At 35.7% G+C, this 144,179-nt stretch overlaps 1 pseudogene; it reads right to left on the bottom strand.

Annotated features, from left to right (window-relative positions):
- Positions 1 to 88,593: 88,593 nt before the first annotated feature.
- On the bottom strand, positions 88,594 to 90,536 carry LOC128568099 (grainyhead-like protein 1 homolog; annotated as a pseudogene).
- Positions 90,537 to 144,179: the final 53,643 nt, after the last annotated feature.

Below are 144,179 nucleotides of genomic sequence, written 5' to 3' on the forward strand. Positions count from 1 at the left end.
TCTCTTATATTTGTTGGCTCCATGTTTGTAGCTCAGGTGGCGAGGATGCCAGCCCCGGCTTGCCAAACAAGCAGGACGACTACAACCAAAAAATAGCCTGGCCTTCTGCGGGTGCCTGTAGTTCCAGCTATTTGGGAGGCTAGGGACTTGCTCAAGCCCAAGAGTTTGAGGTTGCTGTGACCTATGACACCCATAGCACTCTACCCAGGGTGACAGCTTGAGTCTCAGAAAAAAAGAAAAGAAAGTCTCTTATATTTTGTCTATATCTATTGAAGGTGTTTTTTTGAAGTCTTTCCTGCCTTTTTTTCCCTTGATAGTTTTATTCTGATAGAATGAATATTTTGCTCTACTATGACCACGAATGATTATAAAATGAATTATTACTCCAACTTTAAAATAATGGTTTGGGGGAGTAAATTTAGATTAAAAAGGTAAGAAAAAAGGCAATGAAGAGAGAGATGACAGCTATGTGATAGATGATCCATACATGGATGGATGTAAGGAGAGGGAGATAGAGAGGAAAGAAGGAAGAGAATAAAATTCACCACGGATTTCATTGTAACTATATTCAGTAAGTCGATAATGAAATATAACGCTGATTTTACTTTCATTTCTCCTTTGCCATAGACACAAATTAGATACCATCAGCATTCTGATAAATTGGGATTCAACATAAATGTTATAAGAAGACTTTATTAAATATTAGTGCAAAATAAAAAACAGGGCATATGCATATGGTTCACATAGTTAAGTCTAAAACTTAAGAAATTGTAACTTAATAGTGATACCAGAATTGCACCTCAGTTGGCCCTTGCAGGGGTTCTCAACCTGTGGGTCGTGACCCACAGGAACTGGATGAAAGGGCCGTGGCATTAGGAAGATTGAGAACCACTGGTAGGGGATTGGAAGAATGAATCCAAGGACAACAGAGCAGCGCTAAGACAGGATTTATTTTACAGAAAAGAATACAGAAAAAACACCAGAACTCCTGGCCGAGGGTAAGACTTAGAAGTCAGAAAAGTTCTCTGCCTGGGTTCTTTGTCTAGGGGCACACATAGTTGCAGGATCCTTTGTAGTTACACCCGGCCAGCGCTTGGTAACGAATGAAAGGATACAGTCCGTCTGCTGGGGCAAGATGATTGAGTGAATAAATGCTTGGATACAGACACTTCTGCTAAGAGCAAGGTGAGTGAACGGATATTTCCCATACATAAACTGGTCAGGCCTAGGAAACGTACATGAAATTGACCAGGCCTAGGGAACCTTGCATCACCCTGGGGACTGTGAAATGCTCACAGGGGAGTAGTGCAGCCAGAGGGGGGTCGCTAGGTCCAAGGGTGGTTCTGGGGTTGGCACCAGCAGCAGCCAGGGCTGTACGCGGTCTCCCTCAACTCACCAGGCACCCTCGGACTTGCGCTGCGCTCGCCCTCTCAGCAGCTCTTGGTTCACCAGCTCTGCCTCTCCTTGACCGCTGCACTAACACCACTAACACCTCCAGGGAGGAGATGGAGACGCAGAAGGGGCCGCAGGTCCTCCCGGTTGGCTGACCAAGCCATGGTGCCCTATATCAATAGCTTAAGAAAAGCTATGAATGTCCGGTATTGTGTGGTTAAAGATAAATTGGAAACATTTTAATGTTGGAGCGCAGACCAAAATAAACTAAAAGTGTTAATTTATCTGGCATGTGAAAATTACCGTTTGTAAGTGAAAACATTTTTTGACATTTTACTACTGAACATCAGGTAGATTTTTATAAATATCAAAATAGAATAACAAAAACTTGCCCATATATCTTCAGTCAAACCTATTTTATTTTAGAAGACTTTAGAAATATTTCCCTGATTTGTAGAAAAAATGGTAAGAGTAAACGGAAGGGAAATTTAACTCAGTTATACTTATTAGCTCCTCATCATTAGGCTTATCTGCCTGTATTTGACGTTTTTTATTGCTAACTTTTAGGAAATGTGTTTCACTGTATTTTAGGATATGTTACCTTTAGGAAATAATTTAACCATATTGTTTATTGTTGATTTCCACAGAAGTATTTCTAAAGGTGGTTGTGTCTTAAATACTATGTTCAGACATACTTGTCCAATGATCTTTCCTCACCTATTACACCATATTCAGATTAATGTGTTAAAACTTGTTGTTGTTGCAGCCCCTATACTTTTGGTCCCCCTCTCCATCCTCCTGTACTTGTGATAGACAGTTTCTAGATGTTGATTGCTCTTCACCCCCAATTGCTGCACCTTTATTTCTCTGCTGAAGGCTTTCTCCAGTAGTTAATGCTCCTGGGTCCACTCTCAAAAAATGGAAGATAGTAATCTGAAGGTAAATACCCTGGATTTGGGTCTATTGATGGAATTACAAGACGTACTGTACATTAGGGACCCCAGCAGTATTCAGCATCATAGTCCACAACATTAACATCCTCATTTCCATGATTTCTGTATTCTTTCTTTCTGGTTTAACTTTCCCCATATCCTCACCTATGGTTCAAATCAACTAACTATACCCACATCCCTACCTCTGGGTTACCTTCTAGAAGAACCCAAACTAAGACACCCAAGACACTAAAACGTTCCCCTATGAATCCATAGACCACTGTCATTATTCTGTGACTACTATGCAGATTTGTCAGCTTCCTTGTTTATTCAAAGGTAGCAATATGATAAGATAGTCTTTTCTTATCTGAAGAAAACTATGCTAACATTTTTTTCTTTGGGGACATGTTTAACATATTTTAAAAAATACTTTTCACGGGGATTTCAGCAAATCATTCTAATGGTGATAATGAGTTTTTTTTTTTTTGTAGAGACAGAGTCTCACTTTATGGCCCTCTGTAGAGTACCGTGGCCTCACACAGCTCACAGCAACCTCCAACTCCTGGGCTCAAACGATTCTCTTGCCTCAGCCTCCCGAGTAGCTGGGACTACAGGTGCCCACCACAACGCCCAGCTATTTTTTTTTTTTTTTTTGGTTGCAGTTTGGCCGGGGCCGGGTTTGAACCCACAACCCTTGGTATATGGGGCAGGCACCTTACCGACTGAGCCACAGGCCCCACCCTGATAATGAGTTTTTATATAACTCTCAATCATGGCATTTTGTTAGCTGTCTCATTATCATTTAATTTTCAATTATCATTGATAATTTGGATCAATTTAAACATGTTTACAATGGCACCAATGGTGCTTACTAATAATTCCTGGGAATCCCCCCAAAATATTCTAATATCTAGTCCAAAAGAATCATCAGTTTATGAACAGACAGAGTATGCAAACATAGTATTATAAGAGTAAAACCCTAATTATTTACAAAATTTACAGATATATATAAAGGGATGATTTCATGTTGATTGATTTCATCTAGCCATAGATTCATTAGGAAATATTGTGTGACCATGACTACAAATAATCCCTCTAAATATTAGTTTATTAATTTAAAAAATAAAAAAATTAGACCAGATGACTTTGAGGTTCTTGGTATTAAAAGTCTCATCTAGAAGTCCTTGTAAATACTCTATAATGTTCATCCAGGGGTGATGAAATTCATTCTGAAAGTCGCAAAACAAAATTTAGCAAAAAATCAAAAAACATTATGCAGTACTTTAAAAATTGATATAGTCTAAAGACAACTACAATATCTATACCTTTAGAAAGTGTGTACTTTTGCTAAAACAAGCAATAACGTTAGTGAATCAATGTGAGTATTTACGCTGTGGTAAAACCCAATGATGATGCCCTAGCAGAGAGCGTGACTGACACGGCACAGTCTTATCATATTCATATTGGTGTTAAATTTTCAGTTTAAGTCTTTACATCTGGTTAGAGGCAATTTATGCACACCCATGTTTATCTATTCTGTCATTGCCTCTCCATTTTAATGTGTGGCATCCAACATCGAATTGAGTTTATACAAGGAACTAATTAATCGTGAGATGTGTTTTGGCCAGGTTTTCAGGTTTAAACTGATTTATTCCATATCTACTTGAAAGCAAAAGATTACTTTCCTCACCGGAAAATGAACTATGCTATTATCCCACAGTGGAGCGCTATGCGATAAGTCATTCTCGTGAAACTGTGGATTTCTTCAAACATAAGTTTATGACTAAAATTAGATTCTGCTTAGCATGGAAATGGAATGATATATTAGTGCTTCTTTCTTCAAGAAAAAGCCCAATTTTAAAGTTTAGGAATAAATATTAGTTTATTTTTGGAGACCATATTTTTATTAAAGTTATCATTATGCTGTAATTGAGAATATTTTCAAGGGGAGGTTAGGTAAACATTGAATTTAGCCGATTCTTTCTGATCATATGATCTAGCTGTGCCTGTGTGTATGTGAAGAGAGGTTGGTAGCAATTTTTTCTTGTTTCTTCACATTAGCTGTGGAGTAGAAGCATAAATCTGAAAATGGTGGAATTCATTAGTTCATAAGCTTAGGGATTACAAAGAAAACGTTAAATTTGCGAGGCTCAGTCCTTGCCCTCTTCCTATGCTTATTTATCAAAAACAAAACAAGGGAGATTTTAAATATTAAAAGTTTTAAATTGGAATTTCTGTATCTAAATCTATTTTAAATATATAACTTGATTATTTATATCCAATAGAGAAATCTTATCAAATGCCAAAATTAAAAGAAAAAAGAAAAAAAAATACCCAGCAGCCAATACTGGCTATTGGTAATATTTTGTTAAATGCCTTATCACTATTTTCAGTAACTTACCTTGGAATTTTATTTGTTTATTTTAAGAATAACATTATTATGTTGGTTATATTTTGTAGTTTTTTGTTATTAGCTACTTACACAAATATTGTTACTTCCACTTACTGAACAGTAAATATATTTTCCTTTCCTTATGATTTTCTTGGGAATATTTTTTTTTTGCTTATTTTTTTGAAAGAACATAGCATAGAATACATATGACGTACAAAATGCATATTAATCTACTGTTTACATTATCTATGAGGCTTCTGGTCAACAGTTGGCTATCAATAGTTAAGATTTAGAGGACTCAAAAACTAGGGGTCACAGTCCCTAATCCTTGAGTTATTCAAGGGTCAACTGAACTTCATTTCCTTTCATAGAACTTAATAACATCCGAAATTATACCAAATTTTCCACAGTTTTTTTTTCTTTTTTGTCTCTTCCGAGAATGTAAGCTCCACCGGAAGAATTTTGCCTTTCTTATTTTGCACTATCTTCTCAATTCTTAGACAGTTCTGCAGGAGAAATGATCACAGAAATTTCCCGATTTACTCAAAGAATAAATGCATGAATTGATCAATCATTGTTTTCATCATTTTGATATTTTGTCTTTCACGTCTGGTTTCTAGAATTTTCTTCGTTTTAAATTTGCCTTTCTTAGTATGGAATCAGAATTTTATAGTGTTAATTTGGTTGAAGTCTTTTTTCCTTAACTTTGTAATATCAATACTTATTTTTTCTTAATTTTTATTGTAAATTCTGTCCATTGACTATTTAAAATATCCCTTTGTTGTTTGGTCATCTCTGGTATCACAAAATCAATTCTCCTCTTTTTCAATTGTACTTGAGACACTTTCGGACTAATAATTTTTTCTTCTGTTTTCTGAAATGAATCTATAATTCTTTCACAAATATTATAAATAACATTAATATTTTAAGTTGGATTTTTAAGAACCAATGATGTTTTGTAGGCTGATGTTTTGTGGATTTTTTTTTATTTTCTTCATGAAACATCTAATTTTGCATATTAAAGGTAGTTTTATAGTTATCACATGTTTTATCATATTCATATCTAATGTTGCATATTTATGCCAGAAATTCTCACTTGATATGAAATAAAAACATTTATCAAACAAGAAGGAAAGGTCAAATTTACTGATACTAATAAACTTACCCATATTCTGAAAACTTGAAAGAAACTTTTATTTACAATTAATAAAAAAGATATCCCTTATGTATGGAGGTAAAATTAGAAAGCATTATACAACTTGAGAGGCAAATAAAATTATTGAATGAAACAATTTAATACAATTTCAATGATTTTGCTTTAAAAATTATTGAGAAATCTTTTCTGAATAGTTTCAGAATATAAACTTGATCATTTTAACTTAAAGAAATTATTTTATTTTAGAAAACATTTTAATATTTGCACTTCATAGGTTTTATAACTTTCCTGCAACTTTGAATACTCTTTCTATGTTTGAAAATTTTGAATTTTTTAAAACTCTACTTCCAGGGTAAAATCCAGAATTTAAATTATTTTTTTCTCTACTTCCTTTCAGGTCAAGATGCTAGCATGTTATGTAGCGTCTCCAACATGATGTATCTATGCAAGATTCCAAAGGAAAAAAGGCCAGCATTATATGAAGGTGACTGCAAAAGATTACGACTCTCAAAAGATACTGTATTTACAAAGTCAATTGTCAACAGAAAGGTGTCGTTAGGGGACAGTATTTTTTTGGTGTTGGATAGGGAAGAAACAGTAATAAAAATTTTTTAAAAACCAATTTTACAGAGGATTTTGTTGATCTCTTGACTTTGTAATTTCCTGAGATACACAGTATTCTTTCAAAAATATTTTCTCCTTAATTAGACTCAGTTTTTTTCTTCCCTTGCATCTATAAGCACAAATCTAAAATACTATGTTTCTTTATTTTAAAATGCTTCCCTATTTTGGAATATTCTGCCAATTATGTCTGACTAGTACCTAATTATATTTATGTGTACTTCAGAAATACTGGCAGTAATAAGGAGTTCTCATTGCTTAATTGCTACTGGTAATATTTCAGGGTGGCATATAATTGAATAGTATAATAGGTTTATGCCTAAAGAAATATGAACAGGAAGATAAATTTGAGTGTAATGGTTTGGAAAATATTTTCATGAGTATCATCTGTAAATAACTAATCACAGGCAGAACAGCAGCAATCGCAAACTTAAGGCGAGGTCATCATTGTCATTATTGGTGTCACATTGTGGTTATGTGGTCTTTTTCCAAGTCAATATGCCATCCTGTATATTTTAACTTAGTATCCCAGTTGGATAGAACTATTATGGGTACACTGCAATCACTAGTATTACATAAGTGAAAAATATGTTTAGTCTTAGACTATTCTTCAGAAGCTTTAGTTATAAGCACTTATGTTATCCCAAATGAATAAACCATTTAAGATACTAGTTAGTTGCAGAATTTGCCAATTTTTGGCATATAACAGTTAGTGACAGAAAAGAACCGTTTTCTCCTTAGTCTATTTCAAATATCGTAGAGTGGTGATCAGATAAAATAAGAATTTTTCATGGGAGAAACATACTTGGAGGTAAGATAATTTGGCAAGTGACTTTTGGAAAATCAAACATAATTGTCATAGAATCCTCAAAAGTTTCTATTATAATGATCTGGAAGAGTAAATTATTTAGTAGCATAAACAATAAAGATAAATATTTCAGGAACTAATGCTTGGCTTGTCTCCAAACACATAATTCATCCAGCCTACTATCATACATATTTGCAAAATCACACCTTTTATATATTTTTTCACACCTTTTATATTGGCTATTCAACTTCCACTGATTATTCTGATGTTTTCAATGACTCCTTTTAAATTTCTTTCTTTGGTTAACCAGTATGAAGTTTCCCCAACCACAATCTGTCAATTATCTCAGTAATTATCGTTAGCAGTTTAAATTCATGTGTAATAACGGGAATCTTGAGAGTAGAAAACATCTATGATACCAATCTTACATCTGCCAAAACTCTTAATGGTTTCTTATTAATTCATTTTCCTAATATCCCATTTCAAATTGGACCAGTATATGGTACTTTTATGATGAACAGCAAAATATACCACTGATAAAAGAGGATTCATCCAATTACTATGAGCAAAGTGGCTTTAACTTCCTTTAGATATCTACCAGCAATATATAAAATGACACTTTCCGGACACTTCAGTAGCACAATAGAGCCGCTATTGATTTTCATATCATGTTCTTCAGCCTGAGATGACTCTCTTGAGAACTCCACTTCCCAACAGGAAAAAAATTGCCTTATCTGCGTTTGAATTCTCAGGTCTATTAATGCATCCCTCGTTGGAGACGCTGTCATTTTTGTTCTATTTCTTTGTAGTTGATGTGTCTATACCTTGCTATTGTAGTGCCCTAATGGATCCTAGGGTTGTAGGTCAAAGAATGAAAACAGAAAATGAAATTGCTTAGCCTGTGAATCAATAAAAAAGACTCTTAACACTTTTTCTAAGTTTAAAATGTGCAAGCAATGAAGTGTGATAAGTGCATTCAACCTGTACTGAAACTATAAATAGAATATTTCTGACTCTCAGCATTTATATATTTGAAATGAAGATAAATGGTTACTATTATTGTTCCATGTGCAATATGGAGATCTGGAAAACAACCACAATGCATCTGTTATATTGACTAAAATATTGTTCTCTTCCCCAAAGTTACCTTAAATAGACATTAGATCTTTTTTTCTTATCATCTTCTATAAATAATCTAGTTATTTTAAACTAGCCTCCTTAAAATCAATTATTTGATGGTTAACATTGTCTTCATTGATTTCATATAAGAAAATAAATTTTATTTTAAAATTAATGAAGAATACTCCTAAATGAAAAGAAAATATTTTATAAAGTTTTCAGATTTATTTCTGATCAGTTGAATTAACTTTTGACCTTCTTATAGACTTTACAGATTTTGAAGTTTTTATTATCTAACCATGAAATTCATTGCTAAATAGTTTATATGTAATGATTTATTGCATAAACATACCATCCCTAGAAATGGCCCACAGATTACCAAAAAAACTATATCAAAATATTTTTAAAAATGCATTATGTCAGAGTACTGAAGTTTAATTCTAAATCTTTTTCTTGAAATAGTTATTAAAAATACCTATTAAAATTTTTTATTTCTGTTCTTTTCATTTTAATGTTTTCATTTCCGGTTTTCCTAAACCTGAACTAGTTGTTTCAGTCAAAATAGTAGATATGGAATAAATTCCCACAGTATGGGTAAACCTCTTTTTTTTTTCACTATTATGGTTATTTTAGAATTTTTTTTCTGTGATACTTTGAAATAGTAATAGCATAACTCATATCAACCTCTAATGAACTGACTTGTTGTTAGCCACCATAACAAACTTTCATAAAGGAACTATAATAAATATTTTAAGGTCTTAAATTATTGTTTCAGTGAGAGAAACAACTGTTCAATATCATGCAGGCCATACAAAGCCTGCAAGACATTATAGTTAAGTTTAGAATTTAGTGTTCCAAATCACTGGCTATTTTTAACAGGATAACATTTTATCATATACTAATTAATTATTTACTTTTCATAGCTATTTTTATAGTGATGTTTAATCTAAACGGATAGAATTTTTTTTGACTAAAGTAGATTATGGAATGACGTATCTAAAACACAAGTGGTTTTCATGGTATATTTAAAATGATAAAATGTCAATTAAAGGAATAGAAATGAGTTTTTAGTACTACTATTCTAACTTTGGGGGGAAAGCTACATTTGAAAATAGAACAAGAAGTCAGAGAGAGGTTAAATTTATTTATTTATTTATTTTTGTTAATAGAGTCATTACATCAGTAATTAATGTATTCCTTTCTCAAATGTGAATGAGTATAAAATAATTCAAGTGGCCATCAAAAATATTCACAGATGTTCAGGAAAAGGTACAGGAGTTATTCTTGAAGACCCACAGAGAGTCCTAGACCCTTTAAAGCAAAGTTCAAAACAGCAATGTGTACCAAATTTCTCAGTACTAATAAATACACAGTTGAGAAATCACCATGGATCACAATGTGACACTGATAAAGATAACTATAGAAGAAAAGAAGATAGAATTGGGATGTTTGTTATCCAAATCAATACAGAAGAAGGGCTTAGGAAATCAGCTCAGAATGGTGCCTTGTCTTTCAAAACTAGTATTGTTGAAATATACATGTAGCTTTTGTTGGGATATATTTACAACATGCATCTTAGTTGAAAGCATATGTGTCTTGTGAAAGTGGATAGGCATCAATGACAATGAAAAGTTCAAACTTTTTAGTGATTCTTTTTTGATTTATAAGCTATTAATACAAGGAAACCGTGTGTTATTTCTTTTTCCATTCCTGACATACTTCACTTAGAATAATGGTCCAGTTCCATCCAAGTTGCTGCAAAAGATATTATTTCATTCTTTTTTATAGCTGAATAGTCCTCCATGGTATAGATATTTACCACATTTTCTTTATCCATTGGTTAATTGATAGACACTTAGTTTGTTGAGTTATCTCTATACTGTTTTCCACAAAGGTTGTAATAATTTCTATTTCCACCAATAGTGTATAGGTTTTCCCTTTTCACCACATCCATGCCTACATTCATAGTTTTTTGACTTTTTGCTTGTGGCCATTTTGACTAGATAAGGAGTATCTCATTGTGGTTTTAATTTGCATTTCCCTGATGATTAGTGATGTTAAGCATTTTTTCATGTGTTTATTGAATGTTTGTAATCTTTTGAAAAATATGTTTATGTGTTTTTCCAACATTTTAATGTTTGTTTTTTTCCTACTAATTTGTTTGAATTGTTTGTAGATAAACAACATTAGTTCTTCTTTGGATTTATAGTTTGTGAATATTTTCTTCCCTTCTGTAGGTTGTTTATTTACTCTGTTGATTATTTCATTTGCTATGTAGAAACTTTTTAGTTTAGTTTAATCCCATTATTTTTTGTTGCTGTATTTGCTTTAGGGGTCTTGGGATCTTTGTCATAAATTCTTTGCCTAGTTCAAGCTCTAGAAGAGGTTTTCCCACATTTTCTCCCAGAATTTGTATGGTTTCAATTTTTATGTTTAATTATGCAATCTCCTTGAGTTATTTTTTGCATAAGGTAAGAGACAAGGATCCAGTTCTTTGTTGTGCATTGGATTATCCAATTTTTCCAGCCCAATTTATTGAGTTGGGCATCTTTTTCCCAATGTACATATTTGTTTTCTTTTTGAAAATCAATTGTTCATAGCTATATAATTTTATTTCTGGTTCTCTGTTCTGTTCCACTGATCTATGTGTTTGTTGTTATACAAATACCATGCTGATTTGATTACTATGGCCTTGTAGTATAGTTTGAAGTCAGTTATTTCGATGCCTCTATATTTGTTCTTGTTGCTTTAAATTACTTTTGGTATTCAAGCTCTTATTTAATTTCCATGTAAAATTTAAGGTTATTTTTCTAATTCTGTGAAAAATGATAATGGTGTTTTGATCACAGTTGCATTAAATTTGCAAATAATTTTGAGCATTACAGACTTTTTAACAGTATTAGTTTATCCATGAGCATGGGATGTTTTTCCCTTGGCTTGTGTCGTCTGATTTCTTTCATTAGTGTTTTGCCTTTCTTCTTGTAGAGATCTTACAGCTCCTTGGTTAATGATATTCTTAGGTATGTAATCTTTGCAGCTATTTTAAATGGTATTGAATTTATGATTTGACTCTTGACCTGACTTTTATTAGTGTAAAGAAATGCTATTGATTTGTGTACACTAATTTTATAACCTGAGATTTTATTGAATTTTTAAAAATAATTGTAGGAGCCTTTTAGAGGACTCTTTAGGATTTTCTATATATAAGATTATATCGGCCACAAGCAGGTATAGTTTGACCTCCTCTTTTCTGATTTAGATGTCCTTTATTTATTTTAGTGCTTGCCTGATCATTCTGGTTAGGACTTCTAGTACTCTATTGAATTAGAGTGGTGACAGTGGGCACATGTATCTTGTTACCCCTCTTCAGAACAATACTTTCAACCTTTTCCCATTCAAAGTGATTTTGGCTATGGGACTATAGTGAGATTGAAAAAGTAATAATAAATACCTCAACATAAAAAGCCTAGGACTAGGTGAATGAATCCACAGCTAAATTCTACAAGATCTACAGTGGAGATTTGACATCTATCCTACTGAAACAGTTCCATAATATGGAGAAGGAGGGAATCCTCCCTTACTCACACAATGATGTCAGTCTCACTCTAATATCAAAGCCAAGAATGGACACAAAATAAATAGAAAATACAGATCAATATTTCTTATGTAAACAGATACAAAAATTCTCAACTAAAGACTAACAAAGTGATTCCAACAGCACATCAAAAAGAGAATTCACCATTATCATTCTAGGAACATAAAATAGTTCAACATAAAATAGTTCAACAAAACAGCAAATGTGATTCGCCACACAAACAGAATTGAAAACAAAACTGTACAATCATCTAAATAGATGCAGAAAAAGCATTCAGTGCAATCCAGCACCCCTTCATGATAAAAAAGCCTCAACAAACCAGACATAAATGGAACATACCTCAATATATTAAAAGCCATACATAAAATTAGATTTTTGCTTTCAATTTTTATTCTTTTTAAGAACAAAAGCCATATCTCAGCATGTTTATTGCATTTTTATGACAATATATAAAACTAATCTAGGGAATGAAAAAACTGGACCTAAACATTTTCTACTAAACTACTATATTTCATGAAAATATAAAACCTTATAGGAGGCAGTATGTCAGAAAGAAAGAAAAATTGGAGCCAGTATGAATGCCCTTAAAAATGCAAGAATAAATATAATTTTTCTGTTTTTGTTTCTCTTTTTCCACTAACTATATGCTCCCCTGGAATAATTAGAATGGATTTTTTTCTTTTCATGTCAGTATAACACAATTATAATATGAAGACACCAAAATAAAATCAGAGATATTTAGTAAGATATTCTCTTTGAGGATACACAAAGCATCTAATTTAAAAGGAGCTAAAATAATTCACTTTGACAAGACATACAGTTGTGCAATTTTCAAAGGAATAAATAACACCATACTCAAAAATAAAAAAAAAATTATGCACATATTCTTCCTAAATTTCAAATTAACAGATTCAAAGCTGGCTGGGCAATCATCACTTTCAGAAGCTTTGTACTTTATTTTTTTTCTTCATTCATTGTTCTTTAACAAACATTCATTCTTTATTTCTGGCCAACTTTAAATGAACTTGCAGAGGTTTCAATAACATGTGAATATAAAAATTATGTGTATTTGTGTGACTAAGACTATTGGCAAAATAATAATGAACCTTAGGATAGATTAAATTGAATAAGCAAATATTTACCAATGGGGACTGATAGAATCAAATGTTGGGACCCGTTCAAATAGAGCAGACCCACCCAAAAAGAACCAAACCTGCCCTTCTTCATCCAAAAACGGTGAATGGGCCAACCTCCCACCTTTCTGACCTTAAAAAGGCCCATCCATCTTTATCTCCACGCTGATTGCAGAGTTCCTTCTGGAACTCAGCTCACCCTTACCAGGGTGGAAATAAAAGCCGATGTTGCCCACACAGAAGCTGGATTCCATTTTCCTTTTGTTTCATATCTTAGAATCATTTTTATTTTGGTCTTTGACCTTTCATTTTGGTGCCTTGACACGGATCGGGGAGAAGCCTCATTGGGGGGTAGAAATACACCCCATGGGACACAACTGGTCTAGGACTCTTGTTCCTACGTGATGAAGGAAAATGGGGGAGCTCCTCTAACCCCCACCTCCTCTTTAAATTCATACATTTAATAGTGAGGTGAGCATTTGTCTTAGAATATCTTTCTGAACTTTTTTTAACTTCTCTTTTCATTTTCCCACTCCAAATCTCTCCATCTCTGGAGCTCTTAAGCAGTCATAAATAGCCCCTCTCTCAGTTTTTAAAAAATTCCTGTGGTCTGTGCTTCCTAAATCTGGTACCAGTCACCCCAAAAATTCAGACTTGCCTATCAAGTGCCTAGGGTGTGGGAGCTGCCTTTCCCTAGGCCTGGATCACTATTTTTTTTCTAGCTGGTTCAAGGTCACACATGGAGGCCTAATCTCCCTGATGTCAGCCCTTAGCCACTTACTTCCTCCTTCATCATTGTTTTCGGGCTGGTTCATGGTCATACATGGAGGCCTAATCTCTCTGACTTCAGCCCTCAGCCACCTCCACCTCTTCCTGACAGGCTGTCTATATTTGCTTTAAATGTATTTATCTATCTATTTATTTATTTATTTTTCTTCCAGTTTCCAATATGTGAACTGGAAACAGACCTGCCCCAAAAGAACCAACCCTACCCTTCCATTGGATATCTCTTCCAAGAAAGGTGAATGGGACAACTACATACCCTTTTGACCTTTAAAAGGCCTATCCATCTTTATCCACATCCTGATTTCCTTCTGCAGTCATGGTTTTCCCCTTCTTCACCTTCAAGCTGTCTTTTAACTCACATTAAGCCTCTAAAGCTCTATCCTGACCTTAAACCTAAATGCCTTACCTTTTTTTTGTAATACTGCCTGGCCTATGTACAGATTAGACAATGGTTCTTGATGGGCTGAAAATGGCACATTTGACCTCTCAATCCTCACTATTCTTAATAATTACTGTCAGAAATAAGCCAAATGGTTGGAGATTCCCTCCAATTCAGGTCTTTCTCCTCCTCCAAAACATTCTTTCTCTGTATTCATCTTGTTAAACCTCTCAGATATTCCTTGCAGTGGCCAAAACAGCCCTCCCCACCCATCCAAATCTCCAAATCTCCATTGTCTTCTTTCCACCCCATAGACAACCTTCACAGACAACCCTCCCCCCCGCCCCTTGAAAGACCACTATTCCCTCAACCTCATTCCTACCACAGAATTCCACCCCATCCCCCTCTCTCCACCCTCCCATCTGACCTCTGCCATAGGTGGTAAAGAAAAAGAAAAAGGCAGAACCAGGAGAGAAAAGAAAAATTGTGGATCTCCAAAAATTCTCCCAAGGGCCTTCAGACCTCCTAGCAAGATATCATTGATCTGACCTTCAATGTGAGGCAGCACTACTCAGAACTCCAGTTATTGGCTTCTGCCGTTAGACAAAACCTGACTACCTTTTGAAGAGCAGCAAACCAGGCTTTTGGGCAAATCAGTGCCTAAATCTAAACCCTCCCCCAAAGTATGTTCAGCCTGTGAAGGTCCTCACTGGAAATATGACTGCCCAGGTTTTTCTGAAAATCTTTTTTCACAGTCACTCCCAAGACATAGGGAAAATTCCCTATCTCCTGAGTCTAGCTGCAAAAGACTGATGATCCCTGGAAAATCAGGATGCCCCCTGGATACCATCTTGGATAACTAAACTCTGAATATTTTTGCTAGTGGCACGTAAGCCAATCTCTTTTCTCTTTTCTAATAAACATAGGAAGAACTTTTTCCACACTGTCCCACCTATAAAGGCCCTCTAAAACAAACAGAGATCTTGGTGGTGGGAATTAATGATAATTTACTGTGTCCTCTGGCTATTCCATCCTTGTAGTGCTAGAATCACGGCCTCTTTGGTTATTTCTTATGTTAAGTGCGCTAATTATGATTTTCCTCATTCTCAATTTTGGATCAGTAATCTTCCATCTCATCTCTCAATTTATTGACCAAGCAGTCACCTGGAAAACAATCACTCATATCCTTTTCATGCATGGATATCAACCAGTTCAAACTGAAAGCCCAAGAACGTTCCTGTAAACACTCCCTTCTACCCTTCCCCCCCCTTTTTTTTTGTTCCTTACAGGTAGTCCATGCCTACCCTCACCCCATAGGAAGCAATCAAAGAAACCCGATGCCCATCATCCTGCCTCCTTATAATAGACACACACACACACACACACACACACACCAGGATGATGGAATCAAATGCAGGGTCCTGCCCAAATATGGCGCATCTGCCCAAAAAGATTCAACCCCTACCCTTCTGACAGATGTTCCACCCAAGAAAAGTGAATAGGCCAACCCCCCACCCTTCCTACCTTTACAAGGCCCATCCATCTTTATCCATGTGCTGACTTCCTTCTCGACCTCACCAGAGTGGAAATAAAAGCAGATGTTGCCCACGCAGAACCTGGATTCCCTTATCCTTTTGTTTCACATCTCAAAATGATTTTTTTTTTTTTTTTTTTTTGGTCTTTGACCTCTCCAGGACTTGGGGGCTAATTGTAATAAAATAAGACATTTTAAAATATTTCATATTGAAGATTCATTTTAGACATATCATTATTAAAATCTGTAAAGGCTGTTTTAACATGCTGTCACAGGTATATGTTTTTATCTTTTAACCAAATGACAGAAGTTTAAATTTTTGGCAATTAACATGGTATTTTCTAATTAACTTCCAAAGATAAAAAGAGATCACAATTGCATAGATTTTTTTTTCATGTCTGTGATACATTTCCAGTGTGTAGGAGAAAAGAAAACAAATTCATATATTTTTTAAGTTAGTGAATATAATGTGATCCACCTTGCAAGTTAGTATCTAAAACTCATTACAACATACAGGTGCAGACTATTCAAAAAATATAATTAAAAATGAAATGTCTTTCTAACCTAGAAAACTGCTCATCAAAATAGAAGCCAAAAAAAGAAAAAAAAAGATAATCTCCTACTGATTAACTATTATACCAGAATGTAAAGCACATTATACCAATCCACTACAGATATTGCAAAAATAGAAAAAAAAAAAACTCGTCAAAGTCACATCTGTCAAGTGTAGAACATAAATGTCTTAACACAATAATCATGTAAATGAGGCAAAAGCTATGTTGATTAGTTTGATGTAAGCACATCAGATTGTATTAAAAAATCAACACATTGTACCCACATATGCATAAATGTATTCATGATCTATGTGTATATGACTTAATAAAAAAAAAATTCACTCTTTTATACCGCAAGAAGAGGCAACACATTCTATTCATTACATCCATTTTCTAATAGTAAACAATAACTAGTCCTCAGGTAAGAGGATTTGACATAATCATTTGTCACAGACAGTTCATCCTAAATTTACTTGGCATTATAGTCACCCTCTGTATTAGTTAATTAATTTATCTTTATTTAAAAGAAAAATAAACTATTCATATCTTCATGATAGAAAATACTGTTACAACTTGGATCAAGGTGCCCTTGGAAGTCAGGCTGCTACGATTCCTCAGAAACTGTGAAATAGAGGCATTGTCTTTCCTGACAATTACATTTCAAAGAGGTCCTTGGAAAAGTGATTCCTGGGTCACAAGCTGAGAAGAGAAGTTTAGTTTTTAAGTAGATTTACATGCATTAAAAAAAAACAGAGGAGCAAAATAGCATGGTACCGGCACAAAAATAGAGATATAGATCTAGGGAATAGAATAGAGAGCATAGAGAGGACACTAGCCACATACAGCCACACGATCTTAGATAAACAAAACAAAAGCATAACCAGTTTAATATATGGTGCTGGGAGAACTTGTTAGCCACATTGGAAGACTGAAATTGGACCCACACCTCTCACCTTTTATAAAAATTGACTCTTGCTGGATAAAAGATTAAAATTTAAGACACGAAGTAAAGTATCTCAAGAATGGGGAAAAATCCAATATACTCAAAAATATTATGAAACCAATATACAAACAATTGCTCATCCACAAATTATAGTCTAGCGAGGGGGAGGTACAAAGAGGGAGGGGGGTGAGTGGAGGGAGGAGAGAGGGTAACTGGTGGGATCTCACCTAATGTACACAATGTGGGGGTGTTCAGCATGTCCCCTGGGTGAAGGGCTCAACTACAACTTGAGATTTACCTTGGAAGTGAGAACAATGTAACCTAAAAATTCGTACCCTCATATTAATTTAAAATAAAAAATAAACAAATAAATTTAAGACACAAATTAATAAAAATTCTAGAAGAAAGTGTGGGGAAAACTCTTGACAATATTGGCCATGGAGAAAAAAGATTTTATAAAGAAGACCTCCTTGGCAATTGCAGCAATACCAAAAATAAATAAATGGGACAAGATCAAGTTAAAAAGTTTCTGACACAGCTAAGGGTACAAAGGCTAAAGCTAACAGCCAGCCTTCAGAATAGGAGGAGATGTTTGCCTGCTATGAATCTGACAAAGAGCTGATACTTGAATCTACACAGAACTCAAATTAATCAACAAGAAAGGAGCAAATAATCTCATTTATAAGTAGGTAATGTTCCTGGAGGAAGAGAGTATGGCTGCCAGTCACTGTCAGCCAATACGCAGAGATGGGGTTTAAGTCCAAAATGCTTTCTTTGTCAACAGGCCAGAGATTCTGGAGAACAGCAAGATAGCCTCTCCATTCTGTTCTGTCTCAGTTACGAGTCTAACAACTTCAATAATGAAATATAAGGAAACCAATCTAGAAAATTTTATCTTTATCTGATAGGAAAAGTAGTCTCCATTCTAACAACTGAAAAACCTCAAAGTAGTCTCCATTCTAACAACTGAAACTGTTTATACAACCTTAAGGTGATTTTCATTTTCACAAAATATCTAAGAGAATCATTGGAGAAAATATGCTATCATTAAAGTAACCTTTACCAATATCACAATACCTATTGTCTATGTGTGACGATGTACTCAGAGTCTCCCAAGACAAACATCCTTATAAAAAGAGTGAAACCTTAACATCATAATCATGGGGCTGGCAGTTGGGAGTGGGTGGGAAAGAATGTGAGCTAAGTACACAGGTCAGCTGTACTGCCTCCGTTTAGCTATCATCTTGCAGAGCACTTTTCTGGCTTTAGTAAGAGTCATAACAAAATCTTTTCTGGGAAGACAGATGAATGGCCAACAAATACATGAAAAAATGCTCACTGCCCCTAATCATTAGAAAAATGAAAATCAAAACCACCCTGAGATATCACTTAACCCCAGTGAGAATAGCCCATATCACAAAGTGCTGGGTTCCTGCCCCTGCGGCAGCATCCGTTTAGACCTGTGGATCTGGTGGTAACTGACTGAAGAAACACGAAGTTAGAAACGACATGAGAGACAAAGAGACAAGATACAGAGTAGAGTTTTCAAAGGTGGAAGCACAGGGGACCACTGCCCACTTGTCAGGTTCTGATGGTGGCCTCCAGTGTCAGTTCCACTCAGGTTTAATTGGAGGCTATTTGCTCCTCTGGGCTAAGCTGAGGAAAGGAACAAAGACATCAGCAGTTTCTCTGAGTAAGCATACCAGCTCCTATTGTTTCTATAATCATTAACTTCAAGGGTCTGAGCAGTCTTGAGGAATCCGGAATCTGAGCCATGGGGGGGGATGGGGGGGCAGCCTCCTGTCTGTGGTCAGACACAGGGATTTCTAGTGGGAGTGCCAATATCCCCTAGTTCCCTGTGGAGTAAAACATCACTGGTGTCAATCTCCTCTGAAGAATCAATCCATGAGAAAAGATCACCACAGAGGGTCTTCATCTGCAATAAGGTATGTAAGCCTTCCTAGCCATATTTCAGGGCTCGAGCTATTTGTTTGATCTCTGTCCCAGCCAAATCTCTACCGTGGGTATTTGCTTTTACTCTTAACTGGGCAGGAAGCAATCTGGTTAATGTTTCTTGCTAGACCTTGCACACAGCATCCTCTGTGGCCCATATTCCTTCAGAGACTTTCTAGACCCAGCAGGAGTGTTAGTAAGCTGTGTAGGGGAGGCTTCTAGGAAAAGCAGGAAACTTTCTCAGATAAGAAATTTAGTAGCAACTGGTTTTAAAAGTAAACTAGCTGACTTTCCTATGTTTCACCTCGCTTAGCTTACTTTTTTATGGTCTCCTTTGGGGTGTACGTGCTTTTCCTTGTGAAGAATGGGGTCTTCAGTCCCCATTCTTCCTGCACAAATTCACAAAGCTGCAGATGCTGGTGTGGATATGAGAAGGGTACACTGATGGTGGGCTTGCATACTAATATAGCCTCTATGGAAGTGTTTTTCAACCTTCCTAATTTCGCGACCCTTTGATACAGTTCCTCATGTTGTGGTGACCCCCAAACATAAAATTATTTTCTTTGCTACAGACTTTGACATTGATTACTAATTGCAGGAAGGTATTAACAAATGAATACAGTTCCTTGGCTGGGGGTGGTGGTGGCAGGAAGTCCACTCCAGAAGGTGCCTAGCTTACATGGAAAAACTTCCTCTCTCCTGTCTTATTTGTATTCAGAGGGTGCAATTGGAGCAAAAAAGTCTGTTTGCTTAGGCCTAGGAAGTGGGGGCTCCTTATTTAGCCCCCAACGTAGGACACCCTATTCATACTAGGACACCTAGTAATACCACTATTACTAGGTATCTACCCAGAAGGAAAAAAAATCATTTTACCAGGACATTTGCACTTGAATGTTAATTGCAGCTCAATTCACAATTGCCAAGACTAGAAATTAAAAGTCATTAAAATTCATTAGTATTGTGTTTTAAAACAATAATAAAATGATGAAATTTAACTGCCTTTGATTTGCTTGATGGAAGAAAAAAAACCACATCATTTTGGTGGCCTGATTATACTTTTATCTACCAAACATCTATCGTGCCCCTTGCTCATATAATTTCCGTCACACAATACCTCTCTAGACATGCTCCCAACTCCTACTTATAGAACAGCAACTAATGACTGTTTATTCCATTTGTAAATATGAATGTACTGCTAGGCAGGTAAGGTAGGAAGTAGAATGATATATATAAAGTTTTATCTACAATTACAATTATCGAAATGAAGAGTTCTATTGCCAGAGCGACTGTGAATGAATAAGGTAATGTGTAGCTTTGCCCATGACATTTTGGAAAAATGCTTTATGTTTCCTTCTCTGATTTGTAACCCCCGCTAAGTTCTTGGATACCCACATCCTCAAGGCAACTCAATTTTCTTAGTTCTTTATTTTCTTTTTCTTACATCTCAGTACTGGGCTATGTTTCCCTAGTTATCACCTGGATACACATCACCTCTGTCTACACTAGATTCCTTCTTTGAGTAGTAAGTTAATCAGCAAGTACTAAGGAATAGACTATTCTATGGAACACACTTTATAAAATAACATAGGGAGGCACAATTTCTGCATTCAAGGACTACATATTGCAACAAAAATTAATTACAAAAACAAGAACTAAAAAGAAACATAGAAAAAACTTCTCAGTTGATCAAACAGTAAATCATAGCTAGACATCACTTTGGAACCCCTATTATATTGTTTTTTTTGTCTATCATTCTAATATTGACAACCAGGTCTCAACTGTTTGCGATCTTTAAAAATATATAAACCTTTATGTCTCATAATGTTTAATGAATGTTTTAAAGACTACAGTTAAAGGATCAAAAGCTCTATGTGAAGCATTTGTTTTCTTGGAATTTTTTTTTTTTTCAAACATAATCCCCATTCTCTCTTTTTTTTTTTTTATTGTTGGGGATTCATTGAGGGTGCAATAAGCCAGGTTACACTGATTGCAATTGTTAGGTAAAGTCCCTCTTGCAATCATGTCTTGCCCCCATAAAGTGTGACACACACCAAGGCCCCACCCACCTCCCTTCTTCCCTCTTTCTGCTTCCCCCCCATAATCACAATTGTCATTAATTGTCCTCATATCAAAATTGAGTACATAGGATTCATGCTTCTCCATTCTTGTGATGCTTTACTAAGAATAATGTCTTCCACATCCATCCAGGTTAATACGAAGGATGTAAAGTCTCCATTTTTTTTAATGGCTGAATAGTATTCCATGGTATACGTATACCACAGCTTGTGAATCCATTCCTGTGTTGGTGGGCATTTAGGCTGTTTCCACATTTTGGCCATTGTAAATTGAGCTGCAATAAACAGTCTAGTACAAGTGTCCTTATGATAAAAGGATTTTTTTCCTTCTGGGTAGATGCCCAGTAATGGGATTGCATGATCAAATGGGAGGTCTAGCTTGAGTGCTTTGAGGTTTCTCCATACTTCTTTCCAGAAGGGTTGTACTAGTTTGCAGTCCCACCAGCAGTGTAAAAGTGTTCCCTTCTCTCCACATCCACGCCAGCATCTGCAGTTTTGAGATTTTGTGATGTGGGACATTCTCACTGGGGTTAGATGATATCTCAGGGTTGTTTTGATGTGCATTTCTCTAATATATAGAGATGATGAACATTTTTTCATGTGTTTGTTAGCCGTTCGTCTGTTGTCTTTAAAGAAAGTTCTATTCATGTCTCTTGCCCATTGATATAGGGGATTGTTGACTTTTTTCATGTGGATTAATTTGAGTTCTCTATAGATCCTAGTTATCAAGCTTTTGTCTGATTGAAAATATGCAAATATCCTTTCCCATTGTGTAGGTTGTCTCTTTGCTTTGGTTATTGTGTCCTTAGCTGTACAGAAGCTTTTCAGTTTAATGAAGTCCCATTTGTTTATTTTTGTTGTTGTTGCAATTGCCATGTCAGTCTTCTTCATGAAGTCTTTCCCCAGGCCAATATCTTCCAGTGTTTTTCCTATGCTTTCTTGGAGGATTTTTATTGTTTCATGCCTTAAATTTAAGTCTTTTATCCATGTTGAATCAATTTTTGTGAGTGTGGAAAGGTGTGGGTCCAGTTTCAGTCTTTTACATGTAGACATCCAGTTCTCCCAACACCATTTACTGAATAGGGAGTCTTTCACCCAAGGTATGTTCTTGTTTGGTTTATCAAAGATTAGGTGGTTGTAAAATGTTAGTTTCATTTCTTGGTTTTCAATTCGATTCCAAGTGTCTATGTCTCTGTTTTTGTGCCAGTACCTTGCTGTCTTGACCACTATGGCTTTGTAGTGCAGACTAAAATCTGGTATGCTGATGCCCCCAGCTTTATTTTTATTGCTAAGAACTGCCTTAGCTATACAGGGGTTTTTCTGGTTCCATACAAAACACAGAATCATTTTCTCCAAATCTTGAAAGTACGATGTTGGTATTTTGATAGGAATGGCATTGAATAGGTAGATTGCTTTGGGAAGTATAGACATTTTAACAATGTTGATTCTTCCCATCCATGAGCATGGTATGTTCTTCCATTTGTTAATATCCTCTGCTATTTCCTTCTGAGGATTTCATAGTTGTCTTTATAGAGGTCCTTCACCTCCTTCGTTAGGTATATTCCTAGGTATTTCATTTTCTTTGAGACTATGGTGAAGGGAGTTGTGTCCTTAATTAGCTTCTCATCTTGACTGTTATTGGTGTACACAAAGGCTACTGACTTGTGGACATTGATTTTATATCCTGAAACATTACTGTATTTTTTGATGACATCTAAGAGTCTTGTGGTTGAGTCTTTGGGGTTCTCTAAGTATAAGACCATGTCGTCAGCAAAGAGGGAGAGTTTGACCTCCTCTGCTCCCACTTGGATTCCCTTTATTTCCTTGTCTTGCCTAATTGTATTGGCTAGACCTTCCAGCACTATGTTGAATAGTAAAGGTGACAGAGGACAACCTTGTCTGGTTACAGTTCTAAGAGGAAAAGCTTTCAGTTTTACTCCATTCAGTAAAATACTAGCTGTGGGTTTGTCATAGATAGCTTCAATCAGTTTTAGAAATGTGCCACCTATGCCTATACTCTTCAGTGTTCTAATTAGAAAAGGATGCTGGATTTTATCAAATGCTTTTTCTGCATCTATTGAGAGGATCATGTGATCTTTATTTTTGCCTCTGTTAATATGGTGGATAACGTTTATAGACTTGCATATGTTAAAGCAGCCTTGCATCCCTGGGATGAAGCCTACTTGATCATGACGAATGACTTTTTTGATGATAAGCTGTAATCTATTGGCTAGGATTTTGTTGAGAATTTTTCCATCTATATTCATGAGTGAGATTGGTCTGAAATTCTCCTTTTTGTTTGGGTCTTTTCCTGGTTTTGGTATCAGGGTGATGTTTGCTTCATAGAATGTGTTGATGAAGATTCCTTCTTCCTCAATTTTTTGGAATAATTTCTGCATTACAGGAATAAGCTCTTCCTTGAAGGTTTGATAGAATTCTGGAGTGAAGCCATCTGGACCTGGGCATTTTTTGGTTGGAAGATTTTTTATTGTTTCTTTGATCTCAGTGCTTGAAATTGGTCTGTTCAGGAGCTCTATTTCTTCCTGGCTGAGTCTAGGGACAGGGTGTGATTCCAAATATTGATTCATTTCTTTCACATTGTCAAATTTCTGGGCGTAGAGTTTCTGATAGTATTCAGAGATGATCTCTTGTATCTCTGTGGGATCAGTTGTTATTTCCCCTTTATCATTTCTGATTGAGGTTACTAGAGATTTTACTTTTCTATTCCTCGTTAATCTGGCCAATGGTTTATCTATTTTATTTATTTTTTCAAAAAACCAACTCCTTGTTTCATTATTTTCTGAATGATTCTTTTGTTTTCAATTTCATTGATCTCTGATTTGATTTTGGATATTTCTTTTCTTCTACTGAATTTAGGCTTAGATTGTTCTCCTTTTTCCAATTCCATAAGATCTCTTGTGAGATTGTTGATGTGCTCTCTTTCTGTTTTTCGAATGCAGGCATCTAAAGCGATGAATTTTCCTCTCAAAACTGCTTTTGCAGTATCCCACAGGTTTTGGTAGCTTGTGTCTTCATTGTTGTTATGCTCAAGGAAGTTAATGATTTCCTGTTTTATTTCTTCCTTCACCCATCTGTTATTCAACAGAAGATTGTTTCATTTCCATGCCTTTGGGTGGGGTCGAGCATTTTTGTTAGAGTTGAGTTCCAGCTTTAGTGCCTTATGGTCTGAAAAGATACAAGGTAAAATTTCAATTCTTTTGATTCTGTTGATATTTGTTTTGTGTCCCAGGATATGATCAATTTTGGAGAATGTTCCATGGGGTGATGAGAAGAATGTATATTCTTTATCTTTGGGGTGGAGTGTTCTATATGCGTCTATCAAGCACAGTTGTTCTAGGGTCTCATTTAAATCTCTTATATCCTTGTTTAATTTCTGTTTAGAGGATCTGTCCAGCTCTGTAAGAGGAGTGTTAAGGTCCTCTGTTATTATGGTATTATCAGATATCATATTGCTCAGACTGAGTAAGGTCTGTTTCAAGAATCTGGGAGCATTTAAATTGGGTGCATAAATATTTAGAATTGAAATATCTTCTTGTTTTAGTTTTCCCTTGACCAATATAAAGTGACTATCTTTGTCTTTTTTGACTTTAGTTGCTTTAAATCCACATGAATCTGAAAATAAGATTGCAACTCCTCTTTTCTTCTGAATTCCATTTGCCTGAAACATTGTCTTCCAACCCTTGACTCAGAGCTTTAATTTGTCTTTTGAAGCCAGGTGTGTTTCTTGCAGACAGCAAATGGATGGCTTGTGTTTTTTAATCCAGTCAACCAATCTATGTCTCTTCGGTGGGGAATTCAAGCCATTAACATTTATTGAGATAATTGATAAGTGTGGTAGTATTCTATTCGTCTTATTTGGTGAGAATCCATTGCTTAGTTTTATCTTTTGCATCAGTGTGGAGGTTAGGTTCTGTCCTTTAATTTCTGAGTTCTTACTTTGCTGCTGATCCATTGTGGTAGTCAGTGTGCAGAACAGGTTGAAGTATTTCCTGTAGAGCTGGTCTTGTTGTGGCGAATTTCCTCAATGTTTGTATATCCGTAAATGATTTGATTTCTCTGTCAATTTTGAAGCTTAGCTTAGCAGGGTACAGAATTCTGGGCTGGAAATTGTTCTGTTTAAGTAGATTAAAGGTAGATGACCATTGTCTTCTTGCTTGGAAAGTTTCATTAGAGAAGTCTGCGGTCACTCTGATGGATTTGCCCCTGTAGGTCAACTGGCGCTTACTCCTGGCAGCTTGCAGAATCTTTTCTTTTGTCTTGACTTTGGACAGGTTCATCACAATGTGTCTTGGAGAAGCTCGGTTAGAGTTGAGGCCACCTGGGGTCCGATAGCCCTCTGAAAGCAGTGTGTCGGAATCTTTGGTGATATTTGGGAAATTTTCTTTTATAATATTCTCTAGTATGGCTTCCATTCCTCTGGGGCATTCTTCTTCCCCTTCTGAAATTCCTATAACTCGTATGTTGGAACGCTTCATAAAGTCCCCTAATTCTGACAGTGAACGTTGTGCTTTCTCTCTCTTCTTTTCTGCCTCTTTTACTATCTGAGTTATCTCAAAAACTTTGTCTTCTACCTCTGAAATTCTTTCTTCTGCATGGTCTAACCTGTTGCTGATACTTTCCATTGCATCTTTAAGTTCCCTGATTGACTGTTTCATTTCCTTCAGCTCTGCTATATCCTTTTTATATTCTTCATATCGTTCATCTCTGATTTGATTCTGTTTTTGGATTTCCTTTTGGTTATTTTCCACTTTATTAGCAGTTTCCTTCATTGTTTCCATCATTTCTTTCATTGTTTTCAACATGTGTATTCTAAATTCCCTTTCTTTCATTCCTAACATTTCTGTATAGGTGGAATCCTCTGCAGTAGCTACCTCATGGTCCCTTGGCGGGGTTGTTCTGGGCTGGTTCTTCATGTTGCCTGGAGTTTTCTGCTGATTCTTCCTCATGGGTGATTTCTTTTATCTGTTTCCTTGCCCTAATTTTCCTTTCACTTCCTCTTGCCCTTTAAGTTTTCGTGCCTGTGGACTAAGGGTTACAGGACCAGAAAGGTGAGAAGGTTGAAGAGCAAAAAAGGGATGAAAGAAAGGAGGACTGAGTGTTAAGAAAAAAAAAGAAAAATAGAGAAAGGAGAGGGGGTGGGTAAAAGGAATATTGACAAAAAGAAGAGAGGCACAGAAAGAGGGAGGCAGAGCATTATAGGTGTACAGTAGGGTACTTTGATACAACCTTAAAAAAAAACCACCTTCTGGGTCGCCCAGTTGGGTGGTTCCCTTGAGTTCAGCAGCTCTTTGCTAACCTGATCATACACAGTACCCCACCTCCACCAAGTAGAGAGGAAAGACAAAAATGCTATAAATCAAACCAAAACAAGCAAACAGAAAACTTTACGGGATAAAATTGGGTGGAAAACCAAATAATAGCAGTAGAAACACTAACAAAAATGAAGTTCTAATTATTGAAATAGTCAGCAATGGGAAATTATAATTAAACTAGAAAAATTGAGAAAGAAAAAGGATCTGTATGGAAAAGGTTGAACTTAAAAAACAAAACAACATCAACAACATTAAAATAAACAAAAAAAAGCAACCAAACCAAAAAAAAAAAACAAAAACCAACAACAAACACAACCAAAAACGAAGCAGTATTTATATGTTATTGAATATTGTCTGGGCAACACATGGTCTTCTGGGGTATGAGATGTTAATCACAGTTCTGATATGACTGGAGGCTGCTAGTTTCTCAAACCCCAGCAGGTACGCACCCTAAATCTCTCTTCAGCCCACTTCAAAGGCACTTTGAGCTTGTTCACTTGCTGAGCAGAAGCTTTCCCAGGGAAGTGCTTGTTACTGGAATCACTGCTGAAGTGGCTATCCACTTACCCTGTGTGTCAAAACTGGTCTCCCTCTGCCCCCGAGGGTTAGGGCTGCAAAGCGGCTCAGACCCCGCCCTTAGGCTACTTGGTCGCTGGGTTACCAGCTCCCACCCAATTCTAGCTCTGCGACCCTGAGGGCGGAGCTTGCCGGGGCAGATCACTCACAATGGCTGCCTGTGACCCAGAGCCAAACACTATTAGCTCCTTCTGGCTCAGCGACTCAGACTGGGGCCCTAGACAAAGGCCAAAGTTCTCCGCAATCCAGCTCAGGCTCTCCCCAAGGCAGTTCAGCTGAGTGCCAAGTCCAAAGACACCAAAACAGTTCACAGGTAAGGCCTTTCTGGTTTTCAGTCTCGCCGCTACTGAACTTACAGTTGCGGGCGGGTTTAGACGGATTGAACACACACGACCACTTGCCAGTTTTCCACTGTTTTAGTCCTCCTCTTGGGGTCCAGAAGTCTCTCGCTGACTCCCTGTATCCTCTCAGGGGTGATGATAGGCAGATCCCACCAGCCAGAGATGCCTGGAGTCCTATCTCCCCAGACTCACGGTGCCCCGATGCAAGGAAGCTGTTACTCGGCTGCCATCTTTCTCCGCCTCCTTGGAATTTTTTTAATAGATGCTGTGTTTATCTTAGAAAAGTAAAACAATATATTTCAAACAACTTTTAAAATATGTAACATTTGGGTTGCAATTGTACAACTATGTTTTTTTTAATTTCAGATTACTATGAGCCCTTCATCCATTGGTGTGCTGAACCCTCCTGTTGTGCACACTGGGTGAGATTCTGCCATTCACTCTCCCTCTTCTCTCCTCCCTCTTACGAGACTATACTTGTGTCTTCCTTTCCTGTACAACTATCTTTACTTTCTTTGGAAATAGTATTATTTCCTTGGGGTTTGTTGTTGTTATTGTTGGTTGTCAGTTTGAATTTCAAATAATCTCAAATTTTTGCTGCTGACTTGTCATTAAGATCTATACCTAATATGCATACTTGTTGGAATTTATATTTTTGAAAACATATTGCTTCAATATATGTATACATTTAATATTAAATTATATACTTTAATTATCTCACCTCATGATTATACTTGCTTTTGTCACATAGAAATGCTTTTCATTCTGATTCAACACTATCATGATTGAAAAGAGACTCGCATCATTGAAACATAAAGTAAATCCTCCACAATTTAAAAAAAATCAGCAAAGCTTTACATTAGTTAAGCCATTCCAGACACTGTCCTAAAATTGATGCTAATATGTATCATAAAATTAGGAGTTAATATTTAATAAAATGTGCCAACTAAATTTAAAAATTAAGAAATTACACATGCTTTTCAAACATTTTCCTTCCACTTAAAAATATTTTGATATATATGTGAATTAATTATCATATTGTTAACATAATGAGACTAGCAAAAAGATATTTATGAATTTAACCTAATATTTTAATAATATTTGTTATGGTATCTTACTAAATTATTTGGAGAGAGATGAAATTTATTTATACAAATGCCTACTTTCTGTGGGTTCTGTGCTTTGCTAACAGTTACACATTATACACATATTAATGAATGTGAGATGAGTATTAACATCACTACACTATAGGTTAGAGTTAAAAAAAAAAAGCTTTATTTTTACTCTTGTTAACTCAGATGTAGAACCATGTGATGACATTCAAACCTAACTTTCTTCTAGGCCTGCCAGCACCAGAGAAAGTGCTGGCAGATATTGCAAAGTTAAATACGTTGTAGTGTTTTCAGAGCAAACGATATATTCATGAAATTTTAACTAGAGGGCTAGTACTGTATTTGAGTGCTCATATTTGAATTTATCAAAAAATCTCTGTGATAAGTTCAAAATTATAGAAAGCATATTCTACATGGAAATGACACAAACTATTCATAAATATAAACCAAGTTTAGATATGTGACATTATCCAAATATACATATATAAATAATATTGTTTTATATATACATGCATGCACGATGGACAGTAGGTATAGAAAGGGTGCTCTACATTGTTAATCATCAAGGAAATACAAAGGAAAAGCCACTCTGTCTCTTCACACCAGTTAAGATAGCTATAATTTTTTTGAAAAGCAAAAAAGGGTAAGTATTTGAAAAAATGTAGAGAAAGGGGAACCCTTGAACAGTATTAGTGCGTAACATACATTGGCACCATTTTGTTAATAAATAGTATGGAAGTTCTTCAAAAAATTATAAATAGAATAATCGTATGACCCTGCAATCCTACTTCTGGGTATTAATCCTAAAATCAGGATCTGGAATAGACGTTTGCACTCATGCTTATTCAACATTATGCCAAGAATGAAGATACAGAAACAATCCCCGTGTCTATTGACAGAAAAATGGATAAATAAAATGTGGTATGCGTACATAGACACAACACAAGGCTATAATTCACATATGGAATTTAAGATGGTCAAATTCATAGGAGCAGAGAGTAGAATGGTGGTTAGCAGGAGCTAAGGGAAGGCAGTAATGTATTGGTCAATGTACGTAGTTTTCAGTTACACAAGATGAAGAAATATGGTGATTATAGGTAGCAGTTCTGTAATTAGATATACTTGAAATTTGCTGTAAGAGAAGATAATAAGTGTTAGCAACATACCCAGTGGTGTTAATGACATGAGGTGACAGATATACTAATCAGTGAGTTGCAGTCATTATTTCACAATGTATACGTATTTCAAATCATCAAGTTGGAGATCTTAGAAATATACAATAAAAATAAATTTCAAAAAAGACCTCAAAATATGGTGAAAAAAGAAAAAAAATAAAGTGAATAACCTGGATCAATAATCAACCAGTTGAAATTTAATTGCATTAAACATAAAACTTTACATTTAATCAAAAATCAGCTGTATAATATGCAGTGGGTGTGGTGTGAAAGAAATTTATGTAATAAATTTCTTATTACAGTTATGTAATTACCAGTTCATATTAAGATCATCTTGAATTCATGGGTCAGAATATCACAACTGCTATAATAACACTGAAGGCCTGCTTTGGGCCAAAATTGAGGGAAACACAAACTAAAGAATAGGGTAGTTGATAACTCCATTGTGTTTCCCAGTTGTCATAGAGACCTGCCTGAGGTTCCGGGAAGCAAATATTGAGCAGGGTGCTGAGAAATAACAGATCATACAGAGAAGTGTGGCTAAAATTGATAAAAGTAAGGAAATCTGATAAAAAGAAGACTGCTTGAATGAAATTTAGTGTGGAAAAAATGAAAAATAAAAATCATAAAAGTTTTTTCAAAATATGAAGATAGAACAGGGGTTTAAAAAATCTTCATGACTGCACTAAATGGGTACAAGTAGAGCTATGGGATATTATGATTTGATTTATTGAATATAATTCTACAAATTAGTTCCGTTTCCATAATAAAAAAGCTAGTGTCTCCTCCATACTGTAAGAACATAGGATATTTTCTTACTTGCTTTATAATGACTTGAAAGGGTAGTTCCTTTTTTACTAGGATATTTTCTTACTTGCTTTATAATGACTTGAAAGGGTAGTTCCTTTTTTACTAGAAGAATATCGCATTAATTTTATTATGGGAAATAATACTAATTGTTAGAGAATTAGTATTAGTGACAGTATTACTAATTATTGGAAGAGTGCAAGGGTTTCTAATGTTCTGAGTGAGACCATTGCTCTTTTAAGAACATGAATTTGATAGACACTTATTTGCTAGGGAAAAATTCCATAAAATAATTGGAAGTAGGTTGAATTGAAATCCATATATTATATTTCTTATACTTCCCATTTAGCTTTTATGGGGGCATTTAGAAAACTTACCAAAATGATATTATTCATATTGGATTAATATGCATGTCACGTCTTCTATATTTTTGTCTTAGGGAACATTCTACGTCTGTAGTTGTTCTGATAGGCTAGGCTCAAGGCAAATATGTTATTTGTCTCACAAATTGAGTGAAATTGGACTTTATGATCATATAGTAAATGTTCCCATGGCAGAGTATGACTTCTGTGATGTATGAAGTCGGACAAATGAGTTTGTGGATTCTTCCTAGAAAAGTGCTACATACTTCATTGCCGAATATCACTACAGTCACCAGATGAACAACAAGAGGAATTTCAAGGTGATCACAAAGGTATTTATCAATGACGTTATGTAGTACTTTTTCTAGGATGAGTTTGTGAACTTAATTGTCCAACCTAATTATGTATATAGGTATGCATATGTGCAATGTAGCCTCTGGGATCATAAACTTGTGCTGGGAACAGATTGATTAAAAAAACTACCTGCCGGGTGGCACCTGTGGCTCAAGGAGTAGGGCGCCGGTCCCATATGCCGGAGGTGGCGGGTTCGAACCCAGCCCCGGCCAAAAAAAAAACTACCTGCCACAGGAAACGTTCCAACCCACTATTCTGTTTTCCTATAAGTACTGTGGCAGTGTTATTTGAAAATAGCTTCCCAATCGAAGAAGCTTCTCATTGACATTCCATTGACACTGACAGTGGAGTGTAACTGGAGATGAGAAAGTTCTCTTTATTTTTCTAGATAGTCCTAGAAAATGATGTGGTCAATACTGTCCAGAAAATTGAATTAAAAGGGAGAGAGGGAGTGTCTACAGTTCCAATTCTAATTTCTACCTAATTAAGTTGTAATGTAAAACACACCCTATGTGGGAAAGTTCTTTGTGTTCTGTTTGCAATCCTTTTGTGTTTGAAAAACAAGCACACACCTACACACACACACACACTCACACACAAATATAAGATATGAATGTTTTAAAGAAAAGTACTAACATAATGTTGCGTGTGTGTGCACTTGTTTCTCATGGTTGGCGAATGAACTGATAAAACTATGTTTAGGTTTATACATGTTTTTGATTAGAATAATGGTGTGAGGGCATCTCCCTCAAACTTGTATGTTAGAATTCTCACTCCCAAGGTGATAGTGTTAGGAAGGAAGTGATTGTGCCATACAGAGGGCACATTACTGTCCTCAGCAAAGACCCTAAGGAGCTCCCTATCCCCTACTGCCATAAGAAGACACAGGGAAAGACAGCCATAGATGGACCAGGAAACCAGCCTTCAAAGAAACTGACCCTGCTGCCACCTTGAAGTTGGTCTTCCCAGGCTTCAAATTGTGCGACACACATTTCTGTTGTTTGTAAGCCACACAGTGTCTAGTATTTAGCTCTAGCAACCCAAAAGGACTAAGGCAGTTAGTGTGTACTAGAGGTAAGTTACACTGAATAACAGGATACCAGAGAAATTCCTTTTGATTTTTTTTTTTCACATAGGAAATGTAAAGTACTTAGACTTATATCTTCTATTAATCTAAATAGGCAATGAGGGAAATAACCCAGTGAATAACCAGCCTTTGATTCTAATGTAAAAAGCCTTGAGGTAGAAAGACTAATAAAGAGTAGTCCTTCATTTTAGTAGAAATAGGCCTTCATGGATGGTAAAACTCTCATAAATTGATTAATAAGAGAGGTCACAGGGGTGCTATATTCTTTTGTTATATGATTCTATAAGACCCAAGTCAATCTTGGTAATTTTTTCTGTAAAATTAAGCCAAATAATTCAAAACTGTTGTATATTATTGCTAAGTTTATTATCCAGAAAGGATCAATAGCTTCTATCTACTACAGAACTGTTTCAGTCTCAAAAATAACATTCTTAATGTATTTGATGCAAGTAAAACAAAGAATACTACTATAAACAAAGTACTAGAGTTTACACTTTCCTCTATGGAATGTTATTTTATTATTGTTTTTATCAATCATTTCTTGTGTTTGAGAATAGTTTTTGTTTGCTGTGGTTTTGGTTTGGTTTGCATTTTTATTTTATTTATGCTGTCACACAAAGTGTTTGCACCTATCCCAGCTGCATCTGTTCTGTGCCATCTGTGTATCTTTTTGACACATAGCCTATGCCTTTGTGCAAGTCATTAATATAAATATTGAACAAGATCATCCCCAGGACATATGGTTAGAGGCTTCCATCATAATAGATATTAAATCCAAACATGTAAACTTTGGTTCCAGTGCCTTAACAAGATATTAAGCCATGTAATCATATTAGCATATAATTCATATGTTTTCTTTTTCACATATACACACACATACGCACAACCATAATTACCACCACCAAAAAATAAATAAAACTAGTTTTTATAATCAAAGACCCATATTTTTAAGACCCTATTATGTGTATTATCTATTACAAGATCGAAGACACTATTTGAATCTCAATACAATGAATTGGTTTTGTTGTTACACATAATATGTTACTCTGTGGTGAGTGAATGAGGAGAGATTTCACTGCTGCATGAAGAGGGAAGGAAGAGCAATCATTAAAAAAAAAAATTGCGAGAAAAGTTAATGGTTTTTTTTTTTGCAGTTTTTGACCGGGGCTGGGTTTGAACCCGCCACCTCCAGCATACAGAGCTGGCGCCCTACTCCTTTGAGCCACAGGTGCTGCCCAAGACTATGAGGAAAGGGCCAAGGAAGGGGAAGGGAGGGGGAGGTTAGGGTGCAGGGAGGGTACTGGGTGGGGCCACACCTACGGTGCATCTTAGAATGGGTACAGGCGAAACTTACTAAAGGCAGAATACAAATGCCTACATATAATAACTAAGAAAATGCCATGAAGGCTACGTTGAACAGTTTGATGAGAGTATTTCAGATTGTATATGAAACCAGCACATTGTACCCCTTGATTGCACTAATGTACACAGCTATGCTTTAACAATAAAAATAAATTAATTAATTAAAAAAATTGTGTAAAGAAAACTGTTATTACCTCTAAACTTTAGTTACTGGGTGGCGCCTGTGGCTCAAGGAGTAGGGCGCCAGTCCCGTATGCTGGAGGTGGCGGGTTCAAACCCTGCCCCAGCCAAAAATAAATAAATAAATAAACTTTAGTTACTATATATATATATATAGTAACTAATATGTATATATAAACATATATATTATATGTAACTAATATATGCAACATATATATAGTAACTGTTTATATATAACATCAGTGTATATATACATTATATATATGTAACTGATATGTATATATAAACATATATATTATATGTAACTAATATTATATGTATCATATATAGTAACTGTTTCTATATAACATTAGTGTATATATACATTATATAGATACATATATAAAGGCAGAGAGAGGGATAACATATACATTATCTACATCATATTATCTATATATGTATAATACACATGTATCTACATGTATAATGTAGATAATGTATACCTCACGTACATTATATATATTAGAGACAGAGAGAGTGAGGGGGAGAGGGAGACAACGCGTGTCAGGACACAGAAAACAAAAAGGCTAGTTGCTAAAGATGACACTGATGAGTTATTTTTGTACTGTCATAAAGGATCATAACATATACAGAAATATTCACAAATACTGTACATAGAAGAACTTAAGAATGAGCTCTGTAAAGTTAGATTTCTGATATGGTTATTCCTTGAAGGCATTAATAACAGTATATCCAATGGGAAAGGGGGCATGGTAATTCCCAGAAAGTGGTGATAGGTAAGTTACTCAGATCACCACCGGAAGTTCCTTGTAATCAAATGCATACATAAAGCATTGGATGACTAAGTATTTTCTCTTATAACATTTAGTAAAATTAAAAAGTACAATGGAGCTGTTTGGAGACATCTAAGTATACTAGAGCAGCATTTTCCGACCTTTTAGGCACCAGAAACCAGTTTCATAGAAGACATTTTCCACAGATTAGGCTATGGTGGGGAAGAGGAGATGAGCTCAGGCAACCCTGAGAGCATGGGAGGGGCTGCAAATATATACAGAGAAAGCTACCTTCCTGAATCACCTGCCAGCTCACCTCTCCACCTCCTGCTGTAAGCCCCGTTCCTAAGTTTCAGAGAAGACAATTTTTCCGTGGACTGGGTTGTGGGGCAGGGAGAGGGGTAAGGGTCAGGTGGAGCTTTGCCTAGGGTGCTTCCTAAAAGGCCAAAGACCAGTACAAGTCCCCAGGAGGAGTGTCAGAGACTATAGTGCTAGAAAATTGAGGCAAAGAAAATAAATTTATTGCTTTAAAATACAAATTTAATATTTGCATAAGAAACCTAAAATCTTGTATGACTGATATTGAGAAATTACTAAACAAACAATAACAACAACAACAAAAAATTATCTCCTGTAGCTTAAGGATGAGATTTCTAAAAAGCAAGTCTATTCATTTTCTTGCCTAACTTAAAAAAGCAAATCAAATTCCCAACTCCACAGCCTATCTTATTTTAAAAGTTAAAACCTTATGAATAAGTGAGACACTAAAAAACTGTAGTGAGGATATACAAGTAAAAATAGAAGAAGTAAGAGATATTGACACCCTAAACATTGTCTATTTTCATTTGCTAATAAAAGCATCTCTTCTTCTCTGTCTGAGGAAGTATTTCTAGAGCCTTTAGGAGCCTCTATTGAAGTAGCTGCCTTAGAAGGTGCTACATGACTTACTAAGCATCTAACCCTTTGCTTCCCATTACTTCTAGATGTATAACCAGACTCAAGTCTGAACAGCCCCCGTAGAGTAAATCACAAATGTGTCATATAATAAGGTACAGGGTATCTCCCCCAAATTGAAAAACTTCTACCAGATCATATTTACAGAAACATGGGGGATGTATGTGAGAATTATTCATAATTGTATGTGATTAAAGTAGAAAAATATATAAGATGATGGATACATTGATACAGACTTATGTGTCAGAAATCCTGGACTCCTTTGTTAGCTTGAGGGGCTAACGATTATTCTAATAGTTGGCTGAATGGAACTTGGACCAAAAGTTGGCCTATACCAAATGCAGAGAACTGACATAGCTTCCCTGGTATATCTTCAGATAGAAGAACTCCCAGGAAACATTAGAATGCTAAAGTGAATTTAGCATGTAAGACCTGCTTACCACCTTTTTCACCAGGAAGTGGACATAAAACTTGGCCACTACAAGTTTTCCTTCCCAAGGAAGAGAGAAATACATGCGAGAGAGGAATGCCAGCACCAGTGCTAACATCAGATTCTGCTCCTTAAACTCAACGGGGATGATGCAATCCTGAGCATTCTTCATCGACTGTGTCTTTGTCCTGAAAGTTTGGCTGTCTTGGAAGCTCTTGGATGTACTTCATGGGTGGTATTTCAAATACTTTCAAACATTACATACAGTTGCTTGTTGGGAGCTTTGTCTGCTACAATACACTCGGTATAGTTACAAAGTGTATTAGTTGAATTTTATTTGCATCATCACATTTTCACTCATACCTGAGATTCAAATGAATTAGTATAGTATTAGATTTCTCATCTGTAACTAAAAAGTGTGTTTTAATTTAGAAACCATTTATCACGCTTATTAATTATCTACACATTAAAATTGATAGCTTCATTTTAAATTTTTTTTCCTCTATTTGCAACGTTACTATTATCTCTCTAGTTTCTATGATTGTTACAATCTATTGCATAAATACCATCACTGAGAAACACCAATTAACATTTTCATTTACATATTTGTGAGATTTTAACATATGTATCAAAATTAATAAGAATTTTACTTGTATTCATGCACCAAATGCTTTGTTATCTTGTTCTATTTATTATATACATGACTTTGATGGCACTACAACATTCACTATATTAGTTTGTTTTTTTTTCATACAATTAACTCATCAGTCCTCCTTACAAATACCTAGAAACCTATTCTGGGTTAGACTTCTAAGAATACCACTTAAATTACAAAAATTCAGATACATACAAATGTCAAAAGGAACTCTACTTAACTTTTATATACAGGTAAGGAATTTGTGGATAACTTAAGTTGGATAAGGATATAAATGTGATCAACTCAAAAAAGAAATGGATGAGATGGGTGGCGCCTGTGGCTCAAAGGAGTACCTTGCCAGCCCCATATGCCAGAGGTGGTGGGTTCAAGCCCAGCCCCAGCCAAAAACTGGACCAAAAAAAAAAAAAAAAGAAAGAAAGAAATGGATGAGATATGTGACCATATCCAGAAGTAGAGGGCACTGAAAACAATTGATAGGAGAGTGTAAGTTGGTAGGTTCATAGTCATACAACTGAATTTCTTATCAAACTTAAAACTGTTCTAAATATTAAACCAAGTACTCTAGCTAAATTTATTCATACTTAATTCTTGATGTTTAAATCTTTGATTACACCTACAATTTATCAGGACACTGCAAAAATAATCATTGAAAAAAATGAAAAGGATCATTTTGTGTTCTTTGAATCTTTGACATTTTTCATTCTGGATTCAAGTAAAGGACAAAATATTCTTTAGAATTATAAAGAAAGATGTAGCAGGGCATATGTATCATTGTAACTGGAAGCTGGTTGAAAATCTTGACACACTAATAGCCTTTTCCAAGGCTCTCAAGTCCTCCCCCCACATCAATTCTCCTGACTCAGGGCCTTGGTGTCAGTGTTTGATTGTGTTTGGATGTTTCTGCAAAACAACAATTGAGTTCAATTTTAGGTAGTCAAAACAGACATTTGTCATGGTATTTGCATCCAGTATTCTTGTGGCACCCTGCCCACTTAATCATGCAAGTAGGAGAATTGCTGGCAAAGCAAGAAAGACCAAGGTACGCTGCTGTGACCTAGCAAGAAACATGTCACGAGCAATTACCATAATTTATAAAGATCACTCCAGGCTCACTGGTGCTGTTGCTGCACACCAGTTGGACTGTGGCTAGACTGTATAAGTAAATATTTGCACGCAACCTGAAGCAGCTGAGAATTTCTGCTTCAGCTAGCGCCCCCTTCTTATGAAATATTCAGTGTATGAAGTGTCTCCAGTGGTGCAGAGTGGTGGGTTTTCTCTCTGATTTGATTAGCAGTGATGATTCTTTCATGAGCTGTGAGTGTCTATCTAGATTAGCATCATCCACGTTCTCTGGTCTTGTCACGGAAGAAAACTGTGGGGACTTTCACTTGTATACATGTTAAAGGCATGGTTTTCACAATCTAGGCAATTTTTCCAAATATGATTTCAAATATCACTCAAATAAGTTTAAATACAGTCCATTTTAATGAATAATGTGTCATTACAAATCAGAAACCGAATGGTAAATTACAAGCCCATAGAAACTCAAGACTAGGAATTATACTAATTATGACGTTGGAATAATTCCATTTAAAAGGTGGAAAATCATTCAGTATCTTATGAAAGTCTAAAAATAATATGATTTTATTTCATCGAAGTTTGTGGGCTATAGTTTTTGTAATTTAAGAATTATTACCCAAAACAGCCCTTTAAAAATGAATCAGAAATTTGAAACCATAAATATTCGAATATGCCTAGAACCAATACAAAACAAATTATAATTTTATAATTTATAAGAAACTATTAACCCAAATATATGAATGTATCTTCAATAATGAAGAAAATACAAGCATGTGCAATATAAAAGTGCAAATAGTTTTTTGATAGATATATTTGTTCTTTTTCATCTTTGACACTGCAATTCACATATAAAGGGAACTGTATTCTTCAATTAATAGGAGAAAACTCTCACTGAATTTAAGATTGGATAAGTCCTCTTTTTTATTTTTTTTTGAGTATTTAGTGCCAATTTATCTACTTAAGAAATTCCTCTCTGTTGAATGACTACTTCCTTTAATAGTCTTTAGCCTTCAAACAGGCTAATTATTGATGTCAGTTATATAAAACTGTGTACAAAAGTAATAAAAGCATTTTTGAAATAGTTTTCATATTTATAAAACTTATAATTTTGGAAACTGTGTTCTAATTTCGAAGTGTTTTAAAAATTACTTCTTTTGACCTTCCAGGAAGTTGGATGTCTAGATCAAATTAGTTTTTATAGCCTTGTTTTATAATTTATTATTGTTTCCAAATATCAGCTATAAAAATCTTGTTCTGTGCTGACTAATATTAATTTAGCATGTGTTTTATTGGCATATTGCTACAGCAATAAGAATTTTCAATCTCTAAACATTAGTTTTTCTCTGTATAGTTGCAGAGTTCCTCCATTTGGGGACATTACTAAAGATCTGCCTTAGCTGATGTTAAGTGGATAATACTGAGGGCATTAACTGACTGCTCAGAGCTGATTTTGGAAGTACTAGTAACAGAGTTACTAAAACAAAATTTAGAAATGTTAAGTAATGATTAAGAAATAGAAAGTTTAGTAATGTTTTTAAAAGTAATCACATTTGTGCTACTTTATTAATTACTTATTTTATGAAAACAATTCTTACCCAAGTAATATTTTCCTTATAATAAAGTGTGTTTTAGAAAGTTGTCAAGACTTTGTTGAATATTTTCTTAATATTTAGTTGCTTAGTTAGGAAAAAATATATAAGAAATAGATGCATCCTTGAGCAAGGACGATATGCAGATTATTCACATTTTCATAGTTTTGAAATCAATATTTGAGTTTTATAAGATCACAAAATGTCTATGTAAGTATTCACTTTTTATTGCTGTTGTAGTAAATCATCACAAACTTAGCAGTTTGAGATGATATAAATTTGTTATCTCAAAATTCTTATATTAGAAGTTCTTGGGGGCAATTTGGTTTCTCTGATTCAGTTTTCACTGTGAAAATCACAGGTTTTCAGGCTAAGAATTTACTCAGGAGGTTTTGAATCCAATTTCAGCCTTATTCAAGTGATTGGAAGGATTCAATTTCATGCACTTGGGGTACTAATATCCTCTTTCTGGACAGAGATCATTCTTGGTTTCTACAGGCCTCCCACAACACCTAACCTGTGGCACCATTTAAGGAGAGCCACAGTGGGTCAAGTTCTTCTCATACTTCAGATCTCTCTGCAACTTCCTTCTGTCTCATAATACCTGCCTGGTCCAAGCCTGAGAAAGTTCCCTACTTTTAAGGGCTCATGGAATTGGATTGCACCTACCTTGATAATTCAAGGTAAATTCCCCATTTTTAAGATCCATACCCATAGTTAAATCAGCAAAGTTTCCTTTGCAATGTAATGTAAAATAATCACATGTTTCAGCAACAAGGGTAGGAGCATTTTTCTTACCATAATAAAAGTGTGCCAGATTGATTTTATTTATCCCTTTATATTTACAGTGGAGTATTGGTAAATAATGAGAAATGAGTTCTTTTAACAAGAGGAAAATATCCTCTGACTTGTAGTATTTGTATATTTCTGTGATATAAATAATTCCAGTATGGCAGATTTCCAGCTGTGAATATGGATTACAAAGACTAGCAAAGTTTCTCTCCTCTGGTGGTGTGAGCCAGCCTCAGTACATCCATATGCATTAATAGGATTTATAAAACAAAATTATGAAATATAACAGAAAAATGGAGATGTGACTAATTGTAGTAGTAAAGCAATAATGGTGATGACCACAAATGCTCTTCACATGTATGTGTCAAAATATAAAAAGGAAAGTGCATATTCCTAAATTTATCTTTTTAATATTAGTACAACTATATGTCCTATTCAAAAATAATTAAGGGCATAACATAAAATGTTAATTTTGAGTTGAATTTCTAGTTAAGAAGATTATTTGTTATGATTAGAATGTTCTTATTATGTGTTAGAAATAGTTGTTCAGTGCCATAAGGGAAGAATGTATGCACTCAGGAAGAGTTTTGCATATATTACACATTTTATGAGCTTTTCAGCTTTGTTATCAAAAACATATGAATGAATATAGTGACATTCTGATTCTGTTTGTTTTTAAATTTTAATACTCTAGGGTCATTTGATAATCAATTACATCAACAAATTAGTGCATGAGCTCCTGACTGAATACAGACAATATTCTAAAGAGAATTACAAAGTCTTCCTCATCTATTGTTATAAAAATTTACTTGTAAAGAAGGATGCAATTCACATTGAGGCAAACCAATCTTCAGAGTAGTGCCAAGTACTCTGGATCAGCCTTTCTATCTCATAAGTGATAGCAAAGTCATATCAAAGTTTTCATTGGAATATGATAAGTATCCTGAACCTTTTTTGTTTTTAGTGTTGTCTTTGTCCTAGTTACTAGTAAAATTAACAAATTACAAAATACTACATGTATTCAACATTTGAAAGTTTATAACTATGTGCAGTATATTACAATAAGTACTTACTGTGATTGAAATGTGGATTTTATTGATAGGCAAAACGTTGGATTGCTTATGTGCTGTCTGTTATTCTAAAGCTCCATAGTAATTTACTCGGAGGACGTGTAGTGGCTAGCCTCGTGATTCATCCTCAACAGATAAACAAATCCTTCACATTTGTCTTTTACCACTTATTTTTACTTATACAGCATTGTTTTTGTTGTCTTGATTTCTTCTCTAATGATCCTGTATAATTACTAACAATAACATGGGATAGGGCATCAGATCATACTTGATTACAGTCATGAATTTATTATTCTTTCAAATAATTTACAAGAATAACACACTAAATAAAAGTTTTAATGAATGTATTTCTTTGCCCAGTTGATTTGAATTCTTTTTTTAATGTATAGGTGCATTATTTGGTGGGGTTTTAAACTTTATTTTTTATTTCAGAGTAGTACAGGGGTATACACATTTTGGTTACTGAGAAATGGTTAGTTTGTCATTCTTAAGTCATAAACAATAATGATGTTGTGAAAGTCAAATTTGGCATTAGCACATGTGGCAAATTCATTGTGTGCCTATCACAAGAAACTAGGCTTCTGGGATCATTTTTTTCTTTAAATATTGTAACTATTATGTCTGAGTATAATCAGTCATATTGTCCTGGGGTTTCCTGCTGGGGAGACAGAGACTCTGGTGATTTAGAATGGCGCATTAGCATGGTGGAGTTAATGCAGCATCCTGTGTGCTTAACTCACTCCCAGGGAGCAGTTCCAGCCCTGGGAAATTTGTTCTATTATATCCTAACATGAATTAAGTGACATTTTCAAATCATTTATTTTGTCTTAACTATTTCTGTGATGCAGATACATCCTTAGGAATGAAAATCCCCATTTTTCTTTCTCATAATGATATGAATTTTATATTTATTGAAATGTTTCTATTAACTTTTCACTGTCAGAACCACAGTTTGCTAATTGCATGCCTTTGGTCCCCCAGATTTTTTTCCCTGACTCTCCTATGGCACTCTACTTTTTTTTTTTTCCCCTCCATTTTCTGTGCTTCAGTATGAGCCATTCAGCACAGAATCATCTGAAGAAATAGCCAGGCAAAGCGGTGGAGTACAACAGCTATTATGAAAACAAACAGACCAGCAAATCCCACAGCAGTACCAGGGATTTTATTAGAAAATGTCCGTGCTATCCAACTTCCTCCAGCCTTTCCCCGTAGTGTGTACTTAGATGAAATCTAAAATAGGAAAGTTACTTTTTTTAAATCTAGAAATTCTTAGTAGATATTACTGTGAATTACAGTTGCAACCCATTCATGTTTTGGCAGGATTTGTTTAAATATTTTTGTATTTTCTAATGGGATATAAAAGGTTTTAATGTGTCTTAAAATTTTGCATAATGAATCTGGCTATTTTGTCCCCTGCAGCACATTTATGAAGGAAATGTGAAGGTTTTTTTGTTTTTTATTATTATTATTTTTTAAGAGAGTCTCACTTTATTGCCCTCAGTAGAGTGCCGTGCCTTCACACAGCTCACAGCAACCTTAACTCCTGGGCTTAGGTGATTCTCTTGCCTCAGCCTCCCAAGTAGCTGGGACTACAGGCGCCCGCCACAACGCCTGGCTATTCTTTTTTGTTGTTGTTGCAGTTTGACTGGGGCTGGTTTTGAACCCACCACCCTCGGTATATGGGGCCAGCGCCCTACTCACTGAGCCACAGACGCCACCCAAAATGTGAGTTTTTAAAGCTGAAGTAAAAAGCCATGGAAAAAGATATTTGGTGGTTATAAAAGCAAATATTATGAATAAATCAACAACATATAATATTTAAAAGTACACTACATTGAAACAGACTCCACTAGTTGTCTAGTATATGTGTATTATTTAATAATATATAATCAGGAAAGCACAGTAAGGTATCGAATTACCAGTTGGTTATCTCTGATCCAAAATATTTGGGTCCAGAAATGTTTTAAATTCCAGATTTATTTGGATGTTGGACTATTTGCAAATATATAATGAGATATCTTGGACATAAAACCCAAGTGCAAAGATAAAATTAGTTTGTGTTTCATAGGCAACTTAGACATAGCCTGAATGTAATTTTGTGCAATACTTTTGGTAATTCTATTTTAGGGCACAAAGTTTTGCCCGTGTTTTGAATGCACCCTATCACATCAAGTCATCTGTGAAATTTTCCACCTGTGCTATCATGTTGGTGTCCAATTTTGTGTTTTGGATTTTTAGATTAGGAATGCTCGAACTGTAGTTTCCTAGGGTATTGTGACAAGTTAACATAGACTGGACAGCTTAGAACAACCAAAATATATTGTCTTAAAGCTCTGAAGGCAAGAAGTTCAAAATCAAGGTGCTGCTATGGCCACAGGACTCCTGAAGCCTGTGGGGGCGCAGGAGCCTCGGGGCCTGTTCTTGCCTTCGGCTGGTTTGCAATTCTTGCTGTTCCTTTGCCTGCAGTTGCAGATACTCAATTTTTGCTGCCATTATCACCTGATTTCTCCCTCTGTATCCCTATTTTCGCACAGTGTTTTCGTCTTCATCTTCTTCTATATATTTTTGTTTTGTGCCTGGTCCTTTAACAACCATGGAACCGGCGGTGATCCACTGGGGAAAAACTGAAATTGAAGGTGGTGAGAGATGAAGAGACAGGACACGCAGACTAGAGTTTTCAAAGGTGGAACGTAGGAAACCACCGCTAGCTGGTGGGGCTCCAGCGAGTGGCCCTGAGTGTTTGTTCCACCTGGATTTTATTGAAAGCTTTTTCCTTATTTAGACAAGGGGATAAGCTGAGGAAGGGAGTAAAAACGTCAGCAGTTCCTAGGAGTAAGCATGTCAGTTCTCATTCTAGCTATACATTAACTTTAAGGATCTGGGCAGCCTTGAGAAACCTGGAACCTGAGCCTTGTGCAGAGGGGAGGCCTCCTGTCTGTGGTCAGCACACAGATTCCTTGGGTGAAGTTAGACCCCTCTAGTTTCTCTGTGGAGCAGACACAGTGACATCAGTGCTCCTCTGAAGGATTGGTGGGAAAGAGGGATTCTCCCTTTATCTTCACTCAGAGGCATGAAGTCCTCCTGCCCATATCCCAGGGCTTGAGCTGTTCCCTCGATCTGTGCCCTGACCATTACACAAATTACCACAATGAGTATTTGCTTCTGAAAGGTTGTTGACTGTTGACTGGGCAGGGGTCAAGGTTAGTGTTCCTTCCCAAGCCTTGTGGGCAGCTTCTGTTAGGGACATTGCTCTTCAGAGTGCTTACAGACCCAGCAAGGGTGTTTGTAAGCTGTATCCCTCACAGGCTTGGCTTCCAATAAAAGCAGAAATTGCTCAGACAAGTAATTTTAACTATTAATTTAAAAGTAATCTAGTTAAACTATTTTTATTCTGCCTTGCTCAGCTTATTTATCTGTTTTTCCCCTTTTCGAGGGATTGTATTCCCTTGCCAGGAATGGGGTCTTCGGTCCTCATTCTCCCTAAAGTTTTGTTTTGTTTTTTAGAGATGGAGTCTTATCATATGGCCTATCTTTAATTGCACTCATGGCACACTGCATACTTGAACTCCTGGTCATAAGTGAGCCCCCTCCTCCCCTTCCTGAGGAGCTGCAACTGTAGGTGTATGTCATGACACCCAACTTGGTCTTCTTTAGGAACATTTTAGGGACCCATCCTGATCCACTATGGCTTCATCTTAATTCATTATATCTGCAATGGTTCTTTTTTTTAAGAAAGATCACTCTGTGAGTTATTGGAACTTACAACTTCATCACATCTTTTAAAGCAATGCAATTTTTTAATCTTTTTTATTAATATTAAATCATAGCTGTGTACATTAATGTGATCATGGGGCACCATACATTGGTTTTATAAACAGTTTGACACATTTTCATCACACTTGTTAACATAGCCTTCCTGGCATTTTCTTAGTTATTGTGTTAAGACAATTATATTCTACATTTACTAAGTTTCACATGTACCCTTGTATGATGCACCGCAGGTGTAATCCCACCTATCACCAATTAAACCCTTCATAGGTTGGTAATCAAACATTCAAGAATATTAATTTTCTAGAATAATAAACTGAGGCTTCAAATGGTTAATTTTTCCAAAATATTGAACAAGATTTTCAAACTTTTGACATTCGTCAGTAAAACACATGAGTTTTATCTCTATGCTACACAATAATTGAAGTCATGGCCCTAAAGCCCATTAATTTTTGATAGACATTTACGTAGTATATTCAATATTTCTTTCATGGTAGAAAGCAGATAGATGAATGAAGACTGGGAGCAAGAAGTGCACACAGCACATCAGGAGCTTTGTCTAAGAAGACCAAGTGGTAAGAGACTACAGTGTGGGGAGAGCACCGTGGTTAGTGTGGCTCTGCATGTGTGTAGCCGAGTCTAAGAAGAAATAAGAAGATAAAAGTAACAGAGGTTCATAGTGTGTGGTTGGTTGCGATATAATAAATTCCTTAATGCTTTAGAATAGAGTGGGAAGAGGTTGGAGAGAATAGGATCTGTAATAAGATGACCGAATAGAAAGCAAATCTTTGGAAGGACTATATAAATAAATACAATGCATAATACAATACATATAAAGAAATATGATGTGAGCTCAGATGAGAGGAAGCCGGGATGTTATGGAGTGGTGCAAAAACAGAAGATGAAGCAGACAACTCAGTCTTTTCCAAGGGGGCAAATGCAAAAATCTAGAGGTAAATGACATTTTAAAAAATTAACTCCAATAGGATTTATAGCAGTATATATTCCATAACTTTGTAATTTAAAGCTGCATTTGAGCTCTGCACTTGGTTTCTTGCAAGTTATCACAAGTCAAGAGAGTTCCAGCTATTGAACAATGAGTATCAATTTTCTGATACTATTAGTTACACTACATATTAGTCTGAGCAGTGTGAAGCAGGAATGGTATGTTGTTTATAGTAATAAATAAGTAGACAGGTTGCTAGACTCCTTTTTTTTTGTGGAGTTGTTGGTTTAAAATAAAAAATTTACAGACACACATATGTTTAAAATAATGTTTAGAATGATTCATATTATTTAATCATAACTTTGTGTTTAATTTTCTGAAATATTTAACTTGTTTCTGAGGTCCTGAATTAATGAAACAGATTCACAGGTTGTTAAAGCAGAAATATTACCATGCAGATAAATGCAACCACTTTTTATTGATGTAAGAGTATAAGCAGGAATTAGTCATTATTGGGAATGAGATCAGGATCCTAATGGCTCCTAATAGTATATTTTCCTAACCTATCCCTCAAACATTCTGAAGTATTGCTCTTTGAGTTAAAATGTGTATAAATATGATTTTCAAATGTTTTAATTTAACAATGAATTTTTAGGCACTGATAAGCAATGAAGTAGACTAGATACAGAAATGCAGCTTAAAAAAATGTGTGTTAGTGTTCAAAGGAGTCTCTGATTCTGAACATGAAATACCTGCCTCCCTCTCCTTGCAATTATTCTTTTACTCTAAGTCTCAAGTTCTCTGCTATTATCTGACTGAAGGCAGCAATCACATGATTCAACATCTCAGAGCAGAAAGGTATGGAAAGTCGTAGAGAATTAATTTCCTCTTTATTCCCAAATGCACAGATGCCACTGTAATGTGTTTCCAGTCTTTGATGAGATAACACTCTAAATTGCTACTTTTCAAACCCAGCCCAGTTCTAGGCCACACCATTGATACCTCATGAAATCATCTTTTTTCGCATTATATTTAAGGTAGTTGCTATGTGGGGGCCAAAAAGAAGATGTTGAGTTTACTAAATAGTGTGACAAATGATACTCATTAGAATATGGCCTTACTGTAGTGCAGATATTAGGGTTGTTGGGGAATATATTCATTAAAAACTAATATATTAATGTGTCTAAGACAAAGAATGTAGTACTTAGCATAATGTCTAAATTAAGACTGCATGAGAATGTGGCAGCAAGAATTAAAATTTAATGAGAAGTGGTTTTGGAATCCTCATGTATAACGTATCATAAAAGAGGACTTTTTTTTTTTTTTTTAGACAGAGCCTCAAGCTGTTGCCCTGGGTAGAGTGCTGTGGCATCACAGCTCACAACAACCTCCAACTCCTGGGCTCAAGCGACCCAAATCTACATAAAAATTCTCAACAGCTCTGGGCATCACAGAAATAAAAATTAAATCTACATCAGATACCACCACATACCTACTAGAATGGCCAACATTAAAAAGACCAAAAGTGTCAAATATTTGGTCAATATGGGAAGCAGCTAATACTTTCATACATTACTAATGGTAATCAAAATAGCACAATCATTTTGAAAAATAATTTGATGAACTACATAAACTTAATTATCCACTTACTTTATAATAGCACACATATGCTATAATTGTGTAATAATACACTTAGATGTTTACCCAAGAGAAACCAAACCATGTGCCTACAAAAAGACTTTCTCATTAGTAAGTATAGTATCTGAACTTGTAACAGTACAAATTGGAGACATCCAAATGCCCAAGAGAAGGTAATGGGTAAAAAAACTGTGCTGTGATGAATGGTGTACTGATGGGACAATACCTTAAATGAATTAAAAAAAATAGATGATGGGAAGATGGCGGACTGAAGCCAGCTTTCCATAGAGGCTCCTGTCCTGAAGGAGAGTTAGGGGATGAAAATTTAGCAAATAATCTGATGGATTCCAGCAACACCAAGCGAGAAAGTTGAAGAACGCACATCAACCCCGCTGAGGAGAGCTGCGATCACAAGGAAGCAAACAAAAGCTGAGACTTCAAGCCAGAGTAGAAGTTGCAATAGGATCGAACAGAAACCAGCTGAAAACAAGACAGAACCACTTTGCTCCACCACACCAGACAGGACCCCAGTTTCTCAGGCCACAACACTGTACGGGCCCTTGATAAAACCCCAGGGGAAAAACCAAAGGGAGTAAAATAACCATGGGGCGGAATCAGCGGAAAAACTCTGGTAACATGAATAACCAGAATAGATCAACCCCCCCAAGAAAAGACACGGCAGATGTGATTGAAGATCCCATTCAAAAACAACTGGCTGAGATGTCAGAAATCGAATTCAGAATTTGGATGGCAGACAAGATTAATAAAATGGAATTAGGAATCCGAGGAGAAATTCAAAAATTGTCTCAAGAATTTAACGAATTTAAAGACAAAACCACCAAAGACTTAGACACACTGAAGCAAGAACTTACAGCCCTCAAAGATATGAAAAATACAGTAGAATCCCTCAGTAACAGAATGGAGCAAGCAGAAGAAAGGATTTCTGACATTGAAGATAAAGTCTTCGAACGCTCCCAATCTCTCAAAGAGGAAGAGAAATGGAGAGCAAAAACAGATCACTCACTCAGAGAACTCTCAGATAATTCAAAAAAAAGCAACATAAGGATTATAGGAATTTCTGAGAATGATGAAGTGGCCTCCAAGGGCACAGAGGCCCTTCTGCATGAAATTATGAAAGAAAATTTTCCAGACATGCCTAGAGAATCTGAAATTCAGATAGCAGACAGCTTCAGAACCCCAGCACGATTCAACCCCAATAAGTCATCCCCCAGACATATCATAATTAGCTTCACTAAAGTTAACATGAAAGAGAAGATTCTCAAAGCAGCCCGGCGAAAGAAAACTATAACGTACAAAGGTAAGAATACTAGAATAACTGCAGATCTCTCTGCTGCAACTTTTCAAGCCAGAAGAGACTGGTCATCAACTTTTAATCTCCTAAAGCAAAAAAATTTTCAACCCAGGATCTTGTATCCAGCTAAACTGAGTTTCATCTATGATGGAGAAATTAAATACTTCAATGACATTCATATATTGAAAAAATTTGCCATAAGTAAACCAGCTCTTCAGGATATTCTCAGACCTATCCTCCACAATGACCAACCCAATCCTATACCACAAAAGTAAACTGACTCAGAAACTTCGGATCAAACTCCAACTTCCACACTGGCGAAAGGATTAAAAATGTCCACTGGACCTTTGAAAAACTCGATACCCAAAATTCCACCAGACTTATCAATACTCTCCATCAATGTGAATGGCTTAAACTGTTCTCTAAAGAGGCATAGGTTAGCTGACTGGATAGAAAAACTCAAGCCAGGGCGGCGCCTGTGGCTCAGTGAGTAGGGCGCCAGCCCCATATGCTGAGGGTGGCGGGTTCAAACCCAGCCCCGGCCAAACTGCAACCAAAAAATAGCCGGGCGTTGTGGCAGGCGCCTGTAGTCCCAGCTGCTCGGGAGGCTGAGGCAAGAGAATCGCGTAAGCCCAAGAGTTAAGAGGTTGCTGTGAGCCGTGTGACGCCACGGCACTCTACCCGAGGGCGGTACAGTGAGACTCTGTCTCTACAAAAAAAAAAAAACTCAAGCCAGATATTTGTTGCATACAAGAGTCACATCTCAACTTAAAAGACAAATACAGACTCAGGGTGAAAGGATGGTCATCCATATTTCAGGCAAATGGTAATAAGAAAAAAGCAGGTGTTGCAATTTTATTTGCAGATACAGTAGGCTTTAAACCATCAAAAGTAAGGAAGGACAAGAATGGTCACTTCATATTTGTTAAGGGTAATACTCAATATGATGAGATCTCAATTATTAATATCTATGCACCCAACCAGAATGCACCTCAATTTATAAGAGAAACTCTAACAGACATGAGTAACTTGATTTCCTCCAGCTCCATAATCGTCGGAGATTTCAACACTCCCTTGGCAGTGTTGGATCGATCCTCCAGAAAGAAGCTGAGCAAAGAAATCTTAGATTTAAACCTAACCATCCAATATTTAGATTTAGCAGACATCTACAGAACATTTCATCCCAACAAAACTGAATACACGTACTACTCATCAGCCCACGGAACTTACTCCAAAATTGACCACATTTTAGGTCACAAGTCTAACCTCAGTAAATTTAAAGGAATAGAAATTATTCCATGTATCTTCTCGGACCATCATGGAATAAAACTTGAATTGAGTAACAACAGGAATCTGCATACCCATACAAAAACATGGAAGTTAAATAACCTTATGATGAATGATAACTGGGTCAGAGATGAGATTAAGAAAGAAATCGCCAATTTTATGGAACAAAACGACACTGAAGACACAAACTATCAGAACCTCTGGGACACCGCAAAGGCAGTTCTAAGAGGGAAATTTATAGCACTGCAAGCCTTCCTCAAGAGAACGGGAAGAGAGGAAGTTAACAACTTAATGGGACATCTCACGCAACTGGAAAAGGAAGAACATTCCAACCCCAAACCCAGTAGAAGAAAAGAAATAACCAAAATTAGAGCAGAATTAAATGAAATTGAAAACAAAAGAATAATACAACAGATCAATAAATCAAAAAGCTGGTTTTTTGAAAAGGTCAATAAAATAGATAAACCTCTGGCTAACCAAATCAGGAAAAAAAGAGTAAAATCCCTAATATCATCAATCAGAAACAACAAAGATGAAATAACCACAGACTCATCAGAAATCCAAAAAATCCTTAATGAATATTACAAGAAACTTTATTCTCAGAAATATGAAAATCTGAAGGAAATAGACCAATACTTGGAAGCACGCCACCTTCCAAGACTTAACCAGAATCAAGTGGAAATGTTGAACAGACCCATATCAAGTTCAGAAATAGCATCAACTATACAAAACCTCCCTAAAAAGAAAAGCCCGGGACCAGATGGTTTCACGTCAGAATTCTACCAAACTTTTAAAGAGGAATTAGTACCTATATTACTCAACCTGTTCCAAAATGTAGAAAAAGAAGGAAGACTACCCAACACGTTCTATGAAGCAAACATCACCCTGATCCCCAAACCAGGAAAAGACCCAACAAGAAAAGAAAATTATAGACCAATATCACTAATGAATATAGATGCAAAAATATTCAACAAGATCCTAACAAACAGAATCCAGCAACACATCAAACAAATTATACATCATGACCAAGTTGGTTTTATCCCAGGGTCTCAAGGCTGGTTCAATATACGTAAATCTATAAATGTAATTCAGCACATAAACAAATTAAAAAACAAAGACCATATGATTCTCTCAATTGATGCAGAAAAAGCTTTTGATAATATCCAGCATCCCTTCATGATCAGAACACTCAAGAAAATTGGTCTAGAAGGGACGTTTCTAAAACTGATAGAGGCTATCTACAGCAAACCCACAGCCAATATCATATTGAATGGAGTTAAATTGGAATCATTTCCACTCAGATCAGGAACCAGACAAGGCTGCCCATTGTCTCCATTGCTTTTCAACATTGTAATGGAAGTTTTAGCCACTGCAATTAGGGAAGAAAAGGTGATCAAGGGTATCCATATAGGGTCAGAAGAGATCAAACTTTCGCTCTTCACAGATGATATGATTGTGTATCTGGAAAACACTAGGGACTCTACTACAAAACTTCTAGAAGTGATCAAGGAATACAGCAGCCTCTCAGGTTACAAAATCAACATTCATAAATTGGTAGCCTTTATATACACCAACAACAGTCAAGTTGAAAAAGCAGTTAAGGACTCTATCCCATTCACAGTAGTACCAAAGAAGATGAAATATTTGGGAATTTACCTAACAAAAGACGTGAAAGATCTCTATAAAGAGAACTATGAAACTCTAAGAAAAGAAATAGCTGAAAATGTTAACAAATGGAAAAACATACCATGCTCATGGCTGGGAAGAATCAACATTATCAAAATGTCCATACTACCCAAAGCAATATATAATTTCAACGCACTCCCTATTAAAGCTCCATTGTCATATTTTAAAGATCTTGAAAAAACATTACTTCGTTTTATATGGAATCAGAAAAAAACTCGAATAGCCAAGACATTACTCAGAAACAAAAACAAAACAGGAGGAATCACACTACCAGACCTCAGACTTTACTACAAATTGATAGTGATCAAAACAGCATGGTATTGGCACAAAAACAGAGAAGTAGATATCTGGAACAGAATAGAGAACCAAGAGATGAATCCAGCTACTTACCGCTATTTGATTTTTGACAAGCCAATTAAAAACATTCAGTGGGGAAAAGATTCCCTATTTAACAAATGGTGCTGGGTGAACTGGCTGGCAACCTGCAGAAGACTGAAATTGGACCCACACCTTTCACCATTAACTAATATAGACTCTCATTGGATTAAAGATTTAAACTTAAAACATGAAACTATAAAAATACTAGAGGAGAATGCAGGGAAAACCCTTGAAGAAATTGGTCTGGGTGAGAATTTCATGAGGAGAACCCCCCGGGCAATTGAAGCAGCTTCAAAAATACACTACTGGGACTTGATCAAACTAAAAAGCTTCTGCACAGCTAAGAACACAGTAAGCAGAGCAAGCAGACAGCCCTCAGAATGGGAGAAGATATTTGCAGGGTATATCTCTGACAAAGGTTTAATAACCAGAATCCACAGAGAACTCAAACGCATCAAGCAAGAAAAAAACAAGGGATCCCATTGCAGGCTGGGCAAGGGATTTGAAGAGAAACTTCTCTGAAGAAGACAGGCGCAAGGCCTTCAGACATATGAAAAAATGCTCATCATCTTTAATCATCAGAGAAATGCAAATCAAAACTACTTTGAGATATCATCTAACTCCAATGAGACTAGCCTATATCACAAAATCTCAAGACCAGAGATGTTGGCGTGGATGCGGAGAAAAGGGAACACTTCTGCACTGCTGGTGGGAATGCAAATTAATACATTCCTTTTGGAAAGATATATGGAGAACACTCAGAGATCTCAAAATAGATCTGCCATTCAATCCTGTAATTCCTCTGCTGGGCATATACCCAGAAGACCAAAAATCACAACATAACAAAGATATTTGTACCAGAATGTTTATTGCAGCCCAATTCATAATAGCTAAGTCATGGAAAAAGCCCAAGTGCTCATCGATCCACGAATGGATTAATAAATTGTGGTATATGTATACCATGGAATACTATGCAGCCTTAAAGAAAGATGGGGACTTTACCTCTTTCATGTTTACATGGATGGAGCTGGAACATATTCTTCTTAGTAAAGTATCCCAAGAATGGAAGAAAAAATACCCAATGTGCACAGCCCTACTATGAAACTAATTTGGGACTCTCACATGAAAGCTATAACCGAGCTACAACTTAACAATAGGGGGAAGTGGGAAGGGGGGGTGGGTAGAGGGAGGGGGATCGGTGGGATCACACCTGTGGTGCATCTTACAGGGGTATTTGCGAAACTTGGTAAATGTAGAATGTAAATGTTTTGGCACAGTAACTGAGCTAACGCCGGAAAGGCTATGTTAACCACTGTGATAAAAATGTGTCAAATGGTTTATGAAGCGAGTGTATGATGCCCCATGATCATATCAATGTATACAGTTATGATTTAATAAAAAAAGAAAAATATATATATATGTATAGACTATGTGCATAAAGTAAAAACAAAGAAACCAAGGAATATACACACCATATGATCCACTTTAATGAAATTGTAGGAAAAACAAAACAAATGTACAATTACATAAAACCATTCAATGGTTCCGTGGTGGGTTCAATGAGAGTGAGTGTGAAGGGAAGTGAATACCCAGGAAGGAGCATCAGGGAGGCTACTCGTGCTGATGGTGAACATGTTCTATGTCTGGAAGGAATTGTTTGTTACATCACTGTCCTATCCCATCAAACTATACTTAAAATAGGTACATTTATTCTGCATGAATTATATCTGAATGCATTTAAGTTATAAAAAAAGAATAATAATAATAAAGTAATAATATTAAAATATTAATAATATATAATTATATAATAATAAATATTAAAGTTCTCCTTCCTCAGAAATTGTTAGAAAATTAGCCAAAATATTATCAGTAAAAATTAACTCACACTAATAATCTCCATCAACTGCATTGGCATCATTGATATCTGTACTACAACAAACAACTATGGAATTCTTTTTCTAACTATCCACACAATATCATGATAATTATGATGATAGGCTGGGTGCCATGGCTTACGCCTGTAATCCTAGCATTTTTGGAGGCTGAGGGTGCATTGCTTGAACTCAGGAGTTCAAGACCAACCTAATCAAGAGGGAGATCGTTTCTCTACTAAAATTAGAAGATCCAGTGGGGTATTGTAGCTAGTAGTCCCAGCTACTCTGGAGGCTGAGGCAAGAGGATCTCTATAGCCAAGAGTTTGAAGTTGCCGTGAGTTATGACATCACAGCACTGTACCCAGGGAAACAGAGTGAGACTCTGTCTTAAAAAAAAAAAAAAAGGAAAGGAAAGGAAAGAAAGAGATATCATGGTGATAAACAGGATGATAGAGCATAAAACATTAATGATTTTGAAAAGACTGAAATACTTTAAAGGATGACCTTTACCCACAAAATAAACTAGTAAACAATAAGTAAAAGATGCTTACAGTAGGTCAAAGTATGTGAAAATTATGTAGGACACTTAGAAGAAATAGATTAGGGTACAACACACAAGAGCAATTAGGAAATACCTTGAACTGATTAGGAAAATACAACAAATACAACCAGTTTCGTATAATGAATCTTATGAATTGTTTGGAGAAAACTAGGTATATTCAAATTGTTAAAGGAACAATGTTATATCTATTCCTACCTTAGGACTTCCAAAGTAAACAAATGACAATAAAACTTATATATAGAAAGGAAATGACGATGAAGAAATGAAATAGAAATGAAATAGCAAATAAACAAGCCCAAAATGGGTTTCTTTGAGAAAACTATAAAAATTAATAAAATTAAACAAAGTCTTATTAAAAATGAAAGCATATGATCATATACCAATATCAGCAAAGAGGAAATAATGCGAACTACACAGATAATGAATGAGTAAAATAACTACTGAAGAATTTTTGGCCAACAGATTTGACATCTTAGAAGAACATGACAAACTCTTTGAAAAGCACAACTTGTTGGGTGGTGCCTGTGGCTCAAAGGCATAGGGCACAGGCCCCATATGCCGGAGGTAGTGGGTTCAAGCCCAGCCCACGCGAAAAACTGCAAAAAAAAAAAAAAAAAAGAAAGAAAAGCACAACTTGTCAAAAGGGACAAAATAAGCCTTAATTAGTCATATCTACTATTGATATTTTTCAAAAAAGTCAAACACACATAAATAAAAACGCAATCTGATAATTTCACTCAGACATTGTGTTAACAAAAAAAAGCAGTTACATTTATTCTTAAAAACAAACATTCAGTATCATTTATCACCAGGGAAATCTAAATTTCAATGCCAGTGAGATTCCATCACATATCCACCAGAGTAAATAAAATTAGAAAGATTAAACAACCATTTGTTGACAAAAATATGGAACAGGTGTCAAGTATATTGTAAAGTGTTACAACCAACCATTTTGGAAAAGTATTTGGTAATTCTCCCTAATGATAATCATGGAGGCACCGTACAATCATACAATTGTATTTCTAGATATTTACTCTAGTAACATGGAACATGTACATAAAATATTTATATCATAGTAATTATAGAAACTTTATTTATAATACCCCCAAGAGAAGTCATGAATGACTAGTAAAAAATGAATAGAGATTGGCACAACTTGTTTAAGTTAAATGGAACGATTTATTGATATATGTACAATATGAATTCCTTTCTAAGCAAAGCTATCAGTCACAAAGTATATTTATTGCATGTTCCATCTTTATGAAATTCTATAATGAGACAACCTAATTTATCATGAAAATCAGAAAAGTGGCTCTGAGTGAGAAATAATTATTGAAAATGGTATGAGGAAACTTTCTGAGCTGATCAAAATTTCTATATTTTGACTATACACCAAATATATTTATAAAACTTCATTAAAATACACACTTGTGATGTGTATATTATATATATATATAAATTGAAAAATAACTTTATTTAAAGGGAGGAAAGAGGGCTTACTAGAGTTTCATGAAAAATAAGAGATAAGGTTTATATCTAATGTATTTATACTACGCATAGATATTTTTCTTCCCCTTCCTATATAGGTATTTCTTAGTCATTATAGAAAACTAAAATAAATATTAGTGATTAAATAATTTTACTTCTATGATTTTTAAAACCAATATTAAGCTCCAGATTTTAAAACAAATTACAAATAATGTGCTTCATTTGCTTTTGTGAGACAATCCAGAGAGATACTTTTTTTTTTTTTTGAGACAGAGTCTCAAGCTGTTGCCCTGGATGGAGTGCCATGGCATCATAGCTCACAGCATCCTCCAACACTTGGGCTCAATCCTCTTGCCTCAGTTTTTCTATTTTTAGTAGAGACGAGGTCTTGCTTTTGCTCAGGCAGGTCTTGAACTTATGAGATCAAGTGATCCTCCCGCCTCAGCCTCCCAAAGTTTTAGGATTATAGGCATGAGCCACCACACTTGGTTAGAAAGATATATATTTAACATAATGTATTTCAATCAGTTTTATGGACTGAGGCTAACCATTAATTTAACCATAGCTAACTATTCAAATATTTATTATTTAATAGAAAATATTTTAAAAATTCCATTCATAGATCATATAAAATAAAATATTTTTCAGATTATTGAGCTATTATAATTAGCACTTGTTTATATACTATATATACCCACCACTTGATTACATGTATTCTTGATTATTAGCTATGTATGTGTCACTGTGTGCAAAAGAACAAACAGACACCCCACACACATAAAAATTAATTGAAAATACTTAAACCTAGTATTTTCACTGGCTTTACCACTGGAACTGAATCAATAATTGAATAGTGCCTTCTAGAAAGCCCTTTTTGTTATATTTGCATTTGACAATTTCAAATTGTTATTAATGAAACATCATCAACATTTTCTTTGGGGATTATGTGTGAATCTGCTTCACTGTGGTATTTGTAGCCAACATTTAATATAGGAAACTTTGGATCATTGTCATATAAAAAATTTGAATAGTTATTAAGAGAGAAACTTGAGTTTTCAAATTTCATAAAATTCTGGTAATGACCCGAATTTAAAATGTTTAAATTTAGAAATGTTCAGAGACCACTGCATTAAATACCTCCAGAGAATTATTGTAAAAAGGTATTAGAGAAATATATTGGGTTAAGCAGAGCTGATCTTGTGTTTTAAAAACCTATGCACATTTACTAGGAGGAAGGTAATAAACACATTCAGAGTTTAGAACCGTTGTATGGAACAGTGGGGTAATGATGTTGAAACATTTGACAGAAATGCCCATAAGGACCCATTAAAATCAAGCCAAATGGAATTACTCTGAAAATCCAACCAGTGGCTCACCCATTGAAGGATAAATGAAGAAAATATCTGCATAGTTTCGAATTCTAGTCTTGGTAGCTTTGTATCATGTGTGATGTAAAGGTGTGCATGTAAGTCAGAGAAAATTTCAGCAAGCAAAGTCATGGATTACAGTAGAAAATTCAGACAAAAGAAATTAGCGGCTGACTAATTTTTTTTCCTTTTTTTTTTTTGAGACAGACTCTCACTATGTTGCCCTTGGTAGAGTGCTGTGGCGTCATAGCTCACAGAAACTTCCAATTCTTGGGCTTAAGCGATTCTGTTGCCTCAACCTCCCAAGTAGCTGGGACTACAGCCACCTGCCACAATGCCTGGCTATTTTTTGGTTGCAGTTGTTTAGCTGGCCCAGGCCGTGTTTGAACCTGCCACCCTCGGTGTATGCGGCTGGTGCTGGGGCTATGGGCACTGAGCCAAAAAACAATTAGTAGGTTGACTAATTTTCTGTATTAGCAAATGATATTTTACAATAAAGATATAATGGTAATTGATTCTTCTACTAATTATTACTTAGCTATTTATTTTATTTTTTTAAATATTTTTATTGTTAGATCATAGCTGTGTACATTAGTGCAATCGCCTGTATCCATTCTAAGATGCACCATAGATGTGGTCCCACTCATTACTCTCCCTCCACCAAAACCTCCCCCCTCCCTTCCCCTTCCTTGGCCCTTTCCCCATAGTCTTGTGCTATAGTTGGGTTATAGTCTTCATGTGAAAGCTATAATTTAGCTTCATAGTAGGGCTGAGTACATTGGATACTTCTTAGCTATTTATTGAACAATTTGCTTCTTAAAATATTTTACTAGTTCTAATAACAAATGTAATAAATAACAATATTGAAGATCAATTTCTTAATATATCATCAGCAAGAGTTTATAACAAAATTCTTCCAAGTGGCAACTTAAGGGTATAAACAAAGTGAATTTAAATTAAAAATGTTATTCACTTAATTTTATGATATATAATTTTATAGTTATATAATAATTGCATAATAGCAAAGTTTCCTGTTTGAAAGTAGCCACATTAGTACTTTATAGTACTTTTAAAGTTCCTAAATAGAAACACTAACAAAAGAAGTATGATATGTTCTTTAATATTTTTCCCTGATTAAATCATTCTTAGATGTCTGGTGAATATATAGATATCAGTGTACTAACAATTCATGTTGAAATTCTGCTATAAAATATTTAATAAGAAAAGCAAAAGTATATTATTTACTAGATAATCCACATATAAAGTTTTATGAACAGAGAAATTTCATAGTGCATTCACAGACCAATATAAACATAATGAAAGTAACAGTGTAGAATTTAGCAATGATTACACGCCAAATGGACAGTAAATGGACAGCCGGTAGGACATTTAATTAGACACAGTCTATCATATAAATTTCATTCACTCATTAGATTTATCCTTTCATGCTAAACTAACCCTTATATGACCAGCAGAGAAAATCTGTGTATAGTAAACTATAGAACCTGATGATTGAAGTAAATATTGAGTACCTTGCTTTGTACCTATCACATATCTGTAGTTTTAAATATACTCTGTGTGTGTGTGTGTGTGTGTGTGTATACACATGATACTTGGATGAAACTTTTTGTCCCAGTGAGTTGTTCCTTCTTCTTTGTTCAATTCCTCCATCCTTTCTCTAAAACAAAATCACCCTATTGATTCATATTTAGTATTAATTCAAGCGAAAGTTGGTATTCAATTATCACAGTGTATTCCATTTTGAAAAATGAGGCAATTACAAATTTGTGAACTTTTCCCTTTCTTTTAATTCCACTGTTCAGTGAGTTGAACTTATTTTACTTGTTGTAAAGAACTCTGTGAAAACCTGGTTGTTTTGCCCGTTCACTTTAAAACGTATTGTCACCTTTGCTGTTCTGTAGCTAGCTGATAATATGCTACTATCTATCCCATCAGCTGCACATGTTGCTGAATTTAGTGCCACTTGGAAATATGCATGATATGTTAAATAGTTTTGGAAGGTATCTCCTTGTCTTGATAACAGCAATGGCCTCATTAGGAAATTGTTCTTATACCTAACATGCTGGTGATTTATTTTTGTTTTCCATTTTCTCAGAACCTTAAGATAGAACACATATGTAGTATTCCCTCCTTACGTGTTTCCTTAAGTCTGACTTCATGTTCCTGTGTGGATTTCTCATTTCTTTTTACTATTATAATCCTGTAGCACAAATTTGATAAATGAAGTTCATTAGTAGGTACTATGTTATTTTACAAGGTAAATTTGTTATTATAATCATACAATTTAGAATTTTTCCCAGTTGCTCAGTATATTTGGGATATAAATATAATTAAATCTTTCCCATAGCAAACAGTTCCCTGCTATCAACTTAAGTGGGATCATATCTTTCTTTTTTTTTATTATTATTATTATTATTTTATTATTATTTTTTTTGGTTTTTGGCCGGGGCTGGGTTTGAACCCTCCACCTCCGGCATATGGGTCCGGCACCCTACTCCTTGAGCCACAGGCGCCACCCGGGATCATATCTTTCTTTGATAAATTTTTTAAAAACACAAAATAATAGTCACTACAATAGAAATCTTATTATGAACGGTAAGGATAATTGATTATACCACATGGAAAAGCAATCATATTTCTTTTATCCATCTTTCCTTTCAACTTTTGTCCATATATATATATATATATTTTTTTTTTTTTTTTCCCCAGACAGGATCTCTGTTGTAGCCTGTAATCACAGCACTTTGGAGGTCAAGGTGGGTGGATTCCCTGAGCTCAGAGGTTCCAGACCAGCCTGAACCAGAGGGAGACCCCCCTATCTCTAAAACTAGCTGGGCATTGTGGTGGGTGTCTGTAGTCCCTGCTATTTGGGAGGCTAAGGCAGAGAATCGTGTAACCCAGGAGTTTGAGGTTGCTGTGAGCTATGATGCCATAGTACTTTACCAAGTGTGACAAAGTGAGACTCTGTCTCAAAAAAAAAAAAAAAAAAGTTGTTTTTCTGCACCTAAAATTTCCTTATCTTGTAGGTGCAGTATGGTTGTATGGGAGACAGTAACACCCCAAATGTGTTACTGCTATAAAGCCTGCCACCAGATACAGTTAAATTGTCACTTGCCACTCACTGATGGTGTTTTGATATGAATCTGCAAGCAATTGATTTATTTGCTAATGATAATCTGTATTTGCAGCTGCTCCACAGAGCAGCTCAACTGCTTAGCATCACTGCTCCACTGTATTATATCTTGGATTGTCAGATGTTGGATTCTGCAACCTACATCCCTCTCATATGCAATTTACAGTGGTATTCAGTACAGTACCAGCCCACTGCCCAGGGTTTAGGGACTACAGCTGTAAATTACTGACACCAATTTTCCTTATTCCGGGTGTGACAGATGGGATTATTATTCAGTACACAGTCCCTCTCCTGTACCATTTTTATTGGGCCTGGCCATGTTATTTCCTTTGGCAAATTGAATATATTAGCCACCCTGATGGAAGGTGAAGCTTTTAGGTGCTTGTATCATTTGCCTTGCTTCTTGAGCTCCATGCGTGCACTATGAATGGAACCTTCCTCAGGTTTTGCTTGTAAGGAAGGAAGAAAGGCTCATGGTGCAGATTAAAATCTAGCCCACAGGTTAGAGTTGTGCTGAGGACCATGGTCGGATTTAAAGCTTCTATCAGTCTCAGCTGCCATCAACTTAACAGTCAATATGAAGACCTTGAACATGAAAACAGATCTCTTTTGTTATCCACTTACTTTGGATTTGGTTATTTAGTCAGCTGCTGAAAGATACAACTGATTATCTTGAATAAATTGATGACATATCTAACCTTAACAATGTGCTCCAATCCCGTCACAATTGAAAGGAATTAAGATATACCACTACTACACTCAAATTTAAAGCATATTCTTCTCAGTGTTCTGCTAGATTTCCCATTCATTTTTTCATGATTGAAGAACTCTTTTCATAATCTGAACTACTGAAAATATGAGCTAATTTTTGCTTTTCTCATTTGTTGTTAGATTCTTGCCTTTATGCTAATAGCTGATATAATACATATATTTTCTCCTCAATATCTTATGCTCAAGTGCTTGACTTATAGACCCTATATATAACAATTACTAGATACATAAAACCTCTTTTGTGTATTTCACTCTGTAACAGTTGCATAGCCTTTTAATTCTGTGCTCCCTAGTGACTAATTTGACAACTCAGTTTCTGATATGTACTCAGACCTATAAGATTGGTACATTTTCCCCACTATTCTTCAAATACCTTAATACCTAATTTCCACTTAAAATTTTTTTTTTTATTCAATTATTTACTTATTTCAGAATACTATGGGGGTATACATGTTTTGGTTATATAGTTTGCTTTTGTGTATTTTAATTCAAGTTTATAAGTGTGCCCTTTACCAAGAAAGTATTTGATGTACCTGTGATATACCTTTTAGTGTGAATTTATCCATCCCATTGTTGATTCCACTGACTTTTGTTTTCATATGAGCATGCAAGTTTTGATCAACTAGTTCTGATTTAGTTTTGAGTACATGTGGTGTTTGTTTTCTATTCTTGATCTGCTTCAACAGCACAATTCACAATCACAAGGATGTGGAAACAATCACAGTGCCTGTCAATATAGGAATGGATTCATAAAATGTGATATTATGCATACACAAAATACTGTTTAGCCATTAAAAAGATGTTGATTCATATAGGGATAGATATTGATTTTATAGGAATCTGGAAGGAAATTTTTCTTCTTGTTACATCTCACATGTTCCAAACATCCTTTGTTTCTGATTTCCTGAACTAAGAAGTTCCTGTTTAATATTCCTAATGCCTCTATTTTCTACTAATTAAATTATATTGTGGGGAGCATTAATTTTTAACATCCACACTTAACAGAGTTAAAATTAGAATTCTTTTGTTTGTTTCACTTTTGTTTAATTTCCAATCTGTAGCAAGACTTACCTGAAGCAAGTATTTAATGAATATTACTCTGGAAAAATGGATTAATTAATTAATACATACTATGATAAAGTTGGTAGTTATTAATTCATAGACTAAAAACAGTTCATGTGGAAATCATAGTTATGGAGGCTTTGACTAAGATTGAATTTGTTAACCTGAAGGAAGCCAAGTTGCAACAAAAGTAAAATGGTTCTGTACAGAGAAACCAACAGAAAAATTTGCCAATAATTTCCCTGGAGATAATAGAATCTCCAAAAATCCTCATTGGCAAGGAAATAATTTAAAAGAACAGTTTGCATTTTCACATGTGTATTTTATCATTCTAAGGGACTGATGTTTATAATCTCTAGAATTCCTTTTAGAATTTTATGTGCAGTTGCCAGGTTGATTTTTCTTATAGTAAGAAAAATCTGTGTATGAGGCAATTATTTTAAAAACTCAATTATTTAAAAAAGTCAGTGCCATGTTTTCAGGTTCTGTCATAATTCAATCATATTTCTTACATAATTAATTCTTCTAGGTCATAGTTCATCAAGGGTCTGGTGACAAATAGAAAAAGTGTTAATTAGAGGGCTTATATTTTCAGTGGTCCAGATTATGAAAACAGTCTTTAATCAGCAGAACAACTGATACTCTATCAGAACACAAATAACCATTGCTTATCAGATCAATGATATTTAGTAAAAGTAATCTTGAATTTAACATTTGAAGGAAAATTTTAGTATAGGATTTGTGAACATACTTAGAAGACCACTAAGATTTGTTGGAATGTAGAATTTAGCATACGGCATTTCAGAATTATTGAACTATAATTTTAACACTTTTACATTTTCTAAAATGTAATGAGGTACATACATCGCTAGCTAATGAGGTAAGAAAGAAAGTCATAAAATATTGGAAAAGATCAGCATTGTTTAGGAATGCTGGTAGTTTCAGAAGTGATTGTGATTTACATAAAGAGAACTAATAGATCTAACTAAAAACTAAAAAATATTAATTACATGATCTAGGTAACTTCAAACATTAGAAGAAACGAAAGTTATCTGTAAAAAACTATAATCAATTTGATATTGCAAGATGAAATAAAGTGTTCACAAATCAATAACCAGATTATAAAGTTAAATAACTAACACTAGAAAAATAAGAAAAATACGCACACAAATACACAGAATTGGAAAAAATTGTTTCTCTCACTCTCCGTACACACACACATTTCATACACACGTGTATATATATAATTACACACACATGTGTTTGTATACTTTTTTAAAAAAACTTAACTGAAAAGATAAGAATACTTGAGTAGATAATGAGAAATACTAGAATACTATGTTCCTATATGGAAATAATTAGTATAATATATAAATGTCAGTTCTCCTAAAATCAATTTTAAATTTACTTTAATACTATCGATTTCCACCTCTAATTTTATTTTATTTTTAATTTTAAAAATTATTTTAGACCCTAGAGAATTAATAAAATGTTAAAAACTTGTACCTTTTATTCAAAATCCTCCAATGATACTCTCTTAAAACACTATAAAAATGAGAATTTGACATTATTAATAATATTATCAAAATTAGACATCTTATCCAGATTTTACCAAGTTTGTTGAACTTTGTTTATAGTTATATGTAATTTCAGCATGTGTAGAGTTGTGTAAACTTTCCATAATCTGATTATAGAACTTTCCCATAATCACAAAGTCTCTTTTGCTACACTTTTTGGTCACATCCTTCCCCACTTTTAAGATCTGTCAAACACTAACTTGTTCTCTATTACTTTGATTTTGTCTCATTGAAAGAGTTAAATCAAGGGACCATACACAATCTAAACTTTCAGACCGGCTTCTGTGTGTTTTCTCTTCCTCCAGCTTAATCCCCTTGAGATATTCACAGTATTATTGTGTGAATTTTTTTTTTCCTTTTTACTGCTGAGCTTTATTCCATTATACAGATATATTGCAGTTTTTCTATTAATAGGATGAAGATAATTTAAATTGTTTCCTTTATTTTATTATTAGGCATAAAACTGCTATGAACATTTGTATACTGATTTTCGTGTAAACAAAAACTTTTACTTCTCTATAATAAACATGCAATAGTTTAACTGAACTCTTATCCAGAATGACTGAATTATTTTACTTATCAATATGGGGGATCTGGTCATTTTACATTCTCATCATACCATGTGTTCAATGTTATGCTTTAAAGATATCTCTGTGTGATTTTACTTACATATGTTCAATGCTTCTAACTACATATCATAGTACTCTATGCTAGCAGCTCCCGATTCTCATTTACCCATTCTCAGATTATGGTCTACTAACCTTCCCCATCTCCTCGTTATTACAAAATTACACATGCCCAGTAAAATAGTAGTGTGAATTCTCTTGTATATATCCTAGTTGTAACATACCATTAGTTCCTATTTATTAACCTGTAGCTAACCAAAACAATTCATTATCAAATTGTAATCATGCTAATTGTTACAAATTATTATTTCTTTGTTTTTTTCACTTAAGTATATTTTTCTGCAAGTGAATTTGAGGACCTCTTCATATTTACTCATGCCCTGTCTAAAAAAATTTTGGTCAATGTTGGATCACATACACAGTAGAGATCTTAGAAGATTGTAATGAAGCTGAAAAATTTATAGAGCCTAGTGATGTCATAGCCACGGTGGCCCAGGTCAACACATTACTCAACAATGCTGTAGCTGACATGGTAAACAATTCTGCTTTAGGTTTTAATGAGGATGACATAGAAGAGCTCGTACAGGAATAAATGGTTGGAACTGGCACAGGAATACGTAGCTGAAAAAGAGTCAAGAGAAAAAGAAACAGGAAAAAGAAGAGACCCCAATAAAATTCTCAATGAAGTGTTTAGCAGAAGATTTTACAGACCCCAACAAGCTCTTTGGAAAGCAAACACATAAACCTCAACACCAATAGGTTTTCATTAGCAGAGAGAAACATTCACGGCACATTATTTGCTTACAAGCAAATCTAGGATGACAAGAGAAACAAACCAGGAAAACTATCCTGGGCATCATTCTGAAAGAAATTGACTCAGTCTGGAGAAGAACCTCGGGCAGGTTCTTTAGGAGTGGTTCCCATTGTCATAGGAGATTACAGCTGCCTGTGTTTTATTGTCCCTGAACATTTTCCAGTGGGAAGACAGGGAAGTAGTAAAAAGATGATCCTCACTCTGTGTGGGACTAAGTTAATATGTGTGTGTGCCTTAGATTTTAACAAAAAGGTTTTAAAAGTAAAACTAAACACAGGAAAATGCTTATAGAACAAAGATATAAAGAAAGAACGTATTTCCATATAGCTGTATAATGTGTTTGTTTTAAGCTACATGTTATTACAAAAGAGTCAAAAGTTGAAAAAAGTTCAAAAAGTTTACAAAATAAAAAGATACAATAAGCAAATTAATTTATTATAGAAGAAAAATAGTTTCTCGTAAATTTAGAGTGCCCTAAATGTACAATGTTTATGAAGTCTACATTAGTGTACAGTAATTTCCTAGGTCTTCACACTCACTCACTGACTCAAGAGCAACTTCCAGTCCTGCAAGCTCCATTCATGCTAACTAAGTGCCCTATGCATGTATATTATATTTAATCCTTTGCACTGCATTTTGCAGTAACTTTTTATGTTTAGATATAGTTAGATACACAAATACTGTTGCATTACATTTGCTGACAGTAACAGTATACAATATATGGGCTAAAAGCCTATATGCTCTGTGCCCAAGCTGCCTGAGAAAAGCAGTTTAGATTTCTCGCTGACCAAGGTGTTGTTGTAGGCCTAGTTGCCTCAGTATGTGACTGTTAAGCCTGGGGATTTTGAAGAAGAAAACTCCACTCCCAGAGATACAGCCTGGAGGCTGATGCATGCAAGTCATATAATCAATAAGCTGAAAGGCCTCTGGACCATGGTTAAACGAGATACTAAGTTTCTGCCCCTCGGGTTGTTATTAGTTTCCAGAGATCTAAAAGAACGATATACTCTTTCTTTATTGTGGTCTTGTGACTTATTGGCTCACGAGCAAAGCAGCTGATGTATGTTTCATGTCAGGGGTCCTCAAACTTTTTAAACAGGGGGCCAGTTCACTGTCCCTCAGACAGTTGGAGGGCCAGACTATAGTTAAAAAAACAGACAAACAAAAACTATGAACAAATTCCTATGGACACTGCACATATCTTATTTTGAAATAAAAAAACAAAACGGGAACAAATACAATATTTAAAACGAAGAACAAGTAAAGTTAAATCAACAAACTTACCAGTATTTCAATGGGAACTATGGGCCTGCTTTTGGCTAATGAGATGGTCAATGTCCAGTACCATATTTGTCACTGCTAGTCATAACAAGTGATGTAAGTGTGCATCAGTTAGTCTAGATTTGGTTGGAGATTTCAGATTTCATTCTGGAAAAAGTGTTCACAGACATAAGTGCTGCCAAAGATGGTTGCCATTTTGAGTGCATGGTTCCTGAGATTAGGATATGTCTCAGAGGGGAGAGATGCATAGAAATTAGGAAGGCTGCTTGACTTGAATGCGTCTTTCAGAAAGTCACAATTCTGCAGTTCAGCCAGTTGCATTTGGTAAATCATATCCACATTTTCAATTTCAATAGAAAATGGGTTACAGAAAAGCTGTTATGTCCTGTTCATGGAGATGAAACTCTTTAAATCTAAATTGGAACTCCCTTTGCAACTTTTCCAGTGAATCCACTCATGTTTTATTTGGGAATGCAACCAATGGATTTTCTGCTAACAGATTTTGAGTTGTGGGGAGATGGCAGAAATTTTCCTCCTTCACTTGTTTGATGAGGAGGCCTAATTTTACTTCAAATGTTTTCACATGTGATTGCATATCACAGATGAGCTTCCCCTTTCCTTGAAGTAGCACATTGAAACTGTTGAGTAGCTTTGTTACATCTGTCAGAAAGGCAAGGTGCCATTTCCATTCTGCATCATTGAGCTCTGGTACTTCTTTGTTTTTTGAAAGCAGAAAAACTATAATCTGTGGAAGTAAGTCATGGCAAACCTTTTCATAAATATCCTCTCCTGTAGTTGTTCCTTTGATGCTTTGCAGTGCAACAAGCTCTTCTGTGACTTCAAAATAGTCACTCGTTCCCAGGAATAAAAATTAGAAGTTGTGCAGAATCACAAACATCATTACTTTCTTCGAATGCCAAGGAAAAATAGGAAAGTTTTTTTGCAGAGTTTTGCAAATGCTGATGCAAATTGTCTCTAATTTCTTCAATCCTTCATGTAATTGTAGGTCCTGAAAGACTCACTGTACTAAATAAATCAGCCTTCTCTGGACACATCTCTTTGGCAACAGAAAGAAGGAATTCTTTAACAAATTCTCTCTCCACGAATGGTCTGCCAGTGCATGCTATTAGCTTGGCAACTTCAAAACTTGCTCACAGTGATGAAGTATTTAGCTGTTTCTGCTTCACAAAAGTATTTTGCTGAGTTGTCAATGTATATTTCGGTTTTAATATTTTGTCTTTTCTCACTTCTCTGACCAAACAATATTTATCTTTATGTTGAGTTTGATAGTATCGACACAAATTGTATTCTTTGGACACAGACACTATATTCTGGCATATCAGACACACAGCTCTTTCCTTGTACTGTACAAAAAAGTAATCATAAGTCCATTGTTCTTTGAATATCCTACACTCCGAATCAATTTTTCTCTTTCTTGATATCATTGTTCCTAGGGATTCCAAATTGCTATTAGTAAAATACCGATATATATATATATACAGTGCTCCAAACAACAATATATCAGCAATAACTTTGCCCACACAGAGACATATGGACTGCACTGCCCATCAATGCAATCTGATCAGTGTCCATCAATGCAGTCTGATCAGTGTCCATCAATGCAGTCTGATCAGTGCCCATCAATGCAGTCTGATCAGTGTCCATCAATGCACCCTTGCCAGTCCACATCATTTCAGCCTCACCAGTGCCCATATGATGGAACTCCACTTTTACCTCAGGCTCACACTGGTGCGGTACGGGAACAGGCACCATTACAGAGCCAGTTCCTCAACCACCTTTCCAGTTCACACTACCCTGTGCGAACCACACTGTGATCTGTGAACTCACACCCGAATCTGATCGCATGGGTGAGAAGACCCATGGGATCAAATTCCACTGCAGGAAAAAAGAAGGCACATATGCGTTTTATCTTCCAAATCTAATGCAAGTTCAGCCATACAAGCATATGCTGAACTCACACTACTCAGAGATCACAACAGTGTGAACCAGGGCTTACACAGCACACAACATACAACATCATACACAACTGAATAGCAATCAGAATGTAAATACACTTACTGTCAATAAAATTTGGTTTCCTACTCCTTGGCTGTCTGCAAAGCCGGATTAAGTTTCCATGGGGCCCTAGGCAGATTACCAGTTTGGGGACCCCATGTGATAACACTGACTACTGACCATTTGCATTAACACTGACTGCTGACCATTTGTGATAACACTGACCGCTGACCATTTGCATTAATACTGAGTGCTAACAATTTGCATTAACACTGAGCACTTACAATTATCATTACCACTGAGCACTGACTATTTACATTACCTCTGAGCTCTGACTATTTGGATTACCTCTGAGCACTGACAATTGCATTAGCACTAAGTGCTATTTGCATTAGCACTGTGATGCAATCCCCTAGAAACCACCCCCAACCAACTAACCAACTTAAAAGAAAAAGGCTCCTCTAACTTCAAAAAAAAAATGGTGCCCCCATCTGCAAAAAAAAAAAAGACCTCCTAACTTCAGAAAAAAAAGGGCCCCCTGAACTGCAAAAAAAAAAAAAAAGGCCCTACTAACTGCAAAATTAAAAAAAAAAAAATAGACCTCCTAACTTAAAAAAAAAAAAAATGAATCCTAACTTGTTCTTACCTCAGTCCTTAGGTGTAGCAGGCTCTGCACAGGCGACCTGGTGACTCTCCGATTACACCAGAAACTGAGAGGAGGAGCCAGAGACAGAGAGAAGGAGGAGCAGGGAGAGACAGAGAGAAGGAGGGGAGTTGGAGAGTTGGTGCACATTCCACACATGCACACTGTACCCGGGACAAGTTGGCTGCTAAGCAGGACAGGCAGGGCGGCAAAAACACCCGGCGGGTCAGATAAATGTCCTCGGCGGGCCACATGTGGCCCGTGGGCCGTAGTTTGATGACCCCTGTTTCATGTGGTAGTTATCTTGGGGTCAGAAAAATGTATATCAGTTAATCAGTAGATTGGCAAGCACCAAGAAAAGGTTAATCAAGTTTTACAATATGTTATGTAAAGTACTGTGTGATTATAGATCAGCAATGTGTGCGTGACTAGCTGGCTATTTAAGCTGGCTGTAAATAAAGAATATCGCTACTTGCCACTATGAGCTTGTAGCCGTTTCTTGCTTTCATACCATTTCAGTAGCGGGCTTACACCTGTGATGACAGCCACCCTCACGCAACCCAATATGCTTTTGGAGTTATAGACTGTACTGTATGGCCTGAGTGTGCAGTAGGCTACACCACCTAGGTTTGTGTAATACACGCTATGATATTAGTACAGAAACAAAATTACCTAAGGACATATTTCTTAGAACTTATTTTCATGATTAAGTAATACATGACTGTAGCTACTTGTACTTCAGATTTCCCCTTCAATGAGTCTCCTAGGATTTTTATGTTGTTTTCCTATTTCAAAGGTTTATATGAATTTTCTAACTGTTTTTACTATCTGATACAGACACTATGTTTTCTTTAATATGTAACTCTCTATAGTTTCTTCCATTGCATAAAAATTCCCAAAGTGTGTGTCGTAAAGTCTATTATTCTTGTATAAAGTAAAAAAGGAACTTTTAAGCATTAATCAGTAAGTTTTTATACAACTATGAAACATTATTTCTGTCTGCACAATTGGGGTTTATTTATACTAAAGGAGTATAAGTAGTGAATGAAAAATATTTTGCAGAACTTAAAAGACTAAAAAAAAAAAACAAAAAAAGAACTTAAATGGGGCCTTGGTGTGTGTCATACTTTATGGGGGCAAGACATGATTGCAAGAGGGACTTTACCTAACAATTGCAATCAGTGTAACCTGGCTTATTGTACCCTCAATGAATCCCCAACAATAAAAAAAAAAAAAAAAAAGTTCAATAAAAAGAACTTAAAGACTTAAGTCTTTGCAACATGACAAACCTTGTCTTCAGAAAAATTCAAAGACATTGCCTTTGGAATACTATACCTCCATGAGAAAGTTGAAGAAAACTTATGTCTTTTACGCTTACCAGAATGGAACTGAAACACATTCTTCTTAGTAAAGTATTTCAAGGATGGGAAAAAAAAAAAAATCAAAGTATTCAATACTAATTTAAAACGAATATATAAACAATTGCACATCCACATAAACAATGAAACACAAATATAGTCTAGTGATGGGGAGGGGAGTAGAGGGAGAGGAGTCGGGGTAGGAGAAAGGGCAATTGGAGGGATCTCACACAGTGTGCAGGGTGAGGGTGTTCAGCCCACCCCCTGGATGAAGGGCATGACTACAGCTTGAACTTTGCTTTGGAGGTGAGAAAAATATAAAAATTGTGCCCTCATATTAATTTAAAATTTGTACCCTCACATTAATTTAAAATTTAAAAAAATCTAAAAAAAAGAAAATAGGAGAAAATATAGATCATCCCTTTGTGACTCTGAGTTAGGCAACGGTTTTACTCTATATAGCAACATAAAGATTACCAACAATATCAATAGAAAAAGTAGTTAAATGGGATTTCACCCGTATTAAAAACTTTGGTGCTTAGAAGACAGCAACAGGACAGGGAATATACAGCCCACCAAAAGGGAGAAAAATAAATGTATAATAATTTATTTTTTTATTCCATTTACAAGAACTCTCCAGGAAAGTCAAATCTATAGAAACAGCACACAGATTGGTTTGTATTGGTAATACAGCGGAGGTGGGGATGAGGCATGACTACTCCTAGGTAGGGAGTTTATTGTGGAGGCAATGAAAATATTCTGGAATTAAATAATGGAGACAAGTGTGGACATATTAAAACCATTGCACTGTACACATGAAATAAGTGGATTTTATGGTATGTGAATTATGGCACAAGAAAGCTGTGACATTTTCTTTAAAAAAACAAAGAGATTGATACCTATGCTTCATTACACTTTCTTTTATTCTCAGTCATTTTTCAAGAAGCATGAAAGTTGAAAACATATTTCCTGCTGTTATTTTTATGTCTGATTCTAAAGTGAGAAATAGTACTCTTGAAACTTTACATCACATTTTACCTTATATTGTGAAAAGCTGGATTGATATAAACAAGAAAAATATGTTATTTTCTTTCCTTGCAGAAAAATAGCCTCTCCCCATAAAGATTCTGATCCAAGATGACCTCCCGTGTTATACACTGTGTTATCAGAGCAAAGTTCCTGTAATTTAGAGTACAACATGGAAACTTACCTATTCTCTTAGGAAAAGAGAGTCTCATAAGCACTACTGACCCTTACCTTACAGAAAGTTAGAAGGGAAATTAAGTGAGTAGATAGGTAAATAAAGCAAGCTGTTAATTTTTTTCTTTTCATTACTATTGTGGGGAAAAGCCTTTTCTTCCAGTGACATTGCATTCCTAAGCTGTGTAAATGTGAAAGAAGCAAACGAAAGGAGAGGGCCCTCTACCATTTGTAGTCACAGAATAATTTTTTAAACATATCATAGAAATTACAAATATAATTCACAAAGGTGTACTTGTATCTGAAATTTATCATAAGTCATTTTATACTGGCAGAGAAAACGCAACACTAACAGGCAGCACCCACTTCAGTCCCGAAGTCCCTTCTGCATTGTTCCAGATCACGTTTGCTAAGTGCTCTTGAGAAGTATAACAGGGAAAAAAACATAATCAAAGCCTGCAGTGACCAGCCTGACTTCTGTGATGAAAAAATGCCATAATTAAGAAAATGAAAATGGAACAGCGTAAGGTTGAATTGACTTCTGCCATCCTACAGCATGTAAAAATATTAATAAACATATACAAATCTTATTTGATGAATTGCATAAACTGAGCTATTCTATTGCAATATATTCTAAACTCTCTCAGCCTCTTTTGTAATAATTATGATCATTGTTGTTAAATGTCTTTGGATCTTACTCCACTAATGAAGCCTGGAGGCAGGGAAGTAGAGTTCACGAAACATCTGTGCTTTTTGTGTTTTCATAGCCTCCTTTTCACTAAGTTTGAGGCTATGTTACTCTATCCATCTAGCTGAAGTGACACGTTTTTCTCTAGCCCAAATTTTCTCCTTTCATGTTCCAGATGTAGGAACTATCTGGTGGGCTATTTGAATTGCTTTGGATTTTGTGTGGGCGAAAAACAAATCTTTGTTTTGTTAAGTGTCTGAAAATTCAGAGTTGTCCCTTGTGGTGTCTACAATGAATTACACTGACCCATTCTACAAACATCACCAACATCAATGGTTTAATGATATTCTTTTCTATTTTTAGCAGTGTTTATATTAGGTTAAGGCCTATTAAAATCAACGTGGAAATGATCCTTTTAATTTATAACCTTTTATTATTTTATTTTCAGTGTAGAACTTATTCCTTACTGGAATAGAATTCCACTCAATTCTATAAAGGAACACATCACTTAATTGCTTTATGATATAAGGTAAACAACTTAATTATTAACTCTTAATACCTATGTATACATACAGTCAGATAATCTATTAGAAATTTTGAATTGATGAAGAAAACAAATTTAAGGGCAATCAAACGAAACTATGACATAGATATTAAAATACTAGGAATGAATCAATTGCTCATTTAACCAACACTCAGATACAAATAAAGACTCTCCTTTTAAAATGAGACATTTTATTTTAAAATTAAATTCTTTGCATTTGATTTAATTCACAAAACTGTATAAAATTGAAATGCATAGTCGGTGAAAAACATTCTTCATAGAGATATAATGAAACATATGTTACCAGTAAAAGTTGTCTGATGAATCTTCATTGTTTGACTCAAAAATGTTGAAGCAATAATCGTTAAACATATGCTAAAGATACAGAACCATAACAGCTTTAATATGAAAGAGAATGAAGGTGGGAGAATAAAATATAAAAGATCTTTAGAAAAGGACAAAGAATTGTAAATCTAGTTATAATCATATTTTATTATTAAATATTCATGATTGTCTTCACATCATTTCGTTACAATAAATATTAGTCACAACCATGTTACAATGGACTATTTATAAAGGCAATATTTTACAAGAATGTTGTACATTTATTCAAATGGAATCTAGGCGTCTACTCAGAAATCAATTATAGTATCAGAAATAACACATAGGATCTACCTTGACAGTTTCCCTTTCTATATAATAATGGAATGTGAGAAATATCCTGTTGGGTTAGCTAAAGGCTGATTCTGAGAAAAAATGAGGTTTCATATATTTATTAAGGATAGATACCTGTGAAAAGAAGAGGGGAGGGGCATATTTGAGAAGAAGAAAAGCCAAACTGTGATGCAGGTTATAAAGCCTCAGCCAGTTTGGAGGAGGTGCCTGGAAGAAAGTATTGTCCATGAGAGTTTTGTCTGATCAGAACAAAATGACCAAGTCATTGTGATTGTGCCTTGCTTATGCACTTGAGGCAGGATTCCCTGAAAAATGGAACTTCAGGCAAGGTTAGTCTTTTTTTTTTTTTGTAGAGACAGTTTCACTGTACTGCCCTGGGTAGAGTGCCGTGGCGTCACACAGCTCACAGCAACCTCCAACTCCTGGGCTTAGGCGATTCTCCTGCCTCAGCCTCCCGAGTAGCTGGGACTACAGGCACCCAACACAATGCCCGGCTATTTTTTTGTTGCAGTTTCGCAGGGGCTGGGTTTGAACCCGCCACCCTCGGTATATGGGGCCGGTGTCCTGCTCACTGAGCCACAGGCGCCGCCCAAGGTTAGTCTTTGTAACTGGAGCAAACTCTGGAGAAGATGACAGCTAGAATCAGTCCGCTGACCACACCTCGAGTTAGGTAATAATCTTTTTCTAGAAGTTATATCTGGGTGGCACACCTCCACATAGGCCTCATTTTATCACTTTTTAGCACTTGTGATGCTCATATCTACTATATAAATATCTGTTTATACACACCTATCTGTATATATATGCACACACTCACATCTACTAAATATATATAAATAAATTTGGGGCAGCAGCTCCTTTAAGATTTCATTGAACATCCCTCTTCATAGAAAATCTTTAAGAGAGATCTTAGTGAAACGAGCTTTAGCCTTTGCCAGTACAGTTGGTTTTGTTATCTCTATCGCTATTCATTTCTGCCATCTTCTGCTGTCCCTTCTAGATTTTCCTTCCCCTCACCTCCCACTTCTTTTTGCCTTGATAGTTTACCCATCAGTATGACCAGAATATCATCCTCCAGGTGCCTGAGGGTCACCGTGAACCATGAACTTCCTAAGTTGGGGAAGCTGTACTTTCCTGATTACATTCACCGTAGGGCTAGGGAGTATCAGAAATTACTCAAGTTGATAATTTATACCCTCCCTTATATTTATTGCACAACATATATTACCTTGTGAACATTTTTAATTACACCTTCCCAAACTAGTGACTTTCCTCTTGCTTACTGGTACCTAGATACAAAATGCCCAACACACACAGACAACAGATACTGATAATTATTCCATTGGACTCATATTTCCTTTGAAAAGAGTATGCTCTCTTTGAGAAATATGAATTGTAAGGTTGCAGAGCCTAAATTTGTGGACATCGATATAAAATCTGCTAGTACTGTGATCTCCAACTCAAAATCATGGACAAGTGACACCCTCTGGCCTGTTAGAAACCCAAGCAAACAAAGCTTTCTCTATATTCACAGTCATTTCCTATTGCTTGGATCATTCTCTTAACTCCACCTTCTGTCAGATCAGCAGTAGCATTTAATACTCATAGGAGTTTAAACCCTACTGTAAATGGCATGTGAAAGATCTAGGATGCATTCTCCTTATGAGAATCTAATGCCTAATGATCTGAGGTGTAGCAGAGGAAATGATGCTAGCATTGGGGCGAAGCTGTGAGCACAGATTATCATTAGCAGAGAGGTTTGACTGCAAAGGGAGCATAATAAATCAATTGCTTACAGACTCATATAAATCGCCCCCCCCATCAAACTGGCCAACAAACATTTGAAAAGTGTTCATAATGCCTAATCATCAGAGAACTGCAAATCAAAACTACCCTAAGTTGTTAACTAACCTCAGTGAGAATAGCCCAAATCACAAAGTCCCAAAGCTGCAGATGCTGCAATGATGTGGAGAGAAGGGAGCACTAATGGTGGGATTGCAAACTTATATAGCCTCTATGGAAAGGAGTATGAGGAATCCTCAGAGAACTAAAGGCAAACCTTCTATTTGATCATGCAATCCCATTACTAGGTATCTATACAGAAGAAAAAAAAATCATTTTACCAAAAGGACATTTGCACATTTCCTACTGTGTGAAGTCATAGAAGCAACCCAACTGCCCATCAACCCATGAATGAGTTAGCAAACGGTGGCATACGTATACCGAAGAGTACCATTTGGCCTTATGATGGAGACTTTGTATCTTTTATGTTTACCTGGATGGAGTTGAAACACATTCTTCTTAGTAAAGTATCTCAAGAATGGAAAAACAAGTATCTAATGTACTCCGTACTAATATGAAACCAATATATCAACAATTATATGTCCACAAAAATGATAAAACACAATTATAATCTATTGTGGCTGAGGAGAGAGTAGGGAGAGGGAAGAAGGTGGAAGGAGGGAGGGCAATTGGCATGATCTCACCTAAGTGCACAATGTGAGAGTGTTCAGCATGCCCCCTACATGAAGGGCTCAATTACAACTTGAACACTGTAACCTAAAAAAATTGTACTTTCATATAAATTTGAAATGGAAAAAATAGAAAAAAATTTTTTATAAAAAAAAGACACACATGATTAAATTCAAGTTGGGGGAGGAGGATTGATAAGCTGTTACCTAAAGGGAAGAATGTAGGGGTACACAGCACACTCCTGGATAAAGGGCTCAAGTACAACTTGAACTTTGCCTAAAAAGTGCAAACAATGTAATTAAATCATTTGTACCCTCATAGTCATCTAAAAATTAATAAATAAATAAGGCAGAGCACAGAACCTTCCTTCACCCTCTGATCTATAAAAAAAGTGTCTTCCATGAAATTGGTTCCTTGTGACAAAAAGGCTGGAGACCATTGCTCTAGAAATAGTCTTGCTCCCATGCCTTTTTTCCAGACCCATGTCTTTCCTTTGGGGAAAAAGTGCAAAATAAATTTCTGTCAATGTATATTATACAATGTACATCCTTAGAGCTGTTGTTTCAGTTCTGTCTGTAGCGGGCCCCTGTCTTCTGGGTGATGTAATACAGGATAGAAATACAAGACTTTATAGAGATGGGCCCATTCCCACATTTCTTTTATTTATATGTCCCCCCTAGTCTAATATAAAGTTGTGGAGGATTCCATGTCGGTAAATCTAATATTCCAGAAGCTCTCTGATGTAGATACTAGACAATGCCCTCCCAACTAGAAAAGCCAACCCATATACAGATTTCTATGCACATGAGAACAAACTCCTGGGAAGAGACCCAATGTAATAAATGCCAATGATTATCCTAGTAGATTTCCTCTGGAAACAACACAGTTGTTGTTGCTATTGTTGTTGTGGTGTGTGTGTTTGGGTGTGTTATTGTTGGTGTCTATTGCTGAAAGATTGGACCATATTTGACAGCTGTGAGCTCATGCTGTAGGACCTCTGTCTCTGTCACTATCGCCACTTCTTTCATGTCCTTTCAGCCAACACTGGTATGGCCACTAACAGAGCCTGCCAGATATCAACTAACTTGGTGGTTTTATTAATTAAATTGTTTAGTGCCTCTTAAACTCTCTTGTTTTATTATTTGTTCCATATGTGCTGTTGTACTGAGAGGAAGGTCACATTGACACTTCAAATCTCTAGGTATATAAGGGGCATGACAGTCCTAACAATATTTGAGTATTCTTCTTTTCCTGGAGAAAGGTTACCTGCATAAATTGCCCACTACTACTATTACTGGCAGATTCATTTCCATGAATCTACTCCTGGCAGATATATTTCCGTGTATAATTGACTCAGAATTGCAGCGTTCTTCTTCCTAGAGATGCATCCACTTTGTCAGTAATTGAATGTTATGTCTGAAAACAGACTTAAGTCTGAAAACTGAGCAAGAAATCATGTATCTATATTAAGATGAGTTCCCTTGGGCTTCTGGTTATCTATTTTTGATTTTTTTTGTAGTATAGCTACTCATTCACTTACTCCTAGAATTGCTGTGTTTGGTTAATTTTTGTGGTCACTACTTGGTCACGACTTTCTCCTCCATAGTTTTAACAGTAATTACAATCCCTTGGCTTGTGACAGTGTCTATTGTTTTAAGGTCATAGAATCTCCATTTTTATCAGATAAGACCTATAGCAGCCTATTGTACTGTCAGTGTTGGCCTTACAAAGGAAAATCATCACTACATTTTTAGTGATAGTGATGTCTTGTCCACTAGCATATATGTAGCAGCATGCAAACTAGTTAAATTAAGTACCATCTGGTCTTTTCTTTGGAACATAATCATTTAATGTGTCTCCCAATCATGCATATCTATTCTAGAGCACTCACATTCTTGAGTTTTATAATCTTTCCATCATTACTTTCCACAGAAATTCTAGCATTCCAACTTCATTTAGATGGACTTGGCTAATGTTTAGGCTATCTATCCTATTAATGACTTTGCAACACCTGCTTGATCTGAGGCTAGTGACACACTAAAGCCATATGCCCTTCTTAAGAGCCATCCATTGCTTCATCATTTTAAGAATAAGCAATTATACTAATGCCATATATGTGTATGTGTATGTGTGTGTGTACACACACACATGAATTATAAGGAAAGTCATATTAACTAAAATACATGCAATATTTTATAAATATGTAAACATTGTATCGGTGTATGTGTGTTATGATGTACATGTGTGTGTATATATATAATGCAGTATTATGTGTATATATATTCTATATATAGGTATATATTCAGAGACAGAGAAAGTAAGAGAGAAAGAGAAAAAAGAAAATCTTCTCCAAAAAATAAATGAGCTAATTTTAACTTTTATATACTAATCTCTAAGAGTAAAACCATAATATATACAACCAGCACTAAGTTGATTTTTAAATTCTTTTTGTTGTTGTTGTTGTTGTTGAGACAGAGTCTCATTATTTCACCCTGGGTAGAGTGCCATGGCATCACAGCTCACAGCAACCTCCAACTTTGGGGCTTACATGATTCTCTTGCCTAAACCTCCCAAGTAGCTGGGACTACAGGCTTAGCGCCTGCCACAACTCCCTGCTAGCTTTTGGTTGTAGCTGCCATTGTTGTTTGGCAGGCCCAGGCTGGATTCGAACCTGCCAGCTCTGGGGTATATGGCTGGTGCCCTAGTGGCTGAGCTACAGGCACCAAGCTGATTTTTAAATTCTTGTTTCCTTCCTTCCTTCCTTCCTTCTTCCTTCCTTTCTTCCAGACATTGTCTCACTGTGTCACATAGGCTAGAGTGCATTGGTATCGTAATAGCTCACTGTACCCCTTGGGCTCAGACCATCATCCTGACTCAACCTTTCAGTAGCTGGGACTAACTACAGGCATGCACTACCATGCCAGGCTATTTTTTCAATTTTTTGGTAGCTTTTGAAGAGATGGGGTCTTGCTGTGTTGCTCATGGTGGTCTTCAAAATTTTGGCTTCAATTGATCTTCTCATCTTAGCCTCCCAAAGTGATGGGATTACAAGCATGAGCCATTGGACCCAGCCTTATTTTTCCTTTTTCTTGAAATAAAATGTTCTATTAAGAAAACAGAGTTCTGTCACACTTTATGGGGGCAAGACATGATTGCAAGAGGGACTTTACCTAACAATTGCAATCAGTGTAACCTGGCTTATTGTACTCTCAATGAATCCCCAACAAGAAAAAAAAAAAAAGAAAACAGAGTTCTTCTGTTTTTACTATAAAAGTAAAACTGAATATCTGCCTCTAAGAGTGTGAATTCAGACAGAAATTAATAAAACTCTTGCTATCCATTTAGTCACCAGCATTTTAAGTCAAACTTCTGTGCGCAAAATGATTAAGTGTTTGGCACATAAGAAAACCATCATATAAATAAAGTTTTGATGTGAGTTGGAAGAGGGAGATTATTATGCTGTTTGAAGAAAGATTACCAACCAGTAAAACTAGGATGAAATATGAAACTACAAAACAGTAGAGTACAAATACCTAAGAATAGCCTTACTCTCCTGCCAATGCAGGAAAAAAAGATCTGCACACATGATTGGTGGGTTTAAACTATAGGAACTGGGAAAGTTTATAAATTCTTAAAGGACAAAGAAGTTTTATTAAAATAAAAAATCTCTGCTTTAATCATTCTATAATGAAAATTATAAAACTACAAAATGCATTTTTCTGGTGGCTCTTGCTGCATAAAAAACTATTTAAAGTAATTAGTGTAAAATAACAGTTTTGTTATTCTCAATATTCTGTTGATCCAGAAATTAAACAGACTATAGCAGGGATGACTTAACATTTGCACAATGTTCGTGACCTTATCTGGAAAAAGTCTGCAATTGGTTCAACTAGCTAAAGATGACTTAAAGTCTTAATTTTGTAAAAGGAAGAAGTGATTCAGTATTCAGATAGATTCTTTGCTTCCATAGCTGCCTCTTGGCTGACGAGAATTAGAAGGTACAAAGTGTTGGCTTACCAGTGGCGTGGTGTTTTCAACATGATAACTATGTTTCAGGAGGAAGCCTTCTAAGAGAGTGATCATTTCAGAAGAATCCAGGAGATGTATAGTCTTTTCTGATCTATCACAGAATGCACTTATCATCAATGGCACTTGTCATCAATTCCACCACATTCTATTACCTAAAAGATTCACAGTCTTGTCCAATTCAAGAGGAGCAGATACAGATTCCACCTCTTAAAGGAAGGATGACAAAAACTGTCACGAGATTTTTAAAAACTGCCACACGTAGGATCAAAATCAGAGGGACTAATATTTGTGATTTCAAGAATTAATTCAAATAAATAAAAAGGTAATAAGATTGGTTTATTATTGAACATTATAAGAAAAATTTATTATTTTCATTTGATGAGAATTTCTCAAGCTAAGCAGATCTTTACATATACAATTCCTACGGCAAGTGCTTATAAAATAATATGTCATTAAAAAGCACAGAAGTTATCAATAGCAAATCTATCAATTCTGTCTACAAAAGATCTTATTTGATATTGAATGTACTTGCTATTTTACAACATCTAGTTTTAAATATTCCTAGCAATAGCCACACTATAACAGATAGCTGTGCTCCCTTCCCACAAACACACTCCTACACACATATGCACTCACTCTATATACTGTACTACTGTGCAGACCATGAGAAGCAAGAACAAATGGTCTCATAAATAAAGCACTCCCCCACACACCCACTAGCAAGGAGCTTCCCCCTGGTTGGTGCTGTCATTACGCCTGGACACCCGTAGCTCTGACAGCCATGGCTCCAGCCTAGATTGGCCTCCCAACTTTCAGGCACTGCCTTTGCAGAGATCTCTATGTCTGTCTTTATACATCTGTAAATATTATTTGCATTGACATTAAATATTCATATATGTCATATATTGTTTGAAGATATATTATGAACATATTATGTCCATATGCTATCAATATGTATAAATTGTTTATTTTGTGATCATGTAAAAAACTTGTCTGTGGAAATTTACCAAAAATAAAAATTTAGTGGTATGATTGATTAGGAAACAGAAAAAATAGTGCAGATTTTTAAAAGTATATTGAGAAACACTTACAAACAATAGATCTAATAAGGGATTAATACTGTAGTGTTTTAATTACTGTCGCTTTCTTATATATTATGAAATCAAGGAGTGTGATGTCTCCAAGTTTGTTCTTCTTTCCTGATTTTACTTTGGCCATTCACATATATTTTAGGAATATTTTTAAATAATGCCAAGGAGATTTTATGAAAATAAATTCATCTCTGTAGATTTCTTTGGTTATTATGAACATTTTAACCTTATTAAATCTTCTAATGCATAAACATGAAATGTCTGTCTACCATGTGATCCAGATATTCCATTTCTGAGTATATATTCAAAAAAACTAAAATCAATTTCCAAAGAGATTTCTTCATACCAATGCTTACTGCAGCATTATTCACAATAGCCATGATACAGAAAAAAACTTGTATCCATCAATGAACAGATAAGGAAAATGTGAGTTATTTATGCAATGAAATATTATTCAGCTTCATAAAAAAAAAATTCCACCACCTAAGACAAGAAAGGTGAATCTAAAGTTCATTGTGAAACAAGCCAGTTATAGAAAACAAATAGTGAATAATGCCACTTTATCTTTAATAGTCAAACTCATAGAAGCAGAGAATGCAATGGTGGCTCCCAGGACCCTAAGGGGTGGGCAAATGGGAAATTACTGTTCAATGCACATAACTTTCATTTATATTAGATGAGTAAGTCTTAAAGATCTTCTGTAGGACATAGTACATATAGTTAATGATAAAATGTTCTATACTTTGAAGTTTGTTAAGAGTGTAGATCTCATGTTAATTGATTGTTTTTGTCCTGCAACAAAAAAATAGCTGGGGAGTGCTTCATAATACTCAGAAATACAGAAAAAAGGGACACAAGGAAACTTTGATAGTATTGGATGTATCCATTACCTTGATTGTAGTGGTTATATTATGAATGGTTTCATATGTGCATACAGATTACACATATTAAATATATACAGCTTTTTGTATATCAATTATTCATCAACAAAGCCATTAAAAAAGCATGCCCATAACATGATTTATCCTCAGTGAGATCTGTTTTAACATCTAAAGAACCAACAAATAAAATAAAGCAACACACACACAAAAGAAAAAACGATGTCATGTCTTGGACACTCTTGACTCTCGTATGCTTTGGATAGTCTTTGACTGTTTGCCTCAGTAGTAACCCAAACCAGGAGATATAGAGGATGGTTAGATGGGATTTGAGAATGGGCAGTCATGGGGACAGGTTCTATCTGCTATCTTTCTTTAGAAACTACTCTTAATTTTATTCACACACACACACACACACACGCACACACTTATAATTTGGTGGTACACATAACATAATGGTGGTACAAATATTTTCGGTTACATGGAACACATTTATAATGCTTGAGTCATGGTAAAACATTGCCTATCACCCAGATAGTCTTTATTGTACACTTTAGGTAGGACGTTGGCCATCATCTCATCACTTGATTTCCATTAAGTTTTACTTCTCTCTAAGTATATGTGTGCTCTTAAGGCAGTTTCAATTTAATAGTGAATATATGTGGTCTTTGTTTTCCCATTGTTTATTACTTCTCTTAAGATACTGGTCTCCAGGGCAGCCCCCGTAGCTCAGTGGGTAGGCTGCCGGCCACATACACCAAGGCTGGTGGGTTTGAACCCGGCCAGGCCAGCTGAACAACAATGACAACTGAAAATGCCCACCAACCCAGGAATGGATTAACAAGCTGTGGTATATGTATACCATGGAATACTATTCAGCCATTAAAAAAAATGGAGACTTTACATCCTTTGTATTAACCTGGATGGAAGTGGAAGACATTATTCTTAGTAAAACATCACAAGAATGGAGAAGCATGAATCCTATGTACTCAATCTTGATATGAGGACAATTAATGACAATTAAGGTTATGGGGGGGAGCAGAAAGAGGGATGGAGGGAGGGGGGTGGGGCCTTAGTGTGTGTCACACTTTATGGGGGCAAGACATAATTGCAAGAGGGACTTTACCTAACAATTGCAATCCGTGTAACTGGCTTATTGTACCCTCAATGAATCCCCAACAATAAAAAAAAAAAAAAAATTCAAAAAAAAAAAATAGCTGGGCGCTGTGGCAGGTGCCTGTAGTCCCAGCTACCTGGGAGGCAGAGGCAAGAGAATCACTGGAGCCCAAGAGTTTGAGGTTGCTGTGAGCTGTGATGCCATAGCACTCTACAGAGGGTAGAGTGAGACTCTGTCTAAAAAAATAATAATAAAAAGAAAAACTATAGTGGTTTCCAGTTCCATCCAAATTGCTGCAAAAGGCAATAACCTGTCCTTCTTTATGGCTGAGTAGTATTCCATGGTATACATATATACACTATATATATATATATATATATATATATATTTTTTTTTTTTTTTTTTTTTTTTTTTTTTTTTAGAGACAGAGTCTCACTGTACTGCCCTCGGGTAGAGTGCCGTGGCATCACATGGCTCACAGCAACCTCTAACTCTTGGGTTTACGCGACTCTCTTGCCTCAGCCTCCCGAGCAGCTGGGACTATAGGCACACGCCACAACGCCCGGCTATTTTTCTGTTGCAGTTTGGCCGGGGCTGGGTCCGAACCTGCCACCCTCAGCGTATAGGGCCAGCGCCCTACTCACTGAGCCACAGGCGAATCTTTAATTGATAGGCATTTGGGTTAACGCCACATCTTTGCTATTGCGAATTGTGCTGCAATAAACATTCTGGTACAGCTGTCTTTTTGATAAAAATAACTTATTTTCCTTTGTATAAATACCCAGTACAGGGATTGATAGATCAAATGGTAGTCTACTGTTAGTTCTTTGAGGTATCTCCACACTGTTTTCCACAGAGATTAATTTGCAGTCCCACCAACAGTGTAGCAGTGTTCCTTTCTCTCTGCATCCACGTTGGCATCTATTATTTTAGACTTTTTAAGGTGATGTATCATTGTAGTTTTAACTTGTATTTCTCTTTTACCTAGTGATATTAATCATTTTCATGTGTTTGCTGGCCATTTTCTTTTGAAAATCTTCTGTTCATGTGTTTTGCCTACTTTTAAATGTAATTGTTTTATTTTTACATGTTTGCTGGTCATTCTCGTTTGAAAATCTTCTGTTCATGTCTTTTGCCTACTTTTAAATGCAATTGATATTTTTCTTGATGATTTGCTTGAGTTTTTTTTTTTTTTTTTTTTATAGAATATGGCTGTTAGCCCTCTATTGGATATGCAGCTTGAGAATATTTTCTACCATTTTTTAGGTTGTCTGTTTGTTCAGTTGATTATTTATTTGGTTATGCAGTTACTTTTAATTATATGAAGTCCCATTCATTGATTTTTGTTGTTTCTGTTATTACCATTGGGGTCTTCTTTATATATTATTAGCCTAGGCTAATATCTAGAAAAGACTTTCCTATACTTTATTCTAGAATTCTTATGGTTTGTATACTACATTTAAGTCACTATCCACATTGACTTAACTTTTGTGAGTGGTAAGAGATATGGATCCTGTTTCATTCTTCTGAATGTGGCAGTTAAGTTTTCCCAGCACTTACTTTTGTGCTAATACTGTGCTGTTGTGGGTACTGTGGCATGGTAGGATAGTTTGAAGTGTAGAAAGTGATGCCTCCAGATTTGTTCCTTTTGCTTAAGATTTCCTTCACTTTTCGGATTCTTTTCTCATTCCAAACAAAGTACATAATTATTTTTTTCTAGATCTATGAAATATGACATTGGTATTTTGGTAGGGATTTCACTAAATCTTTAAATCACTTTGGGTAGTATGAACAGCTTAACAATGTTGATTCTACTAGTCCATGAACATGTTACGTTTTTCCACTTGTTTGTATCTTCTCCAATTTCTTTTCTTAGTGTTTTATAGTTCTCTTTGTTGAGATCTTTCACCTCCTTGATTAAGTATGCTCATGGGTATTTTATTTTCTTTGTAACTATATTGAGTCTTTGATTTGACTCTCAGCTTGACTGTTATTATTGTATAGGAATGCTATTATTTGTGTACATTGATGTTTGTACCCTGAGACTTTGCTAAATTTGTTTATCAAAATATTGCATGTCATTTTTGTTGATATTAGGTCATGGGTGAAGCATTAATTCTATTTTTCTAGAATATTTACTAGGAAAGAAACGTGGGCAGAAGAATATGAAAACAAATGAAAAGTATATATAAAAACCTATGATATTATAGAATACATATAAATAAATAATTTTACAAGACAAAGAATCCAAACAGGAAATAAAAAGAATTTTTTATAAGAGACTCAAAGATATATTATATCTTATATATAATTATAACTTGTATATAAGCCAAACTCATAGAAGCAGAGAATGCAGTGGTAGCTGCCAGGACCTAAGGGGTAGGCAAACAGGAAATTATCGTTCAATGCATATAAACTTTCATTTATATTAGATGAGTAAGTTTTAAAGATCTTCTTTAGCACATAGTTCATATAGTTAGTGATAAAATGTTGTATACTTATTTTCTGGTTACATGGAACACATTTATAATGCTTGAGTCATGGTAAAACGTTGCCTATCTTAGTGTTTTATGGTTCTCTTTGATACTTAGTGATAAAAATGTTAAGTGATAAAATGTTGAATATTTCGAAGTACATATATATAATATTAGTTGTCTTCTGGGGAAAGATAAGCCTTAACCTTATAGTGTATATATATATACAAGGGTGAGAGAGCCATTAATATGTGTAGGGTACAGGTCAATTAAAAGAAGAGACCTCAATTTGAAGGAAACAGTTGTCCAAGATTGCAGCAAATTGAAGAAAAATAATGAAACTATGACACAGAGAATAAGTGATAACTCTGAGGCTGAGGTTTGGGATACCTAAGAGGAATGTCATTTGATCAGTCTACAAATACCTAAATCTGAAAGGCAGTAGACATTAATCACATATCACATAATGAACAGTGACCAGGTTAATACCCACTCATAAACTCAATTTATCACTCACTCCAGACAATGGAGATTGCCAGCATCATTATTCCCATTTTGCAGAACAGGAAAACCAAGGTCTCAGGGGGTCTAATTTATCTGAGGTCAAATTGTTACATGAATCCATATAGCTTCAAAGTCTGTGAGGTAATTTTAATAAGTTAATTGATAATGAGTTAATTGTATATCTTATCTCAGAATGCATTTGCCAAAATATCATGATATAATAAAATATTGGATTTTTCTTTATAACACTAAAGACTTCCTTGGAGCTATAGGTTAAGTCATTAAAATCACATTGAATGTCTTCAAACAACTATTATTTTGTAATACAGTACATAAATCACAAACATTAAAATTACAACAGAATGAACATATTTTTTTTAATTTTAGTGTCATTATTTTTCTGGTGAACATGATGGGAACATACAGCATTATAAACCTTCTCTAATTAACTAATTGCACTTGTTACTTAGGTAGGCTTTGAGTACCTGAATAGCTCAGAAGACTATAGATAATCTATTTCATAAATTCTTGTTAGGGAACTTATTATATAGAACAATTTGCAAGTAATAAATATCACCAGTAATTGAATATTTTGTTAAGTCTCCCTAATGTTACACAATATGAATAGCTCATTTACATAATGCCAATTTATACTAAAAGTCTCTTGAGATAGCCACATTTACAACTACTTAGAAAGTTACAGTGTTTTGTTGGCATGTTCTCTAATGTTATACAAATTAAAATTTTACTTTAATTTTATTCTAGTGAGATCAGTGCATGTTAAGATAAAGGAAAGTCACACCATATTCAAAGATCTATTTGGCTGATTCATAACTTTAATAAGGTCTGACAATTAAGTTCACAAATTCATCCTAGAGAAAGTGCTATATATCTCATTGCTCAATGTCACTGCAGTCCCCATGGGGAGTTATGCACCCATGCCAGCACCTAGTGCACCTTTTGAAGCAATTTTTGAACTCTTTCTATAATGCAATCAGAGTTGTCATCCTATTACCCTTGATGTCCTGAATGTCATCAATATGTCTTCCTTTAAATATTTCCTTTATCTTTGGGGGGGGAAAAAAAAAAGGTCATTGAGGGCCAGATGAAATGAGTAGGGAGTGTATCCAACACAATTATTTGTTTACCAGCTAAAAATTCCTCAGAGACAGTGCCGTGTGGCTGGCACATTGTCGTGATGTAAGACCCATGAGTTGCAGACAAAAAATTCAGGCTGTTTCATCTAACTTTTTCACACACTTTCAAATACTAAACTCGGTTAACCATTTGTCCAGTTGGTACAAATTCATAATGAACAATTTCTCTTATATCAAAAAGGTTAGCAACTTTGTTTTGACTCTTGATTTGGATTGTTGGAATTTTTTTGGTAATGGAGAACTGGCTGACACTCATTGTGTATTTTTGATACTTTATTTCAATTCAGAGTCATATTGGTAAACTTATGTTTCATTAGCAGTGATAACATGGCCCAGAACATCATCTTGTCTCTCCAATAGATTTTGGTAAACTTCCACTCTCCTTTGCTTTCGTTTACTAGTGAGCTCCTTCAGGACTATTATTACACACACCTTTCTCATGCCAAAAGTTTTGATTAAGATTTTCCTGTTTTCTATCACCATTTACTTGGCCCGCTATGTCCTCACAGCTGACAATTTGGGTACACTATTTGGTTATTTTTTGGTAAGTTTTGTAAGTTATGCTCTTTACAGATTTCCCTGACCTCTTTTTATCAGTGATGCTTTCTCTCCCCTCAGAAAAACATTTAATTCATTTGCCCTTCCCTTGATGTCACCTGTTTGTGCAATGCGGACTGGGGAAGCCATGGCCAAACTGTAAGATCTAGTAACACCTTCTAGAACTAGTGGGGGCTGCGGGTGTCTGGCCTCTAGATCTCTGTCAGGGTGAGCTTGTACGACCCACCCCCCCACCCCCCCACTTTTTCCATCTGTAGCTGGAAGGTGTCCTCTTTGGAGTAATGCTTCACAATGTTGTCATCCATGTTCACCAGGATCCCCTTTTTACACTTCTTGAATATCTTCCCAATCTTGTCCTGGGGAGCATCATATTTGTCTGAGATAGCTTCCATCAAGCCCTTTAAAGACGGCTCTTGAGCATGAGGCATCAGAGACTTCTTCTGCCTCCTTTTGCACGCAGAGCAGCACTCTCTTCGGTTCTTCTATCCGGGTCAGCTTAGCCGGAGGCAGACGGCAAGGTCATCTTCCTGCCATATGGCCCTCTTTTCAAGGTGGAGCCTTCACCCTCCAACTCCTCTGAGGCAATGGGACGGACATGAGTGCCCCGCTGCAGGCTGGCAAAGTGCACGTCAGGAATGACGAGGACAGACTCAAGAAAGGGTTTGAAAACCGTGATGTCCGTGCGTTTGTGAGAAGGAAGCAGTGGCACTTTAACATCTGAAACTTGTCTCCTGCTTTGCTTTCGTTCTTCATCCCTGATTTTCCTTTCGGCTCCCTTGTCACAGAAGACCTTTGCCGGCAGCAGGCCCGGTGCACTGGCTTGTTGCTGCGGTTGTTGTAACTGTAGTTGTCAATTTGAATGTTCAGAGGCAACCCCTTCACGCCCTTCTGAGAGGAGAAATCTGTGCTTAAGGAGTTCACAGAGATGAAAACCTTGGCTTCATCGTTAATGTCCCAGGTGAAGGAAATAGCATTATAGGCGATCTCCTCAATGTTGCTGACGGTGTTGAAGCTTTCTTCGTGGTCAGCTCTGTCAATGCACCTTTGTTTGGCCGTGTGCTGGCGGGAGTGCCCTTAACTGATCTTCTCTGTTTTGTCTTCAGCAAAAACCACCATGATCAGACTTGGGACTCTGCTGACGGGGTGATGAATTCCTTCATTGCTGCTCACCTCCTTCAAGGTTTCAGGGTAGAACTGGCCTTTGTTCAGGCACGCCATAGTGCTATCTCCTGTCTTCTTGCGAAGCGATTCTAGAGTATATTCAAAGTTGTTCCCAGAAACGCTGTCAAAAACATAGTCCTCTGAATTCATCCCAGGCATCCGCGGACTGAGATCCGAGGAGAAGAAAACCCCCTGAACGCCCTCCTTGAAGGTCTCTGAGAAAGTAGAGTCCAGAGTCCGCCGTTGAGCATTTGGGGGTTGAGCGCCAGAGCTGAACTGGTCAGGACTGAGGTTATGGTCGAAAACTACCACGGGCTCTGTGGGCTCGGGGTGGTACACTGTGGGGGGTATTCCCACAGCAAAGCCTTGTGGCTGGGTTTCAGTCTTGATGGCGTGAGTAGGCATTGCTGCTGTGGAGACCGTGACTGTCGTGTCAGGAGCTGTGAGGTGGCCTGGCTTATCAATGCCCAGCGGACTGCCTTGGGGAAGGACAATGTTAAATGGCACGTTTTTCAGTACTTGCACTCTGCTTTCTCCAGCAGAAATGAGGGGCTGCTCTGCCACTCCTGGTATGCTGTTTCTTTTGCTGTGATCTGGCTCTCGGTGCTCAACACCTGACTTTACTGCTGAAGACCTTCTTTCCCTTGGAACCTTGTAACAGTCCTAGAGCAGGCCCAGGGCGGCCGCGCTGTCTTCATCCCCGTTGATGTTTCATCATGGCTTGGTTGCTGAAGTGAGAGGGTTTTCCAGGAAAGATTTCCAGGCTTCATCCTCACTAGTGTAGGAGCGCCGCTGTGGATATTCTGAAGAACCAATACAGGCCGTTTGCATCAATGATGCAAGTGGCAAAATAACTCCTACAGCAGGTTCCTCCGCCAGCCAGGGAAAAGAAGATGCCAGGGCACCAGCGCTCTTCAACTTACCCCTAAATCTGCTCTGAAGGTCTAGCAGGTTTGTCGTATTCCTGTGTCATCGCGCTCGCTGGCTGGCCGCTGCCGGGCCGCAGAACTGGACTTTCGAGTTGGGACAGTACACCGATGGGGGGGAGGAGGCGGCGGCTAGCGGCGGTCCCGAGCGGGGGTCCCGACCGGTTGGGTTCGCTTTTCTTGCTCTGAGCCGGCTCCGCGCCCGCTGCAAGCACTGGGCGCCCGGGCTCGGCCCCAAATGAGCAGTGCCTTTAACCATTTACTTTTGCTACTAAACAGTATTTACTCTACACTCACTAAGACCAAATATTTACTCTGTTAAGAAATCATAACATTAATGCTATACCTTCTTAAACTTGGGGCTTAATACAATTGTTTAATCACATAAAATAAATGATCAATAGCTTTATTTAAAAATATATACATTAAAATTGCAAAACAGAAAAGAGGTCTAAAGGGGAGTCTCATTATAAATATAGTCAGATGTGTGTTTGGTGGGGGGGGGGGCAGGAAGTTGGTAGGTTAAACAATTTAAAAACTTGGACCATAGAAGAGAGAGATGTTTTCTTAATACTTCTTCACCTGCAGTGAAAAAGAATGGGAAGCCATATGAGAGGTCAGAACAGGGTATTAACAAGTACAAGTTAGAGCTGGTGGTTGGAGTGGTGGCTCACACCTATAATTCCAGCAATTGGAGAAGCTGAGACAGGTGAATCGCTTGAGGACAGGAGCTCAACTTGAGCTTGTGCAACATAGCAAGACTATGCCTCTTCAAGAAATTAACAAAATTATCCTGGCATGGTGGAACATGTCTGCTTTTTAGTAATTTGGGAGGATCCCTTGAGTCTAGGAGTTTGAGGCTGCAGGGAGCTATGATCATGTCACTGTACTCTAGCCTGGTATGATCATGCCACTGAACTTTAGACTGGAGGACAGAATTAGACCTTAAAAAAAAAAAAAAAAAAAAGACCTGGAAATGTTCCAGGGGGGCAGGGGGAGACATTTTATTTGTTTTTTTGTTTGTTGGTTTGTTTTTTAGTCAGAAAGCTTGGTCTGAATTTATATATGCTTGTTTGATGTCAGGATGATCACAGACCAATTAAGATTTTTTTTTTTTTTTTTTTTTTTGGTTTTTGGCCAGGGCTGGGTTTGAACCCGCCACCTCTGGCATATGGGACCGGCGCCCTACTCCTTGAGCCACAGGCACTGCCCACCAATTAAGATTTTTAAAAAAGCTAAAATACAGGGAACTTCTGCATAGTAAGAAGAAGAGTGAGACTGGACTGTATGTATCTTTACATTTCCAAGATACTAGTAGAATGTAGTGCTGATGGCTAGTTAAGGAACAGAAATCTAGGTCCATCTTAGGTGGTACCCAAGAGATGCAGTGGCTCCGTAGCCATCTAAGACTGACTAGATTAAGGCCTCAATTTGAGAGAAGGAATAAAAATGTCAGCAAGCAAGCATGGAGTGTGAAAATTACATGCTAACAGTTGCTTTGCCCACCTTCACTGAATAGTTCATTTAGTGGCAACTACAAATACACTGGAGCCTTATCTTTGTGTTTTTCTTATCTTCTTCAGTAAACACTCGCTTAAGTGCCCATGATACAATGACTGAGTTTGAAATGTTTAAACCAGTGGTTCTCAACCTGTGGGTCATGACCCACAGGAACTGTATTAAAAGGCTGCAGCTTTAGGAAGGTTGAGAACCACTGGTTTAAACCAACACTATCTGAATCATGTGTAACTGTATTTAGAAATATGAAAAGTGTGTCCTTTAACCTTACCTTTATGGAACAACTGAACACACCCCGAAATATGAATGCACAATGATTAAACATTTTTATTGTAAAAAATATCCCAGATTGTCATATGGCAGCTAGGTAAGTGGAAGATAGGTACTTCATCTTCTTCCTCACAGTTTCGTCTAGACATCAGCTTTTATCATACATTCAAATGTCCCTTCCTCTGAAGTCTTCCAACCACAGTACTTCTGTTCATTCTCAAGGACCAAAGACTTCATGCTGATGTTCACACTGCTCTTCCCCCTGCATCCCAAGGCTTTGTCATCACCTCTTTCCAGATGCTCTTTACAGTCATTAGACACAAACTTCATGAGCTTTTTGACCTGGTAAAATATGTTTAAAATCCAGTAAGTTAGCTACACTACTGGGATTTTATTAGCAAATAATAGTTTAAATTGTTACTTTCCGGAAGATATTCATATTTAGGAGAAAAAATTTGGAGTCTAATGCCTTACGTTTGGGGACTTGATCAGAGTGGAATGAGGATATATTGTTTCTCTTAGGGCTTCATTTTGAAATACAGGTACTTTTGAAAAATCCTTGAAATTTAATAAATGTTTTTAAGGGTGAAAATCAAAGCAATAAGCTATATGAAATAATGTTTGCCATGCAGTAAAGTAGTTGCAAATTTAACCCCAGCCATCTCTAGATTATATTTACATAACATACTTTCAGAGTTGAAAGTTCCACAATAAATATCAAATTATATTTTATAATAACAAAAAATCCCCTGAAAGAAGAGAAAGAAAAAAGAATTTCAACTTTTTTATTGTGTTGAATCTCTTCTAGTCTCTTCTGTTTCAATTTTCTTTAATTTCTACTTTATTTTTTCATAGTTATATAATTTTGCTCATATTTTTCTTTCTCAGTAAGTCTCTTGATAAGAATACTTACTTTTTATTTTGTATTCGCTTTTAACTTTTCCTTTCTACATTTTAAAGATTCTATTTTGTATTCAGTTTTGAGCGACTAGGAAAAGCAATATTTAAAGATTATATGTATTATATCATTTATTGCTAAGTGTTATACAAATAAAAGTATTAAGACCATATTAAAATTTACTCTTTAACTGAGTTATGAAAAAAGCATGATGTAACTTTTCAATATAATAAGACTATAATGAAATCCACAGAGTTATATAATACTGTCAAATGACATTTATTTCTTTAGAGAGAAGTACTGCTTGCCTTTCAAGAAAACTGGGATATTAGTATATCCCTGAAATTAAAAACAAAGTTGAAATATGAGGCTTTTAAACAGGTATTCACCATGAATTGTTTTGCCAATAATACTGCCATATAAAATAGGTGCCTTTGCCATTTTCACTAATTATGTATGGAGTTTGTCCAAGTGCCCTGAGTCTTCGCTCCCATGTGTGGCTGGTCCCACTGGATGGCTAACAGCTCTTGGCTCACCTATTTAGCATAACATGTCAATCTTATGCTAAATAATGAATCCTTCAGATCTAGGCAGGTGAATCAGGAGGCTTGCATGGGAAGTAGACTTAGGAGGGTGTAGGAGTTAGACATAGTCGGATACAGGGTCATCAACACTTGGTTCACTGCTCTCAGGTCCTGGATAGGTTGATAATCCTTTGTTCCAGGCTTCCTCATCAGGAGGAGAGAGGTGTTCCAGGTTGACTGGCAGGGGACAATGAAGCCATGTTCCTTTGAGCCTGTCCAGGTGTATCTGTATTCCTTCTAGTGCTTCCTGAGGGATTGGATACTGAGTCTGGCTCACTGGCTGAGCCCCAGGGATCAGCTCAATCCACACCAGCACCTGACTGATTGCCAGCCGGGGGAATTGTCTTCAGCCCAGACTCCTGGCCACCTCTGAGCAAGCTCTGGGTTTAAAGTTTCCCCTGACTCATTGATGAACAGTTGCCACTCTTCCTCTCTTGGAACAGCAAGGGTTAATATCAGCCCCAGCTTGGGTAATTACAAGATTAACTGGCTCCTTTTGGAGAAGGAAATGGTAGCTCTTATCTTCTCCAACAGGTCTCTCACTAGCAGCGGAACCTGACAATCTGGCATGCATAGAAATTGGTGCATCACTTCCTGCCCTCTGGTGATGCATTCCTGGAGTTGGCAGAAGGATTGCTGGATTAGGGCTCTGGTAGCTCCTATAACATTCTGGAGGAGAGGGGCACCATCTGCCCCAGTGTTGATTAGAAAGTCCAATTCTTGCCCCCCTGCTTTCACTGGGTCTATGGGTTCAAGGCAGGCCTTCATGCCCCATCAGCCTCAGTCATCGAGAAGGGCATCCCAGGCCACATGAACCATGCATCATCTCTCCCTAGGGGTTGACTCTGACAGGGTCACAGGGTGACACTCTGTGTGGACACTCCTTTTTCCAGTGGCTTCTCTCTGGACAGATGGCTCACTGGTCATGCCACAAGGGGAATCGGCTGGCTCCTCTTGATATGCTGCGTTCTCCTGCTCTTCTTCCTGGTCTCCAAGGTGGGGGACTTCTCCCTTGTCCTCTAGCCTGGGTCAGAGCTGCAGCTATGGAATTGGCCTTTTTTACCTTTCAATTGGCCTTTCTTCTTTCCTCCACCTCCTGGTTTACGAAGACTTTATTGGCCACCTCCAGAAGTTGGGATGCATTCATGCCTGAAAATCCCTCCAGTTTTTGCAAAAAACTATTCTCCTCTCTCAGCTCTGTCTTACAAAAGCCAAGTTCATAATTCTCTGATTTCCTTGGCTCTCTGGGTCAAAGGGGTTATAAATCTGATATGCCTCAAACAGCCTCTCATAAAAGTCTCTCAGGCTTTTATCTGGCCTCTGCATACCCTGCACTATCTAGCTCATGTTGGTAGCCTCTGGCCTTCCCTCTGCAGCCCCTGGAGGATTGCCTCTCAATACTCCGTTAATCATCTCATGTCATTCCTGTCATCAGGATCACACTGCAGATCCTCTTTTGGGTAGGATGTATTGGGCGAATTCCCAGGGATCTAATGCATCTTTGAGGCAGTCCTCCTCTAGCCACTTGGTGGCAGCTGGGACCACCTGTAGCCTTTCCTTGGTATTGAACAGGGTGAAGAGGAGCTGGCTGCAGTCTGCCCACATGGGATTATGGGTCTAAAATAACATGAATGTATTATATTACATTCATTGTTTCCAGAGTCAGAGTTCATTGTAGTTGGGTCATCTGTTTAGGTCTTTTAAGGCTGCAATCAAGATGTCGTGGTGGCTCAAGTTCTCAGGCGGCTAGGGTCCTTTACTAATCTCAGACTTGTTGGCAGAATGCAATGCCTATGACTATAGGACCACAACTTTTAGCTGCTAGAAACTGTCACTCCCCAAGCACAGTTCACAGTATTGCTATTTGAATCTTCTTCAAAATAAAAGTTAACTAATTAAGTAGCTTAATAACTTCTGCAAAATACCTTTTGCCATTGATCATAATCTTAGTTGTTTTTGTTCTTTTGAGAGGCATATGTTCATATCTTTTGCTCACTTTTTAATATTGATTTTTTTTATCTATTTCTCTATAGATGAGCATTTAGGTTGATTCCATACTGTGGCTATTGTGGATAGTGCTGCAAGAAATATAGAAGTCTAGATGTCTCTTTGACATAGACATATTTATTTCATTTTCTTTGGATAATATAGACCCAGCCACTAGATTATATAATAGTTATATTTTTAATTTTTTATAATTTTCAATATTTATTTATACCTAATAGTTGTACATGTTTATGGATACAGAAGATGTTTTAATTCAAGCAAACAATGTGTGCTGATCTAATCATGGTAATATTTATCATTTAGTTGTTCTAGTAACATTCCAAATCCACTCCTCTCGTTATTTTAAGATACACAACAAAATTTTGTCAGCTATATTTACCATATTGTGCTATGGAACACAAGATGTTATTCCTTCTGACTATATTTTTGTACCTATGAATCCACCCCTTTTTGTCCATCTCTCCCTCCTATTCTTCCCAGTCTTAGTAACCATCATTATACTCTCTGCCTCCTTGAGACCACTTGCTTTAGCTCTCACATATGAATGAGAATATGCAATGTTTGTCTTTCTGTACCTGGCTTATTTCCTCAGTATAATATCCTCCAGTTTCATCCATGTTGTTGTAAAGAACAGGATTTAATTTTTTTCACGACCGAATAATATTTTATTGTGTATATGTACCACATTTTCTTCATCTGTTTTTTATTGATGGACACTTAAACAACCGTATCTTTGTTATTGTGAATAATGCAGCAATAAATAGGAGAGTGCAGATATTCCTTCAAAATACTGATTTCCTTTTCTTTGGCTACAAACCCAGCAGTGGGATTGCTGAATCATGTGGTAGTTCTATTTTTAGTTGTTTTGAGGAATCTCTAAACTGTTCTCCATAGTGGCTGCACTAATTTATAATCCTATTTCTTCTTTCCTTAGTTGTGCAACAGAGTTTTAGTTTGATGTAATCCCATTTGTCAATTTTTGCTTTTTTCACTCTGCTTTTTAGGTCTTATTCAAAAAAATCTTTGCCTGGTCCAATTTCATAAAGCATTTGCCTTATGTTTTTGTTAGTGGTTTCATACTTTCTAGTATTACAGTTAAGTTTTTAATCATTTACAGCTGACTTTTGTAAACAATGAGAGGTAGGAGTGTAAGATTCATTCTTCTGCATTTGAATATCCAGTTTTCCCAGCACCATTTAGTGAAGAGATTATCATTGCCTCAAGTGTATTCTTGGTTCCTTTGAAATGAAGAGAGGGAGTACACTTGCTGACTTGAAAAAGGTATATTGATAATAGAAAGAGATAAGAGGTTAGCAGACATACATAAAGAAACCAAGTAGTGTTTAATTAACTTTTGAACAGAAAAGACAAATGACAGAACAATGAGTGATAAAAAAAAAAAAAAAAAAAAAAGAGGCAATGGGAAGGGCTGTCTATTTTAGACATTGGAATGCTCTCCAGGAGCAGAACTAGTTACAGTCCGCAAGGAACCAACTCAGGTGTCAATATGTGGAAGTTCCTGAGTTAATGACAACTTTGAAAGGACCTATGATACAAAGCCACCTGTTTGCAGAAGGAACATGCATTTCAGTAGTTCTGTGAGGTTCTGTAAGTGGGTAACTGATTAATATTGTACCACAAATAGTTCTTGAAATATCATCTCCTAAATCTAATTCATAATAAAGAATTATAGCTCCCACAGTGTAAAAATAATGATTTCTAACTAGAATTATTTTAGAAAACAGCACTTGAAATGGCAAAAAGCCCAGGGCTAAAACTGAAATTTTATAACTCTGATACTAATTAATACTATAATAGCAAATTAAATAAGGCTAAAATCATTTCTTAGAAGGCAGCATTTTTACACTCAGAAATTTATTATAGCTAGTATCACTCTACAATGATTTAAAATGTGAAATTAGGCAGAAGATTTTTCATAATAATAAATGTGTTTGAATTCCATTAAAATAAGGTTTGGACCCTTGCTGAGAATGACCATTATTTCTTATCCCATTGGGTTCTTAGAAGCCAAAGCCTGGTGTAACACCAATTCTTTATTTTGCTAAGCATGGGATTTAATTTGGATTATTCATCTTCTTTATGTCCTTAGTGTGTAATTTATATACTCTGGATATTCTTACACTTATATTGGTTAAAATATCAGATATAATTCCTTTAACTAGCCTCATCTCTATCAGGACAATTTGTTTATTCCATTTAATTTATGGATAGTTCATACTGCTTATTAATGTATAAAGGATCAAATATGTATTGAATTTTAGGTATGACTCAGACTAGACTATTCAATATTTGAAATATATTACGCACAATAAAAGCACTGAAAAATACAATGGGAATTATATATATATACACACATATATATGATATAAAACTGAATTATTAAATATATTTGCTGTAAGTATACCGTACAAGAAATGACATTAAAAGTTATTACTTTATAAGTTATATTTTTATGGACAATAGTGGCAACTTCTTGGAGAGACCATCAATTGGCTTTCTCAATACTTATTCTAATTTTTTTAAATTCACTTTCTTAATTAAACATATAGGGAAACAAAAATCTGTACTTCCCCAAAAAGCCCAAAGTTAAAGTGATCACACTACCTGATTTGAGAGTATGTTACAAAGCTATAGTGTTGAAATGAGCATAATCCTGGCATAAAAATATACACAATGGCCACTAGAACAAAATAGAGAGTGAAGAAATGAGGCATGTGTCCACAGTCAACTGATTTTCAATGAAGTCACCAAGAATATGTAATGCTAGGAGGACAGTTTCTTCAATAAACAGTATTTGGAAAAATAGATATCCATTTGTGAAAGAATGAAATTGGACCGTTTTCTAACATCATATACAAATATCAACTCAAAATGGATCTAATATGTAAACATAAAACTTGGAAGTATAAAACTGCTAGAAAAAAATGTAGGAAAAAAATTTTATGGCATTGGTCTAGGAAGTTTTAGATTTGACTCCAAAAACATAAGCAATGAAATTAAAAATATACAGATGGGATTACATCAAAATAAAAGTTTCTGACAAACAAAGGAAAGAATTAACGAAGTGAAACAACGACTTACAGATTGGAGTGATTTCCTAAAGTACAACTGATAAGGCATTAATCTTCAAAATATATAAGGAAGTCAAACGATTCTATAGAAACAAAACAAACAATCCAAACGGGCAAGGACCTGAATAGGTATTTCTCAAAGGAAGATATGCAAATAACTAATGGATAAACCATACTAATCGTTATGAAGATGTAAAGGAAAACCACAGTAAGATATCACCTCCCTGGCTATTGAAAGATGAAAGACATCACAGTCTGGCAAGAAGGTGGAGAAAAGGGAGACTTCATACTCTCTTAGAATGTCACTCAACACAGCCATTCTAGAAAACAGTATGGAAGTTCCTCAAAAAATATAAAATTATAATTACCATCTGATCTAGTGAACCCACTTCCGGGTACGTCCATGAAAGATTTGAAATCAGTGTAATTATTTGAAATTAATAGGAAAAATTTGACCAGCACTATTCCCAACAGCCAACTTATGACATCAACCTAAGCATCTGTCCATCAGCAGATGAACAGATAAAGAAAGTGTGTCACACACACAAAATGGAATACTATCCAGACTTAAAAAAGAAAAAAATCTGTTATTTATGACATCAATAGAGTTGGAGAACATTTTAGGAAGTGAAGTAATTCGAACACAGGCAAAACTGCACTCTCACTTACCTGTGAATTCTAAAACAAACTCACAGGAGCAGAGAATAGAACGGTGCCTTCCAAAGACTGGAGTGATGAAGGAGTGAGGCAAGTGGGGAAATGACAATTAAAGGGTACAAAGCCTCAATTAGATGGAATAAATAAGCATGATTTCCTTAATACCTATTTCACAATATGATGAATGTTGCTAATAATTGAGTATTATAAGCTAAAGCTAAGGTAAGGGAATTAATATAGTATAAATGAATAATTATTATAATATCATTAAAAAAGTAATTATCAAATATTTTTATCACAAAAGTCAAATATTTGAGTGATGAGTAGTTATTTGCTTTGATTTGATCTTAACACATTATATTAAAAAATAATAATATTGCTTTGTACCTCATAAATACATGCAAATATAACGTGTCAGTGCATAATAAAAAATAAATATACTGCAAGTCACATAAATAGTTTTAAATTTTATAGCAACCACATTAAAAAGTTAAAATTAACTTTAAAAGTATTTTATTTTTCTGATATATCCCAAATAGTGTCATTTCAATGCACAATCCATATAAAAACTGATATATTTCACATTCTTTTTTTCATACTAAGTCTTCAAAATGCTGTATTTATTTTACACTTACAGCATAACCCAATTTGGACCAGCCACATTTTAAATTTTTGTAAATTTTAACTGACAGATAAATATTTTATGTAACTTTGAGGCATAGCATGATGTTTTGATATGTGCACACATTGTAGATTGCTGCACACATTGTAGATTGCTCTCGTCACTGGGCCAGCCACATTTCACTCATCTAATAGCCATCCATGGTTGGTGCAGCCAAAGGGTAGAATGCACTGGTAGAGACTATTTGTCCCTAAGTTGCTGTGGCATAGGTTGGTAATTACCTGCCATATTCATTTTCCCTTGTAGTTTAATAATAGAATTGCAATTTTTAGTTCTAATCTTTTGGTTTCCTTGCAGCTCAGCACAGCCCTGTAAATAAGTTCAGTCTAGGAGATGTGACCATCCACAGTACCACCAGGATATAGCCTTGTTGGATAAAGACACATTCTTTGTAACCTCTACTGTGCTCAACATCTGGCTGAGGATGAAACAAAAATATTTCAAAGAGAAAATAATATGGTTCTTGCCTCTGGACCCTGGGGGAGAGAGTATTATTTACCTTCTTTTATCTGTTGGACTGAGCCTTGGAATGCCTCCCTTCATGGCGTGAGGTAGCAACTTTGGGCTGCTAGGTTCTGGACTCCCAAGTGAAAAAGGAATAAACTACTGCTAAAAAAAAAAAAAATAAATAAAATACAAATACAAATTAAAAAAAAAAAACTCTTGTTCTTCGGTCTTTCTGTTTTTCAGCTCTGTTTTCATCTGCACAAATGATAATGATGTCTTGTCAGCATAACTTCAAGATTTTTTTCTGTATGCCGTTCTGTACCTTCGTATGTAGGTATCTAGTTTATAAATTATGTATAAATAGTCTAAATATGTAGCAAGTAAGGCAAAATACCACACTGGTAAAATAGCATAGGCTCTGAACGCTACCAATTACTGCCTGCAACCTTGTGAAACCACTTACTTCCTCTGAGCCTTGTGGTCCTCGTTTGCATTATGGGGTTTATAATAATAACTACTTCATGGATTTTGTAAGTATTAGATATATTAACGTTCATAAGACAATTGGAAAACCCTCACAGGTAGAAACCTCTCTGTAAATATTAACTTTTTTGTGGTGATCACTATTATTGCAAAGCTGCTTCTATTTTGAGTAAACAAACTTAGGTCAAGGAAACCACTACTTCTGAACTATACTTACTTAGACAAGTAGCCTCCTTTGACATAAGTGTCTAAGTGGTGATGGCCCTCGAGAGTACATGACGATGCCTCCGCCTACACCCATAGTTTTATATAATCCGTCCACTCATATATCCCATCCTCTCATTACACAATCACACCAGAGCTGAGGAAGCACATCCTCGTTTGTGGGTAAACTCTGAGAAGCTCATCGATTTAGTGTAGCTAAGAGATACTTTTTTTCCAACTACAATGTTGCCATTAAGCCCCGGCCAAACTGCAACCAAAAAATAGCCGGGCATTGTGGCGGGCGCCGGTAGTCCCAGCTACTCGGGAGGCTGAGGCAAGAGAATCGCTTAAGCCCAGGAGTTGGAGGTTGCTGTGAGCTGTGTGAGGCCACGCACTCTACCGAGGGCCATAAAGTGAGACTCTGTCTCTATAAAAAAAAAGATTGCTATGATTGCAAGAGGGACTTTACCTAACAATTGTAATCAGTGTAACCTGGCTTATTGTACCCTCAATGAATCCCCAACAATAAAAAAAAAAAAGATTGCTATTTGGAAATGTTATACAAATATAGAGAAGAATTAATTTCATACAACTCAGTTGGAAAGAGGCAAACTCATAAAAATGAAATACCACAAAAAGCTCTATTTTAGACCTTAATTTTAGTTAATTCAAAGCCTGCTATATAATATCAGTAATTTCATAATTGTTTTCTATTATTAAAATACACATAGCAGCATGCTGTGAAAACTAATAATGCTAAAGCTACTGAAAAAAAAAAAAAACTTGTATTTTTAACTACTAGAAGAGGGAAACCCTAAGAAAGAGTAGCTTGAGTTTCAAAATGGTCATGTTTGAAAGTTTCCACGTAAACAAGAAAACTTGTTATTTCTTTACAAGACCTAAAGACACAAGCCCTGTCTATCAAGTTGAGGTTCTAAGGTGTAAGTTCCCTCTTTGAACTGGTTTCTTACATGTATATATGAGAGTACAGTGTGTGCTCGCAACCTTAACCGTAAATCAGGGGCCTTTGGAGGATGCTTCTGCTCCTTTAAACCAGCAAGAACCGTTTACGGCACTGAAGCAGTGGCTTACTTTATGCTATTCAGGTTACCTGAAATAACTGATGTAGTTTCCAAAGGTAGTTAACTTCCAAACGGGCAATGATTTAATGACTCTTCAGTAAGTACGACTTCACTGGATTTGATATTACTTTGATGGCCAAACGAACCAACGCCATTTCTAAAGTGTGTTGTGTGGTCAATGGAAATAGAGCAATTGTGTTTTTTTCAGTAAGGCATATTAAGAATATTATTACATATTCATTAGAAATTTTTCTTTTGAGACAGAAGTCTCACTACATCATCCTAAGTAGAGAACTGTGACATCACAGGTCACAGCTACCTCAAACTCTCGGGCTTAAGTGATTCTCTTGCCTCAGCCTCCCAAGTAGCAGGGACTACAGGTGCCCACCACAACGCCTGCCTATTTTTGTTGCAGTTGTCATTGTTGTTTAGCTGGCCCAGGCTGGGTTCTAACCCACCACCCTTGGTGCATGTGGGCCGGCGCCGTAACCACTATGCTACAGGCACTGAGCCTATTAATTTGAAATTTTAAAAAGAATATTATTATACACTTCTACCCTGAACACAGCAACATGAATATAAAATACTTTAAAGTAGAGCCTGAAGTCATATTTTATGAATGAAAAGCATTATAAAATTCAAACTCTTCTTTGGGCTAAGAAATATATAAATATGTTTTTTACTAGTTAAAAATCCAATCCAAAATCTACATCCTGTTTAAGGATGAAGTCATAGACTTGAAGTCACAAGTTCAAAGTATTTTAGATTTTCTAAACACATCTTGTTTCTCACATGTGCATTACATAATACATGTTGTTGGTGGTTCCTAATAGTATTTATTAACAAATAAATTTAACTTAACAGTTCTTTAAAATGATTTCATTCTACAAGGTGTCCCAAAAGTCACCATACATAGGGGAAAATGAGAAAGTTTAGCTAAATGGAGCTTTATTTACTAAATATTCACTACAAAATTTACAAAACATTCTTTGTGTTGGCTACCTCTTTAAATCTTGCAATGAATATTTTGAAAATGAACCTCCATTTATCTACTATTTCCAATTTTCCCTATATATGGCACCTTTTAGAACATCCTGTATGTTAGAAACTAAGGTATCTCAACCACAATTTACATTAGTATTTGGAATAATTTTATAACTTTTTGTAAAATAACTTTATAAATAGTTTCTCTGGTTCAAATGTAGATAAGCTTAAGACCAAGCACGAATGCTCAAATTCATCCAATATGTTTGCCAATTTCTACAGGTTATCGAATATTTACAATCAATTACTAGTCAACTAAATTATTCTCCTTATCCTCAAGGCCTTCAATTTGTGTATAAACAAACAAAATAAATAAAACATGATTCATTTGAACTCTACTGTCTTACTGTAGGTATTTTATTTAATGATCTTCCATCACACCATCTCTTTGTGGTCCCATAGGCCTTCTAATGATATCTATTAAGATAAAATTCTAAAAATGTTTTTACAATAGAATTGGATGAGGACTGAGTATATTTTGCCTACTCAGTTAAAAACTATGGACTTTCTCCCCCTCTACACACAAAAAGTAAAAATTTCTTTGCCCATTCTTATATATAAACTACTGCAAGTGATTAGTCAAAATCAAAATAAATAGGTGACTATTCTAGATGCTATCCTATCTTGGTTTAACAAACCTGCTCTATTCCAGTCATACTCCTCATTCTAATTAATTAAATTTGATTGAAATTAATTCAATTTGATTAATTAAATTTGGTTGATCAAATATATTATATGATTCAACAGGAGACACTAATTTTCACTCTTTAATTATATTTGAAATGGTTTACAATTCCATGTCTTATATCTTGTAAAAATGTCCTTAACAAAATAGAAATTTAACAAATATTTTCTGAGTGGATAACAAATAATTAGATGAACTATTGAATGAACTAATTGCTGAGACAGTTCTTAATTTCAGTTTTAATTTCTTAAAGAATAAAGACAAAAATATGTTATATTTCATTCACTTTATTCTTTTGCACAGTTATAGAAAAGCAGACAAATCATATCACACTAAAACTTCCTAGCTTGAAGGAAGGATATGGGAGCGACCAATAATTGACTTATTTATAAAATAAATTAGAAAATTTTGTTCAATGTACTGTGGACTAGTAACAATACCCTAAATAAATATTTAGTTTTTTGTTTAGATTTTCTTTCAAACTATCCATATCAAGTGTATTAATAGTAAGAAAAGATTCTATGATATCTTTTGCTTCCAGATTTAAAACAACATGAAATGATGCCAGAATTTCAGCATTAAATGAATCTTAATCTATGTTTTTATCGTGATTGATGTTGATGCCCTTCTAAAATGCTATCAACAGTCTTAAACTAGGCTATATTTTCTTCGATTACTGCATCGTATACCACAAAATACCTTTTTTAGATTGAAAGATGATGATTATGATGATGATTATGTGTGTTCTTATAATATTCATTTTAGTTCTGCTCCTAAAATGCTGCCTGAAACTTGTGGACCGTACATACTTCAGAGCTTATCAGTCCAAGGGTGCTTTTTGTAATATTAGAAGTAGTTGTAGCTTATCTTCTACGCGAGAGCTTTCAGAATAAATGGGCTGGTTTATCAACCTTCACACAGAAGCTGAGCAGTTTCCTGTTATTCACTCAGGTAATGAACCTGCACAATGGGTAGTCTTCCCCTGGGCAGAGCTGGGTTTGCATCTTGGGCTTTTCTTCCTTAAATTTTAAAATATATCAGCCACCATGCAGCAATATGAGCTTCTAATATATTCATAAATGAAACCTCCAGCTCGATCTCTCGCAAAAGCACATAAGCAGCCATAACATTTTTTAAATTCTCCCTCTGAAATCACAGAGAAGAAACTCAATACGCTCACCAATGGCCCTTATCAAATAGCAACTTTGTGGAATGCTCTGCGCCTTCACAGTCTCTCTGGAGGCTACTAACTCTAATGGGAAGGAAATGTACCATTGGCTATTATTCTTACCAGCAATGAAACTCGAAGAAAGATATATCTATTAATTCTGTGTTCTCCTTGCAGAGTATGAGATCCCAGGGGAACTACATTTACTTCCCTTTGAAAATTAATTGTAATTTTTGGTATCTATATAAAGTTTAGATATCCCTCTCTTAGTTCTTTTATGAGTCTCAAAACAACAGTGTGAATGATAGCGCATGGTATTTATTCTCTCTAAATTAATCTCCGATATTCTTTTGATATAATTTTATGAAAACTAGAGGCCTCATCTAATTTTCCTGAAAAGACAAAGCAATTTTCATTCTGATAACACATTCTGAAATCACCATCTCTGCTAAAACATTACTGTTATGTTAAGGGTGGAGAAAAGAATTTTCACAAAATAACGTTTTTGGTCATTGCAAATGATAAACACATTAAGACTTTTTTTTTCTCTCATGAGGGATTAATTAATTAGGTGCTGCATTCAATCGCAAGTAATCAGAGCATAACTATGCCAGATTAAACACAAAATGGGTTAGATAAGAATAGGACAAGAAGTCTAACTTTGATTTGGATGCTCAAGAATATCCCAGGATAGAGATCTTAGAAATCCCATTTTTTCCCCCTCAAAGGGTCAAAATAACTGCTACACTTCAGCCACCATATCCTATTTACACAAGCAGGAAAAGGAAGAGTAAAGAGCAAAAGGCTAAGTTAACGCCCTTTAAGAAGATTTCTGTTAAGCCCCACCCAAAGACTTTGCCTCATATTTTATTAGTTTTCTTTTCTTTTTTTGAAGTTTTGGCAGGGGCTGGGTTTGAACCTGCCACCTCTGGCATATGGAGTCAGCACCCTACTCCTTTGAGCCACAGGTGCCGCCCCAAGTTTTCTTAATCTAGAATGGACTTGTCACTATGTAACTGGGCACACTGCTATACTATTACATGTAGTTTTCTTAATAAGAAGATAAATTAGAATGAATATTAGATAAACCACTAGCGGTATCTTCCAAAAAAGGACTATTTCTTTTAATTAAACAGATCAGAAGACATCAAATTCAAATAAATTTCTTGTTTGACTACTTGTCACAATAGCAGTCACAACTAAATTTATTGAATGTTATCTACATGCAATTATGGCATTTAAAAATTCATGGAAATTACATCATGTACTTTTTGTAATAACAGTCTTGGGAATGAGGTATGTTGCATATACAACAATGGTATCTCAGTTCTGTAAGGCAAATTATACTGTAAACAAAGTAATCTTTAAGCTAAAGGTTTCTATGTTATGTAATTAAAAGTATTTTGCTCCAAAGACAAAAATACATTTTACTACTTTCATTCTAGTTATAAAAACAAAGCAGATCATAGGTCCAGTTAAGCCTTCATCTCCAAGTCAATGCCATATTGTTACTCTACTACAAGTCTACATGTACTGGGAGGTTTGGGGGAAGGAATGCCTTCCTGTGGTCATGGTTTTGTAGGGAGGAATGCTTTTCTACGCTTTAGAGAAAGAATCTTTCCCAATACTATCCAAATTCCTTAAGACATTTCCAGAATGGTCACTCTTTAATTTTTATCTAAAAGGAACTTTTCCTATTGATAGAGGTATATATATTGTCCATTGTCTACTCAAATGTATATTTGGATTGTTTTTCATAATTTCTAGAGCTAATAATTTTCATCCTTTAATTTTCTTTAATGCAATATTAATTAATGTGTTTGTTATATATCCATCAAACACTTTTTTAAAACATGGGATTTAATTTATGGTAAAAATTTTAAGCGTAAACATACTAATTTAAATAGTATAAAATGGATGGTAAAAATAAGTGTGCTAAAAACATAGTTTTATATTGCCATGAAAAAAGTTAACCAAAAGATTTTCAAAGAAAATATAATAACTAATCAACAAAAAGAAAATGTTCTAAAATTTTCTTGAAATACACTTACAGATGCCTTTTCTATCTATTTTTGTGAGATCTGAAAAATTTTATGGGCAAGACTTCAACAATAATTTGCCTAAGGTAAGTATATGGACTCAAAAATTGTAATTTTTTAAATATAAGTCTTTATTATCCTGCAAATGTCATGAACTTGAGTTATCGTGTACTTTTATTTGAATAGTTAACACATCATATTTGTGACTGGAGAATCAGTTACCTTTAAAAACCTTGCAAAATGCCAGTGAAAGCTAATATGTTGATTTATAATGATAAATTATTATTTTAATCTCTTATGGTTGTATGACTTTTTATAGATAGTCCTGTTTTCTGATCTCATAATAATGATGCTAATATTTTAATATAGAAGCCTTGACTTAGACACTAAGTATAAGATATTCATTGAAAGAAGAGGAATATGTCACAAAATACTCAGAAAAAAATAATTTCCTTAAATTACATCATTCTCTAATGTAGATTTTCTTTTCTAATGAGTATCTTAAATCCTAGAGAGGGAAAAGAATGAATATATTCTATTATGATAGAGTAATTCTTACCTATTTGAATTATGTTATTTCATTTCAGTTATATATCACATATAATAGCAGGTTGATCCAAAAATATAACATCAGTATGCACAACTTTGAATGAAAAGGGTTTTCAGCTAAAATGTAGAATACTCATTTTTGTTGTGCATCTATATTCAAAGTTATGTTTATGTGTGCTATGCGTCCTCAGAATTTATATGTTCTCCTAAAGAGACTGATTTGTAAGTGGACACACACACTTCTGAGGAGGATTTTTTTTTCTATTCATGCATTGAATATGCAGTAAATTATCATAATATTTTCAAAGTACCTTAAAAATAAATTGTAAGCAGAAAGCATTGTCAAGTAGGAAATTATGCTCACCTATGCATTAGGGTAGATCTATTACGTTTCATTTTAGAAACTTATAAACAGCTTTCATATTGTATTAGTACACAAAGAATTAAGAAGGTTTCACTCTTCCTGACAGGTATTATTAAAGTTATATGTTTTATAAAAATTGTCCAAACATTCTCTTATTATCCTCTATAAATTTGCTTCCTAAAAAATAAAAAGGTTTTTCTTGTTTATGTTTATTAAGGCTACCAATAGTATGTTTTAGATTTAGAAACTGGTATCAAAATATTTCAAACCATATTCCAGTTACTGGTCCCTTGAAATATATTCATCTTTCTTGTGTGTTGGATCTTCTGTCAAAGTAGACACTGATATTGTCTCACTCGTAAGCAAGGTTGGGTAACTAGAGAAACTTATAATAGAATCATTCTTTCATCATCCCTCCATCCAATTATGGAGTAAGCACTAACTGAATCCTATAGATGCTAGTCAGTGTAACACACTGGTATAAAAAATTTGTCCGGTGCCAGGTTAAAACTCTTACACCTACAGCTATCTAAAAAATCAACAAAGAAATTACAAATAAGTGGAATGAATCTTCTGAGGACACAAAACAAATAGCTAACTATTTCAACTCTCACAATAATTGAAGAGACTCTCCCTCAGTGCTTCCTGCATTTAAATATACTTACATTGTTGAGTATTCATCTAAATTGTTATTTGCATATCCAGGGAACATCCGATTATACCCAAGCATTTTCCAAGGTATGTGGCATCTAAATTTTAAATGATGGGAGGCGGAGCAAGATGGCAGCCGAGTAACAGCTTCCTTGCATCTGGGCACCGTGAGTCTGGGGAGATAGGACTCAAGGCATCTCTGGCTGGTGGGATCTGCCTATCATCACCCCTGAGAGGATACAGGGAGTCAGTAAGAGACTTCTGGACCCCAAGAGGAGGACTAAAACAGTGGAAAACCGGCAAGTGGTTGTGTGTGTTCAATCCGTCTAAACCCGCCCGCAACTATAAGTTCAGTAGCATCGAGACTGCAAACCAGAAAGGCCTTACCTGTGAACTGTTTGGGTGTCTTTGGACTTGGCACTCAGCTGAACTGCCTTGGGGAGAGCCTGAGCGGGAGTGCGGAGAACTTTGGCCTTTGTCTAGGGCCCAAATCTGAGCCGCTGAGCCAGACAGAGCTAAAAGTGTTTGGCTCTGGGTCACAGGCAGCCATTGTGAGCGATCTGCCCCGGCAAGCTCCGCCCTCAGGGTCGCAGAGCTAGAATTGGGTGGGAGCTGGTAACCCAGCGACCAAGTAGCCTAAGGGCGGGGTCTGAGCCGCTTTGCAGCCCTAACCCTCGGGGGCAGAGGGAGTCCAGTTTTGGCACACAGGGTAAGTAGATAGCCACTTCAGCAGTGATTCCAGCGACAAGCACTTCCCTGGGAAAGCTTCTGCTCAGCAAGTGAACAAGTCCAAAGTGCCTTTTAAGTGGGCTGAAGAGAGATTGAGGGTGTCTACCTGCTGGGGTTTGAGAAACTAGCAGCCTCCAGTCGTATCAGAACTGTGATTAACATCTCATACCCCAGAAGACCACGTGTTGCCCAGACAATATTCAATAACATATACATACTGCTTTGTTTTTGGTTGTGTTTTCGTTTTTGTTTTTTTGGTTTGGTTGGTTTTTTTGTTAATTTTGATTTTGTTGATTGTTGTTTTGTTTTTTAAGTTCAACCTTTTCCATACAGATCCTTTTTCTTTCTCAATTTTTCTAGTTTAATTATAATTTCCCATTGCTCCCTATTTCAATAATTAGAACTTCATTTTTGTTAGTGTTTCCAACGCTATTATTTGGTTTTTCCAGCCAATTTTATCCCGTAATTTTTCTGTTTGCTTGTTTTGGTTTGATTTATAGCATTTTTGTTTTTCCTCTCTACTCGGTGGAGGTGGGGAACTGTGTCTGATCAGGTTAGCAAAGAGCTGCTCACCTCAAGGGAACCACCCAACTGGGCACCCCAGAAGGTGTTTTTTTTTTTTTTTAAGGTTGTATCAAAGTACCCTACTGGACAAAATATTGCTCTGTCTCCCTCTTTCTGTGCCTCTCTTCTTTTTGTCAATATTCCTTTTACCCACCCACTCTCCTTTCTCTGTTTTTCTTTTTTTTTCCTAATCACTTGGTCCTCCTTTCTTTCATCCCTTTTTTGCTCTTCAATCTTCTCACCCTTCTGGTCCTGTAACCCTTAGTCCGCAGGCATGAGAACTTAAAGAGCAAGAGGAAGTCAAAGGAAAAGTAGGGCAAGGAAACAGATAAAAGAAATCACTCATGAGGAAGAATCAGCAGAAAACTCCAGGCAACATGAAGAACCAGTCCAGAACAACCCCACCAAGGGACCATGAGGTAGATACTGCAGAGGATTCCACCTATACAGAAATGTTAGGAATGAAACAAAGGGAATTTAAAATACACATGTTGAAAACAATGAAAGAAATGATGGAAACAATGAAGGAAACTGCTAATAAAGTGGAAAATAACCAAAAGGAAATTCAAAAACAGAATCAAATAAGAGATGAATGATATGAAGAATATAAAAAGGATATAGCAGAACTGAAGGAAATGAAACAGTCAATCAGGGAACTTAAAGATGCAATGGAAAGTATCAGCAACAGGTTAGACCATGCAGAAGAAAGAATTTCAGAGGTAGAAGACAAAGTTCTTGAGATAACTCAGATAGTAAAAGAGGCAGAAAAGAAGAGAGAGAAAGCAGAACGTTCACTGTCAGAATTATGGGACTTTATGAAGCGTTCCAACATACGAGTTATAGGAATTCCGGAAGGGGAAGAAGAATGCCCCAGAGGAATGGAAGCCATATTAGAGAATATTATAAAAGAAAATTTCCCAAATATCACCAAAGATTCTGACACACTGCTTTCAGAGGGCTATCGGACCCCAGGTTGCCTCAACTCTAACCGAGCTTCTCCAAGACACATTGTGATGAACCTGTCCAAAGTCAAGACAAAAGAAAAGATTCTGCAAGCTGCCAGGAGTAAGCGCCAGTTGACCTACAGGGGCAAATCCATCAGATTGACCGCAGAGTTCTCTAATGAAACTTTCCGAGCAAGAAGACAATGGTCATCTACCTTTAATCTACTTAAACAGAACAATTTCCAGCCTAGAATTCTGTACCCTGCTAAGCTAAGCTTCAAAATTGACAGAGAAATCAAATCATTTACGGATATACAAACATTGAGGAAATTCGCCACAACAAGACCAGCTCTACAAGAAATACTTCAACCTGTTCTGCACACTGACCACCACAATGGATCAGCAGCAAAGTAAGAACTCAGAAATTAAAGGACAGAACCTAACCTCCACACTGATGCAAAAGATAAAACTAAGCAATGGACTCTCACAAAATAAGACGAATAGAATACTACCACACTCATCAATTATCTCAATAAATGTTAATGGCTTGAATTCCCCACTGAAGAGACATAGATTGGTTGACTGGATTAAAAAACACAAGCCATCCATTTGCTGTCTACAAGAAACACACCTGTCTTCAAAAGACAAATTAAAGCTCCGAGTCAAGGGTTGGAAGACAGTTTTTTTTTTTTTTTTTTTTGGCCGGGGCTGGGCTTGAACCCGCCACCTCCGGCATATGGGACTGGCGCCCTACCCGTTGAGCCAGTTTTTCAGGCAAATGGAATTCAGAAGAAAAGAGGAGTTGCAATCCTATTTTCAGATACATGTGGATTTAAAGCAACTAAAGTCAAAAAAGACAAAGATGGTCACTTTATACTGGTCAAGGGAAAAATACAACAAGAAGACATTTCAATTCTAAATATCTATGCACCCAATTTAAATGCTCCCAAATTCTTGAAACAGACCTTACTCAGTCTGAGCAATATGATATCTGATAATACCATAATAACAGGGGACCTTAACACTCCTCTTACAGAGCTGGACAGATCCTCTAAACAGAAATTAAACAAGGATATAAGAGATTTAAATGAGACCCTAGAACAACTGTGCTTGATAGACGCATATAGAACACTCCATCCCAAAGATAAAGAATATACATTCTTCTCATCACCCCATGGAACATTCTCCAAAATTGATCATATCCTGGGACACAAAACAAATATCAACAGAATCAAAAGCATTGAAATTTTACCTTGTATCTTCTCAGACCATAAGGCACTAAAGGTGGAACTCAACTCTAACAAAAATGCTTGACCCCACCCAAAGGCATGGAAATTAAACAATCTTCTGTTGAATAACAGATGGGTGCAGGAAGAAATAAAACAGGAAATCATTAACTTCCTTGAAGTTAACAATGAATGTTGTCTTCATAACAACAATGAAGACACAAGCTACCAAAACCTGTGGGATACTGCAAAAGCAGTTTTGAGAGGAAAATTCATCGCTTTAGATGCCTACATTCGAAAACAGAAAGAGAGCACATCAACAATTTCACAAGAGATCTTATGGAATTGGAAAAAGAAGAACAATCTAAGCCTAAACTCAGTAGAAGAAAAGAAATATCCAAAATCAAATCAGAGATCAATGAAATTGAAAACAAAAGAATCATTCAGAAAATAAATGAAACAAGGAGTTGGTTTTTTGAAAAAATAAATAAAATAGATATACCATTGGCCAGACTAATGAGAAATAGAAAAGCAAAATCTCTAGTAACTTCAATCAGAAATGATAAAGGGGAAATAACAACTGATCCCACAGAGATACAAGAGATCATCTCTGAATACTACCAGAAACTCTATGCCCAGAAATTTGACAATGTGAAAGAAATGGATCAATATTTGGAATCACACCCTCTCCCTAGACTCAGCCAGGAAGAAATAGAGCTCCTGAACAGACCAATTTCAAGCACTGAGATCAAAGAAACAATAAAAAATCTTCCAACCAAAAAATGCCCTGGTCCAAATGGCTTCACTCCAGAATTCTATCAAACCTTCAAGGAAGAGCTTATTCCTGTACTGCAGAAATTATTCCAAAAAATTGAGGAAGAAGGAATCTTCCTCAACACATTCTATGAAGCAAACATCACCCTGATACCAAAACCAGGAAAAGACCCAAACAAAAAGGAGAATTTCAGATCCATCTCACTCATGAAGATAGACGCAAAAATTCTCAGCAAAATCCTAGCAAATAGATTACAGCTTATCATCAAAAAAGTCATTCATCATGATCAAGTAGGCTTCATCCCAGGGATGCAAGTCTGGTTTAACATACGCAAGTCTATAAACGTTATCCACCATATTAACAGAGGCAAAAATAAAGATCACATGATCCTCTCAATAGATGCAGAAAAAGCATTTGATAAAATCCAGCATCCTTTTCTAATTAGAACACGGAAGAGTCTAGGCATAGGTGGCACATTTCTAAAACTGATTGAAGCTATCTATGACAAACCCACAGCCAATATTTTACTGAATGGAGTAAAACTGAAAGCTTTTCCTCTCAGAACTGGAACCAGACGAGCTTGTCCTCTGTCACCTTTACTATTCAACGTAGTGCTGGAAGTTCTAGCAAATACAATTAGGCAAGACAAGGAAATCAAGGGAATCCAAATGGGAGCAGAGGAGGTCAAACTCTCCCTCTTTGCTGACGACATGATCTTATGCTTAGAGAACCCCAAAGACTCAACCACAAGACTCCTAGAAGTCATCAAAAAATACAGTAATGTTTCAGGATATAAAATCAATGTCCATAAGTCAGTAGCCTTTGTATACACCAATAACAGTCAAGAGGAGAAGCTAATTAAGGACACAACTCCCTTCACCATAGTTTCAAAGAAAATGAAATACCTAGGAATATACCTAACGAAGGAGGTGAAGGACCTCTATAAAGAAAACTATGAACTCCTCAGAAGGAAATAGCAGAGGATATTAACAAATGAAAGAATATACCATGCTCATGGATGGGAAGAATCAACATTGTTAAAATGTCTATACTTCCCAAAGTTATCTACCTATTCAATGCCATTCCTATCAAAATACCAACATTGTACTTTCAAGATTTGGAAAAAATGATTCTGCATTTTGTATGGAACCGGAAAAAACCCCGTATAGCTAAGGCAGTTTTCTGTAACAAAAATAAAGCTGGGGGCATCAGCATACCAGATTTTAGTCTGTACTATAAAGTCATAGTGGTCAAGACAGCATGGTACTGGCACAAAAACAGAGACATACACTTGGAATCGAATTGAAAACCAAGAAATGAAACTAACATTTTACAACCACCTAATCTTTGATAAACCAAACAAGAACATACCTTGGGGGAAAGACTCCCTATTCAATAAATGGTGTTGGGAGAACTGGATGTCTACATGTAAAAGACTGAAACTGGACCCACACCTTTCCCCACCCACAAAAATTGATTCAAGATGGATAAAGGACTTAAATTTAAGTCATGAAACAATAAAAATCCTCCAAGAAAGCATAGGAAAAACACTGGAAGATATTGGCCTGGGGAAAGACTTCATGAAGAAGACTGCCATGGCAATTGCAACAACAACAAAAATAAACAAATGGGACTTCATTAAACTGAAAAGCTTCTGTACGGCTAAGGAGACAATAACCAAAGCAAAGAGACAACCTACACAATGGGAAAGGATATTTGCATATTTTCAATCAGACAAAAGCTTGATAACTAGGATCTATAGAGATCTCAAATTAATCCACATGAAAAAAGCCAACAGTCCCATATATCAATGGGCAAGAGACATGAATAGAACTTTCTCTAAAGACGACAGACGAATGGCTAACAAACACATAAAAAAAATGTTCATCATCTCTGTATATTAGAGAAATGCAAATCAAAACAACCCTGAGATATCATCTAACCCCAGTGAGAATGGCCCACATCACAAAATCTCAAAACTGCAGATGCTGGTGTGGATGTGGAGAGAAGGGAACACTTTGACACTGCTGGTGGGACTGCAAACTAGTACAACCTTTCTGGAAGGAAGTATGGAGAAACCTCAAAGCACTCAACCTAGACCTCCCATTTGATCCTGCAATCCCATTACTGGGCATCTACCCAGAAGGAAAGAAATCCTTTTATCATAAGGACACTTGTACTAGACTGTTCATTGCAGCTCAATTTACAATCGCCAAAATGTGGAAACAGCCTAAATGCCCACCAACCCAGGAATGGATTAACAAGCTGTGGTATATGTACACCATGGAATACTATTCAGCCATTAAAAAAAATGGAGACTTTACGTCCTTCGTATTAACCTGGATGGACGTGGAAGACATTATTCTTAGTAAAGCATCACAAGAATGGAGAAGCATGAATCCTATGTACTCAATTTTGATATGAGGACAATTAATGACAATTTTGGTTATGGGGGGGAACAGAAAGAGGGAAGGAGGGAGGTGGGTGGGGCCTTGGTGTATGTCACACTTTATGGGGGCAAGACATGATTGCAAGAGGGACTTTACCTAACAATTGCAATCAGTGTAACCTGGCTTATTGTACCCTCAATGAATCCCCAACAATAAAAAAAAAAAGAAAGAAAAGGAAAGAAACGAAATCATCTCACTCGGAGCAAAAGCAAAAGTCCTTACAATAGCCTACAAGACACTACACTGCCTACATTCTTACCTTTTTTACCTCATCACCTACTACTCTCTCTCTTGCCCACTTCATTCTGGGCATGAGAGCTTTTTTCACATTTCCTCAAATACACCAGACACATTCCTATCTCAGGACCTTTGCACTGGCAGTTAGAAAGAGCCAGCTCCATGGCTAATCGAAGGAAGGGTTAGGATGCCCTTTTTTCAACTAAACGTAGGGCTGGCTCTTCCACCTCCTTCGATGTTTCCTCAAGAGTCACACAGATAGTGATTTCCTCCTGCCCAGGCAGGGCCACTGCCTATAGTCAGGCACCTGGCCAAGGGACAGCTTCAGTATATGACACAGAGTAGGCACTGCATAAGTATTTGCTGAATAAATAAATGAAAAACAATTAAAATCACACATGCATACATATAAAAAATAAATAAATAAATAAATAAATAAATTTTAAATGATATATTTCATCTGGATGCTGGATTCAGAGTGAAGGTGCGAAAAATGACATCTGGTATCTTGACAGTGAGGAAGAACTGAAGACTAAAAAGGAACACAGGCATAAGACTGAAAAAACTAGCATTTCTGAGGGCAATTTAGAGCATCAATAAGTGTTTCATTTAAACATAGTAGTTCCAAACAGTGTAAACACGCATTTAGGGCTTGAGAGACTGTGTGGCTCCTGACTAAAATTGTTTAATATTTAATTAATGGCAGAAAAAAAGAGATAAATATTTTCTTAAATATAAACAAAAATTATTTTATCTTTATATTTTAACTAAACATTTATTATAATATTTAATGTGTGTTTTTCAGTTGATGAATATAGGAAACATATTTTAGCCCATTTAAAATTTAGGAAACAAAGTAAATCACTCCCATTAACGAGTGGTATCAAGTATATATGCACATATATATAAATATACATATGTATACACACATTATGCACATATGTGACTATACATCTGTATACAACCTGCATGCATATATATAATCCATTTTAAAACTGAATTTGAACTCTGGATAAATGGATATTAGCAACTGATTAATAATCAACAGAGATCTTTCACCACTTCTGAAATTGTTTTCCTTTTTTATATGCTGTCTGAATATGTAGGAATTTGATCAGTATACATTCAATAATTTGTGCAGAAGATTCTATGTGTAGAGCTGTTAACTGGTACTGTAATGCCAATGTATTTATAAAATACGTAAGCATCTCTTTTAAATTAATGCCCTGGGCATTGCTAAGATGGTCATTCCATTAAGCTAATTCAACACAGAATGACTCAAGAAAGGCAATGTCTTATACTGACAGAGTGCATGATGTTTATGTAGGCATAAATCCAAGTTTAGTACATTCATTACCAACATTGGGAAATGATAAGTATTACAAGTGGAAGTATTATAGCTAGAGGTCTCTTAAAAGCTTTAATTGAAAAATTGAGATTTTAATATTATCCACTTTAGAAATAAATGTAAGGAGTATATCAGATGTGGATATAGAGTACATTATTCTTTTTTTTTTTTTTTTTGTAGAGACAGAGTCTCATTTTATGGCCCTAGGTAGAGTGCTGTGGCATCACACAGCTCACAGCAACCTCCAACTCCTGGGCCCAAGCGATTCTCCCGCCTCAGCCTCCTGAGTAGCTGGGACTACAGGCGCCCACCACAACGCCCGGCTATTTTTTGGTTGCAGTTCAGCCAAGGCCGGTTTTTTTTTTTTTTTTTTTTTTGTAGAGACAGAGTCTCACTTTATCACCCTCGGTAGAGTGCCATGGCATCACACAGCTCACAGCAACCTCCAACTCCTGGGCTTAAGTGATTCTCCTGCCTCAGCCTCCCAAGTATCTGGGACTACAGGCGCCCGCCACAACGCCCAGCTATTTTTTTGTTTGCAGTTCATCCGGGGCCAGGTTTGAACCTGCCACCCTCGGTATATGGGGCCGGTGCCCTACCGACTGAGCCACAGGCGCCGCCCCGAGGCCGGGTTTGAACCCGCCACCCTCGGTATATGGGGCCGGCACCTTACCGAATGAGCCACAGGCGCCATTCTTTAAAAATGTTAAAGTATGTTGGTATATTGCACGGATAAAATTGTGTATTGTTATAATATTTTAATGTGTACTAGGATATGTATTATAATATTTAAATATATTTTTCTATCACTTAGAAAATCTAATGAATAGTTCAAGATATTTCTTTGGGTAAGTTAGGATCTTGAAGTGAGTAATTACTTGCTCCAGTCCCTAAAGTTGTTGGAAGTAAAACGTATACATGTATTAAGATACATGTAACATATAGAACTAATTTTTTATTTCCAAATATGGAACTTAAAGTTGGAAAAATATGTATTATATTATGCTTTGGTTAACTAAGGAAGGCTTTGTGAAGGAAATCTTAACTTCAGAAACAGAATCTTTACAATATAAGAGTCAATGGAGAATCTTGGTAACAATCAGGACTTTCTATGAGTGACTCTAGTTACAGAGCAAGAAATTGAACTTTCATTCTAGAAGATTCTGATGCAAAGAAACTTCAATCAATGCTTTGGAAAATACTACTCTAAAATATAAATAAAATGTACATGGAAAAATGTAAGGACACCTAAGAGGCAGGCATAAAAAGCTAAAGATTTCAATGTGATAGTAATTCAAAGGATAAGAAGAATTTAGAAGGTATTTGACAGTTTAGTTTGATACAGATTTGTAGCATCATAAGTGCAATCTAAGGAAATTTAAGTTATTCTATAGCTTGGGGAGAGATATCTTATTTCCATAACGGAATCTTTATTTAAGATGTAATTTAAAATTATCAGTATCTCTATGGTTGGATATTGTAGAATAAATGTGAGATCAGGAATATTTAGGAAATCAGAACAGTACTCAGTAAATGGATGGAATTCTGTTCATTCATTTAAGAGTAATGTGAAATAAATATCTCGCTGTGGTAGAAGAAGTGAAAAAAATTGGTAAGAGTTTAGGCATAGCAGGTAATAATTGCAGGGAGGACACTCTTTGTAAGCTTTAGCGTTCATAAAATTTAATATGTTACTGATAGGGAAAAAAACTGTGCCTGGTTACATGAAAAGGTTATCATTGTAGTCATATTTTATTTCCAAATGGAGTGATCAAGCAAGAATGGTAATGGATTATTATACTTTGGAAAGTGATTCGGACTAAAGATGAGGTTAAAAGTAATTTCCACAAAAATAAGAACCAGAACATCCATACAAAGTACTGGCTTTAAATACATTAATTGACTTCTATTTTATGTCTATTATTTCTGCTTTAGATTAATCCTCAGTTTTCCCTGTGAAATCAGTGTTTCTGTTAAGAAGGAAGAAAGAAAGGGAGGAATGAAACAAAGAAGGAAAGATGATGAGGAGAGAGGAAGGGAGGGGGGGAAGAGAAGACCAATCTTTACCTTCCTCCACTCACATCATAGCATTGTGCTTCCTAAGAAAGAGCTTTGTCTCCACACTAGCATAACTGAAGCCAGTAGACAGCCATGTAGCAGACTGGGGTCAACTGACCACATTCATGTAAGTCCAGATGTCAGACACATCTGCTCTTATGAAAGCCAGATTCCACTCACCCTATTTCCTTTGGAAGCCATCCTTCCCTGACATTCAGTCCACGGACATCAGTCCACCTGATAACTCTATTCCAGTGTGTGTGCATAACCCATGCCCAAAAAATTAAGGCAAGTTATTTTTGAGTCACTATGAGTTCGCAGATATGTTTATAGCTAATGTCTGGTTAAATGGACTGTATTCATTTCCCGTAACTGCTGAGACAAATCACAACAAATTTGGTTGCTTAAAACACGAAAAATTTATTCTCTCCTAGTTCTAAAGCTCAGAAGTCTAAAATTAGTTGAAACCAATGTTTGTGATGAGCCATTGTTTTTCTCAAGACTTTTAAGAGGAGAATTTATTCTTTGCTTTGTCCAGATTCTTGTAGCTGCCACATTCAGTGGCTTGTGACTGCGTCACTCTGATCTCTGTCTCTGTGACCTCATTGTCTTCCTTCTTACCATTGCCACAGCCTCCCTATGATATATTTATAGTGCATTTATAGCCCATACATTAGTCCAGGATAATCTCCCCATATCAATATTCTTAATTTAATCACATCTGCAAAGTCTTTTTCATATAAACTTAACAATCACAAATTCCTCCAGCACCATTTTTCAGACTGTTACATAGACTATGATCTTAATTTAAAAAATATGCATAGTTGGAGCATGTTGGTGTGTATGTAATCACATCCACAAAGTCCCTTTTGTCATATAAGGTAACATTTACACATTCAGGAGATTAGGAAATGAACATCTTTGGGAATGTAATTCTGGCTATCATAGGCACCAAGATACTCCAGCTCCAATAATTTATTAATAGGTCATAGTAGTCATACAGAGATTTATGCATAGGTTATCATATAACCTACCCCTGTGTCCTGATGATTGAAAGACAGAAGAAACCCTCTGCTGTTTGAATTCAAGTTTCCACTGCAAGAAGTTTGAGAGGGAATACAATCCATCTATTAAATAAGGGAGAGGAGAAAACAAACCTGAGACCGAACTCAGTAGTATAATTTGGTCCCTGTAGCCAGCCATGTCTGAAGTAAAGAAAGGTTTTCAGGGTAAGAATCCCTAAATTCCTTGCTTTGGTTCATGATTATTGCTTTTTCCATTGTTTAAGCCAGTTTGGAAATTAGATTATAAATGTTTCACTAGCACTTTCTTGCTTTCAAAAAAACTTCCCCACTGTTTTATTTTCTGTGATTAATAGAAGTATTTAGCTTATACTTAACATAAGACAGATAGAATATTATAATGAAATTTATGCATTCAAAATATGAAATAATTACCTTTCCCTCCCAAATTGTGTAACTTTTGTAATCTACCAACATAATGAGGAATGAAACAAATATAGCTCAATATTTGTTTTGTTTTCTCTAATCCCTCAGAAACAAAATAAAGCAACACCTGTTTATTACTAAATATAGAGTGCAAGAATCAATACTACCCAGTTCCTACCAATGCAGGCTCCTTAGTTTAATGACAAGGTCATGCTCTCAAGAAACAGTCATGCCAGAGGGTTCACCTTTCTCTACGTTTATGCACTTTGCTCTACTTACTTACATCCTCAACTTTTGAAAGATTTTTGATTCTCTGAAGAGTAAATCTCTGTATGACTACTATGACCTATTAATAAATTATTGTAGCTGGAGTCTCTTGGTGTCTATGATAGCCAGAATTATATTCCCAAAGATGTTCATCTCCTAATCCCCTGAATGTGTAAATGTTGCCTTATATGACAAAAGGGACTTTGTGGATGTGATTACATATTTTGAATTGGAAGTTTGTCCTGGATTACCCATGTGGATTCAATATCACCATGAAAGAAAAATTGGAATGTGCTACTTTATGACACAAGGAGTGCAGATAGACTTTAGAGGTGGGAAATGCAAAGCCTCTCAACACCTTGATGTGAGCGGAGCAAAACTTAATTGGACTTCTCACCTCCAAAGCCATAAGATAACAAATGCATACTGTTTTCTGTCATTAAATTTTTACTAACTTTTTATAACACCAAAAGGAAACTAAAACAGTACCCTACCCTTTCTCACTCTGTAGAGTGGCAGCCCCATCCCCTTGCAGTCGCTGGTGCAGATACTTAGACTAATGTCTCTCATAGTCAACCCTCCTGGAGGATGTATCCTTGGTGAAGGATATAACCTAGCCCTGTGTCCTGAGATTTATGCTGCAGCCATCAGACTGGTAGCATAATAGGCAATCACTGACTAGGGTGGTAATATACATGGTCCATTGCCCTGTCTCAAGCTTGAGAACCTAGCAGTGCAAATTACATTCCAGATTCCCCCCACCCCCACTGAGATCGGCTCCCCCACTGAGATCGGCTAGATTTTACCTGAAAACACACTCCTGCACAGCTCCTATACTTCCTTTTTTGTTGGGTGTATTCATTGTGTTCAATAAATCACTAGTACCCAATCAACCATCTCATTCCCTGCTTCTGCAAAGCCTTGGAAAACAAGTACAAATTATCCTTAATTTTTTTTTTTTTCTTACACAAAGTCTTGCCCTGTGTCTGGGTTAGAGAGCAGTAGCCTCACCATGTCTCACTACAACCTCAAATAACTGGATGCAAGTGATCCTGCTGCCTCAGCTTCCCAAGTCACTAGGATTATAAGTGCTCATCACTGCACTTGGCTAAATTTTAACTTTTTTTTTTTTTTGTAGAGATGTGATGTGGTCTTGCTTAGGCTATTCTTAAACACTTGAACTCAAGTAACCTTCCTGCCTCTGCTTCTAAAAGTGCAAGGATCAAATGTGCCCAGCCCATATTACCCCTTTTTTTCCTTTCAAATCTTACACAGATAGATGTGTTTCACAGATACTGCTTCTTTTATTCTTATTATACTCAGAAATCTAGGGAAGACAAGACATTATTATGCTTTCAACATTTTCACTGAATTCTAATAAGTCTAAGTATGTTATTATTTTATTATTATTTTATATGTTATTATTTTATTTTTTTATTTCAGATTACTATGGGGGCACAAATGATTAGGTTACATTATTTGCCTTTGTTAGGTAACATTCAAGTTTTAGTTGAGCCCTTCAGCTAGTTCGTGTGCTGTATACCTCTACACTGTGGCCATGAGGTGACAGTTTACAGTTCTCTCTGTTCGCCCCTGTCTTTTCCCCTCCTGCCCTCTGCTCCCTCCTTGAATTTGACTGTATTTTTCTTTCACGTGAGGACGTAGTTGTTCATCTACTGGTTTCATATTAGATTGCATACTCACTTTTCCATTCTTGTGATGCATTACTAAGGAGAATGTTCTTCAAGTCCATCCAGATAAATAAAGAAGATACAAAGTAGCCATCTTTTATGGCCTAATAGTATTCCGTGGCATATATATACCACAATTTATTAATCCATTCATAAGGTGATAGGTACTTGAGTTGATTGGTAGGGATTCCTGAAGAAGAAGGGTGTCATAAAAAAAGTTCTTCATTTCTTACGAGGTTATTCTTTAGCCAATAATATTATCATTACATACATATGCATATACTTATTTATACTAATATTTATTCAATCTCTCATTAGAATAACCTCACACTACCTGTTATGTAACTTAAATGTGGTAACTTTTATACATCAACATTATGAAAATGTCTGAATCACATTTGTAATGACTGTGACAGTATTTAGTTTTCTTAAATAAAGAGAGTGCTGTTAAAACTACTTTGCAAGTACATTTATCCTTTGTTGGCATGGAAAACATTTTATAGAAAAGGAAATAAAACTACATACCCAGACTTTATATTTGGATGAATCATCTTAGCATTCAAGGAAAAACACAAACAAATGGTAATTTTCTAAGTCCAATGAACCCATTTGCAGAAGTTGCATGCCCATCTTGAAGAATTACTAAAAGTATAAGCCTTTTAACATATATCAATTAGCAATTTCAAAAAGGAAAACAATACAGTTTGTTGAAGGAGAAATTGATTTAACAGAAAAAATGTTGACTAGATATTAATTATAAAAATTAAACAGTATTGAAATGTCAGTTTTCATTACTAATGCCTGATAAATAATACCTCTGCTGTTAATTGTGACAAAAAGCTAGAGGAGCAGTGCAGTAAATTTAATTACCTGACTATTGACACAAATAATTCTCTCATAGAAATAGATGAGAGGGGTATTAGATGCTTGAAACCAATTTGAAAATATTAAATATAAAAGAGCTCACCTTTTTATCTTGTGTTAGTGAACAAAGCAAAAGTGATATTTTTATAAAATTCTGTGGGATTATTTACTTCACCGTAATTAAATTCTGAAGTAGTAAACAAAATAATTTCCATTGATATCAGGAAGCGTTTAGCCAAATAAAACAAATTATTATAGCTGGGTATCACTGCCTTCTTTCACACAGAATCAGACTTAGAGTTTGTGTATAATTTTAAAAGAAATAATAACATGGATAAAATATTCAGAAACAAATTTGTAAAAGCAATAAAAAGGGAATAAAAATTAGCTCAAAAATTTTAAAACCTCAATAATTTAATATGAGTATATTAAGCCACTGACAAACTTCTGACAAATGAGAATAATCAGGTATTGCAAAGATTCTGCAGAAATTAACTCAATTTAGATATGTTTTTTTATATTCATAAGTGTAAGCAATAGTAAATAATAGTAAATGTTGATAGGTCAGAAGATATTTTTTAAACTTTCTTTTTCTTAGAAAATAAATACTTCAAACATAAAAAGTACTAAAATTCCATGTCATCTTTCATGAAAAACATTTTAACTGTCTTAAACACAGAAAGATGTTGAAATTCTGTGACAAACAAGAACAATTCAAAGGATAGTATCTAAGTAATACTGAATTGATAAACTCCGGTAATTACACTGAATTGATAAAACCGGATATATTCTATCTATATAATTAGAAAATTAATCGGATTACAGAACCACGCTGGTGTAGAACGACTTTTACAAGAAAATCATGACTTTTCTCTCAAGGATTCATTTTTTTTTTTTTTTTTTGTAGAGACAGAGTCTCACTTTATGGCCCTCGGTAGAGTGCTGTGGCCTCACACAGCTCACAGCAACCTCCAACTCCTGGGCTTAGAGCAATTCTCTTGCCTCAGCCTCCCGAGTAGCTGGGACTACAGGCGCCCGCCACAACGCCCAGCTATTTTTTGGTTGCAGTTTGGCGGGGGCTGAGTTTGAACCCGCCACCCTTGGTATATGGGGCCAGCGCCCTGCTCACTGAGCCACAGGCGCCGCCCAACCTCAAGGATTCATTTTTAATAACAGATTCCTTATTTCCCATTTTTGTGGGCACTCAGTACTACATCTATTATATTCCTGCTGTAGTCTGGTATGCTGGCAACTTTACACATTTCTTTGTACTGTCAAAGCAGACACAGCTTTCTGCTTATATATGGAAATGACTATCTGAATGTAAGGTAAAAATGGCTGCCTTGGAGCCTACCCACTTACTCTCTGCACTGGGGAAGTGCTTTAATAACGTGCTTTTTAAGTATAATTGTTAATGTGTATTTCTTCTTTATACTACTTAATTTCTATTTACATTAAAAGGCCATTAGTTCTAATTTTCTATGATGATAGACATTATGTATTTTTTATTTACCAGACCACAACAAAATTGAATATTTAATGTCCATTAAATGTTCCCTAACTGGTGTACAGCTGAATTTCAAATATTCTATAGAAAATGAATAAAATTATATAAATGGAGCAGACAGAGCCTTAGAAAAATTTTCCAGGATGCCTGTCTGCAGATAGTAAAGGGTAACATTAAAATGAACATTCCTCAGATCAAAGTTTTCTTTTCAAACATTGTTTTGGAACGGGAAAGGCATTGAAAGCTTCAAACACTGTGTCACAACAAAACTTCTGAGGAAATATTTTAAAGCAACAATAAAAGAAACATTTTAGTGCTTATTGTTATGTTAGAACCTGTTTTGGTGAGCTGAGGTGACTATAGCAAATGCCATACTCACTGGCTTAAACACCAAAACTTTATTTCCCACAGTTCTGAAGGCTGAAAGTTCAAGATGAAGGTCTAACCTGGATGAGCTCTGGTGAGGGCTCTCTCCCTGGTTGCAGAAGGCCACCTTCTTTCTGTTTCTTCACAGGATGGAGAGAGGGAGCTTCCCTCTCATGTCTCTTCCCTAAGGGTGACAATCCCATCACAAGGACAATACCTCATGACCTAATTACCTCCTACAGGTCCCAACTTCAGACATCTTCTCATTAGAGATTGGGGCTGCAAACATTCAGCTCAGAGCACAGTATTTTTTTATTCATACATTTTTTTATTCATATTGTCTCAAGGGTAAGAAATGAACACGTTTCCACTATGCCACTTTGTTTTTAACCTGAGAGTTTTTTATTGTAGGTTTGTTGAAGAATGGAGAGTCATTGGAGATACATGATTGGGCAGAGTTTGATCTAATGGTAATAAACTGGGGAAACTCAGCAAGGCCTGTTTGTTCAAATTCTTCCCTGTGTCCCCACGTCTTCAAAGATAAGGACTCTCCTTTCCTGTGAGTGGAGGGAGGGCATCTCTCACATGAAGGTCTTATCATCTATGGTAGAGGAAGGTCAGAATAGGTAATTTGCGTTCTTCAGAGAAGAAGGGTGGCAAGGGAAGGTGAGAGTGACCTTCTTGCTTCTGTTGTTGTCTCAAATTTCTTCAGCTTAAAATGTTCAAGTTACCTAAAGTTACCCCAAGGTGCCATATTTTGGGGTAGCATGTCCTGAACACCTTAACTTCATATTAAATATGACCCCACAGTTAAACTCAGATAAACAATTTCAATCATGTAATGATGGCAGGAGATTAAGTTACATTTTTTTAATTTATCATTTCTCAAGGCTGCTTTCTATTTAATCAATCAATGTTATGTCCAAACCACAATGGACCCTATCTTGTGTATAAAGACTCCATACTTGGGAGTAGGAAAATAAAGAAGCCAAAATTAAAGTACATGTTTGTAGTACAGGTAACAAAAACATGTACTTTACTCTATGTATTTTACTCTATATATGAATCTTATACATTGTTTTGTGTCATAGAGAAATGCCGAAGTCTCATTATCCCCAGTTGTTGAAATCTTCCTGGCTTCAGCAGGGAGCATTAGCTCCCTTCTCTGTGAATCTTCCACACTGCTCCATCTGCCATTTCTTCTCATCTATTTCCATCTTGAAAATTGTGTCAATAGCGCCTGTCCAATTTTTATGGAGATGGCAAGGCACCCCCTTTTCTCCCTAAGAGAGTCTCACGGGGTCCCTTGCTATCTACCTAACATTTAAGAACTACGAATGGGATTGCCGAACTCAGCATAATGATGCCTCTGTCTAGACTCTTTCTGGGTTTAGATGTTTGCTTTTTTTAGACTCCTTAGAGTTTTCTCTGGGTTTATACTTTTATTCCTTTTCTTTCAATTTGAGGTTTGGGGTATTTGAGAATGGGATAGAAATTAAGTTTAACTGGATGTTTGTCTATATTTTTTAATAATAGTTAATTTAATATAGAATATTAGCTAGATTAAGATGTGCAAATTTTGACTTTTGTAACAGGCTTTGTCCCTGCTTTTGAGTTTTTTTTTTTCTTTTCCTTTCACAAATTTAAATATCTGAGAGAAAGGGCAGGGCTCAGGGGTCATGCCTGTAATCCCAGCACTCTGGGAGGCCTAGGCAGGTGGATTGCTCGAGCTCAGGAGTTTGAAACCAGGCTGAGCAAAAGCAAGACCCTGTCTCTACTAAAAATAGAAAAACTAGCCTGGCACGGTGGTGCACACCAGTAGTCCCAGCTACTGAGAAGGCTGAGGCAGGAGGATGGCTTAAGCCTAGGAGTGTGAGGTTGCCGTGACCTATGATACTATGGCATGCCAGCCTTGGGCAACAGAGTAAGAATGTCTTAAAAGAGAAATCTGTGAAAAATAATGATTTCAATTAAAAATACTATATAAACTATATCTGAAATGTACACAGCCTGTTTCTCAAAGCTCATAAAACTTGAGAAATTTTTATTATAAACAAAAACATATATCTACCTAGTTCATATATAAACATATACATAACATATATATACTTAGCTTGTTATAATTATAATGCTAGCATATTTTCTCCAAGTTACTATTAATATATTCAAAAAATAGTGCCAGTTTGACACAAGTTTGTATGCTTTATTTTTGAAATTACTACAATAGGAAAAGTAATTATAAATAGATTATATTAAAATAAAGAGGCATAACAATATACAGTGTATCTGTAAAGTTCACATATAATTTTAAATTGCACACAAACTTTATAGCCAGTCAATATAACTACAGGGAGTCCCTAAGTTACAAACATCTGATTGATAACAACTCATACTCACCAATGGAGACTACTGCAGGTAAGAGGTGAATGTACCTGTTCTAACTTACATGACAAATTCAACTTAACAACAAACCTATAGACCTGTCTTGTTTACAACTCAGGACTGCCTGCATGTGTTGGCTTTGTAGATTACATAACACATTTGTAATTCCTTAATGGTCTTTATTTTTAGAATATACTCATCTCAAATACAATCACTGTGGCATCCTTTCTTTATTCTGCACAATGTAGAAGACCTCAGGTATGGTCCTTATCTTCTCCAAAGGCAAGAGCATCTCAACTTTCCAAGTGAAATATTTCTCCAAGTATAAGGTTTTGAAAAGTTGTGCATTCTCTGCCCAAGAATTTAACTCCTCTTTGGTTGAGTTATTTAAATAGTAATTTTTAAATGTCTTAATGATTGATAAAGATCTTAATAATAAATAATAAATTTCAATTGATAAAAATATGCATCGATGCCTTTTTTAACTTAATGAATAAGAAAAATGCCATCAATGTTAGAAAAAAATGCTTATTATTATGTAATAAAATGCTAACTTTTCTGAATAGTTGTCTTAATACCCTTCCAAATTATTCTGCAAGCATTTATGCTATTGAAATGTGCCATGTTTATTCTAGGTTTTAGATTAAATATATAAGTAAATAAACAGATATGCTTGCTGTCACGAAACTCTGCTCTTATTCTGATGTCAAAGGATTAATGTAATACATTAATTTGAAGAAAACATAATAGTAGATTTTTGTTATCATTTTTTTGTTTGTGCTAAAACTGTGTGGAACCATAAAAGAATGTATTGCTAAGATCACATTAACTAGTAATTAATAAATTCAAGTGACAGAATGGAGCAGCATGTATTACATTTTTCATTTAAAAAGAATTTGGAGGAGAATCATTATAAAACTATATTGATCACCTAGGAAAAAGAAAAAAACTTTGCAGTATTTCCATTGTTAAAAATGTTTTGGACAAAGTAAAATTGGAGAAAAATACTTTCTTTATGATTTCCTTTCTCATCTTTTTTAGAGCAGGCCTTTCTTCTATACCCACAAAGGGATATCAAAAGGGAATTCTTTTGATGCCAGACATTAGCTATCAAACATATGGTTTTGCCATATTAAAATGTAATTAATTTTTTTGCTACAGATCAAGAAAAAACATAGAGGTAGCTTCTATATATTTTAAGCTTTTATGAATTCTAAAAATTTTTAAGAAAATTATGCATCTCTACTAGTAGGTCTCTTCATGTTCCAGTTATTTGGATTATGAGGAGAAACACTTCATTGTAAGAGCTTCTAATGTACTCAAATGGAAATACATTGTAATAAAAAAGATAAGTCCATATGCCATGAATTGGCAGCAGCTGTTCCACTTCCATTCTATGGAAGAGGGAAGGAATAGGAACTGGAGCACCTGGATGAACACTTAGGTGCTAAGAGACAGCAGGATGGTTCCACAAAAATAAAAATCATTATGGTAATATTACTAAGTCTAATGGAAGAGCGACTAGATACTACTTCCAGACGTTACAAGTTTGTAGAAATTGAAAAACTTCAATTAGCCTAATAGTGTTGTGTATGGGTGTATATTAAAGCAACTTCAACTTCTTTATTTTACGAATTATCCAGGTGTCCCAAAACATTACACATACAATCTTAGCAAAGGCATACGTTTAAACGTAACGTCAGTCAATAATTTTCTTCAGAGCTAATATAGACTATAGTTAGCGTCTTTAACATGCAGTGTTTTGTATACCAAATGAAACAAGGTGCTCCAGGAAGTATAGGAAATTATGTATTGTGCTTTTCATAATGCAGCAGCTTTTTCTATAGTTGCAACACAATTTGCCTCTACTTAACAGTACCTATAAAGCTGTCAGTGGTAAAGGGCACAAAATTTCAAGATTCCAGAAATCAAATTCAAATTTTGCCATTGACTAGTGGTGTGGCTTTGAGGGAATAACTTAAACATTCTATGCCAAAGTTTAATCATAAACTTTCAATATGATGGGACATTTATCATGTTAACTGCCCATCACCACAATTACTACACTGTGAATAGTCAATAAATATTAGCTATAATACTTTCAGCTCTAAGGGACATGGATGAATAGGAATTAACAGTATGATATCGTAGCTAGGTTTCATGAAAGGAAATTATGAGGATCTTTAATGTCAGTCAGTCATAGGATGTTGGATTTTTTATAGGACAACTAGCAATCATAGAATAGTTCAGATTAGGCAAATGTTATGATGTAACCTGACGTTAGAAAAGAAAATTCAGTCAATCAATAAAAAAAAAAAAAAAAAACTTTGGATCAAAATAATTAGAGGCTAATAACTAGAAGTCAGGAATTTGATTTCTTGAGTATCAAAATAATAAGCTTGAGGCAATAAAGACTTGCTTTAGAAATAGAAGAGATGGAATGAAAAGGGAGATTTGAGGTTTCTCATTCACCAGAAAAAAACAGAATTTTAAGAACAGAAGTAAATCAAAGAGGCAAATGTGAGGAACTTAATTTTTAATAATTAGAAGATCAGCAGCATATTAAGACAGTAGGGGAGTCCTAAATAAAGTGGACTAGTCCATATGTAGTGGCTCATGAATCTAATCCCAGGGCTTTGGGAAGCTGCGGTAGAAAGATTGCTTAAGGTCAGGAGTTCAAGACCTGCCTGCACAGCACAGCACAGTCGGGCTTCTTCTCTTAAAAACAAAAACAAACAAACAAATAAATAAATAAATAAAATTAGCAAGGTGTAGTGTTGAGTGCCTGTAGTCCTAACTACCGGGGAGGCTGAGGCAGGGAGACTGCTTGAGTCCAGGAGTAGGAGATTATAGTAAGTTATGAGCAAGCCACTGTTTTCCAGCCTAAGTGACATAGTAAAACCCTGTTTCAAAATACATAAATAAATAACTGAACTATATAAAAATAAATCAAATAAAAATATATGTAAAATATTCCTTCCTTCCAGTGCCTTGGTCATACATCACCTAAAGGCTATCCAAACGCATATTAGGGACATAAAAATAGAAATGAGAAAGAGGAAAAAAAGGGAAAAGAAGCAAATTTTAAAATGTGCACAATAAACTTAGACACTTTAAAAGGTTAAAGTGGAGGAGGATGAGAAAACGTCACTGTATGTGATGTTGCATATTGCAGGGGTACATGGCAAATCTATTAAGTGTAGAGTATAAATGTCTTAACACAATAAATAAGTGAGGTGAAGATGTTAACCAGTTTGATAAATGCATAAATGCTATAAATGCATTAATGTATACAGTTATGAGTTAATAAAAAAAAACACAAAGAAAAAATAAGTAAAATAAAATGAAGATTGAGACCTTTGAAAGTAGCTTCAGTTGTATGATACAATGTTTGACAGTAATAAAGAGGGAGGATGTTCTGAGGAAGAAAAGTTTGTATTTATGTTTTAAAGCATTATTTTTTTGATAATTAAAGTAACTAGAAAAACTGGAAAAAATAGTATCAAGGTGGTTGGCTTCCAATGTGAATAAAGCAAAAATATAGATGAAATGGGGAAAAGGACATTGATATAGATGGATGTTGATACAAGGGAGGTGTTGATACTTCAAAGTGGCTTTTTAAAAATTTCTAATCTAGGGAATTTATTTACATCACAAATGCTTTCAAACAGAATTTGCATTAGCCTATCAAAAAGAAAAAGCAGGTACTGTAGGTATATTACATTAAAATGTATGCTAAGCTACCTGGGAGGCTGAGGCAAGAGAATCGCCTAAGCCCAGGAGTTGGAGGTTGCTGTGAGCTGTGTGACACCACCGCCACTCTACTGAGGGCGACAAAGTGAGACTCTTTCTCTACAGAAAAAAAAAAAAAAAAAAAGTGTGCTAAAACAAATAGAAGATATGTATTCGTTGGAACGATATTAGACCAGAAACCTAGAATAAATTTTGTGCAAAGCTTTCTTCTAATATTTCTACAAGGTAAGGTCAGAAGAAAATACATTACATTATAAAATGCTTATTGTCTAGTGAAAGGGCATTCCAATTGCTCAAGGGATAATATTTATTACTATTAATAGCTCAGAGAAATTATTGCATTAATTGTTCCATAAAGAACATTGAACAAGATAGTTTTAACAAAATTCAGTATCATCATAATAAATAAAAATTCTATCACAGTATTTTTATGAAAATTAAAAGTTTCTCTTCCACACGTAATAAGTATCCTAATAAGTCTGTACAAAAAGCCAGTTAATTTAAGTTATAACTGATCACCTCATGAATGACTGACTACTGAATAATTGACTCTCAAACTTTCATTTTATTTTCGTGACACTTTGTTTTTGACAGAAGATAGAAGAAAGAGTTCTGTGTGGGTGCTTAGAAAAAGTAGAGGAAAAGGACAGGGAGGCACAATATTACTTAGTTGGGTCCTACAGACCCATGTCTATGCCCCAAGGAGAAATTTGTTGTAGTAGAGTTTCCATAGCTATTTTTACAAATTTAAAGCAAAATATGGTTGCAAAGACAAGTAGATTACATCCTGAGTTAGCATAGAATGAAGCAGTCATTTTCCTCATTTATCTGTAAACACTTCCACATCTGCTCCAATGTATCAGTCGACACACTAACTTACCAGAGCAGCTTCAAAGAAGTTACTATGATGTGACGCAGCAGACGTTATGATGTAGTCAATGTCTGAAAGACACAGCAGACCATGAGGACGCCCAGCAGAGGAATGATAGTATTCAGAAGGATGGGATGTGTTTTTGACAAAATGAGTGGTGCATTCTATAAAAAAAAAAAAGAATGGGGGAAAGGAGTTTTATTCAGGGAACACATACTGGGGATTTTGATTTGGTCAGTATGGCAAAAACATAGATGAACTTTATTATCAAAATGTTAAATGAAGGAAGTCAGAGTCAAGGAGTATATACTGTGAATGTCATTTACCTAATGTTACAATAAAGCAAATTTAATTCGTGCTGATAGAATGAAAAGAGTATTGACCTTGGTTAGAGGCTGCCAATTGCAAAGACACATGAGGAAAACTCAAGCAGTGATAGATTATTTCCTATTTCTTGATCTAGCTATAAGAATTCTTTATGTAAACACTATTTGGACTAATTTATTAAGAGAAATGTAGGTCATAATGAAATAATTATTAAAATCAGAGTAAAGTTCTTCATTAAAGTGAATTTATAAAAATTTGTCATCAAAAATTCACACATACTAGTATTAAATTAAGCCTTAGAACTAACTTCTCATTTCTTCTTCAGCTCTTCTTAGGAGGTTTTCTTACAGATTTTCTCTCTCAAATTCTAGCACCAAAGGTGCTCTCCTCATCGACCTTCTGGCACGTGGCCTTGCTTTTTATTTTACTGAAGGTAAATAAAAGAAGCAACTAGAGACTATCTTCACATGCATCCGCTACCATATCTACCCACATAACAGCGTTTATACCCACACCCAGGATGCAGGCAAACAACCATCCATCCATGTTTTATTCATACCATTGAATGAATATGCATCAGGATAGGTTTGTATCAGGAATTGTTTTGTATGTTGAGTACTGCAGCAGCGTACAAAACCGTGAGGATGGGAATTTGATATTATGGTATTTATATTCTTTCTGGAGGACACACAAAATCAACAAAACAAGTATCATATCTTTTTTTTTTCATTTTCATATCTAATACACAGCATGGTGACTACAGTTAAAAATTGAGAGAGTAGAATGGTGGTTATCAGGGGGTTGTGGTGGGTACAGAGTATTGGGAAAATGTTGGACAAAGGATAAAAAATTTCAGTTACTTTAGTGAAGTAAGTTCAAGAGGTTTGTTTTTCAACACGGCGACTATAGTTAATAACTATTATATTTTGACTATTACTAACATAGTAAATTTTTTGTATTCTCACTTAAAAAATGGGTAAGTATAAGAGTTAATACATATGTTAATTAGCTCAGTTAAGTCATTGCACAAAGTGTATATATTTCAAAACATGTACAAGGCAAATACATGAAATTTGTGTCTATCAAATAAAAAAGTGTTTATATGTATATTTTCTGCTGGAGCATTTATTTTAGTAAATATACCTATTAAAAACTTAAAAGTATTATGGCTAAATATTTTTCAGAAAAATAAAAGCAAACAGTATTTTCATCCATAATAAATTGGGAGTATTTCATGAAGACAAAAATACCAGACTGAGGGTGCACAAGGGACAAATGAGCATGATGTTACCAGATGTAGACTTGAAAATTGTACATATCTATCTTTTTACATATTAGACTTAGGCATATTTAATTCCAATTGAATCAGTTAGGTAAAGTCTTGCCTCAGCTTGATGAGTGCTTGATCCAGGAGGTGTGCCACATGCACCCACATACACCCACATTGCACCCTTTAGGTGAGAGCTTACCAACCCCCACCCTTACCAACCCCCACCCCACAAGACTTTACCTAACTGATTCAACCTTGGAATTAAATATGCCTGAGTCTAATATGTAAAAAGATAGATGCGTACAATTTTCAGGTATTCATGAAAATATTAAAAGTAAAATAAAACTAAAAGAAGGAAAAAAAGGAGAAAGACAAAGTTTGGAACAAGTAAAAAAAAATGGAGATGGTAAAATAAACACCCTGATTTCAAAATTATAATAAATGTAATTTGGTTAAATGTTCTAGGTTTAAAATGCTATAACACTGAGTTTTTTGAAAATGTACTTGTATACCGTTTGTAAGAGGCATATATAAAACATGAAGATAGTTTAAATTATGAAAAATATAGTCTAGGGAATTATTGCCCCCCTTCCAAAAAAAAACTAAGATAATTTTACTATTGTAGAACTTTACCATAGAATTTCTTCAGGTACATACACATTGTAAATTTATGCACATTGACTATATGCTGAGTCTTAGATACAGTTGCGAGCATTACTTCTATCACTGTGATCATACAAACCACACTCTCTCATAAAAATACAATAATATTTAAAATCTTAAAATAAAACCCCCATATTTTAAAATAAAAAAAATCTTCTATTTTTCCTTGGACAAAGAAGTAATAATAAAGGATATTTGAAATATTCAATAAATTAATGGATTGGGTAACTCAATACCATCAACATGTTAGTTATGTTTAGATTAATCTTTAGAATCATTTATATTTCCTAAAAAGAGAGCAAAGTGGAATGGAAAAGAATAAAATGGGAAGATGAAATATCAGAAGTGGTAAACATGAAGAAGGAGAAGGTAGAAATAAAGGAGTAGATGCTTGTGAAAGTGGGGGAGGAAGAAGAGGGAGTAGAAGGAAAAAAGAAAGGAGGAGGAGGAAGGAAAAAAGAAATGAAGATGGGGGGGAAGATATGGAAAAAAAGAAAATAAAATAGAGAAAAAAAAGAGAAAGAAAGAAAAGAGCAGAAGTATACTAGAGACTGAATGTTTGTGTTCCCCTAAAATTTACATGTTGCAAACAGTTTCCCAAGATGTTGGTACCAGAGGTAGCACCTTTGGGAGGTGATCAGGTTGTGAGGACACACACAGTCTTAATGAATGAGATGAGACCCCAGAGAACTCATTTACCTCTTCTGCCAGGTAAAGATACTTGGAGAATACTGTATAAACCAGGAAGTGAGCCCTCACCTGATACTAAATCTGCCAGCATCTTGGTCTTGGACTTTTCAATCTCCAGAACCGTGAGAAATAAATTTCTCTTGTTTATAAGCTGCTAAGTCTATGGTAATTTGCTTAGTGCTCAAATGGACTAAGATGAAGTAGTAATAGTAAGCTTGTTTTATTACACACGAAAACAAACTAAAGCTAGGTACTAAATATAGGGGTAAGTTATTAAAAACTGACCGATAAGAATACCAGGTTTAAAATATATTAATTCCTATATATATGAAAAATTGATTTTGATATGGGTAGAATTAATTGAAATATTCTCTTTTCAGCATCAAAGTATTCACTTTTCAACAAATGCATCTTAAAGTAATTCAATTAAGAAAAAAAGGTGAACACTTAATTCAAACCATGTGAAAATCAAATTTCAGTGAATTAAAATTCAGAAAGCAATCATAAAACATCTTAAATAAAGTACAAAAGAATACGTATATATTTGTGTATATCTATATATACAGTTCATTTATCCATTTATTGTGGATTTGGAGAACATCCTCTCAAGAAAAGTATCACAAGAATGGAAAACTACTAGTATATGAACAACTCAATTAAATTCAAAGCGTGGGGGTTGGTAAGCTCTCACCTAAAGGGTGCAATGTGGGTGTATGTGGAAATAGTATATGAACAACTAATACTAATAGGAAACTAGTATATGAACAACTCAATTAAATTCAAAGGGTGGGGGTTAGTAAGCTCTCACCTAAAGGGTGCAATGTGGGTGTATGTGGCACACCTTCTGGATCAAGCACTCAACTACAATTTGGACTTTACCTAACTGATTCAAACAATGTAACCTAATTGTTTGTACTTACATATTTATCTGGAATTTAAAAAACCATTAGCAGAGAGAATAAATAGCTATCTAAAAATTTCAAAAAAATAAAATAAAAATAGGCTTGGTGCCTGTAGCACAGTGGTTATGGCGCCAGCCACATACATTGACAGTGGCGGGTTAGAACCTGACACGGGGCCACCTAAAACAACAACAACTGAACAAAAAATAGCTGGGCCTTGTGGCGGGCGCCTGTAGTCCCAGCTACTTGGGAGGCTGAGGCAAGAGAATTGCTTAAGCCCAGGACTTTGAATTTGCTGTGAGCTGTGACGATGCAGCATTCTACCCAGGTAACGTAATGAGACTCTGTCTCAAAAAAAGAATAGCTTTATAAGCTAACATTAAAAAAGTTCTTAAATGAGACTAAAAATGTTCAAACCATGGTCTATTAAACTATATCCAAACTGTCAAAAATTTCTATTGTCAGTTTCTTCAAAATATGGCCACTATTGAACTCATCTTACCACTATATTATTATCCCCTGCTCATAGCTACCATTATCTCTTCCTTGGCTGTAGTAATAGTCTATTTCATAGAAATTTGTCTCTTTCTCTTACAGACTGGAAGTGTATACCTTTGTAGGAAATTGTTGGTAACATGAACAAGGGCAAACATTAGTTGCTTTGATGGAAGGAACCTAGGCCCTTGGCATTACTATGCAAATATATGTGCCCTATTTGACCAACTTAAAAAAGTTACATAAAAGAAACATAAAATTAAATATTTTATTTAATTCACTGTATTTTGAGATGTTTATTATAACCTGAGATGTTTATTATAGTAACATAACCTATGTGCTAGCTAATGTAAAGGTGAATATTAGATGCAAATGTTAAAAAATTATTAGTACTTACTTAACTCAAAAAATGCAAACTTGGAACTTCTTGGCTTAAATTAGTGAAAAATATACATTTCAAAAGTATATTTTGTTACTTTTTTCTCGAAATACTCTCAAATCATCTGAAGCAATTTGTACACATCCAAGAATTTTTCTCCTACTGAGAACTCTGAGTCATTTAACTTTCAGTATATAGTAGTTTCAAAGTGTAGTGTTTAAATAGTGTTGTAATTAGTTTCATTTAATCTAAAAAGTATTCATTTGTTATGTAAATTACACAGGGAAATAGAGAAGTGGAAATAGTTTCATACACTAAATCAACCCCTTGAGGCCCTTTAGAATTTTTCAGGTTTTATTGAAGAATTCATTAATTGCCTACTAACTCTAATAACGGGCTACTTAATGATCCTTCGGAATGTAAATTATTAGTGAATTTTCTCCTAGTTTTATTTCTCCCTATTGTACTCTTAAGAAGCTTAAGCTCACCTGGTTTATTTTTGTAATGCAATCACAGCATTAATCTTTAAATAAATTAAACCTTGTAATCAATAAGAGCCTTTGAGAGTTCTTTATCTCTCTTTTACAGAATGGTCAAAATTGCATTAAAACTCAGTTAACAATATCATTGCCTCTCTGTATTTGTATACAGGTTTAACATCAAATTTAGTATGAGTAGGCATCCAATCTAAGTGTTGTGTTGACATTATATGGCTCAAGTTGTGTTTTGATTATTTACAGATATTTTATTGGCAGAGCACTCCAACAAGCAAATTTCTGACATCAGGCTTCTGAATACAGACAAAATGTTAGATGTTAGGTAAGGGAAAGAAAAGAACTAAGTCCTTTGTCGGTCACTGTCTCTCACTAAACAGATATTAATCTGTGTGTATAGATAGAGATAATATCCTATACAAACACCAATATCTTTATGACATATCAAAATAATCCAGTTATCAGATTAAATGAGGGATTCTAACACTTGTCATTTCATTAGTAACTAAACTTATTGTCTTTGGCCTTTTTGTGTTTTTTAGAAAACTTATTATTTCATTTTATATCACGCTGAACTACATTTCTTTGATATTTACCTTATTTTTTACTGTCAGGGAGTTCATAATCTTCTCTGCTGATAAAGTCCTCATTTATCAGCTATGAATTTATAGCTTTCAAATTTTGTTACGGGGGGAGGGAGGAACTGAGCTTATCGTCACTTTCTGTTGAATCAGCCAAAAACTGAATAGTGTCATCGGTTCTTTCCTTAAGAGAGTCGTTTCCCAAGTCAGTAACAAATCTTAGGGATTTAGGTTGGGGTAGTAGAATGTGGCATGGAGGAGGGTTCCATCAGAGAAGTACATTCTTACTTCTCAACTGCTCCTATAAAATCTCTAAATAAGTGAAAAGCCATATCATTGTAAGTTCCCAGAAATGTCTTTTTCCTCCTACATACACGAAGACCTGCAGAACATTTACTCCCTGATGCTTCCTGTCCTGTATTCAGAGTGACTTTGTAATCACTTGGCTCTTTGATTTTGAAATGAGGTCCCAATTTTTTTATACTCAAATTTTGCAAAGAAAATATGATTTCTTTACTCTCTGTGTATAAATTATATCAACCTCTCTATTTCTTCTATGGTTGAGATTTTAGAGTAATTCAGTCACTTTCTGTTAAAACAATCTCTTCGAAGCTAATCACATTTAGGCTAATCCTTGGTCTCATAATGCCTCTGCCTTCTGATGTTTCTCTTCTCAATAGTTTCTGGTTTGTTTTGTTTTGATATGTGCTGTTTCCCAAGATGGTTTACTGGAGACATAGGTGGCTGACTTTTCTCATAGGGAAAAAATCAAACTTACTAGTGAACTTTCACAGTTCCAGTGGAGTATTAAGGGGAGAGTGATGGAAACTAATATGGATATACGTGGTGATATAGAATGGCATGATAGACACGGTAGACTCAAAAACGCTGAGTTGGGGGGAAGATGAAAAGTTACCTGTTGGGTACAATGTACATTTTTCATGTGATAGGTACACTAAAAACCCACACATCAGGCCAGGCACGGTGGCTCATGTCTGTAATCCTAGGACTCTGGGGAGCCAAGGAGTATGATTGCTGGGAGTTGGAGACCAGCCTGAGTAAGCGCAAGATCCGATCTCTAAAAAATAGCCAGGCACTGTGGCAAGCACCTGTAGTTCTTGCGACTCAGGAAGCTGAGGCATGAACCCAGGAATTTGAGGTTGCTGTGAGGTATGACATCACAGCACTCAACTGAAGGTGACAAAGTGAAACTGTCTCAATAAAAAAAAAGGCCACATAGCACCACCATACAATATATCCATGTGTCAAAACTCCATTTGTACACCCTAAACCTACTGAAATTAAAAAGAAAGAGAGAGAGAGAGAGAGAGAGAGAGAGAGAGAGAGAGAGAGAGAGAGAGAGAGAGAGAGAGAGAAAGAAAGAAAGAAAGAAAGAAAGAAAGAAAGAAAGAAAGAAAGAAAGAAAGAAAGAAAGAAAGAAAGAAAGAAAGAAAGAAAGAAAGAAAGAAAGAAAATAGGTTAACTGGAGAAAAATAGTTCCGCAAAACTCTGAAACCATTGACGAAACTTCTCTCCTTATCTCGAAAAGGGCATCCTGATCTAAATCCTAGGTCTCTGTGAAAATGATTGCCATTGCCACCGGGACCTAATGAGAGGCTCCCTTTGCCTCTTATGACTACGTAATTTGTTTTTTTTTTTTTTTTTTTGAAGAATGGTCGATTGTTACACACTTCCCACAATTATTTTAAGTACGCCTTCATTTCTGAATTCATGCATTTGGCTATTTCAAAATATGTTGTTTGCAAATCTTAAAATTTCAAACATTTGGTTCGCCTCATTGATTAGTATTCAGCTGTAATTGAAATGAGATAAAATGCACAAAACTAATGCATAACCTAGTATACCTTAGGAGCTCAATAAATGTCAATTAAAAGAGCTGAAAGAAAAAGGAAAATACTGTATTCTTATAAGGCTACAAGAAGCCAATGAACATGGAATATAATGCTTAATATTTGATATTTCACTTGAGTGCAGACATGTAAATAAATATCTTGCCCAAAAAATAAATATCTTCAGGGTATATATGGAGTGGAAGGAGAGGCACTTCCTGACTTGGTGATTCATGATAATTAGAAAGATGTGTGTTTTAATTACCCTAAAATCTGACTAGTCTTTTGGGCCTTTTGAAATCTACCAAGGGTAAAGCTGTGCTCTGTGTGTGTGAGTGGGTTGGGGGTGGGACGTGGCTTTGTGTTCTGTCTAGCTGTTTGGTTGCCTTTAATGGTTGAATTGGACTGATCATGCTTGAGGCTGTAAACTGTTCTCAAACTTTATGTACATCTTCTCCTGCTTCAGTATCCAAAGAAGTTGGGACATTCAAACTTCTGCATCTGAGTTTGTGTGACTGACTGCGTGTCTCTTGTCCCCCTCACCTCATTGATCCCTAACTTGAGTAAAGAAAGACAGGAAAGCAAATTCCACGGTCAAGTCACCACTGACTGAAAATGCATGCCTTGTAAACTACAAACACATCCTGTGATCCCACTAGATTTTACTTTAGATGTGGGTCTTACTGAGAAACTAAGAACTAATGATTTCAAAGCCATAAATGCCTCAACTTAATTTAGAAAAAGACCATCCTTGGTCTATTAACGTATTCTTTCTATGTTTCATCTCCAGGTAAATTTCAAACTAAAATAGAAATTATGAAAAAGTATCAAAGTTTACAAAGATTGATATATGGAAATGTGCCGCAGTTTCTTCTTTGCATGGGGAATTCACTACAAAGCTTCCAGTGGATTCTGAAACCATGAATAGAACCAAATCGTACATTTAACAGTAGAACCTCCCTAGTTGACCACTTGCCTATATTGGTCACCTCCTAAAGTTAGGTCTAATTTTCATAGACTAGACACGACGTGCATCACATGTACATATCAGTACAGTAGATCGGTTCCTAATGTTCACCACCTCTGCCTGGTGACCAGTTTGTTATAGTTCCTTAGGTGGTCAACTTACAGAGGTTCTATTGTACTTTCAGCACAGAATTTATATAGCTATATATTTTCATTCCTTGGGAAAATACATGGAATATGTGGTTTCATTTTTAGGCTCCCTAAAATTAAAGACGAAATAGCACTGCATTGTGTACAGTGTCCAACTTTCTGAGTCAACTTTGATCAACTTTCTGATCAATTGAGACTGTTTTCCTTTTTAAAAACCACAACTGACTATACACCCTTTTCCTAAGATAGAGGAAAAAAACCTGGTCTTATATTTATCCTTGCCAACTTCGCTAATAAAAATTGAAAGTAGCCAGTGTGTACTTAAATGATAATAAATAAAAATGCCATGCATCTTAACTATGAGAGAATGCAAAATAGGTAAAAAACAATGGTTTCAATGTTGCTCTCACATCTGATACCAAAAACAGTAACATATTATTGTGTGAGAAGTCTGCAGCCTCGTCCATCTTAGGCTCTCAGTAAAGTTGTGGATACAGATCTGTCACTCTCTGACGCAGCCCTGAAAACAAGCCTATCCCATAGAATGATGAAAACCTAATGCAATCAGAACTTCCAATCTCCCAGCCACCACATACCCTTTTTAAAATTTTTTAAAGCTCTGCCAGGAAGTTTTTCCTCTGAGAACAATGTTCAAACTTTTCATTAGAGAACTCAAAACCACTTAAATTCACAGCATTTTAGATCCATTTAAACTTAACTCAAAAGATGAAAGTTGAATTCATATGGGAAGCTTTGAATCTCATGATGAAATTATAATTTTTTTTTTCTGTCTTGAAAATTAAATGCTTACGGATGGAGATCCTTGGTTTTGTATCAAGTTTGATTTAATATCTCATTTCTTTGGGGATGTTGTGCTTTAGTAGGATGTCATGAATAACTGAGTAGGACCTAAATACAATGCTTACTTCCTTCTGGTTCATTGTGGATAGGGAAAAATGTGAGTGAGCGTGTGTGCCTGCATGCACTATTCTACAAAAAGTGATTTGCCCATAACAATATTAAGAGTTTTGAAACAGGGTTTGTTAACCATTCTGAGATCACTTGAATGTATACAGGGACACGCTGGGCTATACATACAGTTTTCTAACATAAACTGTACCAAACTAATGTTTGATATTTCTGCCTTCTCTGAGAATCCTAACTGGAGTTGATTTTTTAGGAAACTACCATTAAATCTTCATTTTATAATTTTCCAACATTGCAAATGAAATATAAGAAACTCTATTTCCTCAATGAATAGCCGAGGCAGATTTTTTGCCTATGTTCCAGAGCAAGTTAAAACAAGAGTCAGCACTTTTCCTGTAAAAGATCAACTAATAAATATTTTTAACTCTTATGAGTCTGATAGTCTCTCTTCCTTCTACTCAACTTTGCCATGGTAACATGAAAGCAAGAATGTGATAAGGATTTATGTATAAAATAGAAGACAAGATAGGTTTGGCCTATGGATCTAATTTGTCAGCCTTTGTCTTACAATATGCATATGTAAAATTACAGTCAAGTTGAAGGTGCCAAATATAAATATTCTTCATTAGGAAGACACTAAAGCAGGGGTGTCCACTCTTTTGCCTTCTTTGGGCCACACAGAAGAAGAATTGTCTTGGGCCATACATATAAATAATACACAAGCACTAACAAAAGTGGATAAACAAAAACAAACACACAAAGGGCTCTGCATAATTTGCATGATATCCATCATCACAGCTAAATAAAAAGTCTTCACATAATCGTCCACATTTTACAGCGACCCATTCAGAGAGTCTTTTAAAATTTCTGAGAAGGTTCCAAGTTTATGATTGCTAACATAGAAAATATACGTATCTAAGTAATAAAGTATCTTTTTAAAAATATTTTTATTGGGGTGGCACCTGTGGCTCAGTCGGTATGGGCGCCGGCCCCATATACTGAGGGTGGCGGGTTCAAACCCGGCCCTGGCTGAACTGCAACCAAAAATAGCCGGGCATTGTGGCAGGTGCCTGTAGTCCCAACTACTCGGGAGGCTGAGGCAAGAGAATCGCTTAAGCCCAGGAGTTGGAGGTTGCTGTGAGCTGTGTGAGGCCGTGGCACTCTACTGAGGGCCATAAAGTGAGACTCAGTCTCTACAAAAAAAAAATATATATATATTATATATATTTTTATTAAAAAATAAAAGTGGGCAACATCAAACTAATGGGATATTTGACATTGTATTTGAGAAATTAATGCATCAGTATCTGGTTCGATGGAAGTAGTTGGAATTCCCAGTGAGTTCTCAGGGTGCTCATCAGATATTTTGGTTCTAATTTTACTTTTAAGGTGCTTGGTTCTTGAAAATAGTTGTTTGGAAATATAGTGCCACCGAAAAGTGATGACATGAATAAAGCATGAAGTGAGGGATATTTGTTTCTGGGAAGATAAGAGCTCTAAAAGTCTAATAAAGAGACATAATCAAATTTTTCTTTAAGTTGAATGTCAGATTGCAACTCCATGCATTCCATTTGAAAACTGGCAGGTAACGTATTTACATTGACTGAAAATAAATTCATAAATGTAAAAAATCATCTGCCACTGGGAGAAAAGAACTAGATTCACCCATTTCCTTCACTGTAGAACCCTAAACTACTGGGTCGCAAACTCTGTCACACTAGGGACACGGGAAGATGATCCATGTGACAGAGGAAAGGGGGATTAAAATAGAGTATTCGTATTTCTTTTGAAGAATATTCAGGAACCACTGTCTGAGCCAGATTATTAGAAATACCCAACACCATGGAGGAAGGGGCCAGATCAATCAGAAACTCCCACTGTCAAGATTCAGAGATGCGGGCCCTGAATACAATTTCAGCTAAATGAAACAACAGAAAAAACCTTGCTGCCCTATCCCATCTCAAAATGGCCAGCAAGTATGAGGCAACATACAACAGTGTTATACCATGGGCGGTGAGACAGAAAATGAGGAGACAATCTTTGTGAAGAACAGGCTCATAGAGAAGGCTGAAGGTAAAATGAAATGTGACCA

This window comes from Nycticebus coucang, chromosome 16 (assembly GCF_027406575.1).
Source record: "Nycticebus coucang isolate mNycCou1 chromosome 16, mNycCou1.pri, whole genome shotgun sequence".
Classification (NCBI taxonomy): domain Eukaryota; kingdom Metazoa; phylum Chordata; class Mammalia; order Primates; family Lorisidae; genus Nycticebus; species Nycticebus coucang.